This window comes from Coregonus lavaretus (assembly GCF_964263955.1).
Source record: "Coregonus lavaretus genome assembly, chromosome: 24".
NCBI lineage: Eukaryota > Metazoa > Chordata > Actinopteri > Salmoniformes > Salmonidae > Coregonus > Coregonus lavaretus.
This window is the reverse complement of record NC_140011.1, coordinates 35466604-35610782: the sequence shown is the minus strand read 5'-3', so window position 1 is coordinate 35610782 and position 144179 is coordinate 35466604. Positions and strand designations below refer to the sequence as shown.

Sequence of the window (144179 nt, the reverse complement as noted above, 5' to 3'; positions counted from 1 at the left end):
CAGTTATCTAATCTGATCTGATCTGATAACACCACCAAACGCTTTACTGAGGACACTGAACTAACACAGCGCGACCAGTCAGATAATGAGGACCAGAGCACTTGATTTCTCCCATTTGATCCAGGCTCAGCAACCCCAGTACTGTCTGTACCCCATAAGCCATCTATTAATCAAGGAGAGACGTGCAGCTGTTTGACCCCCCCCCCCCCCCCCCCCACCACTACAGAACAGGTGTCCACTGGGGTGATGTCACCCCCAGACCCACCAAGACTGACTGACAACCCAGTCATGTCAGCAGCAGCAGGGACCAGCACCAATGGTCAGGACCAACTCTTACTAGATGCTTTGTTTCATTATCCATGTATTTTCTGAAGTCTCAAGATTTCAATGAACATTCAACCAGTCCAGTATATGTTTTTTTTCTTTTTTTTTTTCTTGCAGAGCTGTACACTAGTACTCTACTGCCCTCCACTGGTACGAAACGTCAATGGAGGGAGACAAGATTTACACTTGGAACGGGCACATTTACTTAACTAATAACAGATGCATATGGCCTGAACTTTGCAGAAATTGTTATTTCATCATCCATCACATAAATACTGAATTACAAGCTCTCAAGGAAAAAGGTGTGAAGTCATGGTCTGTCTTACAGTATGCTGGAGCTGGAGCTCAGGGCCCACAAATAGCTCTACCTCCATGACATCCCCTCCTGATTACACATACCCATCATCCTAGACCGTGTTCTGAACTTCTGATGGGCCTTACCGATGATTAACATGCTTCAACCTCAACAACAGAACTGGAATTGACCACAACCCTCTTGCAGGAGAGGACGTCAAAACAGAGGTGGTTCAATGAGCCATGCTTGCGTGATGATTGATGATAGTCCCGTGTGGCTCAGTTGGTAGAGCATGGTACCTGCGACACCATGGTTGTGGGTTCAGTTCCCACTGGGGACCAGTATGAACAAAAAAAAGAAAAGTATGAAATGTATTTTAGCAGACACTCTTATTCAGAGTGACTTACAGTAGTGAGTGCATACATTTTCATAACAGTCCCCCATTGGGAATAGAAACTACAACCCTGGTGTTGCACCATGCTCTACCAACTGAGCCACACAGGACAATGTATGCACTCACCACTGTAAGTCGCTCTAAATAAGAGCATCAGCTGATTGACTAAAATGTAAAAATGTAATGATTAACCTTGCCTGAAGACTTGTTAGCTCCTTGAGCTAAGGCCTGTAGCTCAGTGGGCTAATAAAATAAAAAACATCCATGTGCTGCTGATTCAGGCATAAGGGCATAGTGTCAATGTCCATGGGGTGATTTGGGAATCTTGATAAAGCGGATTTATGATCAAAGGCGTGTCACATCGCCCATTAATGGCGTTGTTTGAGTGAATGAGCTTTCACTAAACATTGTATAATCAGTGGAGTTGATAGATAGGCACCTTGAGGCTGCCTCATGAACCACTGGAACAGCTTGTCCCACTACTATGTTTGGGCCAAAAGGTTGCCCCAGTCAGATCATTTTTAGGGGCAATTTCTAATTCATGAAACTCATCTAATAGATGAGCCAATAATGAGGCTGATAACAGAATGAGGACATGAACATATGAGCTAGGCCTACACCAAAAAAAGGACAGTCAGATTGTAAAGGTTTGTTTAGGCCTACATGGGGAACCCCTGATCCACCCTGTGTTTTCTACAGAGCTGATGAAAGATGTGGCCTGAAGTGCCCGAATACTCATACCAACTTGGCTTGAACTTTGCACGTTATATTTTCACGTCACCGGGGTCAGACCAGCCAGCAACATGCAAACTTTAAAACTCCCTCATAGATTGCAGGAGTGTAACACTGACAGGGTTGGAGGACGACCAGGTGGATGAGGCGCCAGTCGACAGGGAAACAAGGCAACAGAACATCCAATCCAGCATGGTGGGAAGGAGACGCGGCTCCAGAGCCAGCAGTGGGTCCCAGCAGCCCCAACATCAACGCAGGGGGGGATCCTGCAAGGTGAGTCAGTCAGGCTCAGCAAATGTTACATTTTCTATTATTCTATATTTAAGCTATAGTTACTAATAGTCCAGGCGATATGTGAAAATAGTTAGTTATTATTAATGTACACTTTTTCATAAAAGCATGAAACTTGGTACACTAGTACAGTTTAGGATCCTGGACATTTTCAGAAAGGGAGCCATTGGAAAAATTGCCTCTTGGCGGCCGTGGTGGCCATTGTACTTGCATGTGTTGTAGGTGATAACCAGTGTGCTGTATAACATAGGCAGCTACAAATGATTCCTCAATAAATGTTATGATACTGTCACAGTAAATGTTAAAGCATTATGGGAATGGTATAGCTCTACCGTCAATGAAAACGTTCTTGATCTTTAGCATGAATTTTTTTTTAAACTCTTTGTTAAAGTATTTTCTCAAATCATGGGCAGATTTCAAACAGTTCAGGGTTCAAAGTGTACGGACAACTCTACAGATCATTCCTAGTAACCACATACACACCCACCCACTAGCTCTCACATGCAGAGGGAAACGTGCATGAAGCCAGAAATCCCTTATATATCCAAACGTTTATTAAAGCCCTGATGACTTCCATAACTGTGAACATACAAGCCTTTACTTATGTACCGATATCCCCTCCCATGAGGTCAGTTACAGATGTAGGATCTTAATTTGAGCCAGCTTGCTACAACAGGAAAATAACCCTGCAGCAACAGGAAATGTGAATTATTATGTGGATTATAATTAATGGAAATGTTTTTGTAGGGGTTGATCAATTTTTTTTTCGTTAGGGCAAAGTCTGACATTTAAAGTGGAAATTACAAACTTTAGAAGCCTTTTTAAACCTCGAATAAACTACAAGTTTATTATTTACTACATAGTCCCCTGTAGCTCAGTTGGTAGAGCATGGCGTTTGCAACGCCAGGGTTGTGGGTTCGTTTCCCACGGGGGGCCAGTATGAAAATATATGCACTCTGGATAAGAGCGTCTGCTAAATTATTAAAATGTAAATGTAAGTTTGCATTTTCTGCTGTGCTGGAAACTTCTCAGCAACAAAATAGTGATCAAATTAAGATCCTACATCTGTAATGCTTTCTGTTCCATCTCAGACTCTGAGGGATCCAGCATTATTTGCCAAGGAAGCAGGATATGAGTCGGAGATCCCTCATGAAAAGCTGACCATCGCCCAAGCCAAGAGAGGCACGCCAGGTCAGTCATCTACTCTATGGTCTCACCAGGTCAGACCAATCACAGGTCAGTCAGACTGATCAGAGGTCAGTGTGACCACCACTGCTAGGATTAGTGAGGAATGACAAGGGAAAAGGGGATACCTAGTCAGTTGCACAACTGAACGTATTCAACCAAAATGTGTCTTCCTCATTTAACCCAACCCCTCTGAATCAGAGATGAGGGGGGCTGCCTTAATCGACATCCAATTGTTGTTGGGGGTTAACTGCCTTGCAGAACAGTAGATTTTTCCACCTTGCCGGCTCGGGGATTCATACCAGCAACCTTTTGGTTACTGGCCCAACGCTCTTAACCGCTAGGCTACCTGGGACGAAGGATAAGAAGAGGTAAGAGGCAGTCAACAGAGGAAGGGATGTGAAAGTGAACGTGAAGACCGGGAGAACACAAAGAGAGACATAACATTTGCATTTTTCTTTTGTTGTAGCAATCCGGCCGGTCCGAGTCTATGCTGATGGGATCTTTGACCTCTTCCACTCTGGACACGCTCGTGCTCTGATGCAAGCCAAGAACCTGTTCCCCAACACACATCTCATAGTGGGAGGTAGATAATACCCTTTGAATTTTGAAGTGCCTTTAAAATAGATCACAGATAGTGATTGGATCATATTGATCAGATCACAAAACTCACATGTTAGCGGCGCAAGGTGTAAATTAGGCTTTTGTGTGTCTGTCCTACCAGTCTGCAGTGATGAACTCACACACAGGTATAAGGGCTACACGGTGATGACAGAGTCTGAGCGCTACGAAGCCCTGATACACTGTCGCTATGTGGATGAGGTGGTACGGGATGCTCCCTGGACCCTCAGCCCTGAGTTCCTGAAGAAACATAAGGTCAGCACTTCTGGATAAAGGTCACATATACTGTACATATACTAGGACCTATCCACAGGGGGTACTAGGACCTATCCACAGGGGGTACTAGGACCTATCCACATGGGGTACTAGGACCTATTGGTACTAGGACCTATCCATAGGGGGTACTTGAGAAGACTCATGAGACCATAGGCTTACTGGTCAAATGCACGAGGGGGTACTTCAAGGGTAATCTGGGCAGAGCAAAATCTACTTGGTGGTACAGTAACTGAAAAAGGATGGGGACCGCTGCTGTACATCACTCAATATTACTAACAATCAGCCCTAAAATCTGATATAGATTTAGAAAGACCATGTCCTGTTTTTCTATTATAAAATCACCTTAGTGCTATCCTGTGATTTCCCCAGATTGACTTTGTAGCGCATGATGATATCCCATACACCTCTGCTGGGTCAGAGGATGTCTACAAACACATCAAGGAAGCAGGTAAGTAACTGACCAGCTCTGAAACAGACATTAACCTGTAGCCATTCGAGATTGTGTCTGTGTGCGTTTGCCAAGTTACAGCCTACTATATGCCGCTACCTGTGTCATCTTGACTGTGTTTGAGCGGTGTTCTCTTTGTTGGGTCTTAGGGATGTTTGTGGCCACACAGAGGACAGATGGCATCTCTACATCTGACCTCATCACCAGGATAGTGAGAGACTACGACCTCTATGTCCGACGCAACCTGCAGAGAGGCTACACAGCCAGTGACCTCAACGTTAGCTTCATCAGGGTAAGAATGACATCACCTAATTAACTTAGAACAATGAATTAAGTTGGAATAACCATCTGTTAAAATAGTTTGTATTTGAGGAAGTGAAATGGTTGTTTCAGTATCGGTGGTTGTAGTTGACAAAACACTAGATCTTTAGCTGATTCCCTATAGCCAACCACGTCTGACTTGTTGTGCAGGAGAAGAAAATCCGTCTGCAAAACCAGGTGGATCGTATGAAGGAGACAGTGAAGACAGTGGAGGAGAAGTCCAAGCACTTTGTGCACTCAGTGGAGGAGAAGAGCCAAGACCTCATCCACAAGTGGGAGGAGAAGTCCTGGGAGTTCATTAGCAATTTCCTGGAGTCGTTTGGTCCAGGTGGAGCGTGGGTAAGTTTACCTTTAGCCCACAATAGATAGATACTATGTTAGGAAGCGTTAAAGGTCAATAGGGGAAGATGGTTAGTAATGATCTAATTCCTCGAAGTAAGTGACTAGACAATATGAACAAGTAGTTTAAGAAAAACAACACTCAGTTGGACAAACAATAACAAAACATATCATGCTCTCCCTTTCTCCCCCTCTCTGAGTAGCATGTGATCCAGGAGAAGAGTGGGCGCATGCTCCAGGCCCTGTCACCCTACGCATCGCCCATCGCCTCGCCCCGTGGCTCCCCCAGCAGCAGCCCCACCAGAGGACGCTCCCCATCGCCCCCCTCCTCTCCCTCCCCTCCCTCCTCTCCCTCCTCCCGTTGTCCTCGTTCCTACCCCAAGGGTGCATCTGCTCGTCCCACAACTTCCCTCAGCAGCACGAGTGAGGGGGATGACGACGAGAAGTAGAGACGGCACTGTCACTCAAACACTCAGTGTACAGGTAACTGCCGAAATAAAGGAAACACTTGAAGAAACACTTGAGTAAATAAGGGAAACAAAGTGTATTGAAAGCAGGTGCTTCCACACAGGTGTGGTTCCTGAGTTAATTAAGCAATTAAAACATCCCATCATGGTTAGGGTCATGTGGTAGCTTAGTGGGTAAGAGCGTTGTGCCAGTAACCGAAAGGTCGCTGGTTCTAATCCCCGAGCCGACTAGGTGAAAAATCTGTCGATGTGCCCTTAAGCAAGGCACTTAACCCTAGTTGCTCTGGATAAGAGCGTCTGCTAAATGACGTAAATGTATAAAAATGCCCAGTTGCCCATTATTTTGGCTACCATGGCTAGAAGAAAAGATGTCAGTGACTTTGAAAGAGGGGTCTCAAGGGAGCATAGGGGGTTTAAAGGGTGTGTGGGTGTGTCTCTGTCACCAGATCTCAACCCAATTGAACACTTATGGGAGATTCTGGACCAGCGCCTGAGATAGAGTTTTCCACCACCATCAACAAAAACCAAATTATGGAATTTCTCATGGAGGAATGGTGTTGCATCCCTCCAATAGAGTTCCAGACACTTGTAGAATCTACGCCAAGGTGCATTGAAGTTGTTCTGGCGGCTCGTGGTGGCCGACACCCTTTTAAGAAACTATTTTGCTTTTTCCTTTATTTTGGCAGTTACCTGTACATGATTACTTTGTGCACTTTGTGTGTAAAATGTCGCCCACAGTCTACCATATTTTTGTTATTTGATTGTGTATGTCGTAAGGTAACTGAATGCACTGTGGTAACTCCATTAGTTGACACTACATTCTCACTTCTGATTCCTGTACCACACAAATACATACAAATAATACCACTATTTCACTGTCTAAACCAGGTTTTATTTTCGTACAAATACTTAATAGAAACATGCTTAAATATGCGTTCAGTTGTCTATGATATACAGTAAAAAATATAAAATCTGTCATTTTATTTGTAAAATAAATAGTTTTTATGAAATATTAAACAAAATACAATTATTTCTGAGAGTATTTTGTAATGCAATAAAAACTGTTGATCTACTCAAATATACATTTCATTTGAGGCCTTTTGTACAATTGTTTTTAAAGCAATCTAAAGTAGGATACAGTGAGGGAAAAAAGTAGTTGATCCCCTGCTGATTTTGTACGTTTGCCCACTGACAAAGACATGATCAGTCTATAATTTTAATGGTAGGTGTATTTGAACAGTGAGAGACAGAATAAAAACAAAATGCAAATCAATTTATAACATTTTTGACATGCGTTTTTCTGGATTTTTTTGTTGTTATTCGGTCTCTCACTGTTCAAATAAACCTAACATTAAAATTATAGACTGATCATTACTTTGTCAGTGGGCAAACGTACAAAATCAGCAGGGGATCAAATACTTTTTTCCCCTCACTGTACGTCTCAAAGTTTTCCAATATTGCTCCATGCATTTCTTAAGCATCCAAAGTGATTATAATCTCTTATAAATGTACAGTACCATTTTGCAATATCAAGCATTCAAATACTGACATACAGTGCATTCGGAAAGTATTCAGACCCCTTCACTTTTTCCACATTTTGTTACGTTACAGCCTTATTCTAAAATGGATTAAATAAAAATCCACACCATAACACCTTCTCCTCCATGCTTTACGGTGGGAACTACACATGCGGAGATCATCTGTTCACCCACACCGCGTCTCACAGAACACGGCGATTGGAACCAAAAATCTCCAATTTGGACTCCAGACCAAAGAACACATTTCCACCGGTCTAATGTCCATTGCTCGTGTTTCTTGGCCCAAGCAGGTCTCTTCTTCTTATTGGTGTCCTTTAGTAGTGGTTTCTTTGCAGCAATTCGACCATGAAGGCCTGATTCACACAGTCCCCTCTGAACAGTTGATGTTGAGATGAGTCTGTGGACTTGAACTCTGTGAAGCATTTATTTGGGCTGCAATTTCTGAGGCTGGTAACTTTAATGAACTTATCCTCTGCAGCAGAGGTAACTCTGTGTCTTCCATTCCTGTGACAGTCCTCATGAGAGCTAGTTTCATCATAGCGCTTTATGGTTTTTGGGACTGCACTTGAAGAATCTTCTTCAAATTTTCCATATTGACTGACCTTCATGTCTTTTAATGTAATGACTGTCGTTTCTCTTTGCTTATTTGAGCTGTTCTTACCATAACATGGATATGGTCTTTTACCAAATAGGGCTATCTTCTGTATACCTCCTCTACCTTGGAAAAAAACAATTTAATCAATTTTAGAATAAGGCTGTAACGTAACAAAATGTGGAAAAACTCCAGGGGTATGAATACTTTCCGAATGTACTGTACTAGCATCCTGAGTAACACTTATTCACACACACATACATACTAACCGGATCCCTTTATCTATTGAAAACCATTGCACACTGCCATAACATGACAAACCAGTCTTCTAGTTTTACACAGTATACTGTCACTGTAGGTCAGGTTTGCAATGAGGAAAAGGTGATCTCCCGACAGGTGGCATCCCTCCCACGCGACACTAGTAAGACCGAATAACAGAGTCACGCTATCTGACGCAGGAGGTCCCCAATCTGCTACCATGGAAACTGTTGTCAATGATAACAATCTGCTACTATGGAAACTGTGGTCAATCATAACATAGCAGCAAACAAGGAAATAATAATAAAGTCCAGATAGCATTGACCATGGGAAGCACATAATGATTCAACATAAACATACACATATGTTCAGGACATTAACACAGAGATCATGGGAAATTGCTGGAGGACCAGATGAACTGGGTTCGAACTGTGTTTTAGCTTTACATGTCTGATGTGCTATTCACTGGAAAGAAGAGAGTGTTACCTGTTGAGCCAATATTACAGTCAGTTCTGTGCTTCAGTTCTGTGCCTCAGTGTAGGAGTGGCGGAAACTTAATCTGTATGCCATGTGATTGGACAATGACCTATGGCATGCAGCGTTGCCTGAGGGCCAGACTCAGAGTCTTTTGGGGGGGGGGTCACTGCTAGGGTTGCTCCAGTCGTCTGGCTCAGGGCCGGTCTGGTGGCTGACTTGTTGAAGACCGGGAAACGCTCAAAGGACAGAGCCTGGAGGTCAGAGACAAACACATGTGAAACCACAGCCAGACGATGACGACAATATGTAAGTAAAAATAGTAAGATAAGTCTGTAACGTACCTTCAGATATATGACAGCATCTGTGCCCACCCCCTCCAAGGAGTAGAGGTCCAGGTCTCCTTGGAAGTAGCATCCATAAAGTCTAGAGATGGGGAGACCATACCCAAAGACAGCCTGAGGACAGAGAAAACACTGTGGGTCAATACACAGTCAGCACACATTGGGATGTTTCCAATGGTTACCAGTGGTGCAGCCTGAGATCCAGTGCCTGGTTCCAGGCTTGGGGTGGGCGCGGTGTACATGTAGCTAAAGAGCTTGTCAATCTTCCTCAGGGGCACACCCCTCCTCTGTCACTGATCTGAGGGGAGAGAACATGTGTGTGTGAGGACCTTTTTCTAGGCCATGAGGTCATCCAAAAAGACCAGTCTGTGTCACTAACAGACCTTGATAGAGAGGTCTTCCTTTCTCAGCATCACCATGGCATTTACTGGGGGGAGTCTAGCACTACTGTTCTCATGGAGCTCCACTGTGGCCCGCATCAAATTCTACAGTCATTGAAGAAACATGAACACAGACAGTTCTGCTGGAACATATATACTGAGTGTACAAAACATTAGGAACACCTTCCTAATATTGAGTTGCACCCCCTTTTGCCCACAGAACAGCCTCAATTTGTCAGGGCATGGACTCTACAAGGTGTCGAAAGCGTTCCACAGGGATGCTGGCCCATGTTGACTCCAATGCTTCCCACAGTTGTGTCAAATTGGCTGGATGTCCTTTGGGTGGTGGACCATTCCTGATACACGCGGGAAACTGTTGAGCATGAAAAACCCAGCAGCGTTGCGGTTTTTGATACACTCAAGCCGGTGCGCTTGGCACCTACTACCATACCCTGTCTTGTCCATTCACCCTCTGAATGGCACACATACACAATCCATGTCTCAATTGTCTCAAGGCTTAAAAATCCTTCTTTAACCCATCTCCTCCCCTTCATCTAAACTGATTGAAGTGGATTAAACAAGTGACATCAATAGGGGATCATAGCTTTCACCTAGATTCACCTGGTCAGTCTATCTCATGGAAAGAGCAGGTGTTGATAATGGTTTTGTACACTCAGTGTAAATACAACATGATACAGCCAATGAGGAAGGACTTCACATATACACACACAGAAAAATATGAGTACAGTTGATGGCATGAGAATGATTTCCAAACAACCCTGTCTAGTTACATGTCGAGCTCCCATCCTTTGACAGTAGCTCCCCCCATTCTTCTTCTTCTGTGGGTTTTATGGCAGACTACAACCCCAAAAGGTGTATTGCCGCCACCAACTGGACAGGTTGAAAAACCAAAACAAGGTCAAAAGAAAATCCATATGTGATAGGGAAACTAACTTAATCCACCCCCAAAAAATTGTACATTGACAAAAACAAAACAAAACTCCCACTTCTTCCCTCATTCAAATCTCCATATCTCCCTTCTCAGGCTCTAGGGCCTGAGAGGGTGGTACGGCTTGTGACAATATTCCATGTAACTCCTCCGCCGAGAAATCTTTCAGTCCCAAGAAACACTCTGCCACATCCACAATATCTATCTCCCTGGACCTTCTCTCCAGCTTGGCAGTGCCATTAATCACCATAGCTATAAAGGCCACCTTCTTAACCTTTAAAATGTCAGGGTCCTGATGGTGAAAGACATCCCCTGCAGCCTGAAGTGAAGGCCTATCCACCATCATGGACTCTTCAGGAACACCATTCAAACCCTCAACCCTTTTAACAGCTGCTGCATATGAAATGCTCTGGACAGCCCTGACTTTGGCCACCTCATTCTCTTTCACCCTTATCGGGCAATCGAAAGATATAGCTTCATGCACCCCTCACCACAATTGCAACATGTCACATTTTCCTCACTTTTAAAACACATGATATGATCTTTTCCACAACTTGGACATCTCGGCTTCTCCCTTCTGCAAACACTTGAAACATGACCAAAAGCGTTACAATGATCACACTGCATTGGTCTTGGGATAAATGCGCTGACTCTGTAGTTTATTTACCCCAACTGCACTTGAGTAGGGAGAGACTCTATATAAAAAATAAATAAAAAGAACAGATAGACCACTTTTTCACCATTCACCACACGATTCATTCGACGTGCATCAATCACTCCAGGAATATTTTTAATCCCTTCAAAATCGCCAGATATAACCCCCTTGAGGGGTGCCCTGTTCCGAAGAGACACACACAACACTTCAAACTTATCAAATAGGGTGAGCACGTTCTTTCTGATCCGCACAAAAAATCTAAACAGGCCCGCCTTTCGTGATCCTAACAGCCTTCACTTTACCCAGCACTCTCTCCACCAGTTTAGATATCTCAAATGGTTTCTTCAAGATTGGTAATCTGCTCAGCTGCTCCTCATTAACAAACCGTACTCCTACTAGATACGATGGGACATTCTCATAACTGTACACTACTTTGCTCCGTTTTCCATTCTTTTAGACAATACTCCAATTCTCCTTGATTCTACCGCCATTGGATTCAGAATCCACTTTATCGTACGCTTCCGCTCCACCCCCCCCCCCCCCCCCCATTATTTGATACATTCGCAAGTAGACTACCGTGAGTCTATTGCCACGCACGTGACAAGACAGCGTTGAAGCATGGCGTGCAACCTTATTGGCTGACAGAACCTCTCCCTTCATTGTAATTTATCAATGGGTTGCAGTATAATCCTTTGAACGTAACACACAACAAAATATATGCACATAGTTGTAATCCACTATATTTATTGATATGAATACAAAATACATATTTAATCCCCCATTATCCCATTTTTGTTTATAAACTTCTCCATCTCTTTCCAACACCCTCACACACCCAACTCTACATAGCCGTGTTGAGAGCCAAGGCAACTTGAGGAAATATGGATGGGACAGACATGTTGTTTGAGGTATATGTTCTAATATTATATTCAGCATAATGCAGGTAAACCTTTAATATACAGTAAGTTTCATCTCATACAAGACTAACTGACAACTACAACAGCAGAATATACAGTATCACACCATCAAAACAAAATGAATATACAAGTAAAACACACACGCACACACGCACACACACGCACACACGCACACACTCCTGCACGCGCACACGCACACACACATACACACAGACACACACACACACCACTCTCTCTCTCTCCCCAATCTCTCAGGCAGCGTGCTCTTCCTGTGGGGCCTGCAGGCTGATCTTGGTGTTCTGGTTGTTGTCAGTCTCGTGGGGGTCGGAGGGATGAGGGTCGTAGGTGCGGCGGTACAATGCCCGGGTCACCAGGGTAATGATGAACATCTCCACGATCATTAGCTGCTGACTCAACACTGCAGACAGACACATAGACACACAGACAGACAGACCAGACAGACAGACCAGACAGACCAGACAGACCAGACAGACCAGACAGACCAGACAGACAGACAGACCAGACAGACAGACAGACAGACAGACAGACAGACAGACAGACCAGACAGACCAGACAGATAGACCAGACAGATAGACCAGACAGACCAGACAGACCAGACAGACCAGACAGACAGACCAGACAGACCAGACAGACCAGACAGACAGACCAGACAGACCAGACAGACAGACCAGACAGACCAGACAGACAGACCAGACAGACCAGACAGACCAGACAGACCAGACACATAGACACACAGACAGACAGACAGACAGACCAGACAGACAGACCAGACAGATAGACCAGACAGACCAGACAGACCAGACAGACCAGACAGACAGACCAGACAGACCAGACAGACCAGACAGACAGACCAGACAGACCAGACAGACAGACCAGACAGACCAGACAGACAGACCAGACAGACCAGACAGACCAGACAGACCAGACACATAGACACACAGACAGACAGACAGACAGACCAGACAGACCAGACAGACCAGACAGACAGACCAGACAGACCAGACAGACCAGACAGACAGACCAGACAGACAGACCAGACAGACAGACCAGACAGACCAGACAGACAGACCAGACAGACCAGACAGACCAGACAGACCAGACACATAGACACACAGACAGACAGACAGACAGACAGACAGACAGACAGACAGACAGACAGACAGACAGAAACAGACAGACAGACAGACAGACACAGACAGACAGGGTTGGTGGACATGGACTTCATATTAATCAAGTAATGGCTCTCGTTTGGACCTGTTCTGTCACTTACTGGTGCCACGGGCAGTAGAGGAGAAGGGTGGGGAGCAGGCGATGGTTCCATCCAAGGCCAGGATGTTAATGATGGCCGTCTGCAGCTGACTGAGCACCAGCACCAGCTATGGACACATGACCAGCGGCATAGTGGATATGCATAGAATATTAGGATGCAGGAATTAACACTGCCAGACTGAATCAGACAGTACACAACATTCCTAAAAGCTCAAGGGTCAAGGACTAAGGAAATGACAGAAGCTGATGTAATTTCATCAATGTCATTGAGCAGGCAGTTCCTGGACTAGCTGGTTTGTGCAGTAGGACATGGTCAGACTCACCTGGTACATGGCATACTTAGGTATGATCCTGATGCTGCGCAGTGTGTTGCATATGTTCATGAACATGATGGCGACAGGCCAGAGGGAGATGATGGTGAGAACACCTATAAATGGGTTGATCCAAATAGTCGTGCCTGTGATCTCCAGCTAAACATTGAGACATGGAGATAGGTTAAAGAGGGTAGGCTTTGCATAGTGGACATCAATGGAATGACACCACGTTCAGTTTGAAGCTTAAGGTGTAAAGGGGATGTTTGTTGTTGCTGAGAAGACTTTCACAGAAAGGAGGACAATTACTTACATCAGAAAGATCAAAATTGCCGTTGGTCCACAATATTATGGACACAATTGAGAGGACTGTCTTTAAGATAGCATACTGAAGAGCCCCCAGCTTCAGCAAGAATAACATGCGCCTGAATGAAAACAGACCAGAGTTATTAACGTGTTCTAACCACTTGTGTCAACATTACCAACACAAAGAATCCTCTGGCCCAAGAGTGACCTGAGCATGAATCATTATCCCACTGGTAACAGATGTCATTTCAACATCTAGTTTTGATTTACATTTGGATGACTTGTCAACTAACGTGAATTCAACGTGAAATCAACAAAAAAGGTCACCATGTCATTAGATTTAAGCTAAAAGTTGGGTGAAAAAAAATAAAAAAATTCCCTTACATTGATTACTTTTTGCTAATTCAAACAACGTTGATTCAACCAGTTTTTGCCCAGTGGGATGTGACAATGATTATCTATAACCCCCCCCTCCCCCCTCCCCCCCGGTTACCGTGTGACCGGAACGCGTGGCAAGCAGGGACAGCAGCAGCAGCAGGGTCCTACACTGATCTTGAAGGTTTTCTGGGCATTGCTCTTCAGAAAGGCCTCACTACCCCCACTCTCCTCTATCATCAGAACCAAGATCTTATACACCACCACTGCAAAGTACCTATAGAGAAAAGGAGAGGGTTTACTTGTAAATTGTAAGATACATTGTACACACATAACAAGTGTGTGTCATCAACCTTCCAAACCAGTTAGTCTGCCCATTCAACTTTTGTTTGTGTCCCAAAAAGTTTTTGTTGTGTTTGTTTTTGTCATTTCCTGTATTTTTTCCTCCCAGCTCTCTGGGTATGTGGGCTGATCTCTGATCTGCTGCATAGCGCAATTTATATTTAAAGGACATTTAAAGGCAATGTTCCCGCATTTGCGGAGACTGCATTTACGGTAAACGCTAAATGACAATCATGCTATACCACTCAATTTAAATTGCGCTACAGTACGGATCTTCTGCGATACGGATTGAATCGAGCCCTTATGCCAACCAGATGCATATGCGTATTGTTTTGCCGGATGTCTAGCCCGCATTTTCTGTACTTGACGCACGTGCTTCGCTTTTCAACTAGCTAAAAGTGTAATTTCCTGCATTTTTTCCCTAGGCTCCCAGCTCTCTGGGGATGATCTCTAACATAGTGTAATGATTAAGAGAGTGGTTAAACTGTGGTGACATAGTTGAGTGCATTCATAAAAAGCCTCCTCCCATTTATGTCATTGCTCCTTGCTATGGCTCCCTGTCAGCTCATTACTACAGGTGAAAGAGCACTGCATCTAGTTAGTGCAGTATAGTGAAATTGTTTATGCCTTCATAGGAGGGTATGTGAAAGAGGGAGAGAGAGAGAGCGAGAGAGAGAGAGAGAGAGAGAGAGAGAGAGAGAGAGAGAGAGAGAGAGAGAGAGAGAGAGAGAGAGAGAGAGCGAGAGAGCGAGAGAGCGAGAGAGCGAGAGAGAGAGAGCAGAAAGTAGTGTGGGTGAGAGGAAACTTACGAATTAGAGGTCATATCTGTAAACATGGTAGCCCTTGGTATCCACATCCCAAAACAAGCCATGGTGGCAATGACCTGAGACAGAAACAGAACGTTACTTTTAGTCATCACATTCATCCACATGGTTCTCATTCATATAAAGTGATGAATAAAATACTGTATGATCACAGAATTACAGACATTCTCATTTACAGCTTAGCTAAAAGTTAAAGGCCCAGTGCAGTCAAAAATGTGATTATCATGTGTTTTGTATATATTTCCACACTATGTGGTTGGAATAATACTGTGAAATTGTGAAAATTATGATAATGCCCTTTTAGTGTAAGAGCTGTATGAAAAGACCGCCTGAAATTTCAGCCTGTTTTGGTGGGATAGAGTTTTGGCCTGCTTGGTGATACTGTATCACCAGGCAGTAAATTAGTTAATAGACCAACAAGAAAGAGAGTTCCAAACCTCTCTGCCATTAACAGCTAATTTTCAGATTTCCCCTCCCACTCCCAGACAGTGCTAGCAAAATAAATGTTTTGCTAAGAAGCTATTTTTGTTTCTTTTTGACCATTTTAATTGAAAACAATCACAGTAAGGTACTTAAATGTTACCCATAAATGATTTGATATTGAAATAAAAATGGCTGCATTGGACCTTAACACCCAAACAGATGTTTGTGATGTCATCTCTCCATGTAGGCAATCTAGCTATAACCACAGCGATACACTGCTGTCTCAGTTCTCAGTTCTTACCGGTGCAGCACCATTGACCCACATAATAGTTGTCTTCTTAGGAGATGTGACTTTTCTATAGATAAACACACATTCCTCCAGGTATAGTAGCAGGGACATGGTAGACATGAGGGTCAGCATGGAGTACAGAGCCACGCCAAAGACATCCAGCTCTAGTTAAGGGACAGAGAGTAAGGAGATCAGAGGGGGAGAGAGAGAGAGGTTGTAAAGGTCATTGAGAAATCCATTACTAGACCATTTATTGTAATCTATCTAAGTCGCAGCCCCTAGCAACAACATCCTCTCTTGGCCTGACAAAATCCCCATGGACAAAACAGCATTTGTGAAACAGCATCCAAAGCCTAACCCTTTTATTCAGCCTCTTTTGAGGTTGAGTGCTGATGAGATCCCAACAATACTTCACTCGGCCCTGTGAAAACCCAGCTGTCTAAATGTATCCTTGATTTGTTTAATATGGACTGAGATCAATGCTATCTACAGAAACAATAAACCACTCTTAAAGAGATGTTGACTGAATGCAAAGGATGAAAGGCCATGCAAGTTATTTATCATTCATATCAAATGAGCCATCATATTACTCAGAACAGAAAAATTACTCAGTGGAGAAGCCAAATATGCATATCTGTGGCCTACACATGGAGATTTAATGATGGGCAGAGTGAAAGAGATTTAATCCAACATACTAGGAGCACAGACAATGCTATCCCTCTAATCAGCCTTTATCACAGACTATAGCCCTTCATTTGGAGCACAAATTCACTCAGAATCTGTTTTTTGGGGGCTTGTCTGTGTATCAGAGATGGTTTGGTAAACAACAACGTTACCTAGCCTGATACCTGAATACTTCCAGAGCTAACACCTGAGCTTTAGCTCAAAGGGCTAATAAAGTCCTGTTGTGTGCCCGAGACCCAATCAGTCACATTGATGCCATGCCAATGGCCACGGTGTAGTTCTCACACACATTTGAGAAAATAATGATATAGCCTAACTGTTTGAATGTCACTTCTAATATAGCCCTACTATATTATTATTATTTATTTCACATATCAATGAGTATGTTAAGTCAATGAAGTCAGACATGCAAAAGAAACAGTCTGCATCCCAAAAAAAGTGTTTTGTACAATTCGTAGTGAAATTCGCTTTCACAATAACAACTTCATAATTAAACACTATCTACAAATTGATAGATAAGGTAATCTGGGTAACTCACGCTTTATGACATCGATAGCCAGCGGAGGTTCTTCTAAACAGGTCGGATGGATAGTGCTGTTGAGAATTTCTTCCATATCCATAGTCAGTTGAAGTAGGTAATGGACTCAGCGCCAGGTTGTGAAAAATATGCAGAAAATAAACTACCCGAGATGTGTCTCTTGCCCACTGACTGCAGTTATAGGAGGTGCGAGGAAGCAGACAGCAATAGATATTGAACTTTCCCCCGCAATTAACTTCTGACTGATGAATCAGGGTATGAGTAAGTTGTCTGCTCAGTGATAGCCTACTGCCGATTTTCCTACTAGTCAATGGGATCACCTCCGCATAGACAATGGCAGATAATTGTCTTTCATTCAAATCTTAGAACTACTGCACTTATTGAGCAACCTTTCTTATCAGGGGAAGCCCAATGACCCACAGTCGGCTCCTGTACCTCGGCTACCAATTTTATTTGATTCAGCACAGGTTTATGTTTCAGGAGAATGAACTTTGATTGGGGTGTATCGTTTCTTGCCAGCCAATATACAGGAATAAAAGGAGTTGGGAAAGCATGCTAGAGTTAAGATATTACCAAATGAATCCAAGTAGAAAATAATACCCACAGTCAGTTCAACTTCTAGTTTTGATTTCCATTTGCCAACCTGAATTCAACGTAAAATCAACAAAACATTTCACCATGTCATTGGATTTAGGTTAAAACTAATCCTTACCTTGATTACTTTTTTCAAATCCAATCAGCTTTCCACGTTGATTCAATGTCATCACATTAATGTTTTGTTGTTGAAATGACGTTGATTCAACCCGTTTTTGCGCAGTGGGTATCCTATTGTTCAGCCATCAATCTTAAAAGTTGTGGGTTTACATACAGAGTATCACCTCTCTCTCTCTCTCTCTCTCTCTGATGATCTGGTGCCATTTAATTGAATCATTCTGCCAATCGAATTATTGTCTCACCGTTAATGTCACTATTTCATTGCCTTCACTGTGTTTTTCGTATATGTTGTGTATATGTGTAACTTTTAGTAATGAAAACATTCACCAGTGGTGTAATGGTATGTACTGTGAGAGCAGCAAGATGCTTGAGGATAGCTACAACCTCTTTTTTTTTTATTCTACACATTTCAAATCAATAAACAATCCCTTTACAGCTAAATCGATTTTGTTGGATCCCTAAAACTCTGTCCCCATATACAGGAGCTAGAATAAATACTTTCTGGCAGTGGGATGTAGCTAATAGCTAAATATAGATGGGTTTGTAAGTGGTCTCATCATCACTGAACTGCATAATTGCATTTGAGCTAAGAAAAACATGATTTTAGTATTTAAGATGAGACAATTAGGTCTAATCAGGTTACCTGGTTACAAATTAAGTGAAGGGAGAAGGTGGAAGATGATCCAAAAACAGACCTGGATGGATTACAGCCAAACGGAGAGGTTCAGTAAGAGATGCAGAGAAAAGGAAGAGAGAAAGAAAAAGAGACAGAGAAAGACAGGTAACATGAAACACATCTGAATAAGAAAGAAGCCATGCATTTAAATCTAAATTTGCTTTGCCCACAAAGACACCTGTAGATCGAGTCATGTGTGGCTTCTCCATAGACATGGGCTTCTAACACATTTCTCTCTATCCGCACACACTCAGCGAGTCAGGTGGATGGCAGAGTTCATTCCCCCACAGTAGACACTGTCACACTGTCCCTTCCAATCCCATCAGGGTTATAAATCACATTCCTGTCAGGGGACTGTCCTTGAGATATAAACTGGTTTCACTTCAATGCCATAACTCTGCAGAGATAAACGTCTAAAACTGCCACTTTTTTGTCCAAGCCAAACAATTCGTCCTGAACAAATAGTGTTATCTTAATGAGTGTAACAAAAGTGAATGCTGTGATCTTCCCTGCTTGCTTGCATCTGTCACTGACACCTCGTTCGTTGACCCCACGATGTGTGTGAATAGTCTTATATTGCTAAACCTTGCCCTCAAGTTTGCCAAAGATTTGCCAAGTGATTCATGACATGACAGTGGCTTCTTTTGGTTTGGCTTTTGTCACATTGCTCTCACCCTATACAGTCCAACAAAAATGTTAATCAGACTGTGTCCAAAATGTAGTAAAGTTCTTGAATTGAATATAACCACATTGTAGCGTAGACTGTGAGAATTGTTCCTCTGTCAGCGGGTTTTCATTTAAACCTATGTAGTGAGTTTCACAGCATGCATGTTTTGTGGGCACACCTAATAAATTATGGCACAGACAGCAAAGGTATGCTCTGGCTGGCTAAGGAACATATACCATGGATGTTAAAAACCTGTCTTTCTATAGTGTCTTTAAAACAGATCAATAACATTAGATAATTCATCCTGATCCAGTGAAAATATGCTGCCTCTGTTGCCGTTTAGGAGCGGAACAGTTGTACATATTTAAATGCAGGTACAGTAAGATAACCATTGTGTAATGTTCAGGTACAAAGTAACTTTGGGGTACAAAAAAACCACATATGTGCATTTATTCCCGTTGTCCTGCCTTCAGTCCTCTCATCTCAGCAGTCCCTACCCTTGTTGTAATGGGACTACAGTGGCTTGCAAAAGTATTCATTCCCCTTGCCGTTTTTCCTATTTTGTTGCATTACAACCTGGAATTTAAATTGATTTTTATTTGGATTTCATGTAATGGACATACACAAAATAGTCCAAATTGGTGAAGTGAAATTTAAAAAATAACTTGTTTCAAAAAATTCTAAAAAATAAATAACGGAAAAGTGGTGCGTGCATATGTATTCACCCCCTTTGCTATGAAGCCCCTAAATAAGATCTGGTGCAACCAATTACCTTCAGAAGTCACATAATTAGTTAAATAAAGTCCACCTGTGTGCAATCTAAGTGGCACATGATCTGTCACATGATCTCAGTGTATATATACACCTGTTCTGCAACACCACTAAGCAAGCGGCACCATGAAGACCAAGGAGCTCTCCAAACAGGTCAGGGACAAAGTTGTGGAGAAGTACAGATCAGGGTTGGGTTATAAAAAAATATCCAAAACTTTGAACATCCCACGGAGCACCAATAAATCCATTATTAAAAATTGGAAAGAATATGGCACCACAACAAACCTGCCAAGAGAGGGCCGCCCACCAAAACTCACAGACCAGGCAAGGAGGGCATTAATTAGAGAGGCAACAAAGAGACCAAAGATAACCCCGAAGGAGCTGCAAAGCTCCACAGCGGAGATTGGAGTATCTGTCCATAGCACCACTTTAAGCCGTACACTCCACAGAGCTGGGCTTTACGGAAGAGTGGCCAGAAAAAACCCATTGCTTAAAGAAAAAAATAAGCAAAAACTTTTGGTGTTCGCCAAAAGGCATGTGGGAGACTCCCCAAACATATGGAAGAAGGTAATCTGGTCAGATGAGACTAAAATTGAGCTTTTTGGCCGTCAAGGAAAACGCTATGTCTGGCGCAAACCCAACACCTCTCATCACCCCAAGAACACCATCCCCACAGTGAAGCATGGTGGTGGCAGCATCATACTGTGGGGATGTTTTTCCATCGGCAGGGACTGGGAAACTGGTCAGAATTGAAGGAATGATGGATGGCGCTAAATACAGGGAAAATCTTGAGGGAAACCTGTTTTGGTGAATAAAAAATATTTTGCATCTTCAAAGTGGTAGGCATGTTGTGTAAATCAAATCATACAAACCCCCAAAAAATCAATTTTAATTCCAGGTTTTAAGGCAACAAAATAGGAAAAATCCCAAGGGGTGTGAATACTTTCGCAAGCCACTGTATCTAGTCCTAGGGTATCAAGTCTAAAAATAGAAACCAATATTGTTTCTAACAATGTAGGAGTCCATTAATCAAGTATTTGAATGCACTGAAAACAGCATTTATTGTTAAATGTACACATTAATACATTGTGTTCATCTACAAAATAAAATAAAAACATTTAATTTAACTTTGTGCAAACTATTTCCAAATTGAGTATATATATATATATATATATATATATATATATATATATATATATATATATTTTAACAGTAACAACCAAAACTGGCTGACAGGGTAGTACAAATAGTGAGAAAATACTTAACATGCAAAACAGATTCAATAAAAAATACTAAGATATTATTATTTTTAAAACAACAGGAAATTGGTCCATGATTACCGTCAATATATATAATGTAGCGCAAAATACTTTGATGGCATTCATTTCAAAAGTGATTAAAATTAGAAAGTTATGATGATTTCGGGTTAAAGTCACAATGCTCTCACTGTACATTCCTCCACGATAGGGTGTTATACCAACATATATGCATCCAGTAAACAAACAGCTTTCACATTCCAAACAACTCTCCTATAAAAACCACAAGGATCATAGTCAGTTGGAAATTGAGAAATTCGATCGCAAATATTCTGAAATAAAGAATTAGTCCATTGAGAGGTTGGAATGCCTAACTCTGGCCTCCTCTTGGTGGTCTACGAGCATCCTGGCATGATGTATTACTGCATAACAGTAACTTTCCCAGGGACTAACAAATCTGGTTCATCACATTAAATATTGCTGTATATGTTCAACATTGTACATTGTTCCAGACAAAACAATCAAATAATAATAATAAGAAAACAGCTATAATCATCATCAAAGAAAGCAGCATTTGTGATGTAAAATGTTGTGCTTTAAAAAACCTTTTGTTCAAATCCTTCCCCTTTTCTCCATCTTTGGACATCAACAAAGTTAGATTCACATCAGATTGAGAAGTCAGAAATTGAAGGAGTGTGTTTTGCATAAAGTAAACACAAATAGCTATTCCTTATTCTCAAAGATAGAACTCTACTTCGACACATTTCACAGGAAAGTGAGATGAATTGTTTGATGTCAAAAGGTCCCTCTCGCCTACGAAAGTGATGACTTCACAGATATCTTAATCTTCATAAACTCCCTTTAAAAAAAGCTACATATCTGAAAACATCACATGGCAATGCAGACAATAGCTAAATAAACAATGGAAAAACTGCAATTTAAAAGAAACCTTGAAAACCAATACTTAATAGAATAACAATGCTGTCCAATGTTAATGATTTCAATCCCTCTGATATCACACCTCTGAAAAAACAGTGTGTGTGTGTGTTGACTCACAACCAAATTCTTGACATAAAGCAACCAACTTGTCACATACACTAAGTGTACAAAACATTAGGAACATGACAGACTGACCAGGTGAATCCAGGTGAAAGCTATGATCCCATGTTGATGTCACCTATTAAATCCACTTCAAATCAGTGTAGATGAAGGGGAGGAGACAGGTTAAATAATGATTTTTAAGCCTTGAGACAATTGAGACATGGATTGTGTATGTGTACCATTCAGAGGGTGAATGGGCAAGACAAAATATTTAAGTGCCTTTGAACGGGGTATGGTAGTAGGTGCCAGGCGCACCGGTTTGAGTGTGTCAAGAACTGCAATGCTGCTAGGTTTTTCACACTCAACAGCTTCCTGTGTGTATCAAGAATGGTCCACCACCCAAAGGACATCCAGCCAACTTGACACAACTGTGGGAAGCATTGGGAGTCAAATTGGGCCAGCATCCCTGTGGAACGCTTTCGACACCTTGTAGTCCATGCCCCGACGAATTTAGGCTGTTCTGAGGGCAAAAGGGGGTGCAACTCAATATTAGGAAGGTTTTCCTAATGTTTTATACACTCAGTGTATATCATCACTGATGTCAAAGGTGGACTTGCATGGAACTTTGCAAAACAGGAGTTAGTATTTGGCCCGTAAAATTGTAAACATAAATGCTCTCCAGGTTCCACTTCCATCTGTCTAAATTGTAAAGTTATCACGCCATGCTAAGGTCTACTATAGCACTGTACCTTTGTTCTTCCATACTATACTGAAGGCACAATGCACATTTAAGTTACAATGATGCAGAGCAGGATTTTGGGAGAGGCATAGGGTCCTACAAAGCCGTGGTTCGTATAAACCAACTGTCCTGTTGACATCAATGGATATGCTTAGCGCCCGCCACAGGGTTCAAGTGGAACGTGCATACAGTACACACGCTACAATAAACTGAGACATTAGTGCTCATGACCTTCAGGGCTTCAAGACAACATTGTATCCCCTTGGTTTAATCAAATCAAAACCAGTAACAGATTTTCTGTGCTAAGACACAGTGAACTCTCTTCCTTTTTTCCAATAAAGCAAGTGAATACTGATTTAACAGAAGCGTATAACGGTTCTGCACTTATCTAATCTAGTGCAAAGAGCATTCTTTTTTTGGCTTGAATAACAGAGCAGTTCCAGAGATTAATAATAGTTACAAAAAATACAAATAAAGATTGTTGTGCGTCTTTGCTTAGCAACAAAGACGACGCGTCTGCATGTGTTTGGTGAGGATGGAAACTGAAAGCTGATGAATGCTCTGGTGACAGATGTAGTGTCCATGACAGTCCAGGTTTTGTCCGTCGTAACAGGGATGCTGTTTGGTGGTCGTAAGAATAACAATAGAGAAGATGATGGCTATACGAGAGCTGTTACTTGACATTTGTCCATGGTATTAGGGGTACTGCAGGTGATGATAAAAAGGCTGGTTTCTGTAGAGACAAAGATGCTGCTGGTTGGAAGGCATCACAGTTAATGGCTCAGTTGTCTCTTGGCAGATGTCTAAACTGGCCGTTTGAGCCACCTGGTGGTCATCAGTTTCCTCTCTAAGGTCTGCAGGAAACGCGCGCATTTCAGCAGAACTCATCCATAGGCTTACCTGTCTATGACTCACTCTCCATGGTGACAGTGACCGTCTGGGCTACATCTGAAACACAATGGTTCAAGGTTCAAACAGCACACAGACACAGGGCTACTTGACATTACAGGGGATCTATGGGAAAGCTACATACCATCCTGATGGTCCTCAATGTGGTTAATGTTGTTGCCAAGGACATGCTTGGGGCTTGTCAGACCATCTACAGAGCTGTTGGAGGACAATAAATAGATTAAAATTAATAAATGAAGTGAGATCATTTTACTAAATCAGGAATGAAAGAAATCAGCCCGAGAATCCATAAATAACCTTTTGCCGTTGATCTGGAGGCCCACAGCTATCTGCTCAGGATCTAAGGTCAGCAACCGGGTGACAAAACTGTGTCCATCCCCGTGACTGACGGAGAGAAAGGAGACAAGAGAGAACAATTTATCTGTGAATTCTGAAAAGCTATCCAAGGATTGTTCCATAGGGTTGTGTTTATAGGGAGTGATATTGTTTTTTGTAGAATACGTTAATACGTTGTTTTTTTTAGGGGGTAGATCAGCTTTAATTTGCAGATAGATTGTAACTTCAATCAATGTAATTGTCTGCATCACTTCCAATCCCCCATATGTTTTTTTCTCTCGCAAATATATATAAATGTCTGGAGTGGTTGAAAAACGAGTTTTAATGACTCCAACCTAAGTGTATGTAAACTTCCGACTTCAACTGTGTGTGTGTGTGTATAAAGTGGGGGAAAAAGTATTTAGTCAGCCACCAATTGTGCAAGTTCTCCCACTTAAAAAGAGGCCTGTAATTTTCATCATAGGTACACGTCAACTATGACAGACAAATTGAGGAAAAAAATCCAGAAAATCACATTGTAGGATTTGTTATGAATTTATTTGCAAATTATGGTGGAAAATAAGTATTTGGTCACCTACAAACAAGCAAGATTTCTGGCTCTCACAGACCTGTAACTTCTTCTTTAAGAGGCTCCTCTGTCCTCCACTCGTTACCTGTATTAATGGCACCTGTTTGAACTTGTTATCAGTATAAAAGACACCTGTCCACAACCTCAAACAGTCACACTCCAAACTCCACTATGGCCAAGACCAAAGAGCTGTCAAAGGACACCAGAAACAAAATTGTAGACCTGCACCAGGCTGGGAAGACTGAATCTGCAATAGGTAAGCAGCTTGGTTTGAAGAAATCAACTGTGGGAGCAATTATTAGGAAATGGAAGACATACAAGACCACTGATAATCTCCCTCGATCTGGGGCTCCATGCAAGATCTCACCCGTGGGGTCAAAATGATCACAAGAACGGTGAGCAAAAATCCCAGAACCACACGGGGGGACCTAGTGAATGACCTGCAGAGAGCTGGGACCAAAGTAACAAAGCCTACCATCAGTAACACACTACGCCGCCAGGGACTCAAATCCTGCAGTGCCAGACGTGTCCCCCTGCTTAAGCCAGTACATGTCCAGGCCCGTTTGAAGTTTGCTAGAGTGCATTTTGATGATCCAGAAGAGGATTGGGAGAATGTCATATGGTCAGATGAAACCAAAATATAACTTTTTGGTAAAAACTCAACTCGTCGTGTTTGGAGGACAAAGAATGCTGAGTTGCATCCAAAGAACACCATACCTACTGTGAACCATGGGGGTGGAAACATCATGCTTTGGGGCTGTTTTTCTGCAAAGGGACCAGGATGACTGATCCGTGTAAAGGAAAGAATGAATGGGGCCATGTATCGTGAGATTTCGAGTGAAAACCTCCTTCCATCAGCAAGGGCAATGAAGATGAAACGTGGCTGGGTCTTTCAGCATGACAATGATCCCAAACACACCGCCCGGGCAACGAAGGAGTGGCTTCGTAAGAAGCATTTCAAGGTCCTGGAGTGGCCTAGCCAGTCTCCAGATCTCAACCCCATAGAAAATCTTTGGAGGGAGTTGAAAGTCCGTGTTGCCCAGCGACAGCCCCAAAACATCACTGCTCTAGAGGAGATCTGCATGGAGGAATGGGCCAAAATACCAGCAACAGTGTGTGAAAACTTTGTGAAGACTTACAGAAAACATTTGACCTGTGTCATTGCCAACAAAGGGTATATAACAAAGTATTGAGAAACTTTTGTTATTGACCAAATACTTATTTTCCACCATAATTTGCAAATAAATTCATTAAAAATCCTACAATGTGATTTTCTGGATTCTAAAGCTCCAACAAAATAGGTGGATAGTCAACTTGGTGTTTTCACCTGGTGTAGATGGGAAACATCCAGTACTTCTTCTGGTCTCCAAACACCTCCGCCATGTTCCTACTGAAGCCCAGAGAGAAGCCATTCTTGTCTGGGCCATTTCTGAAGACAGGAGCCCTGAAAGCCTCTAAATTAAAAAATAAAAATAAATAAAAGAATACATAAACTAATACTATAACAAACAATAAAGACAATAGTGGATGAGATGTTTTGTGTTGCAGCATGGTGAGGCATGGCAGCTACCTATGGTGGTTCTGTTCTTTCCCACAAGCCAGAGATGGTAGCTGAAAAGCGACAGGATGCTGATGAAGAACATGGCCGCCACGAAAAACAGAAACAACACGTGGAATTTGGCGTGAGTGTCAGGCAGCTGATTCTTGAGAGGGAAGAGAGAGGAGAGCCGTTAGTGATGTCATACTTTTCACCAGAAGCATACAGTAGTAATGTTAACCTTCTGCACAGACACACAGGATGTGACATCAGTCAGTTATAAGTGACAATGGACGACCTCATTCTGTAGTAGCAGAAGCTTAGCCTACATGACTGTTCAGTGAATGGCTCCAGAAGGTACTAAATACAGTACAGACCTTTGGTTGTCTGTGATTTCAATATGCAAAATAGGACATGCTAAACAACCAATCCTGTCCAACTCCACACTGGGCCTCAGTTGGTCAAGATGACAGTGGACATTCATTGTCACAAGCAAGGCAGCATACAACACAGACAAGGACAGAAGCCCAGTCTTAACACACAAGGAGGAACAGACAACAGCTTATGCTGCAAGACAACAGTGTTTGACACATACTGAAGAGAATCCCTCAACAGCGATTTGTACATCTGAGAGACAGAAGCCTTGTGAATGCCATTATGGGTGGAGCTTCTCTATCTAACCTTACAGTGACTTACCATTAGTGGCAATAGGCTTATCAAAGAAGCGCAACCTTACTTTTTGACTAACCATGACGATCAAATAGTGACAATCTTGCATTTTACCTGAGAACAATCCCCAACAGATCTCCTTCGGCAATGCTTTAGGCAAAGTATTAGAGACAGATTGTTAGTGGAGAAATTGAGTGTGCAACTATTTTACAGTGATTAGATATACAAATAAAAATCTGACATGCAGACTGCTCAAGCTTGAGGTGGATTATGTAGAGGATTTGGGTATTGGCTAATTGGAACATGCGATCAGGGATCTTACTGCTGTCAGTGTTTACACTCAACCACTAAGCTCTGGCTAGGGAAGAAATGAAAGGCAGCCACAGTATTACTCAGTAGTACTTACTGTCCAGAATTTGATGAAATACTGCAGGACGGTAGCAGCGATGAACACACAATACAGCATGGAGTAGGCCAGAAACAAGACAAAGAACTTGTAGTTCGAAAATCCAACACAGTTATTCACCCTGAGAGAGAAACAGAGGGAGAGAGAGATAAATGTGGCTTGTGCTGCTTTCTCCACTAGTTGCCTCTATTCTCTAATCTCTATAAAATAAAGTGATGAATGATCTGTTTGAGAGCTGAGTAATCCCTTTTATATTACTGTACTAGACCAAACAGTGACTTCATCAAATAAAAAGGGCAGACAGATCAAATATGCTGATGCAGTAGAATGGAGAGGATTAAACTCTCCACTGATCCGATCACTATCAAGTCAGTATGAACAAAGAACTTCACACACAAAAGGAGTGTACTGTTGCTAAGCATCTATATTACAAGAATGGACTGAGGCATTACATACCATGGACAGTGATGATCCATCTTCAGTACACACCTGAGAGAGAGAGAGAGAGAGAGAGAGAGAGAGAGAGAGACAGAGCACAAAAAACAAGGGAAGGAGGAGAAAATAGTATATTACTTTGGAGTTGAAGCACCTACAAAGACCCCACATAAAATCCCATGGTGCATCTCATCTGAACCCCACAGAGACAGAACTAACTGAACTCACATGTCACAGGTGGAACAGTGGTGGCAGCGGTCGGGTTTGATCACCTGACAGTGGTCACAGTACCGGACAGCTGTGGAGAACACACCAATACACCTGCTCAATCATCATCAGCTTTAAATCCAAGGCGTGTGTGTTCAAACTATATCTCGACTCTATTGCATTCTCACCTCCTGTCCCTGTGCGTGTGTAGACAGGCAATCCTACGGCCACTTTCTTCAGGATGTCCTGCTGAGTGTCTGGCTCCTCCTTCTCATACTGCTCCTTCTCCACTTTGGCCAGACAGAACTGACAGGAGAACAGAGAGTGTTTGACCAAGTATGTTAGAACGTAGTTATTACCGGTAGTCATGTATCTAGAAATTAGGGCCCAGTTGAAATGTGAAACAAGTAACTTGAGATTGAGACAGAGTAACCCCCCTTTCAAAACCACATGCTCGCTCACACACACACACATACACACCCACCCCCTCCTGTGTGAACATGTGCTGTACAGTGTAATTACAGAGTGCCTTGGGAACCGCCCGGCCCAGTGCCTACTCCCCTGGCCACGTGGCATTGTGGTGTAGCATCTCACAGGAGGCAGAGTTAGTACTACCGACAAAGACAGATACACACTCTGTATTAGGGCTGTCCCCGACTAAAATCTTGGCCGACCGAGAGTCGTCTGTTTTTCCACATGTAGACACACCTTATCTTTGAATAAAATCAACTATATGTAGGCTACTGAGTTTGTCTGATGCTTTAAGCACTGAGATTAAAAATTAAGACACACAAATGACTAAAGAGGGAGCCAGAGATCAATATAGCCTAACCAGAAGAAGAAAAAAAAACTGTTCCCGACCCGACCCTCCTCCTCCTGCCGAGATTCTTCCATTACCCTACTGAAGTTGCCAGTAATAGGCTACACCAGCGGTCGGCAACCTTTTCCATATGGAGTGCTAAGTTATCATACCATTTCTACTGATCTGCGTGCCAGTTATGATTTTCATATGCATATTTTTGTGGAACATCTTCATTTCATTTATAATAAAGTCTTCATATCTCAAAATCAATGTCATGTGGTTAATCAAAATTATGTCTAAATGAAAATTATACAAATCTAAAAGCAACTTCTATCGCCATTGCCCATATGTAAAAATAACCTGATAAAAATAAATATCCTACAAATCACATTTGGAACTTGAAACATTGTATCAACATTGTATAAAATATTCTGGGCCCTCAGTTTCCTGCGCCAGTGAGCTCAGGACAGACATACACAGCTGTAGGATATTTGCGCAAGGGATAAGAAGTAATCAGGTAGGCCTATTTTATGACGTTTCCACTGGACAAGAGCATGCCATATTTTTCCCCATTCATGTGGAGCGGTTATCGAAAGGAAGAGAGCAGGAAAGATTTTCAAATAGGCTACATTGAGGAACTATTGTCATTCTCAATGGCTGTAAAAACAGACTTTGTTTACTTGAGGTGAAGAAAAAATTACTTTGAGAAGCTCCACAGTGATGGTGAGTTAAGCCAATCAGAAATAGTATCAGATCCCCAAATGGCCATATTTATAGGCTTACATTTGCGCACAGGCCAGGTAGACTAAGCATACTTCTATGCGTAGTCAGGTGCGTGTCCTTACTCAAGATTGACAGGAGCGCTCCAAACAAAACTCGTAAATGGAATGAAATAAAACTAAACCCTTTTCTCACACGTGTAGCCTACGTTGTGCGCTCTGCAAACAACGTGACCACTCCAACAATGACAACGGTAAGACTAATAATAATATATTGAATGCATTAACAGAAATTACCATAACCAAACAAACATTGTAGATTAGAAATTCTGGTAATTAATGGTAAATGTACTACTGGTGATACTGGTGTGCCTCCGCAATGGATTAGTCCACTCAGACAGGCGTAAATCAGACAGGTGTCTCGTGTGCCATACATTTAAAAATATATATATATTTGCCACTGCTCGACAAAACAAATAACTTGGTCGACCAACAGCCTACCGGCCAAACAATCGACCAGTGGACTAAATGGGGTCAGCCCTACTCTGTATACCTCTTTAGAGGGGCTGGCAGGCCTGCTGCAGATAGTCTTCCAGTAGGACCAGATAAACATGATGAAGAACAGGTGGAAGACAACCAGGTATGATACTGTTGGAGAACAGGAGCAAGGATAAGAGACACCATTCATACCAGTTACAAATACAATGCAATTATCAAATACAATGCAAGTATATCCATGAGTTGAACATAAATATGAAATTTATATCCCATACAAAACAAGTATTTTGTTTACCATGTCTAAATCACAACAGTATATATTAGTGTCATGTGAACTCATGAGTAGAGTTTGTGTGGGTTCAAGATTGTGTGTGGATACAAGACAATCTTGAAAGCACCAAATGTTTCTGAATGTTACTTACTTTTTTCTGCATTATTTGGGATTGTAACTGAAACAGACAAAGAAGTACAGAGAGAGAGAGAGAGAGAGAGAGAAGAGGAGTTTAGAGAGGGCATCTGATTGATGCGTCTGTGGAGTTACAGTACTGCAGTCCTATGCTCACATCTACAGACCCCCTCCTCTCACCCCCCAGCAGTAGCCTGGCACTACCAGCGGGGGACCCACCCATCACAGAATGCTTTGTTTGCACTGCTGAAGGGATGCCCCTGACTACGGCCACTCACTGACTGACAGACATGCATGTCATTGTACCATCAGCAGCAGTACCACAGAAACAGGCTAAAACAGGTTTAGTCACATTGAGGTTCACATGAGGAGTCAGCTGTATGGGAATATAATAATAATAATAAATAATAAACCATTTAGCAGACGCTTTTATCCAAAGCAACTTACAGTCATGTGTGTATACATTTTTACGTATGGGTGGTCCCGGGGATCGAACCCACTACCCTGGCGTTACAAGCGCCATGCTCTACCAATTGAGCTACAGAGGACTATATATGAGTATTTGAGGCTAGAGTAGCCTCATATCAAATGGCTCTGAAGATTATTGGCACATAATCCAATATAGAATCACAGCCTTAATGAGACCTAGGCTAAAGAATGTCAAAATAATAGATCATTTAGGTCAAAGGTCAGATAAAAACAATTTCCATAGTTGAACGTTTTCAGCAGATGTGATTAAATAAAATAAGAGATCTGACATCAAAATGATTCCAAAATCACCTCTCTATTCCAATCTGGGACATACACTGAGTATACAAAACATTAAGAACACCTGCTCTTTCCATGACAGACTGACCAGGTAAAAGCTATGATTATTGATTTCACTTGTTAAATCCACTTCAATCCGTGTAGATGAAGGGGAGGAGACAGGTTAAATAAGGATTTTTAAGCCTTGAGACAATTGAGACATGGATTGTGTATGTGTGCCATTCAGAGGGTGAATGGGCAAGACAAAAAATGTAAGTGTCTCAATGGGGTATGGTAGTAGGTCCCAGGCGCACCGAACTGCAACTCTGCTGGGTTTTTCACGCTCAACAGTTTCCTGTGTGTATCAAGAATGGTCCACCACCCAAAGGACAGCCAACTTGTCACAACTGTGGGAAGCATTGGAGTCAACATAGGCCAGCATCCCTGTGGAATGCTTTCGACACCTCGTAGAGGCTGTTCTGAGGGGGGAGGGGGGTGCAACTCAATATTAGGAAGGTGTTCCTAATGTTTGGTATACTCAGTGTAGTTACCTGCAAATGTGTCTTTCTATTTCCTTCTAGGAACAAGTGGCTTCTATCTATGAGCATGATTGGCTATCCGCAACAAAGTAGTATTTCACTCAACTATCGAGTGTTACATTGTAACTAATCATTTGCACACTTGGACTATGATGACGATGAGCCATACATGACATTATCGACCTGTTTTCGTCCCACCAAGTTTCTGTAGTTTTTCCCCGAGTCCTACACATCCCCCAGCTGGGCAAGCAAGCAGTCAGGCAACTTTCTTTCAATGAGGAAACAAACCCCGTTAACCATCCAAAAACGATCATTTTATACTTACAGATACAGAGTTCCACGACGTATGCATAATAAGACCAGCCAACGACCAGGTTGATGAAAATAACAGGTATCCAAGCTAAACTCCGCTGACAGCACTTCAGTACATGATGCGGCGCCATCTTTAATCCTGCGGAAAATAGTGGTGTGACGTCAAAGCTCCAGCTTTTTCACTGAACCAAAGATTATATATTATATTGACAAGATAGTCGAGTAACCGCTCTAACAAATGACTGAACAATGGAAATACATGTCCTCAAAGATGGAAGGCAGACGGGAGGAGTCAATATCAGGTGGGACCATTCTAGCCAATGAGAGGGCAGATACGCGAGTGAACGCGCACAACTCAATATAAATATAGTCGTTTTTTTCCAAGTTGCCGAAATGTCACGTGCGTCCACTTATATCAGTGCATTCGTAACAACCTAACCATTACGAAACTTATATTCGATCAAAAAGCCTCGCGTACAAAATTAGCAATTACATTGACCTCCATACAAGAATTCCTCACTTCGTGGACAGATTTTGGGCGGAGTATTGCCGCGTTCAAAACCACTGGGAACTCCGAACTCGGAAATCTCTCTCTCACTGGGAAAAATCGATTTGAACGAATTTCCACTCGGGAACTCGGGCCTCTTTCTAGAGCTCCAACTTTCTGACATGAAGATCACTGACGTCATGATTTGACCTGTATTATTCCGAGTTCCCAGTTGTTGTGAACGCGGCATCAACCCTTTCGCTTCGCCTCTTCCTTTCTCACTGAACAATGAACGCCTCTTCTCCATCAGATGAATTCATAACACATCTGTACAGCTGTGAATTGGTAGGCCATGGAGACTGGACGTCAATTGACAATCTTATTCAATTGCCGAATTGTGTGGTGGTGGGTGATTCTAATAAGTTAGTATTGCAATGTCTACTTGTATTCATGGTTTAAAAAGGCTAAAGTTTGTAATTTCCACTTAAAAATGTCAGACTTGATTTGCCCTAACGGAACATTTATCAACCCCTACAAAAAATGTCCATTAATTATAATCCACATAATAATTCTGTTGCTGCAGAATTATTTCCCTGCTGTAGATACAGGGGTCTTCAACCTTTTCTTGCCAAGGGACCCCCTCCCAGGCATACGGTAACACAGAGACCCCCATCATTATTTATTTTTTCACGTGTCTTGTCTTATCATCAGGTGAATGATAATAGCAAGAAGAAGTTAGCAACGCTTTAAAATGAATAGATTTGGAAGATCGTTTTTCATTATTTTGACCTCCCACATTCTAATTAGAAGAGGAAGTGTAAACTCTAACATAGCCTATTATCTAGAAAGGTAACTCCAAACCCATTTTCAATAAGAGCAGTTGTTTAGGCCAATATAGGCCTAAGTCCAAGTCAAGAAAGCTTACCAGCAGCCAGCGGCACTTCCCACACTGGTAGCCTATTCGCGGGTGCTTTTTCAAAGCCTATGTCAGATACTCCAGTGAGCGTAATTTGCTCAATATTAGGAGTTGAGAAATAACGTTTTCTACTGTAGGTATGTTGCTAGCGATATATAAAAAAATTAACACTGAAAGAAATGTTTGTATTTTATATATTTTAGCAGACCCCCTGCAGTACCTTCGTGGACCCATAGGGGGTCGCGGACCCCCGGTTGAATACCCCTGGCCTAATAACATAACTTCTCCATTGTGGTTAGACTACATGAGAATGGATAACATGTTTCATTATTATTCATTCAGCTCATGTGTCAGAGTTTATGACCTGGTTGCCAAACTTGCCATATTTGGTTGGAGATAAGACATAAGATATGCTGTGCCAGGTACCTACTGTTTATTTTATTTGAATATGCACGTTTTTTTTTTTCTTCTGAGGTCTATTTGTATAAGATTATAATTTGTCACATGTTAGCCCCAACTTCACATGGTCAAACCCTACAGCCTTACTCAAGCTGAGATGAGCTATTAGATATATCCATTTATTGGCTGAGTTGCCTGGATCAGCTTCTTCAACTACAGATAGCATCACAGCGCTAGAAGGTGAAATATGACTCTCTCCTCATGGCGTATGTAAAACTCACTATCAACGATATAATCTGTTGCTGTTGACTCTCCTCACCTCTGCCTTTCCTTTTCTCCCCCTCTGGCGGATTCACCAAAGTACAGTGCTCCTGCCTAGAAGCAGAGGGCAGCAGTGCTATTGAAAAAGACACCCGCAGACTAGTTAGTAGCCTACATGACCCGACTAAAGCTTATTTAAGTCTGCCCGTAACCATGAGAATATAGCAGATAAACAAAGTAAACTTAACAGAATTGATCAACAGGCTACCAGTACAAAATGAGTGCCGATACAAATACACAAGTTATTCATGCATGCATACGCGCACACACACACACACACATACACACACACACACACACACACACACACACACACACACACACACACACACACACACACACACACACACACACACACACACACACACACACACACACACACACATGCAGACAGGCAGAAATGCTCATAAACAAACACACAAGAGTCTATGAGAAGAACAGAACTCAATGGGGTTTGTGACTTTGAAGCAGTTAAACATTTAACACCAGTCACTAGTCTTAATGCTTTTTGCCGCGTGTTAGGCTCTGATAAGATACCTTTCCCAGAAGTTGCCCAGAGCCATAATGTGACCTGCCGGTGTCAACTAACATCCCTTTTGGTTGGAAAATATTTCTAAAGGGTGAAGGGTGAGGCAGGGGAGAGAGAGAGCGTAGTGTCATCCCATAATTCGATTTTCTAAATAAGATTTTAAACATACTGGAAGTGGTCCTTGTATTCAGATTACTGACTATGTACTGTAGCCCTCTGGGTGGCAGCATAAAAATGAAATAAGCGTGTGAATATTTACTGTAACTGCTGCTTTGGGGGTATGTGGGGGTATGCATCTCTGTGTGTATATCAGTGTGTGGCTGGTTCTCTGTAACTGTGTGGGTTGTTTTTTTGGCATGCTGTTCTCCCTAAAGTGTTCTAGTGAAAGTAGTACTTGAAGTCTGAATGAATAAAGCGGAAAAGAGGACAGAGAAAGATGGAGACAGGGTAGAGAGGTGGATGGGAAAGATGGAGACAGGGTAGAGAGGTGGATGGGAAAGATGGAGACAGGGTAGAGAGGTGGATGGGAAAGATAGAGACAGGGTAGAGAGGTGGGAAAGATGGAGACAGGGTAGAGAGGTGGATGGGAAAGATGGAGACAGGGTAGAGAGATGGATGGGAAAGATGGAGACAGGGTAGAGAGGTGGATGGGAAAGATGGAGACAGGGTAGAGAGGTGGATGGGAAAGATGGAGACAGGGTAGAGAGGTGGATGGGAAAGATGGAGACAGGGTAGAGAGGTGGATGGGAAAGATGGAGACAGGGTAGAGAGATGGATGGGAAAGATGGAGACAGGGTAGAGAGGTGGATGGGAAAGATGGAGACAGGGTAGAGAGTTGGATGGGAATGATGGAGACAGGGTAGAGAGGTGGATGGGAAAGATGTAGACAGGGTAGAGAGGTGGATGGGAAAGATGGAGACAGGGTAGAGAGGTGGATGGGAAAGATGGAGACAGGGTAGAGAGGTGGATGGGAAAGATAGAGACAGGGTAGAGAGGTGGATGGGAAAGATAGAGACAGGGTAGAGAGGTGGATGGGAAAGATGGAGACAGGGTAGAGAGGTGAATGGGAAAGATGGAGACAGGGTAGAGAGGTGGATGGGAAAGATGGAGACAGGGTAGAGAGGTGGATGGGAAAGATGGGGACAGGGTAGAGAGGTGGATGGGAAAGATGGAGACAGGGTAGAGAGGTGGATGGGAAAGATGGGGACAGGGTAGAGAGGTGGATGGGAAAGATGGAGACAGGGTAGAGAGGTGGATGGGAAAGATAGTGATGGAGTAAAAACATTGCACTTGTCTTTTGCTACTAGCATTAACTTTGCTTAGAACTTCTTAAATGAGGAAAAATTTACTTACTATGACTGTGATATGTGGTTGTCTCACCTAGCTATCTTGAGATGAATGCACTAACTGTAAGTCGCTCTGGATAAGAGCGTCTGCTAAATGACTCAAATGTAAAGATGGAAAGGAGTGGAGGAGAGAGGCAGATGTAAAAACAGAAATTGAGGAACTATGCAAAAGTGAGGCGAGATAATGAAGATGGAAGAGGGTGGAATCACACTCAAAAAACAGTGTTGGATAGGATGGCAACAAGCTCTCTGAGTGGAGTGCATAATGAATTCCATTAGAAAGTGTGTGTGTGTGTTTGTTTGTGTATGTTCATTTGTGTGAGAGAGTGAGAGAAAATTGGTTCTCTGCTTCCAGGCGATACAGAAGGAAATATCCTCTCAGAGAGTAAATGCTCAGCCCAGCCCAGCTCTATGCTATTTAGCAATAATGTGCAACATAAGTACATTAGAGCTTTAATATTTCGCAAATTCCACATTCCCCTCAAATCCTAATTCCCCAGATTTACACAAATCCTATATGTGGGACATGAATCTGTCAGGAATGGCTCCATGTTTTATTCAATTGGATTTATGTCGTTAATATGAAAGGCTTGTTTGTCATCCTCTCTGATCTTGATTGTTGTTGGAGCTGTTGGAGAGGTCATGGCAGTGGGGGTTTGTGTTGGGAGGTAGCATTTACATGCCACATGCACTCTCAAAACGAATGAATAAATATAGCCCTACATGCTTAACAAGACAGGAATGACGCTGCATTTACAGGCAAAGACTGAGACATACACACATCAACATAAAACAGGTAAAAATACATATGTAACAACACAGGAGAGGGGGGGGGGGGGGGGGGTATCAGCGATAGAGAAAGAGTAAGAAAGACGAGAGCTGTGTCTGGGGTGGGACGATGACAGCCTCTGGCTCTGCTCCATCACTGACGAAAGCTGCTCAGTTGCCATGGAGACCTGCAGGAGCAGCCAGAGAAAAAGAGGGGATAGGGAGAGGGGAGGGGCATGTTAGGGAGAAATAGAGGAGAAAGAGCTGGAGGGGAGAGAAAGACAGAGGGAGGGATAGGCAGAGGGAGAGATAGAGAAAGCAGAGAGAGAGGAGAGAGAAACATACTGTGAGCAATTGAAGCATAGCCTGTCTGCAGAGACGGGGGAAAGGTAAGATACGAGAGAATAATGGGAAATGTTCAGTTAGCTGTAGCTGGGTGAGACAAATAGAGCACGAAATAGGAGGAGAACAACAGACAGGAATATATAGAGATTCAAAATGGATGTGCAGTCGGAGAGTAGCGAAACCCCGCCGTGCGATCCCCAGCCTCCTGGAAAAATCAGAAAAGCCTTCAAGCTGTTTGGGAAGCGCAAGCCAGGCAGCATCTTCTCTATACGTGGCAAAGGCGAGGGGAACAACAAGTCACCTATCGACAGGAGCAAGACAGTGGACGGATTAACGGAGTCCACGGCAGCAGAGTCGGAGCTGGAGAAGGACAAGGAGCCGGAGAAGGAGCAGGAACCAGAGGTGAGTCAGAGAAAGGAGCAGGAACCAGAGGAGGAGCCCCTGGGTGATGATGGAGATCCCTCCATCCCTTCTGCCGGCCATCCCTCCACCTCCTCAATGACCTCCGCCAAATCCCTCAGCTTCCTGATGAAGCTGCAGCGCAGCCGGCAAGGAGGAGCAGACCGAAGGTTCCATACAGAGTCTCAGCCAACTGTACGCCAGCGTCGGGGCTTGAAGGGTCTCTTCGGCAGTATGGGATGGAACCAGCGAGAGGAGGCCAGCGATGAGGCCGATACCCCTCCGAGCCCCCTCCTCATGTCGTCCCGTACAAACAGCGTGGAGATCATCAAGGAGGACATGACTTTCACCTCCAGACCTGCGCCTCACATCCTGGATGTCCCAGAACCTGAGCCTGGACAAGAGTCCCCTGTTTCATCCAAAAGACCCACAGTGCAGGAGAGCTCAGCCTCTAGCCCACCAGAGACAACGGCTCTCTCAGCGGCTACATACAGTGTCACTGGATCTAATGAGGATGTACCACCGCCTCTGCCCACCACTGAACCACCACCCTTGGATCCTGCTGTGGATCGTCTGAGGTTGCTGCTTGCAGACATCTCCTCTCTGATAAGCTTTGACTCACTGACCGGATGTGGAGACATCACTGCTGAAGTGGAGGCAGAGTGGGGCAAAGCCAGCACCACTGTCGGAACCGGACCTGGGACCAAGGGAGCTGTGGTTGTAGAGAAAGCCTCATCAACTACTCTTTCAGCCAAACCTACCCCTATTACTAAACCTACCCCTTCGCCTACACCAATCCCTGCCCCTACTGCTGCTACTAAATCTAGTACAACCCCTATCCCAATGCTTACTTCTACATTCAGACCTACCCCTTCCTCTGCCCGTACTACCAAACCTACCTCCACTTTTACCCCCATAACCAAACCTGAACCTACCAGCTGGTCGATAAAACCTGAACCTACCCCTATTGCGACAACCAAACCCTCAACTACGCCCACAACTATCACTAGCCCTACCACTAAATCAAGCCCCACCCCTTTAACAAAACCCTACCCTCCACCAACAACAAAATGCACCCCAAGCCCTGCCCCTATTGGCATCACTGCTACCTCTCCCCCTATCACTCCACCCTTTACCGCTACTTCTACTTTCAAACCTGCTCCAGTAGTAACCCCATCCATACCTCCTGCCCCTGTAGTAACCCCATCCATACCTCCTGCCCCTGTAGTAACACCATCCCCACCTGCTGCCCCTGTAGTAACCCCATCCATACCTCCTGCTCCAGTAGTAACCCCATCCCCACCTCCTACCCCACCTCCTGTATCTAAACCAACCCCAGTAATTACCCCATCTCCTGCCCCCGCCCCAGTGGCCAAGCCAGCTCCTGTAACCACCCCTGACACACTTTCATCAGCCACTGTTATCTCTGCCCCACCCCCCAAAATTAGCTCTGTCCCCTGTCTGGATTCCACTACCGCACCTCCTTCCCTAACATCCTTTTATCCTACGGCTGTCCCGAACTCAGCATTTAAAATGCCCTATATCCCGGTTCCAGTGCCAGCCTCATTCACTAGCCCTGCTCCTGTACAAACCCCCTCTCCAATTCTAGCTGACTCAAAGGCTCCCCCTGCTCCTACTCCAACACCAATCCCTATGTCTAAGACTCCTACTTTCCCTACCCCTGCCCCTACCACAACTCCAATCCCTATGTCTAAGACTCCTACTTTCCCTACCCCTGCCCCTACCACAACACCAATCCCTATGTCTAAGACTCCTACTTTCCCTACCCCTGCCCCTACCACAACTCCAGTCCCTATGTCTAAGACAGCGCCTGTCTCTACCCCTTCCTCTGTGCCCTCTCCTGTTCTCACCCCTGCCCCTCTGCATGGTACACCCCTTGCCTCTGCTCAGGTGGAGGGTGGTGAGCGCAATGCCTCTCTGAATAGAGGAGAGGACATGACGAGTCGAAACGGCATGGATGTGCGGGGTGCCAGGAACAATTCACCCAATAGAGAAGAGAAACTCCATGTTACACAGAATGAGACACACATGGTCCCCCAGGGGCCCCCCACAGAGAAGAAGACGCCCCCAGTGAGGGAAGCATGGCTCAGTAAGATCCCTGTCTGCGGTGGAGGCAGGGTGGGCAAGTTGCCACTCCGTGAGAGTCAGCCCACTGACAACAAGGGGAGCTGGGACCCACCTATTACAGGGCAGGAAGAGGGGAGTCAACGCCCTAGCCTACGGAACGGAGTCAGCAAGGACACAATTAGTAACTCCTCTGCTGAAGCTGAAGTTGAGGCCAGCCTACCCCCTGTAAAACATAGCCCGGAAGAGAGTCGCCACCTCCGCCAACCCACAGTCTACAGAAGTATACCCCGTGACTCCAAGATCCCTGTCAAGCTGGGAGTCCAGTCCAATATCCCTGTCCCCCAAGGAACTAAGGAGCCCCCGCGCTCCAAGATACCTTTGTCCAAGGTTCCTGTCCGCAGGATCGGCAATAAGCTCACAGCCACCACAGCTGCCAGCGCGCAAATCAGAAAATAAAGCTAAGAGACTGCTTCAAACATCCAAATGGCTGCGTTCACCCAAAATCATTATTTTAATATTATCACATGGACACCCTTTGCCCTGTATATTTACAAAGACAGTCCAATTATTTTTTTGTCTCTGGTTCATCTTCATGACTCTCTCAAATGGCTCTCTATCCCACATTGCTGTTGTCTCTTTACTTATCCACACCGACAACAGCTTCAGAGCAACACTAACATGGAGGCTGAGGCTCAAGCAGAAAAACACATCTCCCGTAGGAACCAGAGCAATGACCGTGGCTCCCTTGTATTGTGCCAACTTGACAGATACATTCAGCCAAGGTTCAGGGCTAATCTCAACCTGGAATAGAATGATGGTTGAGGAGGACGGTCACAACAACGTTTCTTTGGGATGTATCATTAAAGGGGACACGGTATGGTAGCATACCAAGGTCAGAAGCAACAACACATGGAAGAGAGAGACATTCTTAAGGGTGCTTTTTTCCTACAGACTATCAGAGTGAAAAATCAACTTTTTCTACAATAGTTTTTATCTTTTGTTACTCCCTCTTTTTGAACAACTGTCTAAAAATCCTGTCTTATTTTCCTTTTGATAAGTGATACTGTAGCCCTCGTGCCAAGAGAGGGTCCACACCTCTTAATAAATGCAACAAACAAACCAGTATCCTGTAACATCTCTGGATGTACGGCAATATGAGCCAGAGGACTCTTCCTCCTTTCCCTTACTTTCCTCCATGTGTGTTTTACACTGTGTGGAACCATACAGAGCCTGCCTACCTGCCTGCTCATAAATAACACTCAATCACACTGTGTACTTTGGGAAAGACTGTTGCTCTGGATGGAGTTCATTGTGGATGGGACGGCCCCTATGGAAGGTTTGGACAGGGGGCAAGCCTGTATAACGGACCCTGTGAAGATGGAGTTACACAGAGTAGATGCTGAACGCTTCAGATTTCGGAGGGGTGCATCCCTTTACCAAGCCCACCTATATATACCTATTCCCCAGGTCGTTGCTGCAAATGAGAACATGTTCTCAGTCAACTTACCTGGTAAAATAAGTATAAAATAAGTTTAAAATAGCAGTAGTCATGCTCAGATGAGGACAATATTTGTGTTTATACATGATCTATGTTTCCTATTTAATCAATAAAACAATGTGAGTACACTGTACGTATGTCACCTTAAAACAACCCTAGATATCTCTGAGTGTGATGTCAAGGATCCATTTCGCATCTGCAGTTTTCAGTAATGTGAGACTATGATGAGGTGTTTGTATAACAACAGCACAGCAGTGTCTGAAGCAGCTTCATCTGAATAGATGCCGTAGGGATATGCATACACAGTCCTCGACCCACGGTGTCTATCTATCAATTCTCACATAGGGAATTGCTATCCATATCTTAAGCCGAGATAAATGACACATTGTGTAACTTCATTTCATGTGCGGGTGCATCTACCTGATTTATATCTCTTAGGATGTAGAGGCAGCAGGGAAGGATAAGTCAATGTGGGTCCTGAGGATGTAGACGGCAGCAGGGAAGGATAAGTCAATGTGGGTCCTGAGGATGTAGACGGCAGCAGGGAAAGATAAGTCAATGTGGGTCCTGAGGATGTAGACGGCAGCAGGGAAGGATAAGTCAATGTGGGTCCTGAGGATGTAGACGGCAGCAGGGAAGGATAAGTCAATGTGGGTCCTGAGGATGTAGACGGCAGCAGGGAAGGATAAGTCAATGTGGGTCCTGAGGATGTAGACGGCAGCAGGGAAGGATAAGTCAATGTGGGTCCTGAGGATGTAGAGGCAGCAGAGAAGGATACGTCAATGTGGGTCCTGAGGATGTATAGGCAGCAGGGAAGGATAAGTCAATGTGGGTCCTGAGGATGTAGAGGCAGCAGGGAAGGATAAGTCAATGTGGGTCCTGAGGATGTATAGGCAGCAGGGAAGGATAAGTCAATGTGGGTCCTGAGGATGTAGAGGCAGCAGGGAAGGATAAGTCAATGTGGGTCCTGAGGATGTAGAGGCAGCAGGGAAGGATAAGTCAATGTGGGTCCTGAGGATGTAGAGGCAGCAGGGAAGGATAAGTCAATGTGGGTCCTGAGGATGTAGAGCAGGGCTGCCCAACCCTCTTCCTGGAGATCTACCGTCCTGTGGGTTTTCAGTCCAACCCTTATTTAACACACCTGATTCTACTTATTAGCTGCTCAACAAGACCTTAACTATCTGAATCAGATATGCTAAATCAGGGTTGGACTGAAAACCTACAGGACGGTAGATCTCCAGGAAGAGGGTTGGGCAGCCCTGATGTAGAGGCAGCAAGGAAGGATAAGTCAATGTGGTTCCTGAAGATGAATAGGCAGCAGGGAAGGATAAGTCAATGTGGGTCTTGAGTATGTAGAGGCAGCAGGGAAGGATAAGTCAATGTAGGTCCTGAGGATGTAGATGGCAGCAGGGAAGGATAAGTCAATGTGGGTCCTGAAGATGAATAGGCAGCAGGGAAGGATAAGTCAATGTGGGTCCTGAGGATGAATAGTACGTGTATGTTCATACAGTATGCATGAGTAAGACAGTATCAGCAGTGAGGGTAGGCCTCAATGGCGTGGTGACAAACCATTCCACCTCAAAACAGTCTCTACTGCAGTGTCATTATGTAAGGCCTGACACCATTAGAACAGAGGAGGGGAGGGAAGAAGAGAGGACAGCATGGGAAAGAGGCGTTTTCCTGTCTTCCGGTCCTTTAACTAACCTCCTGGCCGGTTCCTCACCATATCCTCTAGGCATTATGATGATGACTGTGCGCTGGGAGGGTCCAATCTCGGTAGAGCAGCATTCTGCCATGCTCTAAACCCACTGACCTGGTGATCGGGGGGCTGGTCGTTTAGCAAAAGGAGAGAGAAACAAAGGATGGATATTTAACCAATAAGGCCAGAGGGGGTGTGGTTTATGGCCAATATACCACGGCTAAGGGCTGTTCTTACGCACGACGCAACGCAGTGTCTGGATACAGCCCTTAGCCGTGGTATATTGACCATATTCCACAAACCCCGAGGTGCCTTATTGCTATTATAAACTGGTTACCAACGTAATTAGAGCAGTAAAAATAAATGTTTTGTCATACCTGTGGTATACAGTCTGATATACCACAGCTGTCAGCCAATCAGCATTCACGGCTCGAACCACTCAGTTTATAATTATAGATGAAGCGCAACCCAGGCTGCACAAACACAGCTCTGTTCACTAAGTGAAGCCAGAGGCCCTGAGCAGAGAAGAGAGCAGTCGCCGTTTCACAGGAAAAACACAAGGATTTCACTGCATCAGATACTGAATTGGACATCAGGACTGTGAAAACATCTCTCCCTGCTAAAATAACAATATCCTTCCCAGGCTCTATCTATCCACAAGACAAGCAGGAGGACATGAAAGAGGCTGGGTGGGAGAGAATGAGGTATAAGTAACAGTTGTTTAGAAGGATTGAGTGGAGTCGTTCAGGATAATATGAAGTGGAGTATGCGATAGATAGGAACATGGAATCTCTACGCTGGCAGACTGTTTGGTAGTGAGATGGTGTAAGGGAGAAAGGAGTAGCCTGTAGAGTGTTAGAGCTATGTCAAGCAGGGAGGTCAGAGGTCAGCCACAGAGACAATAGAAGCATTAATGAGGGATAATGATGGATTTTCACTGGAAATGTGGATGATGGGGGCGAGGAAAAATCTTGGATTATAATGAGCACAGATCAGTTAGAGTCTCTGTAGTTTGAGTGTAGTAGTGTTTTTCTCTCTCTTCAGTCACTGTATGCATACATGAAACTGGGACAGATGGAAGCCATTACCAAAGGTGAGGGAGGGTTTACAATGTCAGTGATAAGCTCATTATGCATGTTTATAAGGCCTCCTGAAATTGGAGATGAGAATTACACAGGAAGCAGATGGATCTATTCCATGTTGTGCTTATACAATACGGTACATACAGTTGAAGTCGGAAGTTTACATACACCTTAGCCAAATACATTTAAACTCAGTTTTTCATAATTCATGACATTTAATCCTAGTAAAAATTCCCTGTCTTAGGTCAGTTATGATCACCACTTTATTTTAAGAATGTGAAATGTCAGAATAATAGTAGAGAGAATGATTTATTTAAGCTTTTATTTCTTTCATCACATTCCCAGTTGGTCAGAAGTTTACATACACTCAATACGTGTTTGGTAGCATTGCCTTTAAATTGTTTTACTTGGTTCAAACGTTTCGGGTAGCCTTCCACAAGCTTCCCACAATACGTTGGGTGAATTTTGGCCCATTCCTCCTGACAGAGCTGGTGTAACTGAGTCAGGTTTGTAGGCCTCCTTGCTCACACATGCTTTTTCAGTTCTGCCCACACATTGTCTATAGGATTGAGGTCAGGGCTTTGTCATGGCCACTCCAATACCTTGACTTTGTTGTCCTTAAGCCATTTTGCCACAACTTTGGAAGTATGCTTGGGGTCATTGTCCATTTGGAAGACCCATTTGCGACCAAGCTTTAACTTCCTGACTGATGTGTTGAGATGTTGCTTCAATATATCTTCATAATTTTCCTTCCTCATGATGCCATCTATTTTGTGAAGTGCACCAGTCCCTCCTGCAGCAAAGCACCCCCCACAGCATGATGCTGCCACCCCCGTGCTTCACGGTTGGGATGGTGTTCTTCGGCTTGCAAGAGTCCCCCTTTTTCCTCCAAACATAACGATGGTCATTATGGCCAAACAGTTATATTTTTGTTTCATCAGACCAGAGGACATTTCTCCAAAAAGTACGATCTTTGTCCCCATGTGCAGTTGCAAACCGTAGTCTGGCTTTTTTATGGCGGTTTTGGAGCAGTGGCTTCTTCCTTGCTGAGCGGCCTTTCAGGTTATGTCGATATAGGACTCGTTTTACTGTGGATATAGATACTTTTGTACCTGTTTCCTCCAGCATCTTCACAAGGTCCTTTGCTGTTGTTCTGGGATTGATTTGCACTTTTCGCACCAAAGTACGTTCATCTCTAGGAGACAGAGCGCGTCTCCTTCCTGAGCGGTATGAAGGCTGCGTGGTCCCATGGTGTTTGTACTTGCGTACTATTGTTTGTACAGATGAACGTGGTACCTTCAGGCGTTTGGAAATTGCTCCCAAGGATGAACCAGACTTGTGGAGATCTACCATTTCTTTCTGAGGTCTTGGCTGATTTCTTTAGATTTTCCCATGATGTCAAGCAAAGAGGCACTGAGAATGAAGGTAGGCCTTGAAATACTTCCACAGGTACACCTCCAATTGACTCAAATGATGTCAATTAGCCTATCAGAAGCTTCTAAAGCCATGACATCATTTTCTGGAATTTTCCAAGCTGTTTAAACGCACAGTCAACTTAGTGTATGTAAACTTCTGACCCACTGGAATTGTGATACAGTGAATTATAAGTGAAATAATCTGTCTGTAAACAATTGTTGGAAAAATTACTTGTGTCATGCACAAAGTAGATGTCCTAACCTACTGGTTGAAAAACGTGGTTGAAAAACGAGTTTTAGTGACTCCAACCTAAGTGTATGTAAACTTCCGACTTCAACTGTACGTCTCTATACAAGCACATACATGTAAACAATGCCCTGAACGGTAACCTTTGTTGCCTGCTATTTACCATGGTTTTACAGTCATGTTGCTTACATGTTGAATACTATGATGATAAACTATGTATTTTAGTATGGTATAAGACATGCAGATTCTATCAGGCTGTACAGGAACATAAAGCTGACTCTTTTCATTCTCAATCAGCTAGTCAGTGTAGTTCTACCAACTAAACCACCCTCCTGCCGCAGATGTGTTACACAATTTACCGTCCCCACAATGCACTTGGGCAATTCAAGGTACAGTCTGTGAATGTGTGTGTTCGTCTGCCTCTGCCTCGAGAGAAAGGACATACTCCTTTAGAACCTAATTTAGCATGCTTAATTTCCAGTATCTCCATGCCAACCCCACTAGGTCAACCAATGAAAGGGCTGTGAGAGTGGGGAGGAGTGGTCTAGATGTATGTATAAGGGACCCAACGTATCAACACATCAATAGGATGATATCTGTAATAATATGCATCATACCATGCTTGGATGTATAATTCTAAATATTAACTTATTCACTCATGAATTGCATAATAGTATCATAAGTGTACCTGCACATTTTAAATACATCATTTTTTGATGTAGTTATTATGTTGTTATGAAATGTAAAACATGGATATTGCCTCTTAATCCAGTTTGTGCAGTGAAGAAACACGGAGTAAGTCTGCTGTGATGGGTGTTGTCTCTGTCCTTCCTAATTAGTGTGCACCAGATGGATACTCTGGGCCATGTAGGAGTTTGCAAATTAGGTCACCCTTTCATGAGTGAAGACAGTTAGCTAGTGTAAAGGCAACAGAACCCTTGGCATTTCATATAGCACCTTAATAACTAACTGGCTACACTACAATCTACATAATACAACAACTCATTATTATTGTCCATACATGTTGAATATTTTCCCAGTTACAATATTTTACAAAATATTTAGGACTGAAGTATAAATATTGTGGAATAATAATAGTAACATGAAACAAATTAGTAAACGTATATGATTTATTCATACATTTCTTTTAAAAAAACATGCAGGATTAACAATAACACTGTTCATATAAAAATATCAAATATATATTTAAAATGCATTAAAGTGTTGCAGTTATCTGTTGAATTTTTTTCCTTGTTACACATATGGAAAATACCAGAAAAGTGTGCCCATATTGTGTAGTCACACAGACTGAGCACATAAGGGATCCTGCTTTAATTAAAAGACAACTGGTCACAGAGAGCTTGCCAGTCACCTCTTCATAACACTGTGAAAGATTCCCTGTGAGCTAACCTGCTGTCACCTCCGCAACACTGTCAGAGAAGTACCTTTGGTCTTGTGTGCACTCCCCCGGTCACCTCATTGACAGTCAGGGACCTTGCTACCTGTGAGCTCATGGTGAGTGAGGGAGCCATTTCAGTATCATCAGTATCTTAAAATGATCATACATTTTTTATCACAGTCATAATTACAAATACATCAGCTAAGATACCTAGGTCAAATAAGTAGAATCGCATATTTTTTTTCCCATGACTTCATATAATCTCCCCAGAATACTGGAAATTGCATTGCTTTTTGGTTTAACACAAATGGCTGATTTGTATGTTCAACATGCACATACTATTGACATATATTCATATATTTGTTAAACACCAAAAAGGAGCAGATAAGAAAATTAAACTAATATAAATTAATGTTCCATTATTTGTGACCCAAAAAGTCATTTTAAAAGCAGTAAGTATATCAAAGTACTGCACAGGTCTTATAGCGACTGTGTAATAACTAAAATTATAAACTGGGTGGTTTGAGCCCTGAATTCTGATTGGCTGAAAGCCATTGTATATCAGACTGTATACCACGGGTATGACAAAACGTTTAGTTTTACTGCTCTAATTATGTTGGTAACCAGTTTATAATAGCAATAAGGCCCCTCGGGGGTTTGTGGTATATGGCCAATATACCACAGCTAAGGGCTGTGTCCAGGCACTCGGCGTTGCGTCGTGCTCAAGAACAGCCCTTAGCCGTGTTATATTGGCCATATACCACACCTCCTCGGGCCTTATGGCTTAAACAGACCATCTTGATGCTAACGACATCTGCAGGTGACATCCGATATATCAGGATCCTTTACAATAGGAGTAATGCAAGTCCTTCTCAAACTTTCAGTCCACTGGCAGCATGATACTACACTACATGTCATAAGACACAACTTATATAAAGGCACAATACACAATGCCATGTTCCATTAAGACATTTCATTTGAACTAGTATTGTAAGTGCCCTGGAATGTTTTTGCTAACTTATTTTAGCTGTATGGCACAAACGAAAGGTCCACACATATACACATAGTGTCAAAACCTTCCACACCCGGTAAGTAACCCTTTGCGGAGCCTTAAGGTGCCATTTACATGATTTACATATTAAATACAAACATGTACGTCTTTGGTACATAGTGCTGAGAGAGGTACTTTTCAAACCCTTCAAGTCCCCGGTGTTTCAGGGTTTCCCCTGTTAACTCCATGTTCCTGAGCAACAGTAGGGTACAAAGGACACACATCAGTGATGTGCATCACCTTGGGTTTTCCACTGGAGGGCCCTATTGTCCTCTGAGTCTGTGCAGATGCTAGACAGACTCTGGAGGGTTTGGCCCCGGAGAGAGGGAGCGTTTGAGGGAAAAAAGAGGGAGCGCTTTGGTTGACCAATCAAGAGCCAGCTCATCTTGGATGATTTAAAGGATGGGACAGCTTGTGTTCCTTTAATCAATCTGGGCCCGGTTTCCCAAAAGTTCATCGTTAGAACCAGATGCTTTTGGGAAACCAGGCCCAGGTCCTCTTCTCAACCCAGAGAAGTAGAGGCGATAGTACCACAATCATATGGTGGTCCTTTATAGCTCAGTTGGTAGTGCATGGTGCTTGTAACGCCAGGGTTGTGGGTTAGATTCCCGGGACCACCCATATGTAAAATGTATGCACTCATGACTGTAAATTGCTTTGGTTAAAGCATCTGCTAAATGGCATTTATTATTATATTATATCCAACGGCAGTCTCAATCCTATGATTCTACTCATAAATAATATGAATAATATATTATACTTTTGAGGTTCGATTCGATGTGCAATCTCACTATGCCAAAATGGAAGAGAAGTGTCTTATCCTGAATGGGCAGTAATCTCTGGTACATCGTGAGCCTATCAGACTGCATAATACACCTCAGACAGAGACTCTGGATCCTTAACCGTGCTGAAATATCATGAGGGTAAACCATGTTAAAGTGCCACAAGGCTCCTCTCCACACGTAAAACCATAAGTATCAGAATCTTCTGAGTAAGTCCTTTCTGAATGAACAAGCGGCACTGGGCACCCAATCCTCCAGAGGAAGTCATTCCCTGCCAGACTACGAAGTATCAGATTACCATTACATCAGCTGAATCCCGGAGGAGGAGGAGAGAGCTGGGCTCACTGAAGTGAGAAGGAAATAAAAAAGTGGTTACAAAGCTAAAAACCAGGAGGGTATTGTGCTGAGGTCACAGAGGTTCTCAAACCTGACCAGTCAACTTGTTTTGTCTATTAGGCACCGATGGGACTGGAGGAGAGGAAATGTCCTGTTGGTTAGTCATCTGAGAGTCTGTGGTCAGGATGTGTGACCATGGGGGGTTGTTTAGACCAGTGGCGGCCCGCCCATTAGGGTGTTAGGGGCGGCGCCCCACTTGTGATTGGTCAACAAAAATATTTGTATAACAAAAAATATATATACAGTATATATTATATAATTCATGAATTATGTTTTAAATGCTCACAAAAGTGCAATAAATGTGTACATTTTCCTGTTTAAAAAATATATTGTTCAAAACTAGCTGTTCAGTTACTTAATACTCTGCCCCTCAGTGACTGCCAGCAGCAGCAGCAGCAGCTCCATTCCGTGGGCGCATAGGCCACATTGCTTATATTGTTTTGCCAGCTATTTGCTCCATGAAATCGCAGGATTTCATAGCATAAATTATAACAGCACAAAGTTAATGGACCATCCTGAGGCGCTCAAATGTGCGCTCAGTCATAACTTCTGGGTCTGTTCTAGTCTCCCTCCCAATGAGTCTCTCGCGCCAGACGTCTTACTTCCACACGTGAGACTAGATCTGCTCTATCAGGCACAGATGGCGCTAAAGCAACAATTGAATTGTAATTAACTTCTAAATAAATAACCATAACTGTCATGGGAGCCTGGGACCTGATAAACCGGACATCTACACCCAACAAGAGTCGTAGGACAGAGGGATACACTAGCTAGAACCTTCTCATCGAGGATCTGGTAGGACAAAAAAGGCATGACGGTGGCTGGCCAATTTGATTGTTTCCCCCCATGCTGTTCATTAGGTTCTACTGTAGGTGACAGAGCGACATGTTGTGTGGACTAAAACAGCATGATCAAATGAATTAGTCAGCTACAGTAATGTTTTGAAACATTGAGAAATAGTTTGGTAGATTTTTTTGTCAAATTAACCAGTTAGTACCTTTGATAAGCAGCTAGCTAGTTATAGCTATATGGTAGCTTGCTAGGTAGTTAGCTCCCATGTCAATTTCAAGTCTTTCTAAACTAATATCTAACTCGGAAATATGGAAAATATGTTAACTGGCTAGCGCATCATGCTTTGTGACAATATGTTAGCTAGCTATCCCCAGTTAGATCATCTGTTTTCACTTATTGCATCTGCATGCTTGTTACGTTCTCGTTTGTTCGTGACCTGGCTTCTCATTCTAAATAGTACAATCTAATCTGTTCAAAACAGTGGCATCATGTGTAGCAGTGGTCATTCGGTTTTTCACATGCAAAAATGAAATAGGTGTATTTATGCTGTTGTTCAAATGCACAGATCTCTTTATATATTTTCTCAAATAAACTATTGGTAGTTAGAAAACTTGGCATCATATATCATGCTGCTTTGTTGACAACTCCAACCACCTCGTGCCCCGACTATTCAGCCAATCATCAGCCACCACTGGTTTAGACCATGAATTGCATATATCCCTCTGCCCCGGTAACGATTACGTCCATCCAGATACGCATAGCTTCAGGGGAGGGAGACACCATGTAGTACACCCTGTCATGGGTCTTCACACTGAAAGTCAGAGATGGGTTGGGGCTCTGTGAGGGAGGGAGGGAGTTGCAAAAGAGGGAGTAAAAAGAAAAGCAATGTCACTATAGTTTAAGAATTTTTTTGTTTCTTACCATAAAATACGGATACTTCAATACTTTAAATGTGTATACCATTTGTCCCTTACCTTGTGTGCATTCTTTAAATGGTCATAGTAAACCTCTTCTATGGCTTGGAAGTATATGACCCCTTTCATCTTGACCTCATGTTTGTCTGTAAGAGAGCACAATACTGTAGCGCTAGGATGACCATGTTAATGTGTGGTGAAACAAAACCATCACTTCAATCAAAGCTCTTCCTAGATTTCCAGAGTAAAACAGCTTAGCTTGATTAAGATGTCATCGCTGCTTTTCTTGCAGCGCTCTGATTAATCTACCATTTACAACTGCAACAGACAGAGAGAGAAGAGAGAGAGAAAGAGAGAGAGAGATAATGTCAGTAGGAGAAAAAGGAGAGAGAAAGCGAGGGAAAGATAGTAGAAGGTACCTGCATAGTAGGCCAGGGTCCTGCGGTTCCGGTCGAAGACAAACCAGCGTTTCTTCCAGGTCTTGATCTTCCCACCCATCTTGACCAGGAACCCTCTGCAGGTTTTATCTGTGATGGCCAGGTGGTAGCAGTTGTCTGGGTTGTGTCCAGCTGCCTCGATGTGACCATGGAGGTCAAAGTCATCCTTCCTCTGAGGGAGGTAGCGTGTCAGCGGCCGGGCCTAGGGACAAGGGTCAGAGGTGTCTGGTCTGTGTTGAGCCCATGGCTTAAAGCTAAATTCAAGTTAAAGATCTGCTAGACATTTTTCTTAAAAATTTCATAGTTGCTTTAAAGCATTTTAAAGCTATTTCCTATTTAAATGACCATGCATCTGAAATGATTGGTATTATGAATCTTGGCCCTTTCTGGATCTCCCACCTGTGCCCTCTGTTTCTCACGTAGCTTCACCTCGATCATCTTCTGCCTCCTGCTGGTCTCCTCCTGCAGTCTCTTCTCCAGGTCCTCCCTCCTCCTCCGCTCCTCCTCCAGGGCCTGCCGGCGCACCTCCATCTCACGCTCCTACACAGAAAGTTACAGCATGGTCAACACACACACACACACACACACACACACACACACAAAGAGGGCGGTAGAGATGGTTTTACTTATGAAGGTTTCATTACCTTGTGCTCAAGGAGTCGATACTTGTCAGCCTGGGCCTCTCGTAACAAACGTTCCATCTCCTCAATCTTTGCTACATTGGATGTGCTGGCACTGTGGAAAAAAGGTTTCATAAACACAAAGCAAAGAGAGGACACATGCCCACCAGGAAAAGGACTGTCCATCCTGGAACCTATTACGTGTGAGTGAAATTCCAGACCAGGGCCCTTACTATAAAGTTAACATGAACACTGCACCTCTGCACCAGTCATACCATCACATTCTGTACAACGTATAGACACTACATTCGCTCAAATATTTTTTACATCCTGTATATACTGTATGGACTGACCAAGATCACTCTCACACACTTAACCAATTTTCACTTTCAGGGTGGTCCTATGTGTACGGAATCAGTAATGTAGAAAACACACCTTTTCTGTTTATAAAAACACCTCTCCTGCTTATAAAACTGGGTGTGAGACAGCTGGACAACATATAGCCAAGACACGTTGTTCAGCATCCTCACTAACAAAATAAAATGTTTGGGTCCCACTAGTAAATGTTCTGGTCCCCCTTGGTCAGTTCAGAGTATTGATCGGAGACCTCTTATGTTGATAAATGTGTCTGTTTTTCTTAATATATGTTTTGTAATTTTGTATATTGTATGTGTTTGATGTATTTATGCAAGGCTCATCTGTAAAAGAGACCCTAGTCTCAGTCTGACTTCCCTGTCAAAATAAAGGTTAAATAAATAAAAAGTACAGGACTAGCATGACACACCAAACAACATTATATTGACATTCTAGCAGACGCTCTTATCCAGATAAGCAATTAGGTTTAAGTGCCTTGCTCAAGGGCACAGACAGATTTTTCAGTTAGTCGGCTCGGGGATTTGAACCAGTGACCTTTCGGTTACCGGCCAAACGCTCTTAACCGCTAGGCTACCTGCCAATACTCTGCAGACATATAGAAATAAACATTGTTTTCCCATTGTATCAGGATATCATGAAGATTTAGAATGAATCTAATAGTTTCACTTGGAAGAGCATGAGATCTAATGGAAAAGAGTCTACAGAACCATGTGCAACGAGCAGAATCAACTTTTGTCTGAGAGTTCAACTGATTTAATGTAACTGATTATTTCTGACAAGAACATGGTTGACAAAGTACTAGTACTTGATTAAAAACAATAACACAAGTTGTAACAACAAAGGATGCAAAAATGATGCTTTTGGTTTAAACAAACACAGCACAGCCTCTTCTCTTCAACAGACAACTAAGCACCAGTACCAACACACAAGCACACAAACAAGCTCTTTACTCACATCAGATTCAGCATCCTGACACTATCCCAGCAACACACTAACAGTACTGACGGGCTGGATCTCCACGAGGCTCTGAGAGGTAGCTGGGCCCCTTTACTGAGAGCACAGCTGTGTGTGTGACCCTTCTGCACCAGCCTCAGCCTCCCCCCTCCCTGCTGGTCAGCCCTCCATCTGGGGCTCTCACCCTGCCTCACTCCTGCGTGCTTCGCACAACTTCACTCAGCTTCACTCCTGCTCGCTTCACGCCTGAACGCTTCACTCAGCCTCATTCCTGCTCGCTTCACTCCTGCACGCTTCACTTAGCTTCACGCCTGAACGCTTCACTCAGCCTCATTCCTGCTCGCTTCACTCCTGCACGCTTCACTCAGCTTCACTCCTGCACGCTTCACTCAGCTTCACCCCTGCACGCTTCACTCAGCTTCACTCCTGTACGCTTCGCTTAATCACAGAAATGAATATGGAGTGATGCTGAGTCACATCTCTCTAATTCATAACATGTCTCTGACAGGCCATGTCCCCAGTTCTCCTCTGAACAAAAATGCTCTTTTCAACTAATGTTACATTGAGCTAACAATGATCCTACTTTAACAGTGGTCCTACTTGAAGAAGTGCCCTACTTGAACAATGGTCCTACAGTTCTCTCTCTCACCTGGAGATGTTGTCTGGGGAGCAGGCAGAGATGCTGGTCTCCATGCTGTCAGAGCTGTCCGCGCTGAGCGTGTCGAAGCCATGGCCGTTGTCTGCGTAGTGGAAGGGGTCCAGGAAGACATTGGACTCAGACACGGCCCTGCTACACAGGTCAACCAGTCTCTGTCTGTCCTCATTCATGTACAGGTGGCTGTGGCCTGCTGAGAGACAGATGGACACACAGACAGACATACTTTATAAAGCCTTTTATCAGATTAGATTAAACATTTAAAATGTTTGTTGCTGGTTAACTGTCACAACTTAATTGCAGTTGGTCAGAGGGTATTGCTGATACACAAATAGTATATTCCCCTCCAACACTGAAATGGGCATGGTCATTCAACCCCCTCAGACCTGTTTCCAAAGGCTCTTGTTCCTTCCGCTTGATATACTATAAGAGTAGAGTTGAACATGTCATTACTGCTCAGACCGATGCTAATGGACACTGGAGGAAAGACGCCCTGTGGCCGTCCATGTTAACTAACATGCAATGTAGTATGAAAAATGTATGCACTCACTAACTGTAAGTTGCTCTGGATAAGAGCGTCTGCTAAATGACAAAAAAAAAGGATACAAAATTTAGAAGAAACATTTATTTAAAAAATAAATAAATGTAGACCAGGTCACACAGGAGAGGAAAAGCTATGAATGTCTATCTCTGCAGCATGTAGCTAGCATGCCGTGAGAAACAGGAAGTAGGTAGGGAGAGAGGCAGGGAATCCAGGGACAATTAGAGAAAAGCCAGAGAGAGACAGAGAGATAATGAGATGGTGTTACAACACTGAACAAAAATATAAACGCAACCTGTAAAGTGTTGGTCCCATGTTTTAAAAGATACCAGAAATGTTCCATACGCACAAAAAGCGTATTTCTCTCAAATTTTGTGCACAAATTTGTTTACATCCCTGTTAGTGAGCATTTCTCTGTTGCCAAGATAATCCCTCCACCTGACAGGAGTGGCATATCATGAAATCTGATTAAACAGCATGATCATTACACAGGTGCACCTTGTGCTGGGGACAATAAAAGGCCACTCTAAAATGTGCAGTTTTGTCACACAACCCAATGTCACATATGTCTCCAGTTTTGAGGGAGAGTGAAATTGGCATGCTGACTGCAGGAATGTCCACCAGAGCTGTTGCCAGAGAATTGAATGTTTATGTCTCTACCATAAGCCGCCTCCAATGTCGTTTTAGAGAATTTGGCAGTACTTCCAACCGGCCTCATAACCGCAGACCATGTGTAACCATGCCAGCTCAGGACCTCCACATCCGGTTTCTTCACCTGCGGGATCGTTTGGGACCAGCCACCCGGACAGCTGATGAAACTGTAGGTTTGCACAACCAAAGAATATCTGCGTGCTCGTTGTCCTCACCAGGGTTTTGACCTGACTGCAGTTCGGCGTCGTAACCGACTTGTGGGAAAATGCTCACCTTCGATGGCCACCTTCGGTTTCAACTGTACCGGGCAGATGGCAGAGAGCATGTATGGTGTTGTGTGGGTGAGTGGTTTGCTGATGTCAACTTTGTGAACAGAGTGCCCCATGGTGGTGATGGGGTTATGGTATGGGCAGGCATGAGCAACGGACAATGAACACAATTGCATTTTATTGATGGCAATTTGAATTCACAGAGATACTGTAATGAGATCCTGAGGCCCATTGTCGTACCATTAATCCGCTGCCATCACCTCATGTTTCAGCATGATAATGCACGGCCCCATGTCGCAAGGATCTGTACACAATTCCAGGAAGCTTAAAATGTCAGAGTTCTTCCATGGCCTGCATACACACCAGACATGTCACCCATTGAGCATGTTTGGGATGCTCTGGATCGACGTGTACGACAGCATGTTCCAGTTCCCACCAATATCCAGCAACTTTGCACAGCCACTGAAGAGGAGTGGGACAACATTCCACAGGCCACAATCAACAGCCTGATCAGCTCTATGTGAAGGAGATGTGTCGCGCTGCATGAGGCAAATTATGGTCATACCAGATCACTGACTGGTTTTCTGATCCATGCTCCTACCTTAAGGTACACTACATGACCAGGCCAGTTCGATGGGGTTGAGGTCAGGGCTCTATGCAGGCCAGTCAAGTTCTTCCACACCGATTTCGTCAAACCATTTCTGTATGGACCTCGCTTTGTGCACGAAGGCGTTGTTTTGCTGAAACAGGAAAGGGCCTTCCCCAAACTGTTGCCACAAAGTTGGAAGCTCAGAATTGTCTAGAATGTCAATGTATGCTCTAGCGTTAAGATTTCCCTTCACTGGAACTAAGGGGCCTAGCCCGAACCATGAAAAACAGCCCCAGACCATTATTCCTCCTCCACCAAACTTTACAGTTGGCACTATGCATTTGGGCAGGTAGCGTTCTCCTGGCATCCATCAAACCCAGATTTGTCCGTCGGACTGCCAGATGGTGAAACGTGATTCATCACTCCAGAGAACGCGTTTCCACTGCTCCAGAGTCCAATGGCGGCGAGCTTTACACCAGCGGACGCTTGGCATTGTGCATGGTGATCTTAGGCTTGTGTGCAGCTGCTCGGCCATGGAAACCCATTTCATGAAGATCCCGACGAACAGTTCTTGTGCTGACGTTGCTTCCAGAGGCAGTTTGGAACTCGGTAGTAAGTGTAGTAACCGACGACAGACGATTTTTACGAGCTACGTGCTTCAGCACTCGGCGGTCCCGTTCTGTGAGCTTGTGTAGCCTACCACTTCGCGGCTGAGACGTTGTTGCTCTTAGACGTTTCCACTTCACAATAACAGCACTTACAGTTGACCGGGGCAGCTCTAGCAGGGCAGAAATTTGACGAACTGACTTGTTGGAAAGGTGGCATCCTATGAGTTTTTCAGTAAGGCCATTCTACTGCCAATGTTTGTCTATGGAGAGGGCCTGGCTGTGTGCTCAATTTTATACTCCTGTCAGTGGCTGAAATAGCCAAATCCACTAATTTTAAGAGATGTCCACATACTTTTGTATATATAGTGTATCTGTGACCAACAGATGCATATCTGTATTTCCAGTCATGTGAAATCCATAGATTAGGGTCTAATTTATTTATTTCAATTGACTGATTTCCTTATATGAACTGTAACTAAGTAAAATCTTAGAAATTGTTGCATGTTGCATTCATATTTTTGTTCAGTGTAGATACAAATAAACAAAGTTCAGAATAATACTTTAAAGAGAATGCTTCCTCTCCTCCAACTAATATTGAAATTCTAGACAATAAGTCATTAGAGGCATCATAAAAATAAAATACAAATTGAAGTATGCACAGACAGAACTGTGTTTTGGCTCACCCTTGAGCAGGCGTCGAGTTTCCAGAACTCTGGGAGAGACAGAGAGGCCCCGGGGGATTATACTACCACAGCTGGAGCTCTGGGACAGGGGCAGGTGAGACTGCAGAGTAGACAGACGGACACAACAGACAGAGAGTGAGATGACCTGGTAAGTGTCTCTCTAACCCAAAGCTCCAGTAATCAGATGCTGGGACTCTGGCATTATCAATTAATTATTAAATTAAGAGAAATTAAGGCCCTGAGGGAGTTGTGCACTGCTGATCTAACCCCTGTGGTTGTCCTATGTCCAGCTGACCCCAGGGAGGAGAGGTTGGTCTGGTTCCCCAAATGCTCACCTTAGGGGACAGGCTGCAGCCCTGGGAGTGGAGGTTGGTCCCCCATGCTCACCTTAGGGGACAGGCTACGGCCCAGGGATGGGAGGTTGGTCCCCCATGCTCACCTTAGGGGACAGGCTACGGCCCAGGGATGGGAGGTTGGTCCCCCATGCTCACCTTAGGGGACAGGCTACGGTCCAGGGATGGGAGGTTGGTCCCCCATGCTCACCTTAGGGGACAGGCTACGGCCCAGGGATGGGAGGTTGGTCCCCCATGCTCACCTTAGGGGACAGGCTACGGCCCAGGGATGGGAGGTTGGTCCCCCATGCTCACCTTAGGGGACAGGCTACGGCCCAGGGATGGGAGGTTGGTCCCCCATGCTCACCTTAGGGGACAGGCTACGGCCCAGGGATGGGAGGTTGGTCCCCCATGCTCACCTTAGGGGACAGGCTACGGCCCAGGGATGGGAGGTTGGTCCCCCATGCTCACCTTAGGGGACAGGCTACGGCCCAGGGATGGGAGGTTGGTCCCCCATGCTCACCTTAGGGGACAGGCTACGGCCCAGGGATGGGAGGTTGGTCCCCCATGCTCACCTTAGGGGACAGGCTACGGCCCAGGGATGGAAGGTTGGTCCCCCATGCTCACCTTAGGGGACAGGCTACGGCCCAGGGATGGGAGGTTGGTCCCCCATGCTCACCTTAGGGGACAGGCTACGGCCCAAGGATGGGAGGTTGGTCCCCCATGCTCACCTTAGGGGACAGGCTACGGCCCAGGGATGGGAGGTTGTTCCCCCATGCTCACCTTAGGGGACAGGCTACGGCCCAGGGATGGGAGGTTGGTCCCCCATGCTCACCTTAGGGGACAGGCTACGGCCCAGGGATGGGAGGTTGGTCCCCCATGCTCACCTTAGGGGACAGGCTACGGCCCAGGGATGGGAGGTTGGTCCCCCATGCTCACCTTAGGGGACAGGCTACGGCCCAGGGATGGGAGGTTGGTCCCCCATGCTCACCTTAGGGGACAGGCTACGGCCCAGGGATGGGAGGTTGGTCCCCCATGCTCACCTTAGGGGACAGGCTACGGCCCAGGGATGGGAGGTTGGTCCCCCATGCTCACCTTAGGGGACAGGCTACGGCCCAGGGATGGGAGGTTGGTCCCCCATGCTCACCTTAGGGGACAGGCTACGGCCCAGGGATGGGAGGTTGGTCCCCCATGCTCACCTTAGGGGACAGGCTACGGCCCAGGGATGGGAGGTTGGTCCCCCATGCTCACCTTAGGGGACAGGCTACGGCCCAGGGTAGAGCTGCTGTAGTGACTGAGGGGCTGCTGGCTCCTCTTACGGGGCAGAGTGTCACTGAGGTGGGAGGAGTTCTCCTTACTGCCCCGCCTCCTCTCCTCCAGAAAGCGGAAGTGCTGCACAGACCAGAACAGAAACATCAACATGTTAAAGGAATAAAGGTTAAAATATAATTGTACGCTGACGATGTTGTAGTAAAGGTCTGCTACGTCTGACCCTGTGAACTCTGTCTCAAAGCTAATAGAACGTCTTAAATAATTTGGCAGTTCCTCCAGGTACAAGATGAATGTTAATAAAACGGAAGCACTGGCCTTAAATACACATATCACCCCCTATATAAAAACATTGTTCTCTTTTAAGTAGCCGAATGAAGCTATCACATATCTAGGAAATACTATACCTGCTGATCTGGATAACTTATACAAAGCCAACTACACCAAGCTGATAGATAGAATCAAAGGAGATCTGGACCGCTGGTCTGTGCTGCCCCTCACCCTATCGGGAAAGGTACAATCAATAAGAATGAACGTATTACCTAGATTACTGTTCCCCTTTCAAACACTTCCAATCTCACCACCCAAATCTGTTTGTGCTATTAGACAAACTCATCTCCAGATTGATCTGGCAGGGACGACATCCCAGGGTCAGATATAAAGTCAAAATAAACATAAAAACAGGGAGGATGTGCAGTATCTTAAACATTACTGGCTTGCAACCCAATTTAGGGCCATTACAGTATGTCTGAAGCTGCAGGTACAAGATGGCTGGAAATAGAAAAGTCTGACTTGACTTTGGTCCCTCTATCTGTACTCCCATTCACTGAGGAAACTATATAGAGTGAGTCATGGAAAATGGGCAGGAACCACATATAAAGAATGGAAAGCGACGCAGCGAGTTTTCAACCTTCCTACAGGAATCTCAGTGTTATCATCCATTGTCGCTACGTTTAGACACAGGTTTTAGAAACTGGGCACATTTGAAACTCCAATATGTTCATCAATTATTTGAAAAGGGTACTCTAAAATCATTTGAAAGACTGAGCTCTGAGTTTAAAATACGAAGGTCAGACTTTTTCAGGTATCTACAAGTAAGAAGATTTCTATTCAAACACCAAAACTGGTTAAGGTTACAAGGCACCCCCTTGGCCATAGAACAATACTTAGCCAGAGTCCAGGAGAATCAATACACTGAGAAACCAACAACTAACTTATACAGGGCTTTATCAGCCATGAAACAAGATAACACATTGATCAAGATAGCATATTGATTCTTAGACAAAGGTGGTAAGGTGAACTTCATCAAGATAAGTGAAGAGACATGGTTAGATATATTCTCTGAAGCTCATAAAGTTACCAATGCAAATTCATGGAGGGGAATTTCAGTGGAAAAGAGTCAGTCGTTTTTTCAGAACCCACAGATCCCATGTTAGCCATTCTTGGATCCAAATCGGACATGGTGTTAGAAAGGAAGAAATTATATTTGTTACAAATACTTTTCATTGCAGCTAAAAAAGCTCTGCATTAAGATGGCCCCAGAAAGAACCTCCAACAGATGAGGAGTGTCAATTATAAGAACAATATACATCATTTGAAAAATGACATTTAGATTAAGATTTAAGCATGATCAATTTGTGGACAGATGGTCATTACTAACTGTGAACATGGAGATTCAGTGGGACTAGGGATTGTGTCTGATCAATGATCCCTTCCTCTTTATGGACTGTACATGTATATATTAACTGATTCCTTCAAAGTATGTATACAACCTAATCCACTCGGTGTGTGTTGTGTCTTGCTAGTGCCATTTTTTTTTATGTTAAGGTTTATTCATTATTATTATTTTTTTTTTTTCTGTTTTGTATTTGTTGCTTTTGTTTACGTGTCTTATCTTTCAACAACAATCAGCGCAGTACCTGTATGTTGGAATAAAACATATGGAAACGGTTTACATTAAGAAATGGGAGGTTTTTAGAAAGGAACCTCTGTTAGGCATTTCAGTCAGGCACTGAGTCTCTTAGTACAGACAGCTGCCCTCTGCTGGCCAGACATATGCACTGTGAGTAGTGTATTGTACATCATACCTCCTTCATGGCAACAGGGTTGTTAGGGAAGGCCTGCCCTCCAGTCAGTTCAGCATACTTCCTCTCCAGAGAGGCCAGGTTCTCCCTCTCCTAGAAACACACAGACTGTCAGTCAAACAAAGGTAAAGGTATACAGACACAAAACAGAACCAGTAATCAAAAACCTTCTTACCCTCTGAAGCATGAGGAGCAGGTTGTTCTTCTCTTTCAGGAAGCTGTCCTTCTCCCGCTGAGACTGCTGGGTAATCTGTGTAGACTGCTTCTTCAGGGTCAGGAGTCTCTCCTTGCGTGTGACAGTACTACGCTGGTAATCTGCTATCTCTCGGAGTAGATGCTGGGTCTGATCCTCCTTCTCCTCTTCCTGACGACTCTCTCTCTCCAGCTGCTGGAACTCCAGGTCATCAAAACGCTTCCTCTCCGCCTCCAGCACCTCAACATCCTGACGGACAACACACAGACACACATACACACGCACATCATTTAAGGTTGAGAATGCACTGGCTTTGAGTTGGTCCGTGTATGGAGGATTCAAACTCACAGACAGACAAATACATTGACATTTTACAGACAAATAGACCACGATAATGAGCTCCCATTATCCTGTAATGCCAATAAAATGCATTAGCTAGATAACAGCAACCTACATTCTACTCTCTTAGCACATACTTCATGTCACTGCACTTTCCATACTTGGCCATCTCTGTCTGAACCATAACAGAGAGACCATCAAGTGAAACCAGGGACAAGAAGGGAGCTGTCTGAGTGAGACAGGGGGGATATGAGGACATCTATAAAAGGGAGGGAAGGGTCAAAGTGGAGGATTCTATGTGCGCCACAGAAACAGAACAGAAAGGAAAACCCACGGTGACTACAAGGGAAGGGGAGGAGTCAGTTAGGAGGAGGAGGGGCAGCCAGAGAGGGAAGCAGAAGCATCCATATGAACTGAGGAGCATGAGGGACCAGTTAGGAGTTAGCTGCTGTGTCTTACTGACCCTGGAGCGCCTCGGGACAGGTGTCCAGCTGGGCCCTCTAGTCAGACATAAGCTCCTCCAGCCTCTCTACCTTTACCCTCTCAGCATCGAGCAGGGCTTTGCCCTGCACAGCAGTGGACACACACATACACGCACGTATACAAGAGCACACACATGCGTGCGAGTAAGAACACAACAACACCCACAACACAGCAAAGAGTGAGAGAGAGGAAAGAGAGTGTTAGTGAAGGTAAAGGAGGAACAAAGGAGGCAGCCGAAAAGTGAAGAAGGCCAGCCTACTGTATTTAGATCTGTGGGCTGGACTGTAGATTCCTCCAACTCAGATTCTCACCACTGACATCCCAACTCCCACACGTACCCTGACCGTCTGTCTCTCCCTCCACCTTACATTCTCTGTGTCTGAAAGCAATGGCATCCAACTCACAGAGATGGACAACATGTCTGCTGCAGTTACCTGGGACTTGTCTGTGAGGACTGTCTTGTCAATGCTGCCAATCTTGTCATTGAGTTGGTCCAGTACCTCCTTCTCCCTCTGTAGCAGGGCCATCTCAGAGACCTGCTCCCCCTCCAGCAGAGCCCGCTCCACCTCCATCTGCACCATACATACACACAAACAAATGCAGCTTTAAATCAGTATTCTTAGCTCCTCAAAGCCAGACACAGACAGACCAAAACGACCCCCCCCCCACTAGTGTCATTACCCAGCCACTGTAAACACTCATTTCCTAACTCCAAAGTATCCCAACTCATAAACACACATGTCCACACCCACTGACACACACACAAAGCACACAGCATGGGTGAAGCCCCCTCCATTCACTCTCCCATGCTGTGCTCTGTTCTGCTGTGTCCTGCTGTGTTGTGTGGTGTGGTGTGGTGTGGTGCTGTGTGGTGTGGTGTGGTGTGGTGTGGTGCTGTGTGGTGTGGTGTGGTGTGGTGTGGTGTGGTGTGGTGTGGTGTTGTGTGGTGCTGTGTGGTGTGGTGCTTTGTGGTGTGGTGTTGTGCTGTGTGGTGTGGTGTTGTGTTGTGTTGTGTTGTGCTGCATACCTCTCTGATGGATTCATCCATCTGGTTGTCCAGGTCTTTGATCTTCTGCTCCAACTCCTCTATGTTGTTCAGCACCTGGATCCTCTCTTCCTCGATACGGGTCACTTCCTGTTTCAGATGCACATCCTCCGTAGCCTGCTGCTGGTGATATTACAGAGCCATCATCAGTCCATGGGACTACAAACTATCAATCAACCAATCAAAACTATCAACCAATCAATCAATCAATCAAATGTATTCTATAAAGCCCTTTTTACATCAGCAGTTGTCACAGAGTGCTTTACAGATACCCAGCCTAAAATCCCACTATCTACTCACAATGTGTGTTACTGTCCACACTGTGATGATGTCATGTCTAAAACATTATATGGCCCACTGCAGGATCATGCCTAATTTAAAGCTATGGTACACAGAGGAATGGGAAATATTTGTTTTTATGTTTTCTTAACAACCTGTAAGTCCTTCTGATTGGTAGCTACAGTATGTTGGTTAGATGGAGCTGCCTCCGATTGCTGTGAGAGATAGTGAGGTGGAGTAATGCTGCTGCCATGTGTCTGTAACGCAGCGGAGACTCAGGTCCCTCAGGAGAACAGGGACTGGATTAATACTCTACTGTCTCAGAAGGACTCTACTGTGCAAGCCTCATGTATCTCCTATCAGTCAGAGAGCCCTGCTGCCACCAGAGAGTCAACACCCGCTCCTCTCATTAGCCCCTGATCTAATCCACACACATCCGCGCACATTCTGTATCTGACACATCACAACCTCTATCATATCTGCTGCCTGCTCCACCTCCAGATAGCAGCCTTCAGGAGTCCTGCTGAACAGCAGTCGGAGCCTCATATGGCAGGCAGGCAGCAGTCCTGGAATTTATGGGCTGTTTCAGAGAAGGTATGTGACTGGCTGCTCCACTGTTCCACTACCAGGACTTAGGAATATGAGAAGGAAGAAGAGAGTGGATTGGAAGGTTCAATAACTAGTGTCTTTAATGGGACTCTGCCTCAGCCGTAACAAATGATAGCGGAAATGTATTCTCTACATGGAATGAAATATCATACTAATCTGGTAGTTGGTACCATTAAAGTAGTAGAGTAGATTTTATTTTCCAAATACACAAAGCTTGTATGATTATCTATTGTAATGGTATAAATATTAATATCAGCTACAAAGTAGTTACCGGGTACTATAAGTACTTTAACATTAACAAAACATCTGGAGAAATACACATTTCTCTTACACACTCTTATACACTACACACGCGTGTGCACGGTTATTCTACTGGGGATAAAGTCATTTCCTGTTCCCCCTCCTTTCAGAGAGTTTGAGTGGCAGAGTGCTGTAACTGTATTCCCCAGAGAACTCCTCCATTAAAACCAAACGCACCATTAAGTCATTACTGCTCTAGACTGGAAAAATGCCACAGTTTTACAGCACCACTATAACTGTAATAGTGGCTCTTAGACTGAGACTGGGGTTAGGTGCAGAGAGACTGAGCTCCTCATGACATACTGGGGCACCAATGGAGGTGTACTCTGTGTTTGAATACACTTCCACTGTGAACATATGGGATATATAAGGAGAACTCCTTATATCTTTAACAACAATGATACCTCAACCCCCACAGGGCTGCATAGTTTCCTCTACTGGCTAATGCATGTATCTATATTCACACCATCTCTTTCATTAGTGAACACACACAGCTATGGCGGAATGAGTTACTGTGTCATGCAGATGCTTTGATAAATCCCTCCCTAACCCAGTAATGATCAACAACAAGCCCCTAGGCAAGGGGGAATTCCTTCTTTCTTTTCATACTTTTCCCACTCCTTTTCTACTGTGTGTGTGTGCGCACCCACATGTTTGGCTGTCTAAGATCATGTGCTTATTTGAGTGTTGAAAGGTTTAGATATGAAAGACCTCGGGTCTCAAGACAATGTTAAACATGTCACCAGGACTTACCCTGGCTCTGTGGTGAGGGGAGGGTGAGGGGACACTGCTGCGCAGGCTGACAGCAGGTGACTGGGCCCTGGCATCCCTGGCCTCTCTGTGCCCGCTGTGGCGGCGCTGGTGGACCTGCCGCTCCTCAGGGGCCTTGGTGCCATAGCCGTTCTCCGGGGCGGTGCCGGGGGAGTCGGAGAACACTGACTCATCATCAGACACCTGCAGCTTCTCCAGCTCCTTGTTGATCTTCTGCAGGTCGGAGATGGCCGAGCCGCCCTGGTCCCGCTCCAAACGGCCCAGCTCAGTACACAGGCTCAGGATGGTCTCCAACCGCTGGCGCTCCTACACACATTACAGGGAGAGGACCAGTGGTTAACACAGTCACACATTACAGGGAGAGGACCAGTGGTTAACAGTCACACATTACAGGGAGAGGACCAGTGGTTAACAGTCACACATTACAGGGAGAGGACCAGTGGTTAACACAGTCACACATTACAGGGAGAGGACCAGTGGTTAACAGTCACACATTACAGGGAGAGGACCAATGGTTAACACAGTCACACATTACAGGGAGAGGACCAGTGGTTAACACAGTCACACATTACAGGGAGAGGACCAGTGGTTAACACAGTCACACATTACAGGGAGAGGACCAGTGGTTAACAGTCACACATTATAGCCAATATACTACTCATTAGACTCAGACTGTGCTATTGGGATCCAATTATTTCATTGATGGGTATTTTGATCTATTTACAGTCTTTTGTCAACACAATGGGATCATGTGATCACCCAAAAGCATGATCAAACAACCTATAAACTACCCATAAAACACAATAAAACCAGAGAAACCACATTTCAAATGTAATCAAGTGATTTTCTGAGGAACACAAAGTTCAAAGGAGTCTTAACCAGTCTGACCAACAGTCTGACCAACTGGTTCATGGCGCACCGCTCCGTGTGTGTTCCATCTCTCTACAGCAGGAGTGTGAGAGCGTGTTCAGTCAATTAAACAGGGAGCTTGTGAAACATGATGACAACTAGTCAGAACATCCAATTAGCCTTCTCAAGTAACAAAAGCTGAAATCAAAGCCCTATAAGCACTTTCATGTTTTCATAACAGTCCCTAGTAAAGAGACGGGACCAGACGAACTAGCAGAATGAAACCAGGCGTCCAAGTCACACAATCAGAGCCTTCTAGAATAGCAGACTCTAGACTGACGAATAAAGACAGGATCATCATGATGATGATAATAATAACAATAATAATAATAATAATAATAATAATAAAAATAATAATAATAATAATAATGGTATAATAATAATGAATAGAGTGCATTAGACAAGAAGTAAAATGATTGATCTAAGGCTGTGTTTGTCTCACCAGTCTCTGCACCTCCTGTTCTCTGAGCCTCTCGTCTCTCTGGTGCTTGTGGTAGTCTGTAAGCTCCTCCTTCCCATTCAGAGAGCTGATGCTGCCTCTTCTTGATCTCGGCCCCAGCCCACCCTTCCCAAAGGACAGCCTCCTCTCCCCCAGGCCCAGGTCCAGGCAGGGTGAGGATCCCCGCAGGCCCCCATGCTCCAGTTCACAGCCCAGAGAGGCCAGAGAGGCCAGGCTGGCCCTGCGGGGAGTACCCGGTACGCTGGCTGTGGCTGGCACTGTTACGTCTGGCGGCCGTTCCAGAGGAGACAGGCTGCGCCTCGTATTGGAGGACAGGGACACAGAACCCTTCTCCCCTCTGTGGGAGCCCATGGAGTGGCGTGGGGGCAGGGACAGGGCTGCAGAGTCTGCCGACCGGTGGAGGCGGGGTAGAGAGCGGCTGTGGGTAGAGCCCAGGCCGTTGAGTGACCCTGTAGAGTACTTCCTCTGACGGGGTGCAGGGTCCATACCATTGTCCCCGTTCCGGCCCTGGGCGTAGAGCCTGCGGCCTAGACGAGGGCTGGAGGGCATGCTGGCAGCCCCACTGTGGCCCCGAGGAGGACGGGGGGCAGGCTCCCCATAGGAACAGGAACCATTCCACATGGACAGCAGAGAACTGGCTACAGTTGGGCGACGCCCATCAGAGGAGCTAGAGAGGAGCAGGCTGTCCTGTGATTGGTGGCGTGAGCGGGTGTATGGCGGTTTGGGGCTGAGAGGTCGCTCGCCCTGGCGAGGGGAGGGGGGCATGCTGCTACTGGTCATGTAGGGGAGGCCTCTGGAGGAGGGGGGGCGCTCGGCACTCCTGGGGGCCGTGGGGGACAGGGGGCTGGGAGGGGGCAGGCTGAGGTAGGTACGGGTAGATTCTGCGCTGGCCCTCAGGCTAGCCTCTAGAGCACTCTTCCTGCGCTGCAGAGTCTCCATCAAGTCCTGCAGCTCCGCCTTTGATCGGGAGCCTCTCATCATGGTGCCACCCACTGAGCCGCCATTGCTGTGCTTAATCTTTACACAGTCTGTGGAAATATCAGATGCATAGAAATCAAACTCTCATTAATGTGGATATATGATCCTGTCTTGGAGCACCCTTATAAACAGTGGAGTAAAACACACCCTATACTCAAGCCTAACTCCTATAAGCTGAGAGAAACTGAGGCAATCAGGCTGAGTGGGATCTAGTAACCAAACAGTGATCAGCCCCTGTAGTATGCTGACTAAGGAGGGAGAAACCAGCGAAGAACGTCCTTCAGACGGTTCTGGGCCCAAAACAAACACAGTCTGTGGTTAAGGAAAGCTTCTTCTAAAAATGGAAGAATGCTGGCGGAGCGAGATGGGACGGAATGCCTTTGTACTTTCTGGCACTGAGGAAGCACCTCTGTAAGCACGCCCCTTCCTCCCACCGACCCGGCACCCGCGGCCCAGCATGCAGTGCGGGGTTTCTGCTCTGAGACCACCTGGGCTGGCTGACCTCAGGCTCTGTTTATCTGTGCTGACATGCTGTCATTTGTTCTCTCAGCAGTGGATAAACTCACACCGGACAGGGGAGGATGTGGTGGACTTCCATTTATTTATACCTTACATGGGCAGTTTGACCCAAGTACTTTGGCTGTGTACGTAATCGTTTAGCTGAAGAGTATAACCATCAGACTTAAGTAACGCAGAGTAGAGCCAAGCAGAGCCAGAGCATGACCCTTGCCCCCAGCAGACAAAGAGACAGATAGATAGAGCGAGAGAACAAATACATTCTGAACTCTGAGAACCACTTCCTTACCACACATCCATCACAGTGACACCTTGGCACTTCTGGAGGTTCCTCTTGCAAGGGGATAAGGGGGACAAACAGGGGAGAATAGCAGTAGGAATGGGGAATGTAGAGACATAGCTGTAAGAGTGTAGTCTTCAGGGTTGTGTGAGAGAGAGATTGGTACCTACCTGAGCCGTAGACCATTGTGGCGACAGGACTCTTCTGGGGCTGCATGCTCTTCATACGTCTGGCCTCCTCAGGGTGGTTAAAGCGGAAGAAGTAGGATTTACCCAGACAGAGTGTGTATCCTGGATAAACAACAGTCAGAACTGACTCTCTCACAAATACACACACATTCAACAGAGCGCTTTGTAGAGTCTATTGAACACAGCCATGCACACACACACACACACACACACGATTGACTCCATGGTTATGTAAAAATGGACTCCTACCAAGAGCCGCCCATAAAAATAATTCTGAAACTCAAATCAACTCCCCAACCCCCAAACACACACACACACACACACACAATGCACACAACATAACGTTTCTACCTTGGAGCAAAGGGCTTTACTTTAGTTTTCTCCAATTACATCAACGTCCAAATAAAACACATTGTTTAATGCAGAGGGCAGTAGTTTAAGACAGTCCCGTCCAGTCAGCATATAGAGCACACTATAAATACCCTCTGTTCTCTAAACCCTACTGTCTGGAGCTGAGGAGCTAAATGAGGAAACCTTACAGAGTAGGAAAACAGATCCCAGGGAAATAATTCAGCCTCCAGCATTAATGATATCTGAGATGGAAACAAAAAATGTCCTCACTTTTGTGGACAAAGAATTGATGACTGAGAAGGCTGCTCTGTGTCCCTGAATCAATATGCCATTTCTCCTTTATCTATGTCATTGAGCCGGGCTGTCTGCTACACTGAGACGTTGTGATGATTTCAGCAATATTTACTCTCTGAGACTGGGGCTATGACAGAGATATACAACTCCCCTCCCCCAAACACACACACAAGCACACACACACACACACTTCAGGGTCTGAGTCTTCTGGGTCTGATAATCCAAGGTTTCCTGCTCCGCCAGGCTGATGGTTCTTCAGGAAGTGGGGTATCCATTTACACAGTCAGCTACATGCAATCCATCAGCATGAGTTAGTTCACCCTGCTCTGGCCACCTGAAACAGCTTTCCCTCATATGAGGAGTTGGGGTCATCATGCAGACAACAGGGCAGCAAGGCAGAGCAAAAAAACAGATATGGAGGATTTTTTTTTTATACACACCATTGGGGAATCCCAATTCACAGAGAAGGCCTCCTACACATTTGGGTTCTACTCAGTGTGTGTGTGAGTGTTATATGACTGGCCTTCCACTGTAACTACATCTACTTTGTTTAATCAAATCAAATCAAATTTTATTTGCCACATGTGTAGTAGACCTTACAGTGAAATGCTTACTTACAAGCCCTTAACCAACAACGCAGTTTCCAGAAAAAAAGTGTGAAGTAAAAAATAGATAAGTAATGGTATACAGTTGAAGTCGGAAGTTTACATACACTTAGGTTGGAGTCATTAATACTCGTTTTTCAACCCCTCCACAAATTTCTTTTTAACAAACTATAGTTTTGGCAAGTCAGTTAAGACATCTACTTTGTGCATGACACAAGTAATTTTTCCTAAAATTTATTACAGACAGATTATTTCACTTATAATTCACTGTATCACAATTCCAGTGGGTCAGAAGTTTACATACACTAAGTTGACTGTGCCTTTAAACAGCTTGGAAAATTCCAGAAAATGATGTCTTGGCTTTAGAAGCTTCTGATAGGCTAATTCACATAATTTGAGTCAATTGGAGGTGTACCTGTGGATGTATTTCAAGGCCTACCTTCAAACTCAGTGCCTCTTTGCTTGACATCATGGGATAATCAAAAGAAATCAGCCAAGACCTCAGAAAATTAATTGTAGATCTCCACAAGTCTGGTTCATCCTTGGGAGCAATTTCCAAACGCCTGAAGGTACCACGTTTATCTGTACAAACAATAGTATGCAAGTATAAACACCATGGGACCACGCAGCCGTCATACCGCTCAGGAAGGAGACGCATTCTGTCTCCTAGAGATGAACGTACTTTGGTGCGAAAAGTGCAAATCAATCCCAGAACACAGCAAAGGACATTGTGAAGATGCTGGAGGAAACAGGTACAAAAGTATCTATATCCACAATAAAACAAGTCCTATATCAACATAACCTGAAAGGCCGCTCAGCAAGGAAGAAGCCACTGCTCCAAAACCGCCATAAAAAAGCCAGACTACGGTTTGCAACTGCACATGGGGACAAAGATCGTACTTTTTGGAGAAATGTATTCTCGTCTGATGAAACAAAAATATAACTGTTTGGCCATAATGACCATTGTTATGTTTGGAGGAAAAAGGTGGTTCTTGCAAACCGAAGAACACCATCCCAACCGTGAAGCACGGGGGTGGCAGCATCATGCTGTGGGGGTGCTTTGCTGCAGGATGGACTGGTGCACTTCACAAAATAGATGGTATCATGAGGAAGGAAAATTATGTGGATATATTGAAGCAACATCTCAAGACATCAGTCAGGAAGTTAAAGCTTGGTCGCAAATGGGTCTTCCAAATGAACAATGACCCCAAGCATACTTCCAAAGTTGTGGTAAAATGGCTTAAGGACAACAAAGTCAAGGTATTGGAGTGGCCATCACAAAGCCCTGACCTCAATCCTATAGACAATGTGTGGGCAGAACTGAAAAGGTGTGTGCGAGCAAGGAGGCCTACAAACCTGACTCAGTTACACCAGCTCTGTCAGGAGGAATGGGCCAAAATTCACCCAACTTGTGGGAAGCTTGTTGAAGGCTACCCGAAACGTTTGACCCAAGTTAAACAATTTAAAGGCAATGCTACCAAATACTAATTGAGTGTATGTAAACTTCTGACCCACTGGGAATGTGATGAAAGAAATAAAAGCTGAAATAAATCATTCTCTCTACTATTATTCTGACATTTCACATTCTTCAAATAAAGTGGTGATCCTAACTGACCTAAAACAGAGAATTTTTACTAGGATTAAATGTCAGGAATTGTGAAAAACTGAGTTTAACTGTATTTGGCTAAGGTGTATGTAAACATATTTTTTTTTTTTTACATTTTAGTCATTTAGCAGACGCTCTTATCCAGAGCGACTTACAGGAGCAATTAGGGTTAAGTGCCTTGCTTAAGGGCACATCGACAGATTTTTCACCTAGTCGGCTCGGGGATTAGAACCAGCGACCTTTCGGTTACTGGCACAACGCTCTTACCCACTAAGCTACCTGCCGACTTCAACTGTAGTAGGCTGTATATTAATAACTGATAATACCTGTAATAAGTTTTTCTAATAAAACATTTTCGCAACAACTAAATCCTCTATTAATAATCTGTCTGCTACAGAGAATGGCGGTGTGGCACCTCAGATAACCAAACACCCAGGGCTCAGGGAATCCCCCTCTAAAAAGCCTCTTCTGAGAATAGTAGCCTATCCCTTTTTGTCTAATTGAGTAACCACATAATGGCCACTAAGGACATGGTTATTTTGGAGAAAATATTTCATAATTAGGGACCAATGCGCAGGCCGCTCGACTTCTGCATGCATCTATGCTATCTCCCAATCACATAAAAAAAACACGAGTGATCAAGTTACATAATTCTTAGAAATAAATAGGACTATTGCTATTACTGTTTATTTTTTCCCAAGGAGTACCAAACGACTTCGGGGAAACGGTGCAAGAAGTATCAAACCACTTCGGGGAAACGGTGCAACCATATGAAAATGATTAAGAAAAGCGCACTCTCGGCCATTTAGCTCTAAACAGTCCCCTAAAAGGTGTGCGGCTTATCCTACTACTGAGTCCATACAAAAATGCACTTCCGAGTATTTCAATCGCTTTCAAATAAAATAAGAACATAAAACTATTTTGCGCGCAACTACTTCACAAACTGGACATAACCAACTAAAACCATGCATAGCCTAAAATTGAACAATGAAACCAAACAGGAGTTCACGAAAGATTATTTACTGGTTAAAAAAGTTATTATCCTGCAAGATGAGGTGGGAGAACGCTGGGTGAAACAGACGCATCTTCTCTGGAGCAACCGATAGGTTTCTCCAAACTTTTGAGAACGTCTGAGATGTCTTTGTTCGGAGGACGACAACTAACCTTTGTGTGCTGTCCCATTCAAACTGTTGAGCCTTGGTGATGGACGGAACTCCTCTGCCTTGGATTAGCATGACAAAGGGACAGAGACACTTCCCTCTGCTACCTTGACGAGTCCTCAGACACTCCTCCCCATTCTCAGACGGAGCCCTAAACCTGGCGACTGCGCAAGTCTGGTTGGCTGATTTGGGTGGTCGCAGACGCGCCAAATGGGGAAGAGGAGGGGGCTTTGGTGGGACGGGGGAGAGGGGGGCGGGTAACGGGGGATGCTGTAACCCCACCCTAAGAGACAGTTCGAGTTTATAAACGTGGATATCGATTTTACCATTCAGCATGCTTTTGTGGCACAGTCGATACAACGCAGGGCTACGGGTCAGAAGGCTGAGGGTTCGCCGACCACCACAGACGAGCTGACTCTCCCTGCTTGTTTCATTAGGCCTACACTACGATCAGAGCCTGCTGCAGACAATGATCAGCTAGGGGGGGGGATCAGATGTTCAATATTTTTATGCCATATTTATAATTACATAAAATATGTGCAAAAAATTTTCCACCAACAGGTTTCTGTGCCAATGCACCACACAACCAATAAACAAAGCATATCGACTTCGGGCGCTTCAATATTATGGTTTGCATTTTCAACACCACAATAAATAGACTGTCAATCTTGGCAAACAGAAAATACATCCCTTCCTACCTTGTAGGCCTACCCATTTTTACATTTACATTTTAGTCATTTAGCAGACGCTCTTATCCTGAGTGCATAATTATTATTTTTTATACTGGCCCCCAGTATCAAAGCTTGGCTTGACAATCTCCTAATGTCATTAAACTTTCTGGTGTTTTGTAACAGAGGTCTCTTTCCATTCATCAAATGGCAGCTGCACAGTTTGGATTAATTAATTGATTGATTTTATTTGTCAGTAAAAAAAATATACATATATATATATATATACACACTGTACAAAGATTGCACATTAAAGTCGGGGACTTATTTCCATTGTGCGTAAATACTTAGTGCACGTAAAAATAACTTTTGTGGGTAAATTCCCATGCACCGAATAAAAAATACAAGTTAAATGGGTTTCCATCGTATTTTTAACTCTAGGCCTACTGATGGTTTTGTCACAAAACATTTTGCGTAGCTTTAGCGAATGTGCACAGTCTGCTAGGCTATTGGCACGTGGGCTCTAGCCGACAGCTCGCAGATACAGTACGGGTATAGCAGCTCGCAGATACAGTACGGGTATAGCAGCTCGCAGATACAGTACGGGTATAGCAGCTCGCAGATACAGTACGGGTATAGCAGCTCGCAGATACAGTACGGGTATAGCAGCTCGCAGATACAGTACGGGTATAGCAGCTCGCAGATACAGTACGGGTATAGCAGCTCGCAGATACAGTACGGGTATAGCAGCTCGCAGATACAGTACGGGTATAGCAGCTCGCAGATACAGTACGGGTATAGCAGCTCGCAGATACAGTACGGGTATAGCAGCTCGCAGATACAGTACGGGTATAGCAGCTCGCAGATACAGTACGGGTATAGCAGCTCGCAGATACAGTATGGGTATAGCAGCTCGCAGATACAGTATGGGTATAGCAGCTCGCAGATACAGTACGGGTATAGCAGCTCGCAGATACAGTACGGGTATAGCAGCTCGCAGATACAGTACGGGTATAGCAGCTCGCAGATACAGTATGGGTATAGCAGCTCGCAGATACAGTATGGGTATAGCAGCTCGCAGATACAGTACGGGTATAGCAGCTCGCAGATACAGTACGGGTATAGCAGCTCGCAGATACAGTACGGGTATAGCAGCTCGCAGATACAGTATGGGTATAGCAGCTCGCAGATACAGTATGGGTATAGCAGCTCGCAGATACAGTACGGGTATAGCAGCTCGCAGATACAGTACGGGTATAGCAGCTTGCAGATACAGTACGGGTATAGCAGCTCGCAGATACAGTATGGGTATAGCAGCTCGCAGATACAGTACGGGTATAGCAGCTCGCAGATACAGTATGGGTATAGCCCACATGATGAGGATTTATTGTGGACAAAAGTGTGAGATTATTTGTATTTGTCAAATTGCAGCCAAGCATTGATCATCATGTCACCAGAATAAGACCCTCGATATTTATTGAAAGGAGCATCAAGCTCATCACCGTGCACTTTCACCACCCTGTGAAGTTCATCACACTTTATTTAATCTAGCCTAATAAATGGCATGCTTTCCCTGTCGTGACATGATTTATCCGACATGTAGGTCTACTTTACTCGCATAAAACGGTCGGATGTAAACCTGGTTAATGTAAAGCCATTTTGAGAATGCTGGAATTATATTTAGGATGAATGTGCGCATGCCTACAGGATATTTTTGAAGTAGCCTAATCAGATTAAAGCATTGTGTCTGGTTGTGTTTATGCCATATATAAAATATAATACACTTTAAAAGTTAAATGACAAATATTTAGGTTGTACGTGCGTGAGGAATAGCCGCTCAGATTGAATAGGCAGAGTCGCGTTAAACTTTCCTGAATAACTGGGCCTGCCAGGTGCATATGTGGCCACATTATTATAGGACGACCGTGGGAGAATGATGATCTGCAACAGACAGCACATCTCAGTATCAGAATTAAAAATACAGCCAGACTGGCCTTCTACTGTGCCTTTCTAGACCTTATAAACTGTCGAGAGTAGACCCGCAACTGATCCAAATGGAATTAAACATTCAAATCACAGGGCTTTTGCGCCGTTATTCAAATGACATTCTCCCTGCAGCCTAGAGTATAATTTTTTACTCACTTGAAAACAATAATGCAATTATGACTTATATTGTGGTGTTGTAGGCTAGTCTAGGACGGATACTTGTAATAGGGGAGCTTTTTGAGCTGCGTGCAGGGGCGGTGTGTTCAATAGGGCGATATGGGCGACGCACTGCCAAACGGGAAAAGGAAGGGATTTTTTTTCTAATCAATTATATCACGGCAACAGTAGTTATCAGTGTTGTAATCTAGACGTCTGATCTGCCACAGTGCCACTAAATGTCCAATCAGGCTAAAGTCGTGCTTCAAATGCCCCCCCCCCCCCCTTTTGGGGCGATTTCAGTCAGGTTGAAAATCGCCCAGAAGTCTGTCATAGACTCCCATGTAAAATCTATTTTTTTCAAATATCAGAGCTTTCAATACAATCTCTATGGGTTTCTGAGGGCTTGCACTTACGCGCTTTCGTCATACGTAAAATAACCATGAACGTAACTAAGAAAAGAGCGGGTAGCCTCGTCAATCAATTCACTACTACTATCAAAATGGCTAGGCTTCAGTGCAACTCGATTGTGTCTTTGAAAGAAGTTCCTTTTTGTCGGCGAACAAATGAAGATAAATTGGCAACGAAACAATTAGGACCTCCCAGACCAAATTTAATAATTCAACAGGTTTCTACTAAAGGGGGGAAGTCCTACACCCGAGGATTTTCCAAAAATTGGTACGAACGAAAAACCTGGCTAGCAGGCTGCGATGTAGCTAATGCAGTCTTCTGCTACCCCCTGCTTACTCTTTCACCCTGAAGGCGGCACGGCAGACAGCACCGCTTGGACAGCGACTGGTGTGTAACGGACATGCACCATCTTTCAGGAAAGATTAAGAAACATGAGCTGTCAAAGACCCACATGGATAGCTGTTTGAGATTGTCTGCTTTGGGGAGAGTGAACATTCCCACTCAACTGGATGAGGGATACAGGCTAGCTGTCCTCCGCCACAACGATGAGGTTAGTGTTGATAATCACAAGTTTACTGGAGAACTGAAACTGACAAGGCTGACAAGATAGGACCCTTTTGTCCATTGTTATTGGATAGGAACAGAACTTATAACCAGCTCCTGACCTAAATAGATCTTAGCACAACATTTTACTCAACATATCATATTCCATATTCACTATAACAAATATATTTACTACGACATTAGCAAGAACCGCCACATCCTCAGCCGGCTAATCCAGTGTGTGAAGTTTTGCGGAGTGTTTGAGTTAGCTTTGCGAGGCAAAGATGAAACTGAGGGCTCCACCAACCCTGGTAAGCCAACACTTTTGAGATCAGTCAATAAATGCTTCTGGTATTGACTTATATGCTGCCCCTGTCTTCATGTTGTTGCTGGACATATCTTTTTTAAAATGTGTGTAGGTCACCTAAATCATCAGAAAAATTGCCCCCCCTGAGAATTTTTTCAGGAGCCGCCACTGGCTGCGTGTCTCATAGTTCTTTCATGCGCAATGATGCACCTGGCCTCTCTGCTGCCTATCAGATATTCCTATTTGTTCTTGTGGATTCATATTGAAAATTGATGCAGCTTTGAATGCTTTTGTGTGTGTTATGATTGCTAGCTAGCCTATTGCAGATATTGACAAACGGTCCACCTACCACTATAGAGCTCGCCATCTTGTAGTCCTAAAACCCCGAAATAAGTTACCTCTGGTTCGTTCAGCCATCCCTATGGGAAAATGAATAGGGAAAGAATAGGGTTTTGGAATAAATTAGAAAATAAGGTCTGAGGTTAACACAGGCTTAGGAGATCTTATAAGTTTTGTTCTTTGCGATAATAGCAGTCAGTTAACATGACCTTTATGAATGATGAAGCCTTTCTGTAATGTATGTTTTTATTATTACAAATTCTTCAAAATTAACAAAAAGTGAAATTACCAGATGAAGATTATCTCATAGAACAAAATGTATAAGATCTCCTAAGCCTGTGTTTGCCAGAGACCTTATTTTCGGCGTTTGTCCCAACAAAATCCTACAAAACACTATTCATTTCACCCATAGGCCTTGTCCAACGAACCATGGCGAAGTTAGTGCCTACAAAAAGACACCATTACTATTTCTCTCTATTGACACTATGAATGGTGGACAGAGGGCAGGATAGACAGTTAGACTGGTATATACTGACCTGTGGTATAGTAAAAGTTAGCATGGAAAAGCATAGTGCATAAGGGAAGTACCAAAACACCTTGATATAGGGGAGGCGCCAGCAAATTTGGCTAGGATGGAAGAAATTATACAGTAAAACCTGCAAAAGAGCGAATGTAAACCAGGGAAAAAATGCACTATCCTCCCCTGTGCCCAATAAAACACCACACAACCCTCGCCAAAGCAAAAAAAAACCTCCCCTATTTTGGACCCCCCCCCCCCCCCCCCCCCCAGTACATTTAGAACGGTCCCTAATCGATCCAAGCTGATAAAACAGTCCAAAGAGCAATGTCTAAAACAAAATCATCAGCACATTACGCACATCACTCAAGTCTCTAATCAGTGCTTTTTCCTTGTTTATTTCACACCTAAATAATGTAGACCACTGTATGTTTCCCCTAGGGCATTAAAAACGACATTAACCAGTTAGAGCTACTACAATTGTCCTGTTAACAACAACTTCCAAACTGACTGCTACACTTGGTTGAAAACAGTTAACAGATACTATAAACACTAATACCTACTGCTAACATTATAATATAACTAACATTAAACTGATACAAAGGAGCAGTGACTGTCCAACACAGAGACGAACTAACAAATTAATGACTGTCATCTCTCAGAGTGTGGACCGTGGGATAGTGTGTATGTGTGTGTGTGTGTGTGTGTGTGTATGTAAGTGTGTGTGTGTGTTTGAGGTGTATTTGTAGAAGTGAAAGTTAGGCAGTGGAAGGCAGGGGTCTCGGCCACTGCTGAAACCCTTCAGGCTCTGCTCTCCATCACACTCACAACTACGGTTACATCATGGGGTGGGGGCGCTGGAGTGCAGCCCAGACCAGCTGATTACTTCCAGACGCTGCTCTGGAGTCTTTGTTGAAAATCTCTCTCAACACACACACAGACTCACACGGACTCTCTCTCACGCGCACACGCACACGCACACGCACACACACACACACACACAGACTCACACAGACTCTCTCTCACGCGCACAGACACACACAGTATTAAACACACCAAACCATTTTTTCTCTTACACACCAATGATGCAGAGATGATGAGTGGTGAACAAGTCGATGTGGAATGTTATTTCATACAGTGTGTGGGAAGGAGGGGAGCGAATACCAGATACGTACCATGCTTAGTATCTTTGCTGAGAAGCGTTTGTGTGCCTAGGAACTGCGAGCATAGAAACTATCTCTATCGACTACTACCCCTTCCACTGTAAATACGTACCTGGTCCCACACAGGCTAGGGAGATCCCAGTGAGAATATATATATTTATACTCTGGACTCCGACATTGCTCATCCTAATATTTATATATTTCTTAATTCCTGTCTTTTACTTTTAGATTCGTGTATATTGTTGTGTATTGTTAGATATTACTGCACTGTTGGAGCTAGGAACACAAGCATTTCGCTACACCTGCAATAACATCTGCTAAATATGTGTATGTGACCAATAACATTTGATTTCATTTGAATAGTGGAAGAGGAGTTGGTGTATGATTATCTCCAGTATTACTCCTAGGGAGAGTCTGAGTTACAGCATGTGTGAAGTCTCACCCCACCAAGCACCTCACCCAATCTCAATAGGGCGGGCCTACTGCCTGGCCTGATGGGTAACTGACCGTCGACAGGAAATCATTCATTCTTACAGTTTAGTTTCCTAACTCTACAGGAGATGACATCCTTAGACAAGACCGGAGGGGTTAAAATCAGCCTAAACTATTTCTACCTCACCTCAATCTGATACTTGTATCCGTCTGTACGTTTGAATATGAACCACTTAATATGTGTGTATGTTGATGACAAGTGTGTGTGTGGGTATGCGTGCATGTGCATATGTGAGTGTGTGTATTACAAGTGTATTACCTTGTGTCAGCAATGTTGGCTTTGAGACATGGACACCATCAAGTGAGCACAGGTTTCCGGCAGGGTCAAGGGTGATGACTCCTCCCTTGTTTATAATACGACAATGCTCCGCCTCTATACCCAGGCCCTCAATAGTGATGTCCTGAGGTACGGACGCATCCTGTCGGCCGATTCGGGTTACGCCTGAAACACAGAAAAGTCTCGTCATTGAAAGCTACTGTCTCTGTAGCATCCCATTTGAAACATCAACATACGGCAGATAGCCTAGCGGTTAAGAGCATTGGGCCAGTAACCAAAAGGTCACTGGTTGGAATCCCAGAGCCGGCAAGGTGGAAAAATCTGCTGTACTGCCCTTGAGCAAGGCAGTTAACCCCAACAACAACTGCTTCCCGGGCTCGGATGACGTGGAAGTCGATTAAGGCAGCCCCCCGCACCTCTCTGATTCAGAGGGGTTAGGTTAAATGTGGGAAGACACATTTCGGTTGAATGCATTCAGTTGTGCAACTGACTAGGAATCCCCCTTTCCCCTTTCTTTCATGCATACAGTAGTGCTGGTCATAGAACCTCTAAATATAGCACTGGTTAATTTAAAAGGCATGAAACTATGCGCTGATATTATGGCATTCACACAGCATTGCTAAGTCAAATTGTCCTGGGTCTTAGCAGCCAAGAGACACCCACACCAGGGTACTTGCAGTTCAGTGCCTCCCTTTGGGGAAATACAGGATGTCTACAGAACTGTGTTCGTGTTCTCTAGATATCAACTGGCCTTTATTTACATAAATGCATCTGGGTTATTTCTTTGTGTGTGTGTGTGTATGTGTGTGTGTATATACTGTGCATACCTTCATTTAGGGGCATAAGTGTGATGGCAACACTGAGCCGGCCACTGCCCAGGCCGACCAGGTGAGGTGTGGTCGCCTGCACCTTCAGGCCTCCTCCAGTCTCCATCAGGTCGAGTGGTGGCCTCTTTGGGGAAAGAGAGAGTGAGGTAGGGTCCTGGAGTGCTGCTGTGAGACCCGAGCTCTGACAAAATAGAGAGTGTGTGTGTGTGTCACAGGAGGTTGGTGGCACCTTAATTTGGGAGAACGGGCTCGTGGTAATGGCTGGTAATGGTTTGATATCATTCAATTTGCTCCTTTCTAGCCATTATTATGAGCTGTCCTCCGCTCAGCAGCCTCCACTGGTGTGTGTGTATTTGTGTGTGTGTGTGTGTGTGTGTGTGTACTCACCATGGGTGTAGATAGACCTTGCTGATCAGACTCTGCCTGGGACTGGCTCTCTGTACAGCTGCTTGTGTCTGAGTCCTAGAAACCAACAGAGCCCTAGAGTAGACCCAGACACACACACACAGACACACACCCAGACATACACAAACAACCCTCTGAGAACAGATGGATGTCATAGGAAGTTCCAGAGGGAGACGGCCTTACATCAGGATGGAGAATGTGGTGGGAAAAAAGAATGGGAGTGGTTCAGGAGAGAAAATTAGGAACAGATTCAGGGGATTTTGAGAGAGGGGGAGCAAGACAGAACCTACAGAAAGAGAAAGTGAGAGAATTGTTGAAAAAATGTAATATCAATAGAATAGAGAAAAAGAGAGTCAGTAAAAGTAGCAAAAAAACAAGTAACCCGTAAAATTGAGGAGTGAGGACAAGTTATTAAACTCAGACTGACAAATCACAATAATCCAGCGGAAATTGATTAGAGCTTAAACTAATGTGAAGTGTTAATCCCACTGCTCCAGTCTCCTGCTAGTTTCTAGGTATGTTCTTGTGCTCCAGCAATTGTGAAAACTCATGCATTTCCTCTCATTGAAAGCTCACGTCCTGTATGTGGTCACTGGTAATACCATCATATTATTCCCTAATTTCAGTGGCAGTTGGGACTTGGACATTTCCACGTTAACAGAGTGATGCTGAGAATCATATTTTTCAAAAACACAAAAAACACATTTACTTGAAGAACAGTGCAGATGCAAAGTTTGGTAAAAGAATGACAGCACAAACAGCACAAATGTCATCCTATTACCAAACTTTGCATCTGCAAGTACATATATATTTTTTTATGTTCTGTGGAAATTGTTAAAAGTAATCCTTGTGCATAGAGTTGTATGGTTTGATTAACTTTGCAACTGTTGGTTTTTGTTCGGCATACATTTTAAAGTGAGTCTCAGCTTTACTCTGTTACCGTGGAATTGCCCACTACAAGCTAAAGCCACAGAAAATCAGGACACTTCAAGAAGTTAAACACTTTTAAGTTAATATGGCAATCAGACAGTGGATCACAATACAAAAGTGATTAATATTCCCAGGAGCACATCGGATCAGTAAAGTGATTAATACTGTATTGTCAGGCCATTTTCATGAATTTCAAGAATGTTCAGAATACAGAGGCATGCATGCCCAGAATGCAACACTGTCAGAGTGTGAAAATAGTGGCCTCTTTACCAAGCTGAGTCTGGTCTTTATACAACATCCCCAGATCACCCAAATCTGTCTGACACCACGCTGAACATAGACGTTTCCCTTGGTTAGTAAAACACAGAGGGAATGGCCGCCTAGGGTCAGTGTCTGTGGTGCAGTTCACAAAGTAAACATTGCCAAAGAAGTGCATGCCTGTGTAAAACTTGTCTCCCTCTAATACAGTAAATCTCTTGGATTCTGCACCACTTTGCCACTCTTTTAAAAACCCACCTAAGCAGAAACAGATTGTGTGTTCCCTCAGCTGTGTTATTGCAGGTCAAAACACCCATGCTGTGTTTAGGCTCTGGGAACAAGGTCATGGTCCAGAGTGAATCTTAATAGTGGGCTATTGTCTGAAAGTCCATCATGAGCTCAGGAGGGGAATGACACAACAGGGCAAATGGTCACTATATATCACTATATCTACCATCATTTCCCTTCAATAGTTCAAGAGTCAGCTCCTGATCTATATAGTTTTAATCAATTGGTAAAACGTTACATCCTCCACATGTATTCAAAGTCATTCCTGTCCTAATGACCATGGACATACAGTTCTGTTTATAGTATAAATACCATCAGAGTGCTGTCTCTCACATCTCTCCTCCAATGGAATCCTAGTAACAGCTCTCCCCTGGAGCCAGATCATAAAATGTTTCGAATACATACATTCGAAACTGCTGCTGCAAGTCACATTATTCAGAGCGAAAACAATGTAGCAATTGTTACCCGCAGTGTTTAGGATTACAACTTTTGTAGCCTACTATCAGAGACTGTTTAAAAATGAGAAAATAACTAACAGTGTAGGAAGCAACGTTATTTAAAAAAAATCAGCTATAGCTTCAGACCACCATGATCACTTGTAAAGTTGCAGGAAAAATACGTACCATTGTTGAAGTCGAACTGCTAGCTTCAGTCATAACTCCCGAAATGGACATTAATGCCAAATTAATCTGATTACGAGGAGGGCATCTCTTTACAGGGCGATACACTGTTAGTTGGAGGGGGGGGGGGGTCTTCGTTGCCATGAGGGTCTCGACTCTCGACAGAACATTCCCATGTCCAAAAGAAGACTGTGGCATTATCGGTGGAATGAAACTTGCGGATTGTCATCTCTTCTGGACGGAAGGATTTTTGTAAACAGGAAACCCCCCCCCCTCCCATTAAAGACATTGAAAAACTTTCTTTGGCCAGTGCCAGCCGGAAAACAAAATGTTCCTCAAAAGTTATGAAGTGCTTATTATTCCCTTATGGTGGAAGGTTCGAGTGATACTGTGTAACCATTAATGACTATGAACAAGGTTGGCCCAGCAGTAGGAGGTTTATAAGCATAGGAACAGAGGCAGCCATAAGGAGTCACCATTAGGTTATAGCCTACTGTGGAGTTCCACAGGTCCCATTTAGGGACAGATCGAAATTTACTAGGGGAGGGTTGTCAAACTGTTTATTTTTTTTGCTTTGGGGAGGGTTGTGTGGTTTTGGGGGGCACAGGGAAGGGTAGTGAGTTTTTTCCTTGGATTAAATTCACTCTTCTGCTCACATTTTTCCTATAAACAATGGCTTGATTTACTTTTGATATTACCCTAATAAAGTTTAGAAATGTTTGTGAAGGTTTGGTATGGTGTGGCTATTATTAAGCTTTAGCTACTGCAGGCCTATGATATGAAGGCAATGCGCCCCGGCGCTACAACTGACTCCGACAGTTGAACTTGAGGTGAGGAAGACTGTTTCAGGCCTACCAGAGTTACTAATATAATCTAACAATATAATGCTTATCTTCATACAAAATATTTGGATCGGAAATTTACGAATTATCCTCCTTCTGTACGTCTACATCTGTATAGCAGACGCAGTAGCCATCTGACATAAAGAAATGCATGTCGGTGTTGTAGCATGCCACCAGCATATCTCTATCTCTCTGGGGTTAGGCCTAAGCTTCTCTTCCTTATATATATATATATATATATATACACTACCGTTCAAAAGTTTGGGGTCACTTAGAAATGTCCTTGTTTTCGAAAGAAAAGCAATTTTTGGTCCATTAAAATAACATAAAATTGATCAGAAATACAGTGTAGACATTGTTAATGTTGTAAATGGCTATTGTAGCTGGAAACGGCTGATTTTTAATGGAATATCTACATAGGCGTACAGAGGCCCATTATCAGCAACCATCAGTCCTGTGTTCCAATGGCACGTTGTGTTTGCTAATCCAAGTTTATAATTTTAAAAGGCTAATTGATCATTAGAAAACCCTTTTGCAATTATGTTAGCACAGCTGAAAACTGTTGTGCTGATTAAAGAAGCAATACAACTGGCCTTCTTGAGACTAGTTGAGTATCTGGAGCATCAGCAATTGTGGGTTCGATTACAGGCTCAAAATGGCCAGAAACAAATAACTTTCTTCTGAAACTCGTCAGTCTATTCTTGTTCTGAGAAATGAAGGCTATTCCATGCGAGAAATTGCCAAGAAACTGAAGATCTCGTACAACGCTGTGTACTTCTCCCTTCACAGAACAGCGTAAACTGGCTCTAACCAGAATAGAAAGAGGAGTGGGAGGCCCCAGTGCACAACTGAGCAAGAGGACAAATACATTAGAGTGTCTAGTTTGAGAAACAGGCGCCTCACAGGTCCTCAACTGGCAGCTTCATTAAATAGTACCCGCAAAACACCAGTCTCAACATCAACAGTGAAGAGGCGACTCCGGGATGCTGACCTTCTAGGCAGAGTTGCAAAGAAAAAGCAATTAGCAAACACAACGTGCCATTAGAACACAGGACTGATGGTTGCTGATAATGGGCCTCTGTACGCCTATGTAGATATTCATTTACATTTACATTTTAGTCATTTAGCAGACGCTCTTATCCAGAGCGACTTACAGTTAGTGAATACACATATATATATTTTTTATACTGGTCCCCCATGGGAATTGAACCCACAACCCTGGCGTTGCAAACGCCATGCTCTATCAACTGAGCTACATCCCTGCCGGCCATTCCCTCCCCTACCCTGGACAACGCTAGGCCAATTGTGCGCTGCCCATGAGTCTCCTGGTCGCGGCTGGCTGCGACAGAGCCTGGATTCGAAACAGGATCTCTAGTGGCACAGCTAGCACTGCGATGCAGTGCCTTAGACCACTGCGCCACTCAGGAGACTTGCGAGATATTCAGGAGATATTCCATTAAAAATCAGCTGTTTCCAGCTACAATAGCCATTTACAACATTAACAATGTCTACACTGTATTTCTGATCAATTTGATGTTATTTTAATGGACAAAAAAATTGCTTTTCTTTCGAAAACAAGGACATTTCTAAGTGACCCCAAACTTTTGAACGGTTCTGTATATATACACAACATGACAAAAAGTATGTGGACACCTGCTCGTCGAACATCTCATTCCAAAATCATGGGCATTAATAATATGGAGTTGGTCCCCCCTTTGCTGCTATAACAGCCTCCACTCTTCTGGGAAGGCTTTCCACAGATGTTGGAACATTGCTGCAGGGACTTGTTTCCATTCAGCCACAAGAACATTAGTGATGTTGGGGCACTGATGTTGGGCGATTAGGCCTGGCTCGCAGTCAGCGTTCTAATTAATCCCTAAAGTTGTTCAATGGAGTTGAGGTCAGGGCTCCGTGCAGGCCAGTCAAGTTCTTCCACACCGATCTCGACAAATGATTTCTGTATGGACCTCGCTTTGTGCACGGGAGCATTGTCATGCTGAAACAGGAAAGGGCCTTCCCCAAACTGTTGCCACAAAGTTGGAAGCACAGAATCGTCTAGAATGTCATTGTATGCTGTAGCGTTAAGATTTCCTTTCACTGGAACTAAGGGGCCTAGCCCAAACCATGAAAAACAGCCCCAGACCATTATTCCTCCTCCACCACCAAATGTTATAGTTGGCACTATGCATTGGGGCAGGTAGCATTCTGCTGGCATCTGCCAAACCCAGAATCGTCCATCGGACTGCCAGATGGAAGCGTGATTCATCACTCCAGAGAACGCGTTTACACTGTTCCAGAATCCAATGGAGGCGAGCTTTACACCACTCCAGCCGACACTTGGCATTGCGCATGGTGATCTTAGGCTTGTATGTGGCTGCTCGGCCATGGAAACCAATTTCATGATGATCCCGACGAACAGTTATTGTGCTGACGTTGCTTCCAGAGGCAGTTTGGAACTCGGTAGTGAGTGTTGCAACCGAGGACAGAGGATTTTTACGCGCTTCAGCACTTGGCGTTCCCGTTCTATGAGCTTGTGTGGCCTACCACTTTGCGGCTGAGCCATTGTCGCTCCTAGACGTTTCCACTTCACAATAACAGCCCTTACAGTTGACCGGGGCAGTCCAGCAGGGCAGAAATTTGATGAACTGACTTATTGGAAAGGTGCCATCCTATGACGGTGCCATGTTGAAAGTCACTGAGCTCTTCAGTAAGGCCATTCCACTGCCAATGTTTGTCTATGGAGATTGCATGGCGGTGTGCTCAATTTTATACACCTGTCAGCAATGGGTGTGGCTGAAATAGCCGAATCCACTATTTTGAAGGGATGTCCATATACTTTTGTATATACAGTGCATTCGGAAAGTATTCAGACCCCTTCCCTTTTTCCACAATTTGTTACGTTACAGCGCTATTCTAAAATGGATTAAATAAAACATTTCCCTCATCAATCTAAACACAATACCCCATAATGACAAAGCGAAAACAGGTTTTTTGAAAGTTTAGCAAATAAAAAATTAAATAAAAACTGAAATACCTTATTTACATAAGTATTCAGACCCTTTGCCATGAGACTCAAAATTGACCTCAGGTGCATCCTGTTTCCATTGATCATTCTTGAGATGTTTCTACAACTTGATTGGAGTCCACCTGTGGTAAATTCAATTGATTGGACATAATTTGGAAAGGCACACACCTGTCTATATAAGGTCCCACAGTTGACAGCGCATGTCAGAACAAAAACCAAGCCATGAGGTCAAAGGAATTGTCCGTAGAGCTCAGAGGCAGGATTGTGTCGAGGCACAGATCTGGGACAGGGTACCAAAAATTTATACAGCATTGAAGGTCCCCAAGAACACAGTGGCCTCCATCATTCTTAAATGGAAGAAGTTTGGAACCACCAAGACTCTTCCTAGAGCTGGCCGCCCGGCCAAACTGAACAACTGGGGGAGAAGGGCCTTGTTCAGGGAGGTGTCCAAAAACCCAATGGTCACTCTGACAGAGCTCCAGAGTTCCTTCCAGAAGGACAACCATCTCTGCAGCACTCCATCAATCAGGCCTTTATGGTAGAGTTGCCAGACGGAAACCACTCCTCAGTAAAAGGCACATGACAGCCCGCTTGGAGTTTGCCAAAAGGCACCTAAAGGACTCTCAGACCATGAGAAACAAGATTCTCTGGTCTGATGAAACCAAGATTGAACTCTTTGGCCTGAATGCCAAGCGTCACATCTGGAGGTAACCTGGCAGCATCCCTACGGTGGATCATGGTGGTGGCAGCATCATGCTGTGGGGATGTTTTTCAGTTGCAGGGACTGGGAGACTAGTCAGGATTGAGGGAAAGATGAACGGAGCAAAGTACAGAGAGATCCTTGATGAAAACCTGCTCCAGAGTGCTCAGGATCTCAGATTGGGGCGAAGGTTCACCTTCCAACAGGACAACGACCTTAAGCAGACGGCCAAGACAACGTAGGAGTGGCTTCGAGACAAGTCTCTGAATATCCTTGAGTGGCCCAGCCAGAGCCCGGACTTGAACCTGATTGAACATCTCTGGAGAGACCTGAAAATAGCTGTGTAGCAACGCTCCCCATCCAACCTGACAGAGCTTGAGAGGAGTGGGATTCTACACTGCAGTGAAGAATGGGAGAAACTCCCCAAATACAGGTGTGCCAAGCTTGTAGCGTCATACCCAAGAAGACTCAATGTTAGGCCTACTGCTGCTAGGTAGCTCTCTCTCTGCTCTCCCTCTCCCCTCTGTCTGTCCTTGATTGCAGGAGTGAAGTCTGGTGTGCGGGAGTCAGGGTTCCAGCTGCAGCTCATTCACCATAATCACCTCAGCCTTTAAGACCCGGTCAAACTTACCACTCATCGTCAGATCATAGTCAAGACGACCATGTTAGTCTCGCTGCCGACTCAACCTGTTTATTTTTGCTCTTTGTGTTTTTGGCCTGTTCTATTTACTTTTCTCCTGTGCCACAGATTGTTGGAACCTGACTCCTGCCTCCGCTTCACTCCTGCCACCACCATCCTGCTTTCCACTACCGGACCTCCCTTTTGGACTCACCACGGACACTAGGACATTACGGTACCACACCTGCCCTGACCTGGATCTGTTACCCTCCCTGTAACCTGGACTTGCTCTTCCCCTATTATTGGAAACCTGGACTAATTGAACATTGTAAATAAACCTGTTAAACCTTCTCTGGCTTGGTGTAGTTGTCTGCATTTGGGTTCAAATCCAGTTAAATCATGACACTCAAGGCTGTAATCACTGCCAAAGGTGCTTCAACAAAGTACTGAGTAAAGGGTCTGAATAACTATGTAAATGTGATATTTCAGTTTTATATTTTTTATAATTTGCAAACATTTCTAAAAACCTGTTTTTCTTTGTCGTTATGTGTATTGTGTATAAAGAGAGTCTCACACTCTATGTATAAACTCCCAGTAATTTATAGTGCCTTCTTCAGGGTAATGTCATGAATGCTTGAACCTGGTTATTTAGACAAACAGTGCAATTAGTGCAACCAATGACAATAGTGATGGGTGTGTCGTAATTGCTAGGTTAATCAGAATGAATTGAGCGAAGCTGTTAAAAGACAATAGCCACAGCATATTGAATATATTATTCCATTGTTATCATCAGCATTAGCATAACATTAGCATCAACATTGTTTCATTTAATTTCACCTATATATTTAAATATTTCCAATTTCACAAAATGTTTTTGTTACCTGTAATCTTTTGGTTCAACCATAATGCATAATAAGCATCATCAACAGGGGGAACATATTGGGTGTACGCTGATAATCTGTAGAAAGAATACATTCATTTTCAAGACCTGTTCACAGAAAATATAATTGGTCATAAGAAGGGCCTGAGATCAAAGTCAATATTCAGACCACTAGGGGTCAATGTTTTGTAAAAATGATATCCAGTAGGCCTCCTCTGTTGTAGTAGGGTCTCGATGTTACCTCCTCTCCTTGGTAGAGCAACATGCTCAATGCCTGTGTATTTAAGGGAGGAGATGGGATGGTTAGCTTCAACAAAGTGAGCTGCTACTGGATAGTCAGTGTTCTTACACCTGATTGAGCTGCGGTGTTCAGCTATGCGTTGTTTTAATTGTCTTTTCATTTGTCCTACGTAGGCTTTCCCAAATGTACAGGTGATGAGATTACTCTCTTCGTTTTGCATGAGATGATACCCCTAACAGGGATTTTTAAACCTGTATGTGGGTGTCGAAGAAGGAGGTTTTTGTAGTGCTATAAGACTGTGTGTGGAATAGGTGTCAAGAGTGTCAGAGTGGGCTCAGGGGGAAAGTCAGATCTCACTAAACTATCCCCAATATTGCGACCACGCTTATATACCACCAGTGGGGGGTCCTTGAAGAGGTGTGCAATTTGTTTGTCTGATTGCAGAATATACCAGTGCTTTTTCAGGATTGCTTTCATTTTCTCCGAACACTTGGTGTACTTAGTGCAAAAACCTGTTGCAGCTGATCGTGAAAGCGCAGCATATTGTTTTTATGAAGATTTTAGAATATTCACATGAAAATCTGTCGCCAACTGGATGGAAACCTAGCAAGTGCATTAGTCCAGTGTCACTTTGATTATACCTACACATCATGGTTCACCAGCAGCCCCAAATATCAAAAGAATAAGCTACCAGACAAACAAGCTTGTATGAATTGTACTTAAACTCCCCGCTCATACTCATCTGGAGGTTGAGCATTTTATCATCTCTATCTCTGTGATGTGACTGTATCTATGTCATTGTATATGTATTTACTGTATGTCAAAAATAGGGACCACAATGGAAATAAGTCCCCGACTTTAATGTGCAAACCAGGTCACTTTAAAAATCTTTGTGTATGTATGTATTTTTTTTGCTGACAAATCAAATCAATTAATCCAAACTGATCAGCGGCCAATTGATGAATGGAAAAATACATATTTTACAAAACACCAAAAAGTTTAATGACATTCGGAGATTGTCAAGCCAAGCCTTCGATACTGGGTAAGCCTACAAGGTAGGGAGGGATATATTTTCTGTTTGTCGATATTGACATAGTCTATTTATTGTGGTGATGAAAACGCAAACCATGATATTGAAGTGCCCGAAGTCGGTATGCTTTGTTTATTGGTTGTGTGGTGCATTGGCACAGAAACCTGTTGGTTGAAAATTAGTTGCATATATTTTATATAATTATAAATATGGCATAAAAATTTTGAAAATCTGATTCCCCCCTAGCTGATCATTGTCTGCAGCTGGCTCTGATCATAGTGTAATGAAACAGGCAGAGTGAGCTCATCTGTGGTGGTCAGCGAACCCTCCACCTTCTGACCCTTAGCCCTGCGTTGCATCGACTGTGCCACAAAAGCAGCTGAAGTAGTAAAGCCGATATCCACGTTGATAAACACATGGTCACTACAGTTATTGTTATTTGTGGTTGTAAACGTTATTCTGAGTTAATTCTATGAGGGGAGAAGGTGTTCAATTTATTTTAGAGTACAAGGTGATGGTCATGTGAAAATATTTGACATATTTGACATAGTGCAACACAATGGGCGTGTTCGAATTGTAAGGCTAAAAGCAGCCGACTGTAGACGAAAGTCCATACAGGAAAATAACATATTTACATATATTCTAACAACATATACAGTATGTGCATGTACAGTTGAAGTCAGAAGTTTACATACACTTAGGTTGGAGTCATTAAAACTTGTTTTTCAACCACTCCACAAATGTCTTGTTAACAAACTATAGTTTTGGCAAGTTGGTTAGGACATCTACTATGTGCATGATACAAGTAATTTTTCCAACAATTGTTTACAGACAGATTATTTCACTTATAATTCACTGTATCACAATTCCAGTGGGTCAGAAGTTTACATACACTAAGTTGACTGTGCCTTTAAACAGCTTGGAAAATTCCAGAAAATGATGTCATGGCTTTAGAAGCTTCTGATAAGCTAATTGACATAATTTGAGTCAATTGGAGGTGTACCTGTGGATGTATTTCAAGGCCTACCTTCAACCTTAGTGCCTCTTTGCTTGACATCATGGGAAAATCAAAAGAAATCAGCCAAGACCTCAGAAAAATAATTGTAGACCTCCACAAGTCTGGTTCATCCTTGGGAGCAATTTCCAAATGCCTGAAGGTACCACGTTCATCTGTACAAACAATAGTACGCAAGTATAAACACCATGGGACCACGCAGCCGTCATACCGCTCAGGAAGGAGACGCGTTCTGTCTCCTAGAGATGAACGTACTTTGGTGCGAAAAGTGCAAATCAATCCCAGAACAACAGCAAAGGACCTTGTGAAGATGCTGGAGGAAACAGGTACAAAAGTATCTATATCCACAGTAAAACGAGTCCTATATCGACATAACCTGAAAGGCCGCTCAGCAAGGAAGAAGCCACTGCTCCAAAACCGCCATAAAAAAGCCAGACTACGGTTTGCAACTGCACATGGGGACAAAGATCATACTTTTTGGAGAAATGTCCTCTGGTCTGATGAAACAAAAATAGAACTGTTTGGCCATAATGACCATCGTTATGTTTCGAGGAAAAAGGGGAACGCTTGCAAGCTGAAGAACACCATCCCAACCGTGAAGCACGGGGTGGCAGCATCATGCTGTGGGGGTGCTTTGCTGCAGGAGGGACTGGTGCACTTCACAAAATAGATGGAATCATGAGGAAGGGAAATTATGTGGATATATTGAAGCAACATCTCAAGACATCAGTCAGGAAGTTAAAGCTTGGTCGCAAATGGGTCTTCCAAATGGACAATGACCACAAGCATGCTTCCAAAGTTGTGGCAAAATGGCTTAAGGACAACAAAGTAAAGGTATTAGAGTGTCCATGAAAAAGCCCTGAACTCAATCCTATAGAACATTTGTGAGCAGAACTGAAAAAGCGTGTGTGAGCAAGGAGGCCTACAAACTTCACTCAGTTACACCAGCTCTGTCAGGAAGAATGGGCCACAATTCACCCAACTTATTGTGGGAAGCTTGTGGAAGGCTACCCAAAACGTTTGACCCAAGTTAAACAATTTAAAGGCAATGCTACCAAATACTTATTGAGTGTATGTAAACGTATGACCCACTGGGAATGTGATGAAAGAAATAAAAGCTGAAATAAATCATTCTCTCTACTATTATTCTGACATTTCACATTCTTAAAATAAAGTGGTGATCCTAACTGACCTAAGACAGGGAATTCTTACTAGGATTAAATGTCAGGAATTGTGAAAAACTAAATTTAAATGTATTTGGCTAAGGTGTATGTATACTTCCGACTTCAACTCTATGTAGGCTACATACAGTGCATTCGGAAAGTATTCAGACCCCTTGACTTTTTCCACATTTTGTTAAGTTACAGCTTTATTCTAAAATGGAATAAATTGTTTTTTATCCTCATCAATCTATACACAATACCCCATAATGACAAAGCAAAAACAGGTTTTTGAAAATATGGACATTCAGAGACATGTCCCGAAGCCACTCCTGCATTGTCTTGGCTGTGTGCTTAGGGTCGTTGTCCTGTTGGAAGGTGAACCTTCACCCCAGTCTGAGGTCCTGAGCGCTCTGGAGCAGGTTTTCATCAAGGATCTCTCTGTACTTTGCTCCATTCATCTTTCCCTCGATCCTGACTAGGCTCCCAGTCCCTGCTGCTGAAAAACATCCCCACAGCATGATGCTGCCACCACCATGCTTCACCGCAGGGATGGTGCCAGGTTTCCTCCAGACATGACGCTTGGCATTCAGGCCAAAGAGTTCAATCTTGGTTTCATCAGACCAGAGAATCTTGTTTCTCATGGACTGAGAGTCCTTTAGGTGCCTTTTGGCAAACTCCAAGAGGGCTGTCATGTGCATTTTACTGAGGAGTGGCTTCCGTCTGGCCACTCTACCATAAAGGCCTGATTGATGGAGTGCTGCAGAGATGGTTGTCCTTCTGGAAGGTTCTCCCATCTCCACAGAGGAACTCTGGAGCTCTGTCAGAGTGACCATCGTGGTTCTTGGTCACCTCCCTGACCAAGGCCCTTCTCCCTCGATTGGTGGTTCCAAACTTCTTCCATTTAAGAATGATGGAGGCCACTGTGTTCTTCGGGACCTTCAATGCTGCAGACATGCGCTACGGACAATTCCTTCGACCTCATGGCTTGGTTTTTACTCTGACATGCACTGTCAACTGTGGGACCTTATATAGACAGGTGTGTGCCTTTCCAAATTATGTCCAATCAATTGAATTTACCACAGGTGGACTCCAATCAAGTTGTAGAAACATCTCAAGGATGATCAATGTAAACAGGATGCACCTGAGCTCAATTTCGAGTCTCAGAGCAAAGTGTCTGATAGCTTATGTAAATAAGGTATTTCTGTTTTTTATTTTTAATACATTTGCAAACATTTTTAAATCCTGTTTTCACTTTGTCATTATGGGGTTTTGTGTGTAGATTTCTGAGGATTTGTATTTATTTAATCCATTTTAGAATGAGGCTGTAACGTAACAAAATGTGGAAAAAGTCAAGGGGTCTGAATACTTTCCGAAAGCACTGTAGACAGGTGTGTGCCTTTCTACAATGTAGAAAATAGTCAAAATAAAGAAAAACCCTTGAATGAGTAGGTGTGTCCAAACTTTTGACTGGTACTGTATGTGCAAAAATATATGGGCATATTACAAAATTGGCCATTTTCATGTATTTCTGCTAGGGCTGTCAGAGTTAATCAGTTACTAGAGTTTTTGTAATTTAAGTGCACAATTGTTTTCTTGTTGTGATTAATCACATTGTCTGAAAGTGTTCAAAATACACTGAATACATCCATAATACATAATCAATACAACTGAAAACAATGGGATGTCAAAACAAGTTGACATTGAGTTTAAAGAAAGTGTGCTTTATCAATTTACCTGATTTTAATAACTGTCATGACTGACAACTAAAAGGGTGCTTTCAATAATCAGATTTTTTTTGCTCAATTAACTTGATCCATTGTTGAATTGTGGCATGGAGTCTGTAAGGTCGCATCTGAAACACAAAATATAATGTACAGATGACCGCCCCCACTTAATGCCTGTATTTGAAAAGAAGGTCTTGTGAACATCAAATGGATACTTACAATGCAGATTCCTTCACCTTTTCCATTTTCAGACTAACAAATTGACAGTTAACCTGTGGATAAGGTCCCGAGCCCTGCCCACAGCCTCGCCTCCAACTGACAGAGCGGTCGTTACAATTTTGGGGTTTAGCAAGATTCTTATTTTGACATTATAAAGAAAAACCTTTGTAAACAACGGCAGCTATCACACTGTCATATTGATCTGAGCCTTACTGTTGGAAAACCCCTACAGCATACGACTTTTGGCTGTCGCAGATGCACCTCCCCTGTCGACTTCTGTCTGTAGTCATCTGTTGTCGTCTTCAGTAGCCTTACAGCACGAACACACCCAACATGTAGGTACATGTTTTTGCAGAAAGCTCCAGCTCTGGCTGGCAGAAAGAACCGGATGAGCAGGAAAGGTAAAGAACAGAGCAGGACTGTTACTTTCAGTTACATCGTGTTCACTGATTTATGAAATTTATAAAAAGGACTTAAATCTTTTTGAAAATCAAGATTCGAAACAACAACAACTACTACTACGAAACAAGTGGGATCACTAACAGTATATCATTTTATATTGACTTCACTGCTGTACGTTTCTAAAGGGAAAGTTAATCTTGATCTCGGAAGCCATTACAGAGGATTGACTGGAGTGATAACACCATGGATTCGAAAGCTAAGGAGCTTCTCTCTTGGTCTGCAAGCTCTGTGGTGCCTGGAGGAGGAATCACAGCTGCCAGGCTGTTCCACATCATGAGGGACCAGACAGTGACTGTCATCATCATGGACAACCGTAGCGGCAGGGACTTTGAGGAGTCCCATATCCATGTCCCCATACAGATCTGCATCAGCATCCCTGAGGAGGCTATCAACCCAGGGATCACTGTGAACCAGATCGAGGCCAGGCTGCCGGAAGCTTCCAGAGAACAGTGGAAGAGACGGGGGTTCGTAGACTACATCATATTACTGGACTGGTTCAGCTGTGTCACTGACCTCAGACTGGGGACCCCACTCAAGAGCCTCAAAGACGCTCTCTACAAGTGGGACAGCACCACAGATCTCCACAGAGAACCCCTGGTTCTGGAGGGAGGCTATGAGAACTGGTTGCTCTTCTACCACATGTACACGACCAACGCCAAAGTCAGACCCCCCCGACAACACGCCCTCAACACCCTCCCTCAGCTGAACTTCTGCTACCCCTCTTTGGAGGAGCTGAAGCCTTCAGCCCCCCCTCTACCCGCCCAAAAGCCTGAGCGTGAACTGCAGGTTTCGCCGGCCGGCCAGCAGCGGGAGCCGCAGACCAAACCGAGGAATGAGGACACCATTTGTAGTGTAGCAGGCCTGCCTGATGGCTGGATGAAGTTCCTGGACACGGTGAAAGGTACCTACCTCTACTACCACGCACCAACCAACAAAGTTCACCTCTATCCCCCTGGGGCAAGCATTCCCCAGGCCCCCTCTCCACCCCCCCCCCCCCCCCCTATGGCCAAATACAGCATTCCCCAGGCCACCTGCCCAACCTGCCCCTGCCAAGACCACTAAGCCCAGTCCTGACGTGTATGCCAAGATGGAGATCGTCAAGCTGTCGGCAGCTAAGATCCGTAACCTAGACCCTGTGGATGGAGGGATGGGTGCCATGCTGACGGGACTGTGTGACAGCAGGACCTGTTACATGAACTGCATCCTGCAGTGTCTATGTAACATCCCAGCCATGGCTGAGTACTTCACCAATAACTACTACCAGGAAGATATTAACAGGACCAATATCCTGGGCCATAAGGGGGAAGTAGTGGAGGAGTTTGGGGTGATAATGAAGGCTATGTGGTCTGGCCTGTATAAGTGTATCAGCCCCAGGGACTTTAAGTTTACCATGGGAAAGGTTAACGAACAGTTTGCTGGCAACGAACCACAGGATGCAAGGGAGTTAATGCATTGCCTCCTAGATGGGCTACACGAGGACCTCAATAAGGGTGACACTAGTAAGCTGTACCAATGGGAAGTGAATGACCACCACCTGGATGACCAAAGGGCAGCCGACCTGGCCTGGAGCAGACACAAGCTGCGGAATGAGTCCATCATCGTAGCTCTGTTCCACGGTCAGTTGAAGATCACTGTCCAGTGTCTCACCTGTCAACACAAGACACGCACCTTCGAGACCTTCGATTACCGCATCCTACCACTGGCTTCATCTAACAAGTGCTCCCTACACGACTGTCTGAAGCTGTCCAGTAGAGAGGAAAAGCTAGATAACCATGACAAGGTGTTCTGCAGTCACTGCAAAGCCTTAAGAGACTCCATGAGGAAAGGGGAGATCTGGAAGGTTCCGCCCATCCTAGTGGTTTACTTACTTCGATTGACCTGCGATGGCAGAGAGATGCGGAAACTCCAGACCAACGTTGACTTCCCTCTGGAGAACCTGGACCTGACCCAGTATGTCATTGGTCCAAAACAGAGGCTCAAGAAATACAACCTGTTTGCAGTCTCTAATCACTATGGGGGTCTGGATTATGGCTACTACACAGCCTTCTGTAAGAACACCATCAAACATCAGTGGTACCAGTTTCAAGACAAGGATGTTTCAGACATCTCCACCTCCTCAGTCAAGTCCTCTGCCGCTTGCATCTTATTCTACTCCTCTCTGTGAGGGGCGGAAGGACACACATGGGAGTTTGTACAGTATATGTGTGTGTGTGTGTGTGTGAGAGATCTGAGCCCCACCTGTTTAGCTAAAAAAAAAAAAAATGTTTTGTTGTTGTTGTTGTTGTTTCCTGTTTTTCACGTTATTTTGGCATTAATACGTGTCACATATCAGTTTGAAAACAATGTATTTTAAAAAATCTTTGAGTAAATAAAGCTGCATACAAACATGGTCTCTTTTTTGCTTTCTTGAGTAAGGCAGCTCCAAAATGCAGGTGTTTTAGCCTAGCTCAGTGCTTTATGTGGTGGTATGGCAGCCATTGGACAATACGGAGTGTATGGGTTGGTATTGTTCTCTAGTTGTGCCGTGATTGGCTCAGTGTTCTGTCACTCGTGGGGACACTAAGTCACCACAAAATCTACGAGAAGAGCTCGAAAATTCAAGTCTGGGTTTAAGGGTCTCTTTTCCAAGCTTAAAAGGATAAACATTCAACACCATGGGCTAGTTGAATACATTGGCCATGCTGTCAATCCAGCATGACTTCTGTCGCGTTCAAAACAACTGGAAACTCGGAACTCAGAATTCCAAGTCGGGAACTCGGGCCTCTTTCTAGAGCTCTGACCTGAAAATCACTGACGTCATGATTCAACCTTGTTTTTTTCAGAGTTCCCAGTTGTCTTGAAAGCACCATAAATCCAGAGAATGCCAGACTTTGATGACAGTTTGATGACCTTCCTGTTCAAGTCAGCACAGCACAACAAGGTGAGTCCAAAAATTTATTGTATGCTGCTGCTTAAATGATGTAATATGTCAGGGAGATATGTATACTGTAGCTAAGAAAGTAATACTAAGTGTATGTTGTGTAGTAAACTGTCAGTAGCCCATGTGCCTCACCCTAATAATTTGGACCCTTTCCCCATCATAACTTAGCCTACTGTTCTGACTTGGTGGTGTACATGTAACCTATAGCCTGTTTTAGAGAAATGTAATCATCAAATATTGTAAGAGCTTTCATTGTCTGCTTACAGTTGAAGTCAGAAGTTTACATACACCTTAGCCAAATACATTTCAACTCAGTTTTTCACAATTACTGACATTTAGTCCTAGTAAAAATGTCCTGTCTTAGGTCAGTTAGGATCACCACTTTATTTTAAGAATGTGAAATGTCAGAAAAATAGTAGAGAGAATGATTTATTTCAGCTTTTATTTCTTTCATCACATTCCCAGTGGGTCATACGTTTACATACACTCAATTAGTATTTGGTAGCATTGCCTTTAAATTGTTTAACTTGGATCAAATGTTTCGGGTAGCCTTCCACAAGCTTCCCACAATAAGTTGGGTGAATTTTGGCCCATTCCTCCTGACAGAGCTGGTGTAACTGAGTCAGGTTTGTAGGCCTCCTTGCTCGCACACACTTTTTCAGTTCTGCCCACAAATGTTCTATAGGATTGAGGTCAGGGCTTTGTGATGGCCACTCCAATACCTTGACTTTGTTGTCCTTAAGCCATTTTACCACAACTTTGGAAGTATGCTTGGGGTCATTGTCCATTTGGAAGACCCATTTGCGACCAAGCTTTAACTTCCTGACTGATGTCTTGAGATGTTGCTTCAATATATCCACATCATTTTCCTTCCTCATGATGCCATCTATTTTGTGAAGTGCACCAGTCCCTCCTGCAGCAAAGCACCCCCACAGCATGATGCTGCCACCCCCGTGCTTCACGGTTGGGATGGTGTTCTTTGACTTGCAAGCGTTCCCCTTTTTCCTCGAAACATAACGATGGTCATTATGGCCAAACAGTTCTATTTTTGTTTCATCAGACAAGAGGACATTTCTCCAAAAAGTATGATCTTTGTCCCCATGTGCAGTTGCAAACCGTAGTCTGGCTTTTTTATGGCGGTTTTGGAGCAGTGGCTTCTTCCTTGCTGAGCGGCCTTTCAGGTTATGTCGATATAGGACTGTGGATATAGATACATTTGTACCTGTTTCCTCCAGCATCTTCACAAGGTCCTTTGCTGTTGTTCTGGGATTGATTTGCACTTTTCGCACCAAAGTACGTTCATCTCTAGGAGACAGAACGCGTCTCCTTCCTGAGCGGTATGATGGCTGCGTGGTCCCATGGTGTTTATACTTGCGTACTATTGTTTGTACAGATGAACGTGGTACCTTCAGGCGTTTGGAAATTGCTCCCAAGGATGAACCAGACTTGTGGAGGTCTACAATTATTTTTCTGAGGTCTTGGCTGATTTCTTTTGATTTTCCCATGATGTCAAGCAAAGAGGCACTGAGGTTGAAGGTAGGCCTTGCAATACATCCACAGGTACATCTCCAATTGACTCAAATGATGTCAATTAGCCTATCAGAAGCTTCTAAAGCCATGACATCATTTTCTGGAATTTTCCAAGCTGTTTAAAGGCACAGTCAACTTAGTGTATGTAAACTTCTGACCCACTGGAATTGTGATACAGTGAATTATAAGTTAAATAATCTGTCTGTAAACAATTGTTGGTTTCAAAACACAATTCTGAGTTCAATGTTGTACCATAAACCTATGTTTCACAATTCACTGTGTGGTTCTTATAATTAGTTTATATAAATGTAATGATAAATGTGCAGTGATACGATTTAACAATGCTATGTGTGAGGACAGGCTGACCGAATGAATGTGCGATGGTAGGCCTTTCCCGACTGCAAACAAATGCTACAAAAAAGACCATGGAACAAAAAAGATCATGGAATAAGTGGATGCATGGATTTTATGAGCAGCGCAAACAATACACAGGAAAGTATAACATGATATCTGATATGTGCCGGCATGATTGTTACTGAGAGATAAACATGAATGAAATGAGTACTGGTGCTTCAGACCTCTTGCTCTATACATTATGGCCCAGCATTATTACGTTTATTATTACTCTGATGTTGTTGTTGTGCTTACCCTGAAACCCCAGTGACCTCAACTGTTTGCATGGACATGAATCCTAATTCCAGTGTACAACCAAGGATAAGGGTTGTCCTGGAACAACCTTAGCCTGGCCATCCTTTTGGATTCATGGCCCCCGTGTCCAGAAAGGCCAGTTTACTCTATTTAATCGCAGAAGTCTTTATGTGAAAACCCAGTAGGGTCAAAAGGGCAACAGAGTCGATGAAGCTTGATTTAAAGATAAACGGTCACAGCTGCAAAAACCCTACAAAGGATCCATTGGGCTGTGCTCTGTTGGAGAGAGTGTAACTCACTATGTAGCTTTGCAAGAATGAGTTTGTGCATGTTTTGCTTGAGGGTGCGTGTGATTGGCTATGTGCCTGTGTAAATATGAGGAGAAAATATTTGCGGCTGTGAAAATATAAGTGAGAAGTGAGACTGATACAAGCGGTACCGGAGTGCCAAGTCTAGGACCAAAAGGCTCCTTAACAGCTTCTACCCCTAAGCCATAAAACTTCTGAACAATTAATCAAATGGCCACCCGGACTATTTACATTGACCCCCCCATTTGTTTTTACACTGCTGCTACCCGCTGTGTATTATCTATGTATCGTCACTTTACCCCTACCTACATATACAAATTACCTCGACTAACCTGTACTGCCGCACATTGACTCGGTACCGGTACCCCCTGCATATAGCCTCGTTATTGTTATTTATTGTGTTACTTTTTTAAAAATGTTTTACTTTAGTTTATTTGGTAAATATTTTCTTAACTCTTTCTTGAACTGCATTGTTGGTTAAGGGCTTGTAAGTAAACATTTCACGGTAAGGTCTACACCTGTTGTATTCCGCGCATGTGATAAATAAAGTTTGATCTGATTTGATTTGATTTTGAACTCATGTCACTTCTATCACATATTCCCTGTATTTTATGAGCACTACTCTCTCGTGGACAGACCAAATTACGCCAGATTTTAGTTCTGGGTTAACCAAGATTATATGAGCACTAATGTCCTAACGCTTTCAAGTAATTCGCTCCAACTACTACGTCATGTGTTGTCTCTGTTCATGTGATGGTCACAGAGGACATGTGATCACTCAGAGGAGGCCAGTGAGAGGAGCTATAGGGAGGAAGGGCTGGAATGGAATCAATAGAATGGTACCAAACACATCAAACACATGGAAACAATGCGTTTGACTCCATTCCATTAATTCCATTCCAGCCATTATAATGATCCCGTTCTCCTATAGCTCCTCCCACCAGCTTTCTCTGTGATCACTATACCCCTGAGCCATGCACACAGTGTTTATTACTTACTGGCCAGTGCAGTCAGAACAAAAGCAGGAAATGGTGTTCTCTGTAGGTCAAAGGTCCCCCTTTCTTCTGACCCAGGGGTCACACAAGCATATTTTCATTAGTTCTTCATCCAGACTTGTCATCTCCTTAGATTCACTTTCGATCCGATATTATCATATATGATAGGTTAAAAGGAAGTTAACAGCGTTTCCTGGTCAAAATCTGCATTAGGGTTACTAAGCAATGAGGGAACTTAATTCCGTCCTTCAGAGGACCGTGGCAACCTGACTAGTCAAACATTCCCTTTCATTTCATGGATCAGTTGTCACCAATGGGATGTGTTACCTCCACAGTGTGAGACTAGGATAAACGTGCACGCGTTGACCTCATTTAACACAGGGCAGCCTGCAGTCTCATTCTCTGTGAGCATGGCCAAGCAACAGACAAGGAGTCAGGAAAAGAAACAACTTGACCCAGTTATCTTTAATAAATGTATTAAAATGTTAGTCTGAAAATGTAGGTTACCATAACAGTATACTCATGGCAAATATCAAACAGGGCGATGTTAACTAATTAAATAGTATTTTTGACTGCATCTATGCTAATTTCCCCCCCAAAATCCAACCCATCCCAAAGTTTGATAAGGTGACCATAGTTGCATTGTTCATAGGTCTGGCCACATCAGCCTGCGTTGGACATGGACTATGACTCTGTGAGGATATTGATGTAGCCACGTGTCCATCCTCAGCTGTGACCATTGACCTTTGCCTGCTCCAGTACTGTGAGAAGTACTGTATCTCTTCAATCGCTAGTCCATTATGACATGCTGCCACTTCCTGTTATGTAAGGTCCTGGTGCATTACTACCTGGTAAGTCCTGGATGTGTGCACCACTTTCAGAGTCATCTGATCCAGAGGAATCAACTCATCTGGTGTTTGGTCTGACGGGACCTCCTCATGTGTCTGTAGATGATGAAGTCTTACTTCTTCATCATCTCCTGATGTACATGGTCCCGGCATCCCTTCTTGGGCATATGATATTGTTGCATCAAGGTCTTGTGAATAACTTCCAAGTATAGGGCCACCATTTCCTACTTCATCACTCTCTGGTGTGTGTGGCTGTGGTCCATCATTGCCTGGTGTTTGTGGTTTGATTGTGTCACCATCTAGCTCCTCACTCAGTAGCGACTGTGATCGTGGTGAAGAACATCCTGCTGTCTCTGGAACATCGCTTGCCAATTCATCCGGTCTTGGAGTATATGGCTGTGTTATGTCACCCTCTAGTGTATGTGGTCCAGATATGTACAATCCTTGGCTATGTGGTCTATGTTCATTTGTTCCTGTTTCATCCAGACCTGCTCCATTTTGTTGGTGTAAAGTTGACCCAATCATGATTATTGCTGTATCTACAACACAAGAATATAGCATTTTACCAAACACAGTCATCCTCCTCAAGAACAGTTTAAAACAAGCTGACTGTTATGTGTCAAACTCATTCCATGGAGGGCCTAGTGTCTGTGGGTTTTTGTTTTTTCCTTTCAATTAAGACCTAGACAACCAGGTGAGGGGAGTTCTTTACTAATCAGTGACCTTATTTCATCAATCAAGTACAAGGGAGGAGTGAAAACCCGCAGACACTCGGTCCTCCATGGAATGAGTTTGACACGTGCTCTAGTCACCTCAAACTCAACTCTGGACCACAAAGCCAGTTCCGCTGCTTTTTTTCATTGTTCCCCTCTAATCAGGAACTTAGACCAGGGACACCAGGTGGATGTAATTCATTATCAGGTAAAACAGAGAACCCAAAGGCTCCTGTAAGAGTTGAATACCCCTGCGCTATGGTTACCTGCATGTGAGGGTCTCATTACAGGCAATGGTCGTCCATCTTTCCAATTATATGTTGTTTGCTTTCCTACAGGACAGATAGGTGAAAATACAATCAGGTGTACAGCTTTGTCTTTTGGGTAGTATAATTATGAAAATTATATTTAGAGGTGTGTAGTCACTTACCTCTGTGCCTTAGACACCGTGGAAGGGCCACAGTAACTGTGAAGACAAAGAAGGCGACAGAGGCTGCTGTGCCCCACCATGACCTCTCACTGTTCTGCTCATCCTCCACTGTGAAACAGACATTGTGATTCCTCATTAACTATCTGCTTGTATTGGCGTGTTTGTAATAATATACTCTATATGAATAGTGTAAAGAACATATACATATTTAATGAATGTGCACCTACCTATTGGAGTAACTGTGATGTTGACCTGGGTTTGGACCATGTGTCTCCTCTGGAAGCCTGTGAATGTACAGGTGTAGGTTCCTGAGTGTTCCTGACTCTCTGGGTTGTGAAGGAGGAGGGATCCGTTGCCCATCAGAACCTGGTCCTGCTCCAGTCCAGCCCGGCCCTCCCAGAGGTTGGAGGTCCGCCTGATTCTGCTGTCATAGCTGAGGATGAGTGTGGGATCATTGGTTCTGGTGAAGGTCCAGGTGAGGGAGAAGTTCTGGAGGTTCTGTGGAGCAATGCAGGGTATGGACAGCTCTTGCCCCGTCTCTCCAATCAATTCCACTGCAAGATGAAACATGTCACAAGTCATGTGTCAATCAGTGATGTAGTGGAGGGTAAACAATGATCGTTGTTCGTGATGAGTAAAGTAGCGCTCCTTATCCTTTCAATGCATTTTTGCGCAAAAGGTGGGTCAACGCTCGCACAAAAAAAAGGTGAGTAAACAGCGTTTAAGTGACTTTACCCTCCACTACACCACTGGTGTCAATTATATCTCTCCCCTTTGTCAACAACTTCATACAATTCAACCATATGGAAGTGATTCTAAGCTGGTAACCATTTTTATGAGTCACATATTTTACATCTCTTTAAATGTCACTATATCTCCGGACATGTTGGTTTTCTCTAGAGACACGAAAAGAACAGACTGACCAGTAATTAGGGGTTCACAGCAAAGCTATAGTTATTGTCTGAATTCTTATTAAAAATAAATCCTTGACATGGTCAAATAGCTCAAGCATACACAGTCTACAAAACATTAGGAACACCTGCTCTTTCCATGACATAGACTGACCAAGTGAATCCAGGTGAAAAGCTATGATCCCTTGTTTATGTCACTTGTTAAATCCACATCAATCAGTGTAGATGAAGTGGCGCAGCGGTCTAAGGCACTGCATCGCAGTGCTAACTGTGCCACTAGAGATCCTGGTTCGAATCCAGGCTCTGTTGCAGCCGGCCGCGACCGGGAGACTCATGGGCGGCGCACAATTGGCCCAGTGTCGTCCAGGGTAGGGGAGGGAATGGCCGGCAGGGATGTAGCTCAGTTGATAGAGCATGGCGTTTGCAACGCCAGGGTTGTGGGTTCGTTTCCCACGGGGGGCCAGTATAAAAAAATATATATATGTATTCACTAACTGTAAGTCGCTCTGGATAAGAGCGTCTGCTAAATGACTAAAATGTGACGTAAATGTAATGAAGGGAAGGAGACAGGTTAAAGAAGGATTTTTGAGACAATTGAGACATGGATTGTGCATGTGTACCATTCAGAGGGTGAATGGGCAAGACAAAATATTTAAGTGCCTTTGAAAGGGGTATGGTAGTAGGTGCCAGGCGCACCGGTTTGAGTGTGTCAAGAACCACAACACTGTTGGGTTTTTCATGTTCAACCGTTTCCTGTGTGTTTCAAGAATGGTCCATCTCCCAAAGAACATCCAGCCAACTTGACACAACTGTGGGAAGCATTGGAGTCAACATGGGCCATCGTCCATGTGGAACGCTTTCGACACCTTGTAGATTCCATGCCCCAACGAATTGAGGCTATTCTGAGGGCAAAAGGGGGTGCAACTCATTATTAGGAAGGTGTTCCTATTGTTTTGTAAACTCAGTGTAGATTGTTAACTTTTTTTTCTAATTTGGCACACAGAAACTAGAGGCTATGAGTAACTTGGTAAAAAATTATAGCACCCGGGTACTGTTATAAACTCTCATATCCGTTGCCCTGTTTGACCTAGAGACTTTGTATGTAGGTGTCTTTCCCTCAAGGACCCATAAGGTGCAGCAGGGTAGATTTAGCTCCATCTGGGAAATAACACCACATTTGGTATGTAGGCCCATGGTGCATCTTTTAACTTAGTTTGAGAAAAATTAAGGGATTGGTTAAGAGATGGTTCAGTTATTGATAAATCAGGGAATCAGATTTTACATGTCCATTTAAATCATTTTAAAATCCACTCCACAATAGCCTATCAACTTGAAACATTTTAGGGTCATCAAAGACATAAACATTATGAACCATGTTAAGTTTGGCATATTAAAAAATAAGGACACTTAACAATTCACTTTTTTGACAATGTAACGCTAATGCCTAAGATAATCATAAAAAATCTTAATCTCATGGACTATAAATTTAGTAATTGGACTAATCACAATAGTCCCTAAAGAGTTTGAGAAAATAACATTGATGCATTTAAATATGGCCACACTATACCAGTAGATGCATATTAGCGCGTACGCTAATATGCAAAAATACTTTTAAAATAATGTAGAAATCTTCTCATGAACCATAGGACCAAATGACACCAAATGGCCTATGGTACATGTCTTAACTTAGTTTGAGAACAGCTAAGGGATTGGTCAAAAGATGGCTGAGTTATTGACAAATTAAAACAAATCTGATTTTGGTCCATTTAAATCACTGTAAATCCACTCTACAGTGGCCTATCAACTTGAAACGTGTCATACAGCACTAGACTAAACTTCACTTGAGCCATCCTCGTGCTATTGAGAGATAAACATGGTGATGCTTTCACTGATTGTACATAAAGGAAGAGTTCCTACATGTACAGTGCTTGCTTTGTTATCCAACTGATCTTCTGTCCTTTCTGTCATCCTGTTAACCCCGTTCATTGCTGCTCACAGCTATATTACCTAGTTCCTGTTCCAAGGAGCATTTCAAATACAAGCTTAGTCAGTTCTTTGTAAAATGCATTTTAGACTATATCAAGGAGAGAACAGCTAGTTCACTGTGAATTTCTGAGAGACCTGGTTTTATAAACATAACACTGCGTCCAAGGATGTTGATCCATACCTTGCTGCCTCAGAGAGACTGTCCACACCTGGACCTTGTCTGCAGAGATGACAGAGCAGAAGTAGGCGTGGTCAGAGACATTACCCACGATCCTCACTGTGCTCTCCACTGTGTACAGCCCCTTGGAGTCGGGGGTTTTGATGGTGGAGTTCTGTAGTGTTTCTGGACCAGACGGTGGGTCTGTGGTCCATGCCACCTGAGGGGCAGGATAGATGTTCTGAGATGAACAGGAGACCACCTCCCCAGTCATCTCTATTCTCACTGACTGGATTAGAGCTGAAAAAGAGAAAACATTGTTCTTGATAGTATTGAATAAAGTATGAAGCTTGAGTTTTTTTTCAAACATTGATAACATTAATTTACTAGCCCTCTAGAAGGGGTTTACATGTCCAATCATGGCATATCAGTAATTTTCTACTGTTCTATTGCATTTTTAGTATGACAACTTCGGCATTCATGGATATATGACATCATAGAGAGTGGGGTAAGTTGAGTGAAAGGGTTAGTTGAGCCACCCATTGTTTCTAGTAAACCATACACAAAATTAATAATTTGACCCAATATTTAGGGAGAGGTCATCATTTCATGGAGTCTGTGAAGTAAAAAAACACATGGAAAAAATGGTAAGCAAGTTAGGTAAAAAAAGTCAAATTACTGTATTGTTAGAGGTTTCATGATGCTTGTATCTAAACCAAAGTACAGTGGGGGAAAAAAGTATTTAGTCAGCCACCAATTGTGCAAGTTCTCCCACTTAAAAAGATGAGAGAGGCCTGTAATTTTCATCATAGGTAAACGTCAACTATGACAGACAAAATGAGAAAAGAAAATCCAGAAAATCACATTGTAGGATTTTTTATGAATTTATTTGCAAATTATGGTGGAAAATAAGTATTTGGTCAATAACAAAAGTTTCTCAATACTTGTTATATACCCTTTGTTGGCAATGACACAGGTCAAACGTTTTCTGTCTTCACAAGGTTTTCACACACTGTTGCTGGTATTTTGGCCCATTCCTCCGTGCAGATCTCCTCTAGAGCAGTGATGTTTTGAGGCTGTCGCTGGGCAACACAGACTTTCAACTCCCTCCAAAGATTTTCTATGGGGTTGAGATCTGGAGACTGGCTAGGCCACTCCAGGACCTTGAAATGCTTCTTACGAAACCACTCCTTCGTTGCCCGGGCGGTGTGTTTGGGATCATTGTCATGCTGAAAGACCCAGCCACGTTTCATCTTCAATGCCCTTGCTGATGGAAGGAGGTTTTCACTCAAAATCTCACGATACATGGTCCCATTCATTCTTTCCTTTACACGGATCAGTCGTCCTGGTCCCTTTGCAGAAAAACAGCCCCAAAGCATCATTTTGACCCCACGGGGTGAGATCTTGCGTGGAGCCCCAGATCGAGGGAGATTATCAGTGGTCTTGTATGTCTTCCATTTCCTAATAATTGGTCCCACAGTTGATTTCTTCAAACCAAGCTGCTTACCTATTGCAGATTCAGTCTTCCCAGCCTGGTGCAGGTCTACAATTTTGTTTCTGGTGTCCTTTGACAGCTCTTTGGTCTTGGCCATAGTGGAGTTTGGAGTGTGACTGTTTGAGGTTGTGGACAGGTGTCTTTTATACTGATAACAAGTTCAAACAGGTGCCATTAATGCAGGTAACGAGTGGAGGACAGAGGAGCTTCTTAAAGAAGAAGTTACAGGTCTGTGAGAGCCAGAAATTTTGCTTGTTTGTAGGTGACCAAATACTTATTTTCCACCATAATTTGCAAATAAATTCATTAAAAATCCTACAATGTGATTTTCTGGATTTTTTTTCCTCATTTTGTCTGTCATAGTTGACGTGTACCTATGATTAAAATTACAGGCCTCTCTCATCTTTTTAAGTGGGAGAACTTGCACAATTGGTGGCTGACTAAATACTTTTTTCCCCCACTATAGATCATTTTAAGATTGTTCTATACTTCATTTGGGGTATCTATAAGCTTCAATATGTGGTCCTAAACGTAACATGAAAGAGCATTCATGTAGTTGTGTGGGCTAATAAAATCAAAATCTTTGCCTTGGGGTAAGTTGAGCCAATGATTGAGCCAATGGCAAGTTGATCAAATTGAAGTGTTTTTTTCCCAGGCGTAATACAAGGCATTATTGCTGGGAAATTAGGTAACACCAGGGACTGGCCTATGTTAAAAGTGTTTTTTTTTAAGTTCAAAGTGTTTATTAGGTGTTAAGCCTGTGTTAAAGGCCCAGTGCACTCAAAAACGTGATTTTCCTGTGTTTTGTATATATATCCACACCATGAGGTTGGAATGATACTGTGAAATTGTGAAAATTATGATAATGCCATTTTAGTGTAGGAGCTGTTTGAAAAGACAGCCTGAAATTTCAGCCTGTTTTGGTGGGATGGAGCTTTTGCCTGCTTGGTGATACTGTATCACCAGGCAGTAAATTAGTTAATAGACCAATAAGAAAGAGAGTTCCAAACCGCTGGGCCATAACAGCTAGTTTTCTGTTTTCCCCTCACCACTCAGACCATTCCCAGACAGTCCTAGCAAAATGTGTGTTTTATTTTTGACTATTTTAATTGAAAACAATCACAATAAGGTATTTAATTGTTACCCATAAATTATTTGATATTGAAACAAAAATGGCTGCATTGGGCCTTTAAAATATGCTTAGAATGATTAAAAGACAAAGTTATTGTAATTGTGTTGAATTGTGTTTGGGAAATAAAGATAGACATGTTTTTTTTTAAAGTTAGCGGTAATATTTCATTAAGTACAGAAATGACTAACCCTAAGTTGTGCCAAGAGACCACTTTTTTTGGACAAGCCACAGTATGTTTTCAAAACTGCAATGTTTACATGCATTCAGATTATATCCAGGGATACACAACATCCTGAAATATATATGTAGATATCTTTGTTAGAAATAATACTTTATTTCCCTTGATGGAGTGATGCTGAATGTAAAAAGTGTCTTAACTTACCCCAACTCCCCCCTAAGGTCCTATCACATGACCAAGCCACAGTCCCAGTGGAAACATGGTGTTCCCTGTAGACTACTGCAGGCAGGGCCCAGTCAAGTGTTACAGTGGAAAATAGAGACAGCTTTATTCCCTTCTGCAGTCACGACCGTGAATGAGGGTAGACTAATGAATTAAAGGGCACTAACAAACATGGTCCCACAAAACTGTGTTATACACAATACTAGGCCTAAGCTTTTATGAAACACTACAGACTAACCACACTCCTCTTGGCTCTCCTACAGAGGTCTATCTTATTACACAACAAATAAACGGACACAGTTAACATAGGGATAGTGAGACAGGGATAGGCATGGCTATCAAAGCCTGCCAGCTTTTTAATGCTTTACAAATGTCTGGACAGGATTTGAAACGTGGAATCATACTGATGAATAGAAAGTGGTTTGTGTGAACTGTCCATCAATAAATGTTGCATGCAAGAGGAATAAACTAGGAGACAATAGGGAGATTTTTCACTGACCTTTCACCCCCAGGTTGACAAAGGTCTCCTGGTTCCTCTTCCTGGTGCTGGTGTAGCACTTGTATCTTCCCTTGTCCTGAACTTTTATCCTTTTCAGGAGGAGTGATGCATTGCCATGGGCAATCTGGGAGTTGAACAAGCATGTCCTTCCATTGAAGTTCTTATTCTGCAGTCCATACTGGTCCTTGTTGTAATAGTAGCTGTGAACAGGGATCTGCTGTTTGTACCAGTGGATGACCACGGCACCAGTGGGTTTAAAGCTACAGGGCAGCATGCAGTCCTCATGGAATAAACAGGTCACATAAGCCTCTGAAAAGCAATGTTTGAAAGTTAGAAAGTAGAGGTTTTGAGGAACACTTACAGTACACCTCACCATCTATGGATGGTGAGAACATGTCCAAACAGTAAGATGACCAGAATATCAGAATGTTGATTAAAGTAAAATACATGCAATCGACTTGCCTTTTCAGAATATTACAGCATAATTCATGTTCTCCCTTCTAAACTTTCAATGGCCAACAGCAAATACCCAAATATGTTTTCCTCCCAAACAAATCATTTATCTTGTGTTATTTAACATGTAGTCTCTTCTCACAGCAGAGACTTGACAAAATGTACATGAATCTACGTACAAGTATAATTAGATGTACAATATAGAATAAAGGTCCACAACAACATATTAGCATCTATCGATCATTTCTCTGGTGATGTTCAATAAATACATTCAGGAAGGTTAGATGAACAAGTAACTACATTTAGTTTCTTGCTATTACCTGAATCGTCATTCCAAAATAAATGTCTCTTATCTTTGCTTGGGATAGTTTTACTGATATTCTCATTCAAAACTATGTACTGGCAGTAAATTCCATTCAATATAAGATCAATACACATACAAACCATATAGTTACTTTATCGACATTCATCGCAACAAAAACCCTCTTAATGGAAATGGAAAAGAATGTCCTAATAAAGTAGAATCCATTAGCACCCTACCTGCCGTTAGGACATTCTGTGGATCACCAAATGGACAAGTAAAATATGTTCTAAAACGAGAGATACACATAGAGCACCAATAACACCGCCTCCTTAGAGCTTAGTTACAGTAGATCAGACAGTTCTCCCCTGAAATATACTGTTCTATTTAGAGAGCGAGAGAGAGGAGGTCAAGTCATACTGTACCTTTGGAGTCAGTCATAGACAATGTCCACAGAAAGATCAGGAGCACAGTGGCAGGTCCATGTGTCAGTGCCATCGCAGAGGGTCTGTGTCCAGATCTTAGTCTCTATTTGTTAGTATTGTGTGTGTGTGTGTGTGTGTGTGTAATGAGCTGTGTGTGTGTGTGTGTGAATCCATGTCAAAGTGGCTGTTACATTGATGAAACAAGGACTTATTAACCAAGCAAGTAAAACTTTAACCTGCCTAACCATGTGTAGACATTAGTTTAGTCTGATCAATCAGGCTTTAATACATCATTAATTGGTATATACAGCATGAAATGTTTGTGTGCAAAATTGTGTAAATGTTCCTTGCAAGCCAGAATATTGAATACAATTTAATTTGAACTTAATCTGCTCTGAGGGTTGTTTTATGGTTTGGTTTGGCACTGAGGTAAAATTAGTTTTATATTGGATATTCTGTTTTCTCTCATCAATAGCTATTGAACCAAGCATGCCATGACAATTCTCAATCAGGGGTGAATGGAGAACAATTCACACCTTGTTTTTGTGATTTCTTACTTTTTTATTCGAAAACAAAGAGGGAAAAAAAAGAAGCGTGGATTGTTCTCCACCATCCCCTCATTCAGAATATACTATTTTCTTTGTCATGGCTGGCTTGGTTACAGGAGGCTGCTGAGGGGAGAACGGCTCATAATAATGGCTTGAATCAAGTTAATGGAAACCATGTGTTTGATGTGTCGATAACATTCCATTGATTCCGTTCCAGCCATTACTATGAGCCCGTCCTCCCTAATTAAGGTGCCACTGGCCGCCTGTGGTATACACTTTGTGCAACTATTCAAGCAGTTGTTCCATTAACCTGCACACCACCCAGGCCAACCTCCTGCTGTCTGCTTCATTACACATTACTCCATTAAGCCAGGCCACAGTAATTGAGTTCACAGACTTATCAACCATACAACTTGTGCCATAAAACTGTGCCTGAGAGTAAGTGTGTGTCTGGCCATTGTTTACCATGTAAAAAAAGGTTGCTGGCATCTAACCCCTCTCCCAAAGTGTTATTTCATCCATGTGAAATCACACCTCAAATATATTATTTATTTATGCACTGAGTATACAAAACATTAAGAACACCTGCTCTTTCCATGACATAGACCCGGGTTGCCCAACCCTGTTCCTGGAGAGCTACCCTCCTGTAGGTTTTCGCTCCAACCCCAGGTGTTACTAACCTGATTCATCTTATCAACCTGCTAATTATTAGAATCAGGTGTGCTAGATACAGGACGGTAGCTCTCCAGGAACAGGGTTGGGCAGTCCTGACACAGACTGACCAGGTGAATCCAGGTGAAAGCTATGATCCCTTATTGATATAACTTGTTAAATACACTTAAATCTGTGTAGATGAAGGGGAGGAGACAGGTTAAAGAAGGATTTTTAAGCCTTGAGACAATTGAGACATGGATTGTGTATGTGTGCCATTCAGAGGGTGAATGGGCAAGACAAAAGATTGCCTTTTCAAAGTGTCTTTGAACGGGGTATGGTAGTAGGTGCCAGGCGCACCAGTTTGAGTGTGTCAAGAACTGCAACGCTGCTGGGTTTTTAATGCTCAACAGTTTCCCGTGTGTATCAAGAATGGTCCACCACCCAAAGGACATCCAGCCAACTTGACACAACTGTGGGAAGCATTGGAGTCAACATGGGTCAGCATCCCTGTGGAACGCTTTCGACACCTTGTAGAGTCCATGCCCTGACGAATTGAGGCTGTTCTGAGGGAAAAAGGAAAGTGTTCCTAATGTTTGGTATACTCAGTGTATATAGTTCGACAGGGACTGCCACAGAAGAGTTGACACTGCAGGAATCATCCACAGCATGTGATCAGCCATCACCTTGGTTATACCTGTAATTGGAAATATCATGGTCATTTTACTTTTGATGTTCATCCTCTATAGCTTTGATTGTTCCTTCTACATGTTACCTGCCGTGAGTCGTCTGGCTGTGATGTTGACCTGGGTTTGGACCATGTGTCTCCTCTGGAAGCCTGTGAATGTACAGGTATAGGTTCCTGTGTGTTCCTGACTCTCTGGGTTGTGAAGAAGGAGGGATCCGTCTCCCATCAGAACCTGGTCCTGCTCCAGTCCAGCCTGGCCCTCCCAGAAGTTGGAACTCCGTCTGGTTTTGCTGTCGTAGCTGAGGACGAGTGTGGGATCATTGGTTCTGATGAAGGTCCATGTAAGGGAGAAGTTCTGGAGGTTCTGTGGAGCGATGCAGGGTATGGATAGCTCTCGCCCTGCCTCTCCAATAAATTCCTCTGAAATAGAGACAGGTGTCACTGGCTAGTTTTGTCCAACTTTTTTTGGCCTTTATATTGTTATGGTGGACTTTGATAAATGGGTGAAGGATCTGAATACCTGTCTGCTTTATGGAGGTGGTCCACACCTGGGCCTTGTCTGCAGAGATGACAGAGCAGAAGTAGGCGTGGTCAGAGACATTACCCAGAATCCTCACTGTGCTCTCCACTGTGTACAGACCCTTGGAGTCTGGGGTTTTAACGGTGGAGTTCTGCAGTGTTTCTGGGCCAGACGATGGGTCTGTGGACCATGCCACCAGAGGGGCAGGATAGATGTTCTGAGATGAACAGGAGACCACCTCCCCAGTCATCTCCATTCTCACTGACTGGATGAGAGCTGCAAAAAAGAAAGAAGTGTTCTCTGTTTAATAAATTAAGTCACAAGAGTTAAAGGCCCAGTGCAGTCAAAAAAATAGATTTTTCCTGTGTTTTATATACACTACATCACAAAAAGTATGTAGACACCCCTTCAAATTAGTGGATTCGGCTATTTCAGCCACACCCGTCGCTGACAGGTATATAAAATCGAGCACACCGACATGCAATCTCCATAGACAAACATTGGCAGTAGAATGGCCTGTACTGAAGAGCTTAGTGACTTTCAACGTAGCACCGTCATAGGATGCCACCTTTCCAATAAGTCAGTTCGGCATATTTCTGCCCTGCTAGAGCTGCCCCTGTCAACTGTAAGTGCTGTTATTGTGAAGTGGAAACGTCTAGGAGCAACAACAGCTCAGCCGCGGAGTGGTATGCCACACAAGCTCACAGAACGGGACCGGCGAGTGCTTTAGTGCGTAGCGCTTAAAAATTGTCTGTCCTCTACCGAGTTCCAAACTGCCTCTGGAAGCAATGTCAGCACAAGAACTGTTCGTCAGGAGCTTCATGAAATGGGTTTCCATAGCCGAGCAGACGCACACAAGCCTAAGATCACAATGCGTAATGCCAAGCGTCAGCTTGAGTGGTGTAAAGATCACTGCCATTGGACTCTGGAGCAGTGGAAACGCGTTCTCTGGAGTGACGAATCACGCTTCCCCATCTGGCAGTCCGACGGACGAATCTGGGTTTGGCGGATGCCAGGAGAACGCTACCTGCCCCAATGCATAGCGCCAACTGTAAAGTTTGATGGAGGAGGAATAATGGTCTGGGGCTGTTTTTCATGGTTCGGGCTAGGCCTCTTAGTTCCAGTTAAGGGAAATCTTAACGCTACAGCATACAATGAAATTCTAGATGATTATGTGCTTCCAACCTTTTGGCAACAGTTTGGGGAAGGCCCTTTCCTGTTTCAGCATGACAATGCCCCCGTGCATAAAGCGATGTCCATACAGAAATGGTTTGTCGAGATCGGTGTGGAAGAACTTGACTGGCCTGCACAGAGCCCTGAAGAGTGGAGGCTGTTATAGCAGCAAAGGGGGGACCAACTCGATATTAATGCCCATGATTTTGGAATGAGATGTTCGACAAGCAGGTGTCCACATACTTTTGGTAATGTAGTGTATATTTACACACTACGAGGCTGGAATAATACTGTGATATTGTTTAAAAATACTGAAATTTCAGCCTGTTTTGGTGGGATTGAGTATTAGCCTGCATGGTGAATGTTTTGCATGTCATGAATCAAGTTTTCAAGATACAATATATCATGCCACGTTCACGTGCTGGTCGGTAACTAGGAAACTCGGAAATGTCTGACTTGCTAACTGGTTGTAGTTATACATGTTCAACGAATCAGCAAGTCAGAAATGTCAGAGTTTCTTAGTTCCGACTAGTTTCGAATGCGGCCTAACTTTCAAAATACAGAAATACATGGTATGATGCATTTTGCATTGTATGATGCTGCGTTTTGCATCATATGATGCAGCATGCACCATACTGGCTATATTTCTGTACTTTGAAAGTTATATACTTGAAAACTTGATTGTTGACATGCAAAAAAAATTTGGGACTATATCAACAATGGACTAATGAAACAAATACCAAAATATAGTTTTTGGGTGGAACTTTCCTTTAATAGACCAACAAGAAAGAGTTCCAAAGCTCTTTGCCAATAACCGCTAGTTTTCCGTTTTCCCCTCCCCACTCAGACCACTCCCAGACAGTCCTAGCAAAATTCTTGCTTGAGAAATCGCTCTTTGCTAAGAAGCCATTTTGTTTCTTGTTGACCATTTTAATTGAAAACAATCACTGTAAGGCACTTAATTATTACCCAGAAATTATCTGATATTGAGATAAAAACGTCTGCATTGGACCTTTAACAACCTCTGAGAAAAAGTGTAAAATGAAAATTCTTAATTCGCATGATGAAACAAAGCACTACTTACTATTGGGACAGTGACAATTTTTGTTTTGTTTTGGCTCTGTGCTCCAGCACTTTGGATTTGAAATGATACTATGAGGTTAAAGTGCAGACTGTCAGCTTTAATTGGAGGGTATTTTCATCCATATCGGGCGAAAGGTTTAGAAACTACAGCACTTTTTGTACATAGTCCCCCCATTTTAGGGGACTAAAAGTATTAAAGTAGTCAAATGTGTATTAAAGTAGTCAAACGTTAAGTATTTGATCCCATATTCATAGCACACAATGACTACATCAAGCTTATGACTCTACAGTTTTGTTGGATGCCTTTGCTGTTTGTTTTGGTTGTTTCATATTATTTTGTGCACCATAAAAATGAATGGTAAATAATGAATCGTGAATAGTGATGAGTAAGAAAGTTACAGACACACAAAGATCACACTCCCAAGAGAAGGTTAGGGGGGGGGGTATTATATTTGTGCGTCTGTAACTTTATCACTCATCATTATTCACGATTCATTCAGGATTATCCGTAATCATGGTAGCATCCACATGAATGTAGAAGTGTTTAGAAACATATTATATTCTTATTTACAATAAAAGTGACTCTAAAATGACAATACATTATTTACCATTAATTTCTATTGGGCACTGAAACACAACCAAAACAAACAGAAAATGCCTCCAACCATTTTGTAGAGTCACATGCTTGATGTAGTCATTGTGTGCTATGAATATGGGACCAAATACTTAACTTTGACTACTTTAATACACATGTATTTACACTTAAATGTAAATGTAAGTGAATTTGTGAATTTGTTCTAATACTTTTGGTCCCCTAAAATGGGGGGAATATGTACAAAAAGTGCTATAATTTCTAAACGGTTCACTCGATATGGATGAAAATACCCTAAAATTAAAACTGTCAGTCTGCACTTTAACTTCATAGTCATTGTATCACTTCAAATCCAAAGTCCTGGAGTACAGATCCAAAACAAATACAAAAAGTGTCACTGTCCCAATACTTTTGGAGCTCACTGTATCTCACACAGCAACAGTAGGAACTAACCTTTCACCTTAACATCCACAAAGGTTTCCTTGTTACCCATAATGGTGCTGGTGTAACAGATATATATGCCCTCATCTGAAACATCTACCCTCTTTAGTAGGAGAGATGCATTTCCATGAACAAGCTGGTCTTTGAACAAAGATGTCCTTCCATTGAAATGTCCATTCTGCAGTTGTAACTGGTCACTGTCATAGTAGTAACTATGGACGGGTATTTGTTGTTTATACCAGTGAACCAGCTCTTCTTCATTTGGTTTGAAGCTACATGTCAGCACACAGTCCTCAGAGTAGAGACATGTCACCAGAGAGACTGGGAGGAAAGACATGAAAAATAGAAATGCTTAGATATTATTTAATAGCAGTTTGGATTCCAGAGGTTAATGTTATTTTATTGCAATCAAACATTTCTGAATAATCAACATTTCTAGTATTCTTACCCGAAGTTACATTTTCAGCCAGTTGCAGGGTAGATAACAAGATGAGTAGAGATGTAATTGACCCTGTTATTCCCGTGTTTCCTTTGCAAGTATTCATCCACTCACATATCTAAGAGTAGAGGGGAGAATATTAGTGTACAACATTTTCACAATCTCAAAATATATCATCCTCTCATGCTATGTTTGCAACACCATAAGATAGTGATATACAGTGGGGAAAAAAGTATTTAGTCAGCCACCAATTGTGCAAGTTCTCCCACTTAAAAAGATGAGAGAGGCCTGTAATTTTCATCATAGATACACGTCAACTATGTCAGACAAAATGAGAAAAGAAAATCCAGAAATTATTCGCAAATTATGGTGGAAAATAAGTATTTGGTCAATAACAAAAGTTTCTCAATACTTTGTTATATACCCTTTGTTGGCAATGACACAGGTCAAACGTTTTCTGTAAGTCTTCACAAGGTTTTCACACACTGTTGCTGGTATTTTGGCCCATTCCTCCATGCAGATCTCCTCTAGAGCAGTGATGTTTTGCATAATTTACAAATAAATTCATTAAAAATCCTACAATGTGATTTTCTGGATTTTCTTTTCTCATTTTGTCTGTCATAGTTGACGTGTACCTATGATGAAAATTACAGGCCTCTCATCTTTTTAAGTGGGAGAACTTGCACAATTGGTGGCTGACTAAATACTTTTGTATTTGAAGATACAGTGCCTTTAGAATGTATTCACATCCCTTGACCTTTTCTAAATGTTCTTGTGTTACAAAATGGGATTAAAATTGTTGCAAACAGGATACATGTTTTGGAATATTTTTATTCTGTATAGACTTCCTTCTTTTCACTCTGTCAAGTAGGTTAGTATTGTGGAGTAACTACAATGTTTTTGATCCATCCTCAGTTTTCTCCTATCACAGCCATTGAACTCTGTAACTGTTTTAAAGTCACCATTGGCCGCATGGTGAAATCCCTCAGCAGTTTCCTTCCTCACTTGCAACTAAGTTAGGAAGGACACCTGTATCTTTGTAGTGACTGGGTGTATTGATACACCATCCAAAGTGGATGCTGATTGGACGAGCAGCGTTCCAAGCTGTACTGGCCGTCACAGACACACCTATGCCTTCTAACAGTTCCATCTGAAAATGATCACTGCGATTCCATAAGAATATCATGTTCATGTTGCTGTTCGAATCATGTCTTGCATTCATCTCAACTCGCACATTATTTCCCCTTGCTTCCAGCCTAGCATTTAGATTGGTACAGCTGGGGTTAATATACAGTGGGGAAAAAAGTATTTAGTCAGCCACCAATTGTGCAAGTTCTCCCACTTAACGTAATTTTCATCATAGGTACACGTCAACTATGACAGACAAAATGAAAAAAAAATATCCAGAAAATCACATTGTAGGATTTTTTATGAATTTATTTGCAAATTATGGTGGAAAATAAGTATTTGGTCAATAACAAAAGTTTCTCAATACTTTGTTATATACCCTTTGTTGGCAATGACACAGGTCAAACGTTTTCTGTAAGTCTTCACAAGGTTTTCACACACTGTTGCTGGTATTTTGGCCCATTCCTCCATGCAGATCTCCTCTAGAGCAGTGATGTTTTGGGGCTGTCGCTGGGCAACACGGACTTTCAACTCCCTCCAAAGATTTTCTATGGGGTTGAGATCTGGAGACTGGCTAGGCCACTCCAGGACCTTGAAATGCTTCTTACGAAGCCACTCTTTCGTTGCTCCTTCGCCGTAAGCAACACGAAATGGGATTTAATGAGCGCATGATGGCCTGGAAATATAATTAATAAGGAGCAAAAGTCAGCTAACGACGTTAAGTAATTGAATGAAACAACATGGGCTATTTTATGAACAAAGAGCAGAAAGTAATTTTAATCTGAAGGGTGCATAATAAGTTATAGGAATGTGTATGATAATTTGATATCAGTTTGGATAAGAAGTTTCGATATATAACAGAATTAGGTCATAGAATATCAAGGAGTGGTACGGAGAGCGTGAGGTTATTTTAGAGAGTAGTGGAAAAGTCTATATTTCTGGGAGGCTTGACTTTGACAGGGTTTCCGGAAGGTTAGAGAACCGTTGAGGATCCCATGACAAGAAGGTCAGTGTCCGGGAAACTACAGTCTGTTTTTTGGTTCTGCTGGGAGTATGTTTGAAGAAGTTGATTTGTGTCGATTGAGAATTGTTAAAAAAACACGAAGGGATTGTTTGATGTGAGTACCTAAGGATTTCTAACGTTCTATATGGATTATGTGAAGATATGAAAATAGGATGAATTTTATGTGTGTGTAATCGATTACTAGAGAGGTGATAAAGTAACAATTAGAATAATATTTATATATTAACTTGCTCACCCAAACGTAGACATACGTAAGGGATGGGAAACAATACATTAATGTTTCCTGAGTTGGTGCCGTTGATGGATCATTTGATAGAGATACAGTGGGGGAAAAAAGTATTTAGTCAGCCACCAATTGTGCAAGTTCGCCCACTTAAAAAGATGAGAGAGGCCTGTAATTTTCATCATAGGTACATGTCAATTATGACAAATACTTATTTTCCACCATAATTTGCAAATAAATTCATTAAAAATCCTACAATGTGATTTTCTGGATTTTTTTTCTCAATTTTGTCTGTCATAGTTGACGTGTACCTATGATGAAAATTACAGGCCTCTCTCATCTTTTTAAGTGGGAGAACTTGCACAATTGGTGGCTGACTAAATACTTTTTTTCCCCACTGTACATTAGAGATGATAAATCTTAAAGGGGTACATGGAATTTTCTGAAGTTTTTGTTTTTTGAGTGAGTTTTGGGTAAACACGTGATTTCTTTTGAGAAGAAATGTAATGAGGACTTACTGTACACTTCGGATACAAAATGTATGAAATGTTTTGACTGTTGTTAATGATTAGTCTACTATAGAATGAAACACTTCTTTGAAGGGTTTGAATGACCTCTGAACTCTGTCCTGACTTTCTAGTGTGATTTGATCACCCACACTGGAAAACCGAGAGACATAGGATGAGGAATTTAAGGTAATTTATTATACCGAGTTGAGGGTCATTTATAATACTGATAATTATGAAGAAGTTTATAATTTGGCAATAGTCATATATATGATTCGGACCATGACAAGGACAGAGTGAGAGAGCTAGTCCTGAATGAGGGGCACCTGTCGCTAGTCAATTTTACTATTCATTGAATTACCTTATGGGATACAATTAAGTTAAGGTATTATCAAAGGTTGTCATTTTAATTTCATGTATTATTTTGGTTTTTACCGGCATGTTTTTTTATTTTTATTTTTATCTTTATTTTAACAGGGAAAAACAGACTGAGACCTGGATCTCTTTTACGGCTGTGCCCTGTGTAAACATGTTGACATGTACAGTTTTAGACATACAGACAAGAACATTTCAAACATAAAAAACAAAAACACAATTCAACAGAAACAATCACAGACAACATCATATTGATCCTCCATAACATTTTTTAAATGGGCAAGGGACACCAGAGTGTCTAACTTAAGTTGGATCTGCAGTTTGTTCCAAAAATAAGGTGCAAAGGAACTGAAGGCAGTCCTACCCAACTCGGGGGAGACCACAGAAGTCTCTAATGTAATCCACATCTGTGATCTGGTTTTAAAATTAGTATATCTAGTGGAAATTAATGATGATATACAGTGGGGGAAAAAAGTATTTAGTCAGCCACCAATTGTGCAAGTTCTCCCACTTAAAAAGATGAGAGAGGCCTGAAAATCACATTGTAGGATTTTTAATGAATTTATTTGCAAATTATGGTGAAAAATAAGTATTTGGTCAATACCAAAAGTTTCTCAATACTTTGTTATATACCCTTTGTTGGCAATGACACAGGTCAAACGTTTTCTGTAAGTCTTCACAAGGTTTTCACACACTGTTGCTGGTATTTTGGCCCATTCCTCCATGCAGATCTCCTCTAGAGCAGTGATGTTTTGGGGCTGTCACTGGGCAACACAGACTTTCAACTCCCTCCAAAGATTTTCTATGGGGTTGAGATCTGGAGACTGGCTAGGCCACTCCAGGACCTTGAAATGCTTCTTACGAAGCCACTCCTTCGTTGCCGGGCGGTGTGTTTGGGATCATTGTCATGCTGAAAGACCCAGCCACGTTTCATCTTCAATGCCCTTGCTGATGGAAGGAGGTTTTCACTCAAAATCTCACGATACATGGCCCCATTCATTCTTTCCTTTACACGGATCAGTCGTCCTGGTCCCTTTGCAGAAAAACAGCCCCAAAGCATGATGTTTCCACCCCCATGCTTCACAGTAGGTATGGTGTTCTTTGGATGCAACTCAGCATTCTTTGTCCTCCAAACACGACGAGTTGAGTTTTTACCAAAAAGTTGTATTTTGGTTTCATCTGACCATATGACATTCTCCCAATCCTCTTCTGGATCATCCAAATGCACTCTAGCAAACTTCAGACGGGCCTGGACATGTACTGTCTTAAGCAGGGGGACACGTCTTTCACTGCAGGATTTGAGTCCCTGGCGGCGTAGTGTGTTACTGATGGTAGGCTTTGTTACTTTGGTCCCAGCTCTCTGCAGGTCATTCACTAGAACCCGTGTGGTTCTGGGATTTTTGCTCACCGTTCTTGTGATCATTTTGACCCCACGGGGTGAGATCTTGCGTGGAGCCCAAGATCGAGGGAGATTATCAGTGGTCTTGTATGTCTTCCATTTCCTAATAAATTGCTCCCACAGTTGATTTCTTCAAACCAAGCTGCTTACCTATTGCAGATTCAGTCTTCCCAGCCTGGTGCAGGTCTACAATTTTGTTTCTGGTGTCCTTTGACAGCTCTTTGGTCTTGGCCATAGTGGAGTTTGGAGTGTGACTGTTTGAGGTTGTGGACAGGTGTCTTTTATACTGATAACAAGTTCAAACAGGTGCCATTAATACAAGTAACGAGTGGAGGACAGAGGAGCCTCTTAAAAAGAAGTTACAGGTCTGTGAGAGCCAGAAATCTTGCTTGTTTGTAGGTGACCAAATACTTATTTTCCACCATAATTTGCAAATAAATTCATAAAAAATCCTACAATGTGATTTTCTGGATTTTTTTCCCTCAATTTGTCTGTCATAGTTGACGTGTACCTATGATGAAAATTACAGGCCTCTCATCTTTTTAAGTGGGAGAACTTGCACAATTGGTGGCTGACTAAATACTTTTTTCCCCCACTGTATATGGAGGTAGTTTTAAAAGAAGTGCTTTATAAATAAACAAGAGAGCATGTTGCTCTCGCCTCACAGATAGAGAGGCCCAACCCACATGTTGATATAGGATACAGTGATGAGTTTTGTAACTATCACCCGTGATAAACCTGAGTGCACAATGGTAAATAGCATCCAGCGGTTTTAATGTGTTTGCCGATGCATGCATATAGATAATATCACCATAATCTAAAACGGACATAAAAGTAGCCTGCACAATTTGTTTTCTATTTACGGACAGACAAGCCCTGTTTCTGTAAAGGAACCCCATCTTGAATTTGAGCTTTTTTCCCAATTCAGTAACATGTTTTTTAAAAGAAAGCCTATCATCTAACCATACCCCTAAGTATTTATATGCAGAGACCTATTTGATTTGAGTACCATCCAAGCTAGTGATTACAAAAGTGTTTCTAATTGAGAGTTTAGACCTAGAAAAAAACATGACATTTGTTTTCTTAGCGTTTAAAACAAGTTTAAGCTGTAAAAGAGACCCCTGTAGTATCCTTAAATCAGACTCCAACTGCATTAAAGCTTGGTCCGCTGTTGGAGCAATAGACTACATCACTGTGTCATCTGCATATAAATGGAATTTACAATATCTGACATCACCACCAATGTTGTTTATATAAAGTGAGAACAATAGTGGGCCAATTATTGAACCCTGAGGGACCTCTTTAAGTAACTGTAAGGGGTCAGACTTGACCCCGTCGACCATGACGGCCTGAGTTCTATCTTTAAAATAGTCATAAAACCATCGACAGGCATCAGTGCCCAGTCCTATAGATGACAGCTTACTCAAAAGGATAGCATGGTCTACAGTGTCAAAAGCTTTTGACAAATCTACAAACAACGCAGCACAGTGCTTTCTATCATCTAAGGCATTTGCAATATCATTTACAACAAGCATAGTGGCCGATGTGGTACTGTGTTTAGATCTAAAACCAGATTGATTGGGGCTAAAAATACTGTTAACAGAAAGAAAAGATTGTAACTGTTTGTTGACTATAGATTCTAGGATCTTTGCCAGACAAGGGAGCCTAGAGATGGGTTGATAGTTATCCAAATCACTACCGTCACCTCCCTTATGTAATGGCAGAACAAAAGCTGCTTTCCACACCTTTGGGATATTTCCTGTGCTTAATGTTAGATTAAAAATGTGTGTCACTGAACCAGCAATGATAGGTGCAGCACACTTAAGTAAGTACGGGTCTAAATTGTCAGCGCTTAAGGATTTCTTAGTATCAATGGCACACAGGGCAGCTAGAACCTCTGCTTCAGTTATTTTCTGGAAACTAAAAACAGGGTTACCATTTTTCAGAGTAACAGTTGAAAAGCAAGACGAAAAATCAACTAACTGGCCAGTACCACAATGGCCACTTTTCTTTTCAAATAAAAAACCAGCAGAGATGAAATGCTTATTAAAAGCATCACAAACATCATTTTTTTCACTTAGAATACAGGAGTCTGAGATAATTTGCTTAGGAAGAGAAACAGCAGAATTCCCCCGTTTCAGTGAATTAACGGTTTTCCAGAATTTTGCAGGATCTCCTGCAGAATCTGTCATAGCATTAAGGAAGTAATTTGATTTTGCCTTTTTGACAGCTGCAGTACATTTATTTCTCAATTGCCTAAAAAACAGCCAATCAGCTGGAGTACCTGTTTTCCTCGCCAAGGCCCAGGCCCAATTCTTTTGCAGAAAAATACCTGACAATTCAGGAGAGAACCAAGAACTGCTTCGGTTTCTTACTCTGTGATTCTTAAGTGGGGCATGTTTATCAGACATAGAGGTAACAATAGAAGAGAAAAAAGCAAGGGCTAAAACCGGGTCCAGAAAGCAGCAAGTGGATAAAAGCTCAGAGTGATATAAGTCAAGGATAAAAGCTTGCTGTGAGAAATGTTAATAATTTCTCTTATACAGATTATACAGGGATCAGAGTGTTTCAGCCTGGTATCTCTAATACAAGCAATAGAGCAGTGGTCACTGATATCATTTGAAAAAAAAACACTGGCTGTGTATTTATGGGGGGTATTTGTTAGAATAATGTCTAGTAGAGTAGATTTTACTGGATTCTTAAAGTTGGGACGGGTTGGTTTAGTTATCAGCTGAGTTAGATTTAGCTCAGTACAAATATATTTTAATTTATCGTATACTGGTGAAAGCCAATCCAGGTTAAAATCTTCCAAAATCAGTAATTCAGAGTTTGCATAGTTAGACAGTATTTCAGATAATTTGCATAGAGTACAAGGAGGAGCTGAGGGGGGGGCGATATAACCCTGCTAGAGTTAAATGAGCATTATTACCAAGTACCACATTTAAAACTAGACATTCATATTGCTTTGGGACAGAGGTTGATATGGACACAGAAACATTTAAGCAGCATTTTACATAAATCGCGATACCACCACCTCTACCAACTCTATCAGCTCTATAAATATTGTACCCAATCAACTGAACATCTGAATCAGGCACAGAATCACACAGCCACGATTCAGATACAATCAGTACGTCAACATTTGATTGTGAGACCAACATTTCAATAAAGTCCAACTGTTGGATCAGGCTTCTAGCATTCAAATGAATTATTCCAATGCCATTGCTACTGGAATTCATATCAGATGGAGTATCCAAGGTAGCACCTGAAGCTGCACTGAATGAGCAATAAACCATTTTCGGGCAATTGACAGAGCTCAATTTTATGGGGACAAGATTACTACTAACAATACCTCTTGCATGTAAGTAGTATTCGCAATACGGTGATTGGACAATAATCTAGGAATTGCAGAAAGGTTGTTAGCTGAAGTTTGTTCCATATTTGCAATTGAGGGACTAATTAATGAAACTGGGAGAGGAGCATTGAACATAGTCTGATAGGGGAGCGTACAATCCCAAAAGTCAACCCCCGAAAATACACAACGTCAGGTATCAAAGGCTCTACATGAGGCAAGAGTAAGAGACATGTTGGTGGAGAGGATGCTGGAGCCATACCTGTTAAGATGTAAATTGTCCCGAAGAAATAGACCTGGTCGGTCTGTAAAAGCTGCAAAGTTATCCACAAAAGGAATTCCCATCGTGCAGCAGTATCCCTTAAACCAGGTGTGTAATTGGCGTATACGACTAAAAAACATATCCGTGTAGCGTGGGGATGGAAAAGGACCGGAAACAACACACTGCTTCCCAGATTCCAGCAGTGTATTTATCAATGTTTTAAAATCGTCTCTCAATTTCTCTGACTGCTGGAGTTTAATGTAATTTGACCCAACATGGACCATGACAGTTGAAGCGGTGGAGTGCTTACTAATAAGTAGCGGTAGCATGGAATTTAGGTCAGGGATCCTAGCGCCAGGGTAGCAGAAAGTCTCAGCTTTCCGGATTGAAACGTTTCGGACCATGGATGAACCCACCACGAGAACGGAAGGACTACAGATGGGTTTATTGGGTAAATGACGGAGCCTCTCCCGGGTGATCTGCCTCCTAGCAGGTTGAGGGGGGCTAGCAGCTGAGACTGACGACCTAGCGGTAGGCAAGGAGCGCAGATGAGTGTGCTTGGGCACTTCCACCTGAGAGTGAGACGGCAGCAGTAGAGATGTAGCGGAGGGACCCTGTACAGTATGATTGGAATGCACTTCCAGGTCTTCCAGGACCTTGAATCTTCTCCCCAATTGTAGCACTTCCGAAACATTTGATGGATTCCGTTTCCTGGAGTGCTTTACTCCCCGGACAGCAATCCAGGCATCCTGAGGCGGAGCAGAAGGGGTGGAACAGATCGGGCCCTTCGGTTTAGCTCCTAGCCTGGGCCATTATTCATTTAAGGGAACACAATTTGCATTGTGTCCAAAGGAGGGAATTACTGGTCGCATGGGTCTTTTTGGTAAATATGCAAATTGTATTAAGAATATGAGCAGTAGTAATTAATCTGTTATGGGTTAGATTAAACGTTTTATGTGCAAATGTATTTGTGGTAGGAGGCAGGGTGTAGAGGCGGCCTGTCTATGAAACTAGTGGACTGCAACAAGATGCAAGAATGTGAACTTCCTAATCTCAAGGCTTCTCCTGACTGATAAGAAGACAGGGTATAGTAGCATACAGTGTCTCACCTAACAATGTTCTTAAGACTTTCTTCCCACGGATGAAGGCTTCTCTGCCCAACCTAGCAGGAGAATATGAGCATTGTCTGCGCCCTGGAGACTGGCGGTAAAGGATTACAGAAGTAAGAGATGGACAAACCCTAGGTGGAGAGGTCAGTACTAGGTGTTACTGGCTACCTCGATGTAGGGGAAAGTAGCAGAGAGAGATAACTGCATCCATGTGTCCCACTGTAGGAGTGTTCCAACCCCAGAGGAGGAAGATGGCACCGCCACTGAGGAGCATTGTTTTCTTCTGTGTCTATGTCTGTGTGTCTTTGCAGCAGGGACTCTCAACTTCCCTATTGGTACGCTGCCAGAAGGACACACTCCACAGAACGATGTTGATAAATGGAGAAGGACTCTGCATGATCCGAGACCCTAGTGACCGAAGAAGGTTCAGAGCTAAAGGGACCATACATCATCACCCAGGCTACACCAACGGATGTACGGATAGAGGGGAGATCAACCTGGTATCATCTAAACCACTGCAACACAGTACACAAGGAAACTGACAACCTAGAGATGAGGGAGCTGAGGATGATGGAGCTGGCCAGAATACGATGGCAATGGGAATGCTACTGATGAACTACGTGCTCTGGCTTTTTCCCTCGGCGGAGGGACAGACCTCCAAGAACATCCAAGAAATTCAAGATCTTCCAGAATTTCAAGAATCACCTGACTTTCACATTGTCTGCTTATAAGCCCCCTTTATTTATCCTATGGTTCTGACTTGGTGTACAGGGAGAACACTGTAAGAACGGCCCATGTTCTGAATTCTGTCGCTGTACATTTCAAAAGTGCTGAACAAATAGTTATATTGACTACGTCCGTCCTAGCTCGCTCATTAATGTCTTCATTGAAATTACGGATTGCCTCTTATACGCTTGTCGTCCCCTTATGCCATAGTTTGTACATCTCAATTTTCAGTAAAAAAAAACACATTTGTTTGAGCAAGTCAGCCATATCAGCTATGTTTTTTTAAATGGCAGTAAATAGGTTGAATGAACTGTTTTGCTGCCAGACAAGGCTTCGCTGATAGCCAGGTGTAACAGTGGTTAGGTGTTGAGACTGCTGTTGGGACAGCTTTATGTAGGCCCTAACAGTTTGTGGGCACCGTTTGTCACCGTTATAGTGCAATTCATGTATTGTTTAGTGTTGTGTTGTGTAGTGGCTTTGCTGGTATGCATCCCACATTATTTAATATTTAGTTATTTAAAAAAACAAATTGGGGGGTAGATCAGCTTTAATATTGCAGATAGATTGTAACATCCATCAATGTAATTGTCTGCATTACTTCCAATCCCCCATATGTTTTTCTCTCTCGCAATATATATATATATATATATATATATATATATATATATATATATATATATATATATATATATATATATATATATATATATATACACATACATACACATACATACACATACATACACACACATATATACAGTTGAAGTCGGAAGTTTACATACACTTATGTTGGAGTCATTAAAACTCGTTTTTCAACCACTCCACACATTTCTTGTTAACAAACTATAGTTTTGGCAAGTCGGTTAGGACATGTACTTTGTGCATGATACAAGTAATTTTTCCAACAATTGTTTACAGACAGATTATTTCACTTATAATTCACTGTATCACAATTCCAGTGGGTCAGAAGTTTACGTGCACTAAGTTGACTGTGCCTTTAAACAGCTTGGAAAATTCCAGAAAATGATGTCATGGCTTTAGAAGCTTCTCATAGGCTAATTGACATAATTTGAGTCAATTGGAGGTGTACCTGTGGATGTATTTCAAGGCCTACCTTCAAACTCAGTGCCTCTTTGCTTGTGTAACAGTGTTGCTTCCGTCCCTCTCCTCGCTCCTACCTGGGCTTGAACCAGGGACCCTCTGCACATATCAACAACAGTCACCCTCGAAGCACCGTTACCCGTCGCTCCACAAAAGCCGCGGCTCTTGCAGAGCAAGGGAAACAACTACTTCAAGGTCTCAGAGCTAGTGACGTCACAGATTGAAACGCTACTAGTGCGCACCGCTAACTAGCTAGCCATTTCACACCGGTTACACTTGACATCATGGGAAAATCTAAAGAAATCAGCCAAGACCTCCACAAGTCTGGTTCATCCTTGGGAGCCATTTCCAAATGCCTGAAGGTACCACGTTCATCTGTACAAACAATAGTACGCAAGTATAAACACCATGGGACCATGCAGCCGTCAAACCGCTCAGGAAGGAGATGCGTTCTGTCTCCTAGAGATGAACGTACTTTGGTGCGAAAAGTGCAAATCAATCCTAGAACAACAGCAAAGGACCTTGTGAAGATGCTGGAGGAAACAGGTACAAAAGTATCTATATCCACAGTAAAACGAGTCCTATATCGACATAACCTGAAAGGCTGCTCAGCAAGGAAGAAGCCACTGCTCCAAAACCGCCATTAAAAAGCCAGACTACGGTTTGCAACTGCACATGGGGACAAAGTACTTTTTGGAGAAATGCACTCTAGTCTGATGAAACCAAAATAGAACTGTTTGGCCATAATGACCATTGTTATGTTTAGAGGAAAAAGGGGAAGGCTTGCAAGCCGAAGAACACGATCCCAACCGTGAAGCACGGGGGTGGCAGCATCATGCTGTGGGGGTGCTTTGCTGCAGGAGGGACTGGTGCACCTCACAAAATAGATGAAATCATGAGGAAGGGAAATTATGTGGATATATTGAAGCAACATCTCAAGACATCAGTCAGGAAGTTAAAGCTTGGTCGCAAATGGGTCTTCCAAATGGACAATGACCCCAAGCATACTTCCAAAGTTGTGGCAAAATGGCTTAAGGACAACAAAGTCAAGGTATTGGAGTGTCCATGACAAAGCCCTGAACTCAATCCTATAGAACATTTGTGAGCAGAACTGAAAAAGTGTGTGCGAGCAAGGAGGCCTACAAACTTCACTCAGTTACACCAGCTCTGTCAGGAGGAATGGGCCACAATTCACCCAACTTATTGTGGAAGCTTGTGGAAGGCTACCCAAAACGTTTGACCCAAGTTAAACAATTTAAAGGCAATGCTACCAAATACTAATTGAGTGTATGTAAACTTCTGACCCACTGGGAATGTGATGAAAGAAATAAAACCTGAAATAAATCATTCTCTCTACTATTATTCTGACATTTCACATTCTTAAAATAAAGTGGTGATCCTAACTGACCTAAGACATGGAATTCTTACTAAAACTGAGTTTAAATGTATTTGGCTAAGGTGTATGTAAACTTCTGACTTCAACTGTGTGTATATATATACACTGCTCAAAAAAATAAAGGGAACACTTAAACAACACAATGTAACTCCAAGTCAATCACACTTCTGTGAAATCAAACTGTCCACTTAGGAAGCAACACTGATTGACAATACATTCCACATGCTGTTGTGCAAATGGAATAAACAACAGGTGGAAATTATAGGCAATTAGCAAGACACCCCCAATAAAGGACTGTTTTTGCAGGTGGTGACCACAGACCACTTCTCAGTTCCTATGCTTCCTGGCTGATGTTTTGGTCACTTTTGAATGCTGGCAGTGCTTTCACTCTAGTGGTAGCATGAGACGGAGTCTACAACCCACACAAGTGGCTCAGGTAGTGCAGCTCATCCAGGATGGCACATCAATGCGAGCTGTGGCAAGAAGGTTTGCTGTGTCTGTCAGCGTAGTGTCCAGAGCATGGAGGCGCTACCAGGAGACAGGCCAGTACATCAGGAGACGTGGAGGAGGGCAACAACCCAGCAGCAGGACTGCTACCTCTGCCTTTGTGCAAGGAGGAGCAGGAGGAGCACTGCCAGAGCCCTGCAAAATGACCTCCAGCAGGCCACAAATGTGCATGTGTCTGCTCAAACGGTCAGAAACAGACTCCATGAGGGTGGTATGAGGGCCCGACGTCCACAGGTGGGGGTTGTGCTTACAGCCCAACACTGTGCAGGACGTTTGGCATTTGCCAGAGAACACCAAGATTGGCAAATTCGCCACTGGCGCCCTGTGCTCTTCACAGATGAAAGCAGGTTCACACTGAGCACATGTGACAGACGTGACAGAGTCTGGAGACGCCGTGGAGAACGTTCTGCTGCCTGCAACATCCTCCAGCATGACCGGTTTGGCGGTGGGTCAGTCATGGTGTGGGGTGGCATTTCTTTGTGGGGCCGCACAGCCCTCCATGTGCTCGCCAGAGGTAGCCTGACTGCCATTAGGTACCGAGATGAGATCCTCAGACCCCTTGTGAGACCATATGCTGGTGCGGTTGGCCCTGGGTTCCTCCTAATGCAAGACAATGCTAGACCTCATGTGGCTGGAGTGTGTCAGCAGTTCCTGCAAGAGGAAGGCATTTATGCTATGGACTGGCCCGCCCGTTCCCCAGACCTGAATCCAATTGAGCACATCTGGGACATCATGTCTCGCTCCATCCACCAACGCCATGTTGCACCACAGACTGTCCAGGAGTTGGCGGATGCTTTAGTCCAGGTCTGGGAGGAGATCCCTCAGGAAACCATCCGCCACCTCATCAGGAGCATGCCCAGGCATTGTAGGGAGGTCATACAGGCACGTGGAGGCCACACACACTACTGAGCCTCATTTTGACTTGTTTTAAGGACATTACATCAAAGTTGGATCAGCCTGTAGTGTGGTTTTCCACTTTAATTTTGAGGGTGACTCCAAATCCAGACCTCCATGGGTTGATACATTGGATTTCCATTGATAATTTTTGTGTGATTTTGTTGTCAGCACATTCAACTATGTAAAGAAAAAAGTATTTAATAAGATTATTTCATTCATTCAGATCTAGGATGTGTTATTTTAGTGTTCCCTTTATTTTTTTGAGCAGTGTATATTATTTTTTAAATTATATTTCCCCATTACTTTCCAAGCCCACCACCCCTTCCCTAATTGGAGTAAACTAGTGAACAACAATGCTTAGGCCTCTACTTCCAGCTTATACATACTATATACATTTTATGGACACAGTCACATTTTACAATAATTATATTTTGTTTGTTTTTACTCCTGAACTTCCTCCGATCATTTTCATGATGTCCATCTGGTTTGCTTCTATATGCCATATTCTTCTAACTGTGCTCTTTCACAAAAGCTTTCAACCTATAACCTATATACTTATTATGGACACAGCATGTCTTACATTAGTTATCTTGTTGTTATTAGTTGTTGTTATTAGTCCCATCCTTCAGCTCCATTCAACACCTCCCATCTATCTCTTTTATAAAAGTTCTGAACCTTTCTATTCTCATTGTTTCTACAGATCGTAAATTGAAAATAAAGATTTTTGCTAAAAGTATTATTATATTATTGATCGATTGACTATGACTTTTCAGATCACCCAGTATTGCTATCTGCAGGTTTAGCTCCAGGTAAATATTGCAATCCTTTAGCCATTCCTGGACCTGTGTCCAAAAACAAGCTACAAATGGACAGTACCAAAACAAATGATCTAATGATTCTGTCTCTTCGCAGCATAATCTGCAGAGCTGGGAAGATTGTATCCCCCATATAAATAACATTCTATTGGTAGCAAGAATTTTATATAATACATTAAATTTAAAAATTCTAAGTTTTGAATCCGGCGTTGTTTTGCGTGTCAGTTCATAAACACTATGCCATGGAATCGGTAAGTCAAAAATCTCTTCCCAACTATTTTGCAATCTATATGGGACGGCTGTCAATCCTTTGGTCCTTACATGAAACTGGTATACTTATTGTTTGTTTGCCCCACCAAGATTTACACTGGTAAATCGCCACTGGTTACAGCATAAAGCAAATATCAACAAATCCATGCCATTTTAAGACATACCTGTTCATGCTTGTGTATCCTTTCACAACAAAAATTAAGTGCAGGTCAACTCAAAGGTACAGCATAACCAGTATTGTCCAAAATATAGTTCCATCACACATTACATTTCACACATAACATACCGTAGCAGCGTAAGCGTTTTAAAAATGGAAGCTCAAGTTCAGGACGAAAATGTCACGCTCCATTACATACAGCATAGCAGTGTCTATTTCTGTCCCAGTACTGTAATTAGATACCTTAGAATGGTATAAGGCATCTCAGAGTTGACAACTGTTCAGACACATATGACTCCTACAATGTACACTGTATTCACAACTTTAATGTAAATTATAAAGACTGTACAGTTATTCAGCTGTCTAGAACACAGATGTGCTCCATTGTAGAACACCACTCTCCAATTAAATCCCTGGAATGCATCCCTATGTGGTAGAATGTTCCCCCTTGAGCCATAAATGTGGGTTGTGGTCCTTTGGCATATTTTCTAAATAGAAGTCAAGTTCAGGTCTGTGATTAGGAACAGTATGACCCATCTAGAAAGTCTTGTCAGTGTCCTTGCTATTGGGAATCCTTGGGACGTCCACTCCCCCCCATTGAAGTTGACATTTAAAATGGTTAAGGTAGGGGTTAAGGTTAGGGTTAGGTAATGGTTATGGTTAGGATTAAGGTTAGGGTAAGGGTAGAGGGTTAAGGTTAGTGTTTAGGGTAAGGACGTCCCAACTCCCAAGGATCCCAGATAGCACTAACCTGCTTGTCAGTCAGAGCTAATTATGGCTATTGCTGTGGTCTTCTGTCAGCTGGCAGTTATCCATTGGTGAATCATTGGCTGTTTTAACTGTGAGGGAGAGATGGAGAGGCCAATCAGTGAAGCAGGGCAGTAGATATTATCCAATAAAGTAATAACTCTAAAGACTGCAGTATTTCTAACCAGTGTACTTCAACCAAACTTGAATAAATAAGAATGTTAGTAGCTAAATTCATTCAAGAGTGATAGAAGAGTGGGAGTTTTATGAATGCTGTAAACGCTAACGGTATCTTGGCTGAAGGTTACATGGTAAAAGTCAGATAAATTGATGAGATTATAATAGGACAAAAGCACAAAGGCCATATAATGATGAGTCCTGACAATTGCTAACGAATACTTACTAGTTTCCATTGGCTCCATCTCTGTGTCCTCCACAGTGGTCCCACCAGCCTGCCGTTGGTTGGCTAAGGAGTAAAAATATATGATATGAGGCATCACTTCGTTCATTGTCAGCATGAGTACAGAATGCATGGTGCTCAGAAGTGATTCATCCTAGCACTTGTCTTCTCTTACTAGCACTTTATTGAGGAAAATGTTACTTACTATGACTGTGATAGATATGTGGTTGTGTCACCTAGCTACCTTAAAATTAATACACTAACTGTGTCGCTCTGGATATATATTTAAAATAATGTTTGTCATTCTATCATTTATTTAAGGCACCACACCCTATCTAACTTTTGATTTTTCTTAATCATATCCCAACTAACTTTTACCAGTTGAATATACACACCAATATTATACTTTTTGAACTATAACCTTTCTGAAATATAGTATAAAATATGCAAATTAGGTGATATCTCATTACATGAAATATCATGGCCCGCGACCGGAAAGCCATACAGAGGGTGGTGTGGACAGCCCAGCGCATCACTGGGGGGTGAGCTCCCAGCCATCCAGAGGGTGGTGTGGACAGCCCAGCGCATCACTGGGGGGTGAGCTCCCAGCCATCCAGAGGGTGGTGTGGACAGCCCAGCGCATCACTGGGGGGTGAGCTCCCAGCCATCCAGAGGGTGGTGTGGACAGCCCAGCGCATCACTGGGGGGTGAGCTCCCAGCCATCCAGGGGGTGGTGTGGACAGCCCAGCGCATCACTGGGGGGTGAGCTCCCAGCCATACAGAGGGTGGTGTGGACAGCCCAGCGCATCACTGGGGGGTGAGCTCCCAGCCATCCAGAGGGTGGTGTGGACAGCCCAGCGCATCACTGGGGGGTGAGCTCCCAGCCATCCAGAGGGTGGTGTGGACAGCCCAGCGCATCACTGGGGGGTGAGCTCCCAGCCATCCAGAGGGTGGTGTGGACAGCCCAGCGCATCACTGGGGGGTGAGCTCCCAGCCATCCAGGATGTACATGCCAGGAGGTGTCTGAGAAAGGCCCAAAAAATTGCCAAAGACTTCAGCCATCCGAGACATAGACTGTTCTCCATGTTCCCGTCCAGCAGGTGGTACCGCTGCATCAAGGCTCAGACAAACAGACTCCTAAACAGCTTCTACCCCCTGGCCATAAGACTGTAAAATGGCTAACAACTACTGCTCTCTCTCTCCCACAGACTATCCACACTGACTCTATGTCCATCCACAGGTCTCTACCCACTGAGACATAACCTACGCTGATGCTAAAATTATTATTGATTAGACTTGTTATGACTATTACGCTGCTGTTCATTGATTATTGATTGCCATTACCATTAGTATTGATCTATTTATCCTGCTACTGGTCACTATTACTCCTTTCTACATGGATATATTACCACTAGTATACAGTATTACCATACATATTTATATATTCCTGCTACCAGTCACTTTTCAGCCCTGTTTACATGTACACTACCAGTCAAAAGTTTGGATACACCTACTCATTCAAGGGTTTTTCTTAATTTTGTACTATTTTTTACATTGTAGAATAATAGTGAAGACATCAAAACTATGAAATAACACATATGGAATCATGTAGTAACCAAAAAAGTGTTAAACAAATCAAAATATATTTTATATTTGAGATTCTTCAAATAGCCACCATTTGCCTTGATGACAGGTTTGCACACTCTTGGCATTCTCTCAACCAGCTTCATGAGGTAGTCACCTGGAATGCATTTCAATTAACAGATGTGCCTTCTTAAAAGTTAATTTGTGGAATTTCTTTCCTTCTTAATGCATTTGAGCCAATCAGTTGTGTTGTGACAAGGTTGGGGGGTATACAGAAGATAGCCCTATTTGGTAAAAGACCAAGTCCATATTATGGCCAGAACAGCTCAAATAAGCAAAGAGAAACGACAGTCCATCATTACTTTAAGACATGAAGGTCAGTCAATACGGAACATTTCAAGAACTTTGAAAGTTTCTTCAAGTGCAGTCGCAAAAACCATCAAGCGCTGGCTCTCATGAGGACCGCCACAGGAATGGAAGACCCAGAGTTACCTCTGCTGCAGAGGATAAGTTCATTAGAGTTACCAGCATCAGAAATTGCAGCCCAAATAAATGCTTCATAGAGTTAAAGTGTCACGGATTCTGCCGAGGCTGCTCCTCCTCCTTGCTCGGGCAGGCTTCGGCGTTCGTCGTCCCCGGAGTACTAGCTACCACCGTTGGATGTTTCGATGTTTGTTTGGTTTGGTCTGTCTGTTGCACCTGTGTCCGTTTATGTCTAATTATGTGTCCTATAAGTTTTCTGCTTTGTGTATGTGAGTTTGTGTGTTGTTGTCCGCCTGTCCGTTGATGTCAGAGTTTTGTACTCATTTAGTTAGTGTTTTACGCACTGCTTGCGTAATCGCTCGCCTCCAGTGTTTGAGGCCCGTTTATTTTTGTATTGTATATTTGACTAGTAAAGTCTGTTTGACTGAGCTTCTGTGTCCTGCGCCTGACTCCGACACCGCATCCACATCAGCCCCATTGACATCAAGTCACAGACACATCTCAACATCATCTGTTCAGAGGGGACCGTGTGAATCAGGCCTTCATGGTCGAATTGCTGCAAAGAAACCACCACTAAAGGACACCAATAATAAGAAGAGACCTGATTGGGCCAAGAAACACGAGCAATGGACATTAGACCGGTGGCAATGTGTCCTTTGGTCTGGAGTCCAAATTTGAGATTTTTGGTTCCAACCGCCATGTCTTTGTAAGACGCGGTGTGGGTGAATGGATTATCTCTGCATGTGTAGTTCCCACCGTAAAGCATGGAGGAGGAGGTGTTATGGTGTGGGGGTGCATTCTGTATTGATAAACCATTCACCATCTGGTTTGGGCTTAGTGAGACTATAATTTGTTTTTCAACAGGACAATGACCCCAACACACCTCCAGGCTGTGTAAGGGATATTTGACCAAGAAGGAGAGTGATGGAGTGCTGCATCAGATGACCTGGCCTCCACAATCCCCCGACCTCAGCCCAATTGAGATGGTTTGGGATGAGTCGGACAGCAGAGTGAAGGAAAAGCAGCCAACAAGTGCTCAGCATATGTGGGAACTCTTTCAAGACTGTTGGAAAAGCATTCCAGGTGAAGCTGTTTGAGAGAATGCCAATAGTGTGCAAAGCTGTCATCAAGGCTATTTGAAGAATCTCAAATATAAGATATGTTTTTTTTTGGTTACTACATGATTCCCTATGTGTTATTTCATAGTTTTGATTTCTTCGCTATTATTCTACAATGTAGAAAATAGTAAAAATTTAGAAAAACCCTTGAATGAGTAGGTGTGTCCAAACTTTTGACTGGTACTGTATATCCTACTACCAGTCACTTTTTATGTATAAACCCACCTCAACCACTCCAGTACCCCTGCACATTAAATAAGGTACTTATTTGGCCTGTATACAGTGGGGGAAAAAGTATTTAGTCAGCCACCAATTGTGCAAGTTCTCCTACTTAAAAAGATGAGAGAGGCCTGTAATTTTCATCATAGGTACACGTCAACTATGACAGACAAATTGAGAAAAAAAAATCCAGAAAATCACATTGTACGATTTTTAATGAATTTATTTGCAAATTATGGTGGAAAATAAGTATTTGGTCACCTACAAACAAGCAACATTTCTGGCTCTCACAGACCTGTAACTTCTTCTTTAAGAGGCTCCTCTGTCCTCCACTCGTTACCTGTATTAATGGCACCTGTTTGAACTTGTTATCAGTATAAAAGACACCTGTCCACAACCTCAAACAGTCACACTCCAAACTCCACTATGGCCAAGACCAAAATTGTAGACCTGCACCAGGCTGGGAAGACTGAATCTGCAATAGGTAAGCAGCTTGGTTTGAAGTAATCAACTGTGGGAGCAATTATTAGGAAATGGAAGACATACAAGACCACTGATAATCTCCCTCGATCTGGGGCTCCACGCAAGATCTCACCCCGTGGGGTCAAAATGATCGCAAGAACGGTGAGCAAAAATCCCAGAACCACACGGGGGGACCTAGTGAATAACCTGCAGAGAGCTGGGACCAAAGTAACAAAGCCTACCATCAGTAACACACTACGCCGCCAGGGAATTAAATCCTGCAGTGCCAGACGTGTCCCCCTGCTTAAGACAGTACATGTCCAGGCCCGTCTGAAGTTTGCTAGAGTGCATTTGGATGATCCAGAAGAGGATTGGGAGAATGTCATATGGTCAGATGAAACCAAAATATAACTTTTTGGTAAAAACTCAACTCGTCGTGTTTGGAGGACAAAGAATGCTGAGTTGCATCCAAAGAACACCATACCTACTGTGAAGCATGGGGGTGGAAACATCATGCTTTGGGGCTGTTTTTCTGCAAAGGGACCAGGACGACTGATCCGTAATCCGTCGCTGGGCAATAAGGACTTTCAGCTCCCTCCAAAGATTTTCTATTTGGTTCAGGTCTGGAGACTGGCTAGGCCACTCCGGGACCTTGAGATGCTTCTTACGGAGCCACTCCTTAGTTGCCCTGGCTGTGTGTTTCGGTCGTTGTCATGCTGGAAGGCCCAGCCACGACCCATCTTCAATGCTCTTACTGAGGGAAGGAGGTTGTTGGCCAAGATCTTGCGATACATGGCCCCATCCATCCTCCCCTCAATATGGTGCAGTCGTCCTGTCCCCTTTGCAGGAAAGCATCCCCAAAGAGTGATGTTTCCACCTCCATGCTTCACGGTTGGGATGGTGTTCTTGGGGTTGTACTCATCCTTCTTCTTCCTCCAAACACGGCGAATGGAGTTTAGACCAAAAAGCTCTATTTTTGTCTCATCAGACCACAGGACCTTCTCCCATTCCTCCTCTGGATCATCCAGATGGTCATTGGCAAACTTCAGACGGGCCTGGACATGCGCTGGCTTGAGCAGGGGGACCTTGCGTGCGCTGCAGGATTTTAATCCATGACGGCATAGTGTGTTACTAATGGTTTTCTTTGAGACTGTGGTCCCAGCTCTCTTCAGGTCATTGACCAGGTCCTGCCATGTAGTTCTGGGCTGATCCCTCACCTTCCTCAGGATCATTGATGCCCCACGAGGTGAGATCTTGCATGGAGCCCCAGACCGAGGGTGATTGACCGTCATCTTGAACTTCTTTCATTTTCTAATAATTGCGCCAACAGTTGTTGCCTTCTCACCAAGCTGCTTGCCTATTGTCCTGTAGCCCATCCCAGCCTTGTGCAGGTCTACAATTGTATCCCTGATGTCCTTACACAGCTCTCTGGTCTTGGCCATTGTGGAGAGGTTGGAGTCTGTTTGATTGAGTGTGTGGACAGGTGTATTTTATACAGGTAACAAGTTCAAACAGGTGCAGTTAATACAGGTAATGAGTGGAGAACAGGAGGGCTTCTTAAAGAAAAACTAACAGGTCTGTGAGAGCCGGAATTCTTACTGGTTGGTAGGTGATCAAATACTTATGTCATGCAATAAAATGCAAATTAATTACTTAAAAATCATACAATGTGATTTCCTGGATTTTTGTTTTAGATTCCGTCTCTCACAGTTGAATTGTACCTATGATAAAAATTACAGACCTCTGCATGCTTTGTAAGTAGGAAAACCTGCAAAATCGGCAGTGTATCAAATACTTGTTCTCCCCACTGTATATCCTTATAATCTTTCTATCCGTAAAATACTAAAGATATGTACATAAACTGCATTTTTGCGTAAATTTCCAAAGAAAATATTATCTTGAATAAAAATTTGACAACATCAACAATTCCCCCTATACATGTCTGGGGAATATATACTGTATAAAGATAACCACAAAACATTTGAAGTCTGAGAAAAATTTGTTGGCATTTGGGAAGAGTCTGACTTTCAGGAAATGGCAGTTAAAGACAAGTACACTGAATTTAGCCTACCAATCGCCAAATGCCTATTTAGACCCAATCACGATCTCTTCAAAGTAAGGTACTACATATAGTCCAGTTTGTAACGTTCTCTATGAAATGGGCTTTTAAGTGGTGTATGAAATTATGGAGTTATTTCTATTTGAATGTGGTTAAAATTCATAAAAGTTTGATGACGGTAGTATGATAAACAAAATAAAATACACATTTACATCATGGTTTTTTTTTTTTTACTTTTTTTTTTTTACTTTTTTAAACTGCTAATATTAAATCCCAAAATTGAGAAGTAGATACAAAAATGTAATTTCAGCCTGTGGTGCCTCGCCTTAACTATTTTTTTTATTTTACATTAAATTTAAATTAGATAGATTACATAAAATCCTTGAAAGATACCAATAATCTGGTAATTTACTGGTAAACTTCGAAAGTTTCTAGTAATATACCCTCCTTTTGCAACCCTAGTTCTGTCTTTATCCTTTTACCCCAGTGGGCTAAATCAGGGTCACACTGTATTTCTTGGTAGTCTTAAACAAATCTACTTTGAAAAAAGAAGACACCTGTACCATGTCAGATATAAGTTTGCATCCCAATATTGCACTTTATATACATCACAGAAGACTGAAATATAACATAAAAACACTGAATTTTCAGCAGGTTTTTTGAAATAATGTTGATTAATTATGAAATTATGAAAGATATTATTAACATTCCACCCATGAGACCACTAGAGGGCGATTTGGTCATTTGACTGCAGGAAAGGCTACACTTACCTCTTAGTTTTCTATACAGTAGTAGTGCTGTTATTACTGCTGCAACCACCACTGCAACTACTACAACAATCATCAACATGTGGAAGTGACTTTCCCCTGTACGCTCAATCTGGTCTGTAGTCTTTGGCATCTTTTCTAGACATTTGGACAAGGTAAACATGTGTGAAAAATGCAGGATTATGAAATTATGTGAACACTTATCATCAATAACCTTGTGTGTATAATAAGCTCATACTATATACCATGAAAAAAATAGTACAGTATAGATTTTTAAGATGAAGGTTTAATGTTTATGTACCTGTCACTGGTAACTGGGATCTTGACCTGATGTTGACCTGGGTTTGGACCATGTGTCTCCTCTGGAAGCCTGTGAATGTACAGGTGTAGGTTCCTGTGTGTTCCTGACTCTCTGGGTTGTGAAGAAGGAGGGATCCGTCTCCCATCAAAACCTGGTCCGGCTTCAGTCCAGCCCGGCCCTCCCAGAGGTTGGAGATCCGTCTGGTTCTGCTGTTGTAGCTGAGGATGACTGTGGGTTCATTGGTTCTGCTGAAGGTCCAGGTGAGGGAGAAGTTCTGGAGGTTCTGTCGATCGATGCAGGGTATGGACAGTTCTTGCCCCGCTTCTCCAATCAACGCTGTTGATTAAATACTTTTATGGACCGTGAACCATGAATATGTCTAAATATCACTGTCCTTTTGGGGCCTTACTGCTGTAGTCACTCTCTTAAACTCTAGAGGGCAGTGCGTGACACTGAATTAAATCAAAAAAATCTGACTGGGTGTTGAGAGCTCCCACATATAAATGAGTCAATTTCTCTGTGTGGGTTTGTCTCTGGCTCTGCACTTAGTCATCATAACAGTCACTCACAGTGGTTTGTTACTGTTTTTATGAGAAGTACTCAACTATAGGCTATGCATCTGCAAAATGAGAGAGAGAGAGTCAATGCTGGTTATGACGTACCTCTTTCTTGCATTGAGCTCCTCCATGACTGTGATCCATATGTTGAGTTAACGGTGCAGATGTAGGTGAGGGTATTTTCAAACATTCTCAGCGTGCTCTGAACGGAGTAGAGGCCCTCAGTGTTGGATCTCATATGCGTGATGGGTCTCAGGTTGACTTTCGGGGGCAGAGTGGACCACTGCACACGGGGAGCGGGGAAGATGTCCTTGGACAGGCACTGAATCTCTCTGTTCGTACTCTTCTCCATAGTAACCATCTTGATGCTAGCTGAAATAACAATAATAGATAGCCAGGATTAGAGAGTAACAACCTTGAGTGGTTTCACTACAAACCGAATCTGAGAGCAAAAACCCTTCAAACATCTATTGTACAGCAAGGTCACAAAACCATAACAAGAGCAAATACTCTACTCTTGGCTTGATATCAGTTTAGCCATTTGGCTCTAGGTCTAACAGCTCAAATACAGATTCAGCTGGTTGATTCACGTCTTTTAACCTTCATGACACAAAGGGCATTTCACCACGAGCTACGGTGAAGGCATTTGATATGTGAAGTGGATACTCAGCAACATACACTAGCCTCGATACTAGCTCCAGCGAGACTACTAACCCTCCACTTTCATGATGACAAAGGACTCCTGTTGTCCCAGAGTGCTGTTGACCAGACACCTGTAGCGGCCCCGGTCCTTGATGCCACAATGGCTGAGGTGGAGCGAGGCATTGCCCCGGGAGAGCTGGTCCTGGAGCAGGTACGTCCTGGTACGGTGGTCCTGGGGAGGCTGGTCCGGCTGGTCTCCACCCTGCTGGGGTTGGCTGAGGAGGAGCCCTTCCTGGAGGTACCAGCGGATGATCTCATTCCCACTGGGTTTGAAATTGCAGGGCAGCACACAGTCTTCAGAGAACAGGCATGTCACGTGGGCATCTAGGGTAGAAGTAGAGAGATGACGGTGTGGGGAAATGTCACCTTTTAAGGAGGAATGAAAGAATATGCTCTCCATTCCTATATTTTTCTCAGTCTCTTTCAACCTACACACTTTAGAAAGAACGTGAAGTACGTTCTTTCCATGTCAATATAACTCATATGACGTGTCCTGCATTGGACACGTCAGTGAACCTTTCTCCCCTTCTTTCCATCTTGCTATAGGTTACGTTTGTCCACGATTCTGACGCATTTCCTACATTTTGTCTTACCCAACCCCACCATTTTAACCCCCACACACTCCAGAGTGAGGTCCAGCACCATATGGTTATGGTGGCATTCCTAAAGCCAAACATGATAGGCCACACATTACAATTGTTGAGTTAAATGCAGGGTTTGACTGGATAAGTATTAGATAATACCCTTGAAACTGGTAATCACACAGCCTATTCTCAACATGTGGCTTTTTCAGTCATTTGTTGTGCACAAAATGTGGTTACACAACAATATGTTGCACTGTGAATGGGTAAATTGACATCCATGTTCACAGGGGAATGTATGGGCTTTTTACTGTCAAATAACAATGATAGCGTCAGTGAAGTCCGTCATAGACAGGGCACCAACTCAGAGTCAAATATAGTGCAGGACAGGCACGTGCAGAGATAGGGCTCTAGGGGTACCTAAGCACCTGCACTTTTACCCTCCTATGAGAAAAGGGCCTTTTCAGATTGGTAGCATTTTTTTATTACTACATTTTGATTGTACTTTAAGTCTATTTTCTCTCCTGTTCTGTAAAGACTTGCCAATCAAACTAGCTAATTAAATATTTTTGGGAAATTCCCCATCCCCGCCCGAGCAGAAGCTACAGGCGGTAGTGTGAGTAGTGGCACACTGGCTACTTTTTGAGTTGTATGTCGTCTCTCACGGTCAGAGCAGATGTTAGCAGCAGAACAAACTCCAATCCCAGGTAAAGAGTAGTTCAATTGTTACAACAGCATATCAAACAGTTAGCTAGCTAACTAGTTATCTGGTTTACATCAACTACATTTTAGTCATTTAGCAGACACTCTTATCCAGAGCGACTTACAGTTAGTGCCTACATTATTTTTCATACCCCCCGTGGGAATCGAACCCACAACCCTGGCATTGCAAACACCATGGTCTACCAACTGAGCTACATCCCTGCCGGCCATTCCCTCCCCTACCCTGGATGATGCTGCTGCTTGCCAGAGCCTGGTTTCGAACCAGGATCTCTAGTGGCACAGCTAGCACTGCGATGCAGTGTCTTAGACCACTGCGCCACTCGGGAGGCTGCCTTTGCATACATTCACTATGATCAGCCGATAGCCCATATATTTGCCCTCTCTGTGAGCAGTAGCCTAGGCTAGTAGAGAATTAAGAATATAAGGTATTTGGGTTTTTAAATATATATATTTTTAAGGTCTGCACGGCCCTGGTGCATGACATGTGTGCAAACGTGTGAAAAGTCAGAGACGTCCCAGTGAGACTGTGAGCCTCTCCTCAGTGCCCAACCAGGAGAGCACAGGAGGTTGGTGGCACCTTAATTGGGAGGAATGGGCTTGTGGCAATGACTGGAGCGGAATTAGTGGAATGGTAACAAATACATCAAACACATGGTTTCCAGGTGTTTGTTGCCATTTCATTTGCTTCGTTCCGGCCATTATTATAAGCCGTTCTCCCCTCAGCAGCCTCCTGTGCAGGAGAGACAGTTGACCTGGGTCCCAGTGAGGTCTGGCCAGTCTAAACACTGGACAGGACAGTAGGATCCGGTCTCTGTAGTCTTCCAGTCAGAACGAACAGAGCCGTGTTGAGGGCCAGCCATCACAGACGCCGTGGGCCACTGGATTCCTCAGAGAGAACACATCTGGACCACATATTTCCACATGCACAGCAAGGGAGGCTCAGCATTGACTTGAAGGATGTTTTCACCTCATAAATCCTCAGAGACTTCAAAGGCAAGTTACAGGGACACTACAGTGACAATATGTAACTTATGTTGTATAGGAATGGTTGTTTATATTCACAAAACTCCTGGCCAAACCATCATCTCTAAACCATTGCGTTACACTGGATTTGTCTTGTTGAAAACCCTTCTCCTTTAGGATGGCAAGGAGACAGTCCAACCACATGTTAAAACAGTTAGTTATTTTTCAGACGCCTGTCTAGTTTTTCCAAGAGGAAATACGATGTCTTGTGCAGTGAAAGGGACACAAAATGCAAAAGGCACCCGTTCCATGAACAAATAAAAAGAGATGTATCTTAAGATTAGATGAGATGTAAGTTTTCAAAGGCATACAGTAGTCAAATTATTTGTTTCCTCACTCAGTGGGTCAGCATAGTCACATTAAAGACATCC

At 43.2% G+C, this 144179-nt stretch overlaps 7 protein-coding genes and 1 long non-coding RNA gene across 14 annotated transcripts; 3 read left to right on the top strand and 5 right to left on the bottom strand.

The window, feature by feature from the left end:
- Positions 1-1937: 1937 nt before the first annotated feature.
- LOC311099940 (choline-phosphate cytidylyltransferase B-like) lies at positions 1938-5675 on the top strand (the record flags this gene model as incomplete). The annotated part of the gene is made up of 8 exons (XM_084140660.1): positions 1938-2018; positions 3128-3227; positions 3691-3807; positions 3946-4097; positions 4488-4566; positions 4716-4858; positions 5038-5226; positions 5430-5675. 8 exons carry the CDS (start codon positions 1938-1940, stop codon positions 5673-5675), a joined length of 1107 nt encoding a protein of 368 aa, XP_083996786.1.
- Positions 5676-12051: 6376 nt separating this feature from the next.
- On the bottom strand, positions 12052-17264 carry LOC311099524 (organic solute transporter subunit alpha-like; the record flags this gene model as incomplete). Its single annotated transcript, XM_084140226.1, has 8 exons — positions 12052-12218; positions 13092-13197; positions 13414-13560; positions 13715-13826; positions 14201-14359; positions 15234-15307; positions 15973-16124; positions 17183-17264. 8 exons carry the CDS (start codon positions 17262-17264, stop codon positions 12052-12054), a joined length of 999 nt encoding a protein of 332 aa, XP_083996352.1.
- A 6010-nt stretch (positions 17265-23274) lies between these two features.
- Positions 23275-32294, bottom strand: LOC311100212 (palmitoyltransferase ZDHHC20-B-like). The gene is made up of 13 exons (XM_084141026.1): positions 32150-32294; positions 30555-30581; positions 30188-30282; positions 28302-28419; positions 28135-28204; positions 27928-27960; positions 27472-27592; positions 26430-26562; positions 26187-26313; positions 24253-24339; positions 24080-24153; positions 23947-23994; positions 23275-23779 (listed from the first exon to the last, which is right to left on the bottom strand). Exons 1-12 carry the CDS (start codon positions 32265-32267, stop codon positions 23951-23953), a joined length of 1047 nt encoding a protein of 348 aa, XP_083997152.1. The 5' UTR covers positions 32268-32294; the 3' UTR covers positions 23275-23779; positions 23947-23950.
- A 5106-nt stretch (positions 32295-37400) lies between these two features.
- On the top strand, positions 37401-40190 carry LOC311099846 (APC membrane recruitment protein 2-like; the record flags this gene model as incomplete). The annotated part of the gene is made up of 2 exons (XM_084140580.1): positions 37401-38366; positions 39558-40190. The coding sequence occupies 2 exons, from the start codon at positions 37401-37403 to the stop codon at positions 40188-40190; spliced, it is 1599 nt and encodes a 532-aa protein (XP_083996706.1).
- Positions 40191-50642: 10452 nt separating this feature from the next.
- On the bottom strand, positions 50643-82876 carry LOC311099705 (pleckstrin homology-like domain family B member 2). 7 transcript variants are annotated; one of them, XM_084140439.1, is made up of 19 exons: positions 82633-82876; positions 80516-80608; positions 80129-80309; positions 79284-79466; positions 68409-68528; positions 66447-67492; positions 65078-65401; positions 63119-63259; positions 62526-62663; positions 61252-61518; positions 61080-61169; positions 58975-59115; positions 57392-57491; positions 54045-54243; positions 52091-52181; positions 51846-51986; positions 51429-51648; positions 51070-51155; positions 50643-50932 (listed from the first exon to the last, which is right to left on the bottom strand). In XM_084140439.1, the coding sequence occupies exons 2-19, from the start codon at positions 80516-80518 to the stop codon at positions 50792-50794; spliced, it is 3612 nt and encodes a 1203-aa protein (XP_083996565.1). In that variant the 5' UTR covers positions 80519-80608; positions 82633-82876; the 3' UTR covers positions 50643-50791. The 7 variants fall into 7 exon arrangements, with proteins under 7 accessions (XP_083996565.1, XP_083996568.1, XP_083996567.1 ...); XM_084140442.1 differs by having other exon boundaries at positions 51876-51986; XM_084140441.1 differs by having other exon boundaries at positions 54045-54240.
- A 5524-nt stretch (positions 82877-88400) lies between these two features.
- Positions 88401-94375, bottom strand: LOC311099665. Its single transcript, XR_014609742.1, has 3 exons — positions 94088-94375; positions 93879-93996; positions 88401-88969 (listed from the first exon to the last, which is right to left on the bottom strand). It is a non-coding gene; the product is annotated as an uncharacterized lncRNA (long non-coding RNA).
- A 357-nt stretch (positions 94376-94732) lies between these two features.
- Positions 94733-96790, top strand: LOC311099845 (ubiquitin carboxyl-terminal hydrolase 8-like; the record flags this gene model as incomplete). The annotated part of the gene is made up of 2 exons (XM_084140579.1): positions 94733-95450; positions 95566-96790. The coding sequence occupies 2 exons, from the start codon at positions 94733-94735 to the stop codon at positions 96711-96713; spliced, it is 1866 nt and encodes a 621-aa protein (XP_083996705.1). The 3' UTR covers positions 96714-96790.
- Positions 96791-100701: 3911 nt separating this feature from the next.
- Positions 100702-110773, bottom strand: LOC311099844 (V-set domain-containing T-cell activation inhibitor 1-like; the record flags this gene model as incomplete). Its single annotated transcript, XM_084140578.1, has 6 exons — positions 100702-100772; positions 102942-103049; positions 103169-103495; positions 106020-106295; positions 109522-109830; positions 110701-110773. The coding sequence occupies 6 exons, from the start codon at positions 110771-110773 to the stop codon at positions 100702-100704; spliced, it is 1164 nt and encodes a 387-aa protein (XP_083996704.1).
- Positions 110774-144179: the final 33406 nt, after the last annotated feature.

Coding starts and splice junctions, on each gene's coding strand:
- LOC311099705 (XM_084140439.1), bottom strand. Junction 59,116..61,079: donor ACCCTGTTGCCATGAAGGAG/GTATGATGTACA, acceptor TGGTCTGTGCAG/CACTTCCGCTTTCTGGAGGA. Junction 57,492..58,974: donor GCCGTAGCCTGTCCCCTAAG/GTGAGCATGGGG, acceptor TCTACTCTGCAG/TCTCACCTGCCCCTGTCCCA.
- LOC311100212 (XM_084141026.1), bottom strand. CDS start 32,267: ATGGCGCCGCATCATGTACTGAAGTGCTGTCAGCGGAGTTTAGCTTGG. Junction 27,961..28,134: donor CACTGTTCCACCTGTGACAT/GTGAGTTCAGTT, acceptor TCTCTCTCTCAG/GTGTGTACTGAAGATGGATC. Junction 24,154..24,252: donor CTCCAGATCAACGGCAAAAG/GTTATTTATGGA, acceptor GTCCTCCAACAG/CTCTGTAGATGGTCTGACAA.